This window comes from Lutra lutra, chromosome 1 (genome assembly GCF_902655055.1).
Source record: "Lutra lutra chromosome 1, mLutLut1.2, whole genome shotgun sequence".
Classification (NCBI taxonomy): Eukaryota; Metazoa; Chordata; class Mammalia; order Carnivora; family Mustelidae; genus Lutra; species Lutra lutra.
In genome coordinates this window covers 73,856,768-74,000,946 of record NC_062278.1, presented here as the reverse complement: position 1 = coordinate 74,000,946, position 144,179 = coordinate 73,856,768, and the positions used below count along the sequence as shown (strand labels likewise).

The 144,179-nt window shown below is 34.3% G+C and overlaps 1 pseudogene; it reads right to left on the bottom strand.

The window, feature by feature from the left end:
- Positions 1 to 36,422: 36,422 nt before the first annotated feature.
- On the bottom strand, positions 36,423 to 122,023 carry LOC125097756 (tigger transposable element-derived protein 1-like; annotated as a pseudogene).
- Positions 122,024 to 144,179: the final 22,156 nt, after the last annotated feature.

The following is a 144,179-nucleotide window of genomic DNA, read 5'->3' as shown; positions in this document are numbered from 1 at the left end:
ATAAATACCCGGAGACAAAACTAAGTTTTTCCTATAATCACATCTGGGGATATCCACATCTGTATAAAAACTAACCTATTTCTGATTACCTATTCTAGTAAAATTTAAAATGTCACCTTATCCAAATGTTATCAGTAATGTTGTCAGTAAAAACTAAATAATCAATAAAAGAAACAAAGAGTTCACATACAATACTGTGTAAACTGTGAAATTTACCCAAAGAATACTATCCCCTGAATACTGATATGCATATTTAAAGAATAGAACTGAGACTATAGTAGATGCTTAATATATCTGTGCTTACATTTAACAAATAACTTGGTAGTAATTCTTTCTGAGGGATGTTAGACTCGTATTTACTCATAAACACTCTAAGAATTAGGGTAGTAATTAAAATCACATTAAATTTATACAACTAATTAAGTTCAAATGCTTTGAAACTATAATATTTAAGTGAGATACTAAAAGCTAAAACAAGTTTGAAAGAAACATAAGATCAAATTTTAAAATGAAGTAGTCTCTTGCCCTGGAATTCAAATTAGTCTCCCCTTTCTTCTTTTGCATTTACTTATGGATTTACCTTAAGTATACATGAATCACAAAGCCTACAGATGTTTTCATGAAGCATATCCTACATGAGATAACATTATCTATCTCTACATGTATCTTTTTCAGCAGCTGGAATTAACAAGGTATTTTTATGAGTTATGCCTACTTTCAACTGCGTTGTCTTAAAAGTATTTTTGTAATTGAAAGGGGATATAGAGGAAATTGATATTTTTTCAGGATTATATCTTAAAGCTCATGAGATACCAAATTTCCGCTGGAGCCTCTTGCATGACTTTCCTCGCTAGCAATGTTGAATAATTAAGCACTTTTGTATTTACATTCGGCAACCAGGATTTAATTAAATACAGTTCTCATCTCTTCAACTGCTCTTACCAAACCTCCAGAAGTTGAAGAGTGTTGCTGTTGACAATGGCAGTCCACCAAGTGGAAAATTATGCAAAGAAAATTGGGAAAGTAGGAAAAATGCCAGGCCTGGTGCCTTAGGGAAGGTGGAGAATATGAAAGTAAATACAGTACAGAGTATTTTGGTTATTGCTGTTGGCACTCTCCTTGATTATGTAATTGACTTTGTAAATTGATATAGTACATGTTTATTACTTATTATCAAATCACAGGAATAGGAAACAATTTTGTTCTTGAAAGAATGATGGCCCATTAGACAAGTCCCATCAAGAATGTATTTGGCTATGTAATTGACCATGGTGGTAAATTGAGCTAATTTTAAAATGGGCTTTCTAAAGCAATATTTATCTGTGATTCCCAATAGTTAGAGACAATTTTTTACTATGTTCACATATTTCACATCTTACAGAGGCCCATTTCTTTTCGTACAATGAGAATTTTGCTAACAGGGACAATTAATTATTATGTAAGTAGACTCCAGATTCTCATTTTAAATACTGTGAGACCATGGTGTTCTACTGATTTGTTAACTTTAAAAAAATTAGTTTAACTTCATTATTTAACAAAATTCTACAAAAACTTTAATTATTGGTTACAAATGCTATTCCAATTCTTGCAATAATTATTAAATACCTACTGTGTTCAGACATGCTGCAAACACACAATGCCACAAAAACAAAGAGGAGAGTCTTTTCTTTCAATATGACCTCAATTCGTTTTTAAATTTTACTGAAGTATAATTAACATAAACTATTATATTAGTTTCAAGTATACAATATGATGATTCAACAGTCCTGTACATTATTTAGTGCTCGTCGCGTATTGCTTCTTCTTTGTCCATTTGTCTATGGTTGGATACTTGGGTTTCTTCCATATCTTGGCTATTGTAAATAATGGTTTACAATGTTGCAATGAATATAGGGGTGCATATGTCTTTTCAAATTAGTTTTCATATTCTTTGGGTAAATATCCGGTTGGAATTACTAGTCATATGCTAATTCTATTTTTAAATTTTTTTGAGGAAACTCCATATTGTATTCTACAATGCCTGTACCAATTTTCATTCCCACCAACAGTGCACACAGTTTCCTTTTTCTACCCCCCCAACATTGCTATTTCTTGTATTTTTGGTTCTAGCCATTTTGATAGGTGATATCTCATTATGGTTTTGAGTTTTATTTCCCTGATAATTAGTAAAGTTGGACATCTTTTCATATATGATGGTCTCGATTTAAATGTGCTTAATTCATAAACATATGTGTAGTGAGTTGAATGGTGATGCTCTCCCCCCAAAATATATGTCCATGCTTTAAAACCTGTGAATGTGACTTTATTCAGAAAAAAAGAGTTTTTGAAGATGAAAGATTTTATGAGATTGTCCTAGATTATAGTGGGCCCTAAATACAATAACATCCTCTTATAAGAGAAGACACAGAGTCTTATAAAAAAAATATTGAGCCCTTATAAGAAAAGACACAAATATTATGCTAGGTACAGAAAGACAAATATTATGCAATTTCACTTACAGGTGGAATCCAAAATTGTTAAACTCATAGAAATAGAGAGTAGAAGGGCTATTGATAGGGGTTAGTAGGCAGGGAAATGGAGGCGTGATGGTCAAAAGCTTTAATTTCAGGTATGAAAGATAAAGAAGTTCTAGAGATCTACTATGCTATGGTATTGTGCCTATAGCTACCAATACTGTATTGTATACTTAAAATTTTCTAAGAGGGTAGCTCTTACATTAAATATTTTTACTACACACTTATCATCATCATCAGTCACCATTGTCATCATCATCATCATCAAGGGAGCCAGAAGTAATGGGAGGTAACGGATATGTCTCTGACCTTGATGTTGGTGATAGTTTTTTGGGTGAATAATGTATCCCCAAACTGAGTTTATGGTAAATATGTACAGTTCTTTGCATGTGAATCATACCTCAATGAAGTGGTTTAAAACCGAGAGAGAAAGAGAACAGAGACACAGAGGAGAAAGCCCTGTGAAGATGGATACAAAGACTGGAATTAAGTAATCCTCAACTAAGTAATTCCTGGAGCTACCAGGAAGAGGAAGAAGTAAGGGAGGACTTCGTCCTAGAGTGTGTCCAGAGGGAGCACGGTCCTACCAACACCTTGACCTTCAGACTTCTGGCCTCCAGAACTGTGAGAAAATATATTTCAATTGTTTTGACCCACAAAGTTTGTAGTAATATATTATGGGCACCCTAGGAAACTAATACAACACGTTTAACACAAAGCATGTACTGCCGTGACATGGAAAGATAATGGGCTTTGGAGTTATAAAAATCGAGCTTTTAACCCAACTATTTATATTTGTGACCTAGGCAAGTTATGTGACTTTTACAAGCCTGTTTTCTAAACTGTAAAATGGAAATGGCAGTGTTCAGTTACTGTGAGAATTAAATGAAATTAGGCTGTGGCTATAGTATGCCTGGAACAATTGTGCCAATAAGTTCTCAGTACATTCTCGCCCCTCCATTCTCCCCTCTCTTCCTTTTTGTTTTTCTTCTTTGTTCCTGTCCAAAGCTAAAATATTAATTTGTTAGCATTTCATTTGTTATTAGCTTGGAGGAAAATGGTAATAAGAAAGGAAAGATAAACAATATTAAAAGAAAATAAGACATTTTAAAATCTTGTATTCTCTGTATAATCATAGATAGTGCTATTTATGAGTAGGTAGAACAGATAGAGAACATTTTCTCTATTCTCCTGAGTGAATAACATAGTATCTCAAGATAATTTTTATACTATTTTAACTCATAAATAAAGAATGCAATATAAAACTTACTATCCCTCATTTAATGAATAAATGAACTGAGTCTGAAAGAGGTGAAAATAAAAATCAATAGAGAGTTTTAGAATCTCTGGTAGAATAGTGGACCCCAAGATGTTTACATTTTAATCCTCAAATTTGTAAATATGTTACATTACATAATAAAAGGAATATCAAGATATGACTAAATTAAAGATCTTAAAATTTAAGATTTTCTGGGAATATCGGTGAGGGCAGGGGCAATGTAAGCACAAGGAGCTTTATGAAAGGAAGGCAAGGAAGTCAGAATTAGTAAAGGCAACATAACAGTGGAAGCAGAGATGAGAGAGATGGAGAGAGGAAGGGAGAGAAAAAAGGAGGAGGGAAAGAGGAAAAGAAAAGGTAAGGAAATGGATCTTCCCTAGATCTTCCGGAAGGAGTGCAGCTCAAGGCGCAACACCTTGATTTTAAGATTTCTGATCTCTAGGACTATAAGACAATAAATTTGTGTTATTTAATATATTAATTTTGTGGTAACTTGTTAAAGCAGGAGTAAGAAACTATCAGAGTCCATGACTCCTTTTTATAATTATTATTTATTCCCTTCTCAAAAACTTCCCCAAAATGTGCTTGAAGTAATACATTTCATCAAGCAGTGAAAAGCTATTTTTCTTTCAATTTTTTTTTTTTTAGTCCTGGATCTCAGTTTATGAAAACAAATCAGAGGATTAGCTATATGTAGGTTTAAGTAGTAACTTCTGTAATGAGATTTGGGAAGGGTCATATTTATCTGGCCCTTCATGTTTGAAATTGAATTCAATCAATTTCACATTTTCCAAAATTTAGGTTTTTTGGAACATTAGCCCTGGGGTAAGGAGTCTGGGGTCATACATATTTGAGACATTCTTCATATCACCTGTGAGCCTTCCAGGGAATTTCCCTATAACTTTAGATACATATGAAAGATTCTGCATTACCACTTTTTCACTTCCTGTTTACCCTTAGTGACCATCTACTCTGACTTATGCCCTTACTCCTCTACTGAAATTATTCTTGTTGAGGTCACTAAAGAAGTCCATGATGTCAAATCCCAGGGACATTTCCCTCTCTGATGTTTCTCAGGTTTTCAGGATCAGTGGACTTAACTGATGACTCCCTCCAATTATTCAATAATTTATGTTTTATTTACATATATTTATCTAAAGAACAGAGTTGACTTAGATACACTTACATTCATGGTGGACATGATTACCATCAATTGATATAAAACTCTTCTGTTGTTTTATTTTTATTTATTTTTGTCTTCTTCTCTAAGTCTGTCCCTATTCTTATTACCAAAATAGGCACCCACTCTAATATATCAGGTATACGCTTTTGAGAAATACATACTGTTTTGTATAGGTTCTTCAAATGTACATAAATTGTATTGTGCTATAGATTCATTCAATAGAATTCATTCTGTTTCTTAATTTTTCTCCTAGCATTTGGTTTTAACATCTATCCAAGTTGTTGAGTATATTTGTAATTCACTATTTCCAAGTGAAGCAAGTTATTTTTCTAAGGAATTCATCTATTTTTACTTATTCATTCCCTTTGTAATGGTCATCTAGGTTACTCGAGATCCTCATTATCACAAATATTGCTCTGATAAATATTTTTACAGTTCTTCTCCTAAGACCTGTATACAGGGTTTCTGGAATAGATATCAAAGAGTAGAACAACTGGAAATGAAGATAAATGAAGATATTTTGATTGGGTGTATGATAAATCTGTAAATAAATTTGTGAAAAATGTTAAGTCTTAAAATATTGACTTTTCTAATCCAAGATATGTTATATCTCTCTTACTATTTAACTTTTCTTAATTTATCTCAATAACAATTTGCACTTTTTTGTAAGAAGTCTTGGAAATTTGTATTGGATTTATACCTGTGTATTGGATAATTTGTAGACAAGTGTAAATGCTATATTTTTAAATTTCAGCTTTGATTTTTGTTATTGTTGTTGTTATAAGGAAATGAAACCAGAGGTGGTCTCCACTGTTTCCCCTTTACTGTAAGTCTTTTAGAAGAAAAACTGACCCCTAATTCTCTGCTGTATCCACAGGGAAGAACATAATGTATGTGCTAAACAAAAATGTTGAATAAATAAGTGAAAATTTTGCAGGAGCAAAGATACTGATATAGTCAGGATGCTTTTTCCTGGGCTTTGTTGTGACCCTTCTTCTGGTTTTAATCAATAAGTACTTAGCACTTCCTGTCTTCCTGTCATCCTAAAATTGATATGATTTGGCCCAAATATGTAGTGTTTACTTATTTCACCATAAATCATAAGCCTACTATGTCCAATAGTAAACACACAAAAGAGTGTAATGAACAAGAGCCACATAAAAATTACAGCCTTGTCTATTGTCAAACTTTTTCAAACTGACATCTCTGAAAATTTCTAGAGACTGTCCAAAAGCTTAAACCACAAACAGGGCAACGAATCTTGAAGTTAAATTCTCTACAACAAGGTACTTTTCTTTTAACTGAAATTCGCTATTATAATCTACATCTCTGAGAAAGTCCCAAAAAGGAATTCCTGATTCCCTTCATTCAGAACCTAATAACTCATCCAAAGTTCTGATTGTTTGTTATAAATATTTTCACATAATCCAACAAATAGAAAATGCAAACAAGTTGGTCATGGCCATTAAAGTGAGACAGTTTCTATGTGACTATTCAAATCAAATATTTGGCTCTGCTTCTTTGGATGAGGTATCTGCCAACTGTCAAATGTCAGGCTAGATGAGGTTGGAGGGGAGGAGAGGAAGAGCAGACTGGAAAGAGGTATTCCTTCTGTTTACATCGTCACATTTCGGCACCATCCGGGCAATGCTGTCATGAAGAATCAGTATCTTTTGTGTAATATTTAGTCCAGTCCTACCATCTGGACATCTCAGCCCACTTCTGCAGATGAAAAACCCAATGTAGTCAGGGTTTTGGGTTTGGATGTTTGTTTGGGGTTCTGTTTGTTTGTTTTTTTAATAAAAAGGTGAATCATTTTTACTCTTAGTTCTACTATTCTTGATTTCTACATCAATATAAAAGGCAATAATCGGGGCGCCTGGGTGGCTCAGTGGGTTAAGCCGCTGCCTTCGGCTCAGGTCATGATCTCAGGGTCCTAGGATCGAGCCCCGCGTCGGGCTCTCTGCTCAGCAGGGAGCCTGCTTCCTCCTCTCTCTCTGCCTGCCTCTCTGCCTGCTTATGATCTCTGTCTGTCAAATAAATAAATAAATAAAATCTTTAAAAGGCAATAATCACTTGTTTTTCTCTCAGAGATTGTGCAGAAAAGACCTCTTTTGGCACTTCATTAGATGAGATAGTTTTCTAATGAGAGATATGGTTACCTGTTCCCTATTAGTGCAATGTCTCATTTGACTTAAAAGTTAAGAGCACGTTACCATTTACTGTTTTATATATTGTGTTTTCTCTGAAAATTCCTAACTCCCAAAGTTTAATCTGTTAAGATTTCATTTCAAATAACAACTGTACTAGATATATGGCAGACATTTCTGACCTCAAGCATTTTGTTAATTTTTTTCCAAAATTCAGAGATTTTTATAAAATAAAACTGAAAACAAGCTAGATGAACTGAGATATAAGACTTATGCACATATCTGACAAAATTTATATTCATCATCAAAATTGTGATCTAAAAATATCAAAGGGGATCTTCCCATTACATTTGATAATATGACATTGTGCAAGGAAAAGGATTATTTCTGTTTTACTACAAGCTTCATCAGTGGTGGAAACCAGTTAAAACCTCCTCAAAAGTTCAGGATCAAATTTCACCTTTGCAATACACATAGAAAAGACCAAAAATCAACTATTTTGGTAGAAAATTTTTTAGAAAGGAAAATGAACTTGCCATTTGGGATGGTTCAGAACTTTTCAAATGTATGAAAATATATTGAGACTCAAGATAGCATGCCACAATTTTTTACAAATCCAGTGGCAACTTCTTAAGATCCGTTATTAGCATGCAATCCTACGAAAACACTCTTAAAAATATTTTGTTGTTATGATATAGGCAAGTGTACCAGATTGCTTTCAATCAAATTATATTAATTAATGACTTCCTGAACATAATTTGAAGGCAATGTAGAAAAGCTTGAATAATGAAATTATACAATATGTATAATATTGTATATTAGTTACATATTTATATTATATATTGTTATATACTCAATAACTATTGAACGTGAAAGCTAATTTATGAAAACTTTTGGTATTTTAATCATAAAATAGCACTCACTTTGTTATCTGCTATGTATTACTAGACACTCAAAGATATTTTCAATGGCTTTACATTATAAAAGCCCCATAAAATTTCCTTATTTTGAATGTAAGAATTCATCTTCTTTGAAGAAGATGTTATTGACACTACTGTCAAATGCATTTGTAAATCCCCTGGTAGAAGTCAGATAGGGCAGGAAGGGAACATAAATTCAAGGTCCTGGGGAGAGTGCTGATACCAGGTCATGCTAGCAACAAGAGAGGACAGAAAATAAGGGAGAGGAGTCTTCAAGACACCTAAGCACTATCCTGGATTTAGAATAGTAAGACAAGAGTCTATAAACTTTACAGAGATTCCCAGTGGTTGGTTGAACATAAACCTAGGACAAATTCCAAGAGCAAGAAATATGTAGTCAAGAAGGAAATCAAGAAATTGAGAATTACAGATCAGTAAACAAAATGGTAGATATAGTGAAAGTTGCCTCAGATAGGATTCCTATTACTCCTAGGTCTTAAAGACACTGGACATAACTTCAGATGGGTACTTTTGATTATTACAAAACCCATACTTGTGTGTTTTCATTTCTAAAATGACATGCTACTTAATTAGATAATATTTTGAATAGTCTTATTTTTTCATAAACATATTTTTTAGAGATCCACAAAGGAAGCTGGAATGAGGATAATGTCCAACCATTGATGTTCAATGTCCCATAGATAGATAGTGATATATGACAGATAATTCACCTAACTTTTTAAAAATAAAACCTTAGATTGCATCCTGTTATTTTCTCATCTGTGTTTCTCCAAGTTTTTCTCAGTAGTACACATTATGGGGATATGCTTCAATTAAAATCTATATACTTTATATAAGGCAGATATTATAAAGATCAAATGTCTTGAATACCATTCATTTAATTTTACTCTGGCTCAGAAGCAACGAAGTTCAAAGTCAAGCGCATACATTTTTTACATTAAGATAGCTGCATAAATACTATGTTTCACATTTTGTTCCCATTTGCAAACAAGTGCTGATAATCAAACAAAATCTCAATACTACTGAATATTACATAAATCATTTATACTTTAAGAGTCTCAGAATCTGTACTAGACCAGATATTTCACAGTTAGAAATATTGGTAGGAGCAGTTTAGAAGAAGCAGCATCCAAAATTTAGGAATTGAACAATATACTGGGTCATGAGTAAAAGCCATATGAGGAAAAATAAATAAAAATATCAGATCAAAAACAAGTTTTATTGTGGTGACGTCTGAAATTTTTCTATTTAGTTTTTCCTCCATGCCTTCAAGCAAGATACCTGTCTTCAAAACTTCCTGTCTATCTGAAAACTATCTCAGTGCATTTCTTGTAAATCTGTTCAGTGTTTTTCAAGTCTTCCCACCTTTTTTTTTTTTTTTTAAGGAGGGGGAAGTTGGACTTTCTTTTTGTGACTTTGTCTGATTTTTTTGTTTGGCTTCCAAAGGGTAAGTAAAACTGCCAGGGATTCTCCTATAGGCAAGTCTTCACACTTCCTGCTTATCAATTGCCAGGGATAGGGAATAGATCAAAAGTGTTATTCTTCTCTAAGTTCCCTGATGTAATTCTTCTACCACCACTCACAGAACAAGGTCTTTCCATAAAAACTGAAAACCTGAGAGTTGCTGAAGTGAGCTACCCCACTGTTCTACTCAGCCTTTCTGTGGTATGCACGTTACTGTTATTTTAGCATTTAACTTAGTGTTTAAATAGTTTAATTAGTACTTAAAATGTGTATAGCATTTGACCTATTTTTCTCATTTCTTAGCATTCTCAAATAGAAATAAAATTACCATGATTCAAAGATAAATGTTGATATGGTATTTATTATAGCATTGTTGGTAAGAGCAAAGACTTAAAACAGTCTGAACTTTCTCCCAAATTGGAATGATTAAATTATATCTATTGCTTCCTTGGTACATATGCAACATTGATTATTATGTATTTATCAACACAAATGAAGTTGACATATGTATTGTCTTGGAAGGAAATCTAAAATATATTGTTAGGTCCTAAAACTAAGCTATAGAATGTACGTGTGTGTGTGTGTGTGTGTGTGTGTGTGTGTGTGTGTAGCAATGTCACTTTTAGAAAAAGTGACCTTAATGTTTGGAAATGTTTTGTACGCAAAATGAAATGTATGACTAGCAGTCAAATTGCTATTACTGGCTATATTTGATAGAAGAAGAAGATAAAACTATTAGTTTTATTTTAAATGTATTTATTTATTTTTGAAATGTTATAGTAGTTGTTTTGTAACTTAGACTGCTGAGAAAAAAGGCAATTAAACATTTTCACTTTTTTAATTCCATAGTCAAAATAACATGGTTTTCATATTTACAATGATGATATGGGTGTTCACATTTACATTTTATCTATGAAAAATCTGAGTTTCAGAAAAGTTCAATGACATATCCAATGACACATACTAGAAAATAATAGTGCCAAGACTCAAAAATAGGTATTTGTCTCTCCAAATCCAGGTACTTTCTAATTCACCCTATTGTCTCTTGACTCTGTGTGTACTGAATTTTTCACAACTGGGTAATTTAATTTGGCTATGCAAGTGATCTACTTCATGCTTCTTAGATGTGCAGGTCCAAAAATAGGGTGAAAGATTTAAGTATCTCACAGAATCACAAAGCTAAGCAGAATCTTAGTGCTTTAGTGTTTTTCCTTTTTTGTTAAGAAAACCTGGGACACGGGACAATTTTTCAGCAGTAGTGCAGTGGTTAAGATCAAGTACTTTGAAGTCAAGAAGATCTACCATCAATTCCCAACTAAGTCATCTATTAACAAAGTGACATTCACTACTGAACATTTCCAAACCTCCTACAATTCTCAACCATCCAGGACAAAAACTCCAAGATTTATTCTTGATTTCTACCTTCATTAACACTTCACACCAAATCCATCAAGTCCGACTAATTTGACTTCCAGAGTATCTCTACTCAGTGTCTGCTCTTCATCCTCACTGTAAATCAAGCTACCATCATGTTCTGATTCATCCACTGACATAACTTCCAAAAGCTTAATCTCTTTTCCTTCTTGCCCTTTTCAATTTATTCTTTGTAATACTCTCTACTTTTAAAATGACACATCAAGTCAAGTCAAAAACAACACATCAAGTCAATCCTCCGTTTTAAAGACCTTCACGGAATATACATCTCAGAAGAAAGTACACGCATTACCACGACCTCCAGCCCTTTCTCAGCCTGGTATCTGCCTCATGCTGGTCTCATCTCTCAAACCCACTCACTAATCTGAAGTTACAGTTCCTCAGGTGTGTTAATTCTTTCTTGGTTCAAGGCCTTTCCCCTTACCTTTTCACATACCTGGAAGTCCTTTCTTTTACTGTTCATTCTGGCAATTTCGTACTCTTCAGGTCTTCGATTAAATTTCACTTCTTCACAGTTCTAGAGGTCAGAAGTCTGAAAAGTGACATTCATTGCCATGTTAGTTTACATATTCCTGACATTTAGTGAGACAAGTATGGTTTTTTTTGCATTTTATTACCCATGTGTATTTCTTCTTCTGTGACTTAGTCATACTCAAATTTTGACTAATATTTAAAATGTAGTTGTAATTTTTCTTTTAATTTTTAAAAGCTTTAGACAAATTATGCATGACAAATATTTGTTTCATTAATGTTTCAAATATTTTTTTCCAAATTTGGTGCTTCTTGTCATGGTGTATTTTTCTCCTACAGTGGTTTTAAAAGTTATATGATCAATGTTACTGTAATCTCTGCTTTATTGTTTCATGACAGTTGAAATGTACTTTCTAGGTTCAAAGTCATGGGAAGAGACTCCACTTCTTAAAGAGTAAGTAGAGGTCTTGCAACAAAATACTGGACCAGACATATTGCTCTGGACTTTTTTTGAAAATAATTTGCCACAGGATACACTTTAAAAACTGTTTCTCATATATAGGTAGATAGGTAGACAAGCAAGCAGACAGAGATAAATAAATGGATGTAAATAGATATTAGAAAAGAATATAGGTTTAAAATAATTTTCCCTCAGAATATTGATGATACTGTTTCATTGCTTTCTCAACTCAGTTTTGCTGAGGGAAATCTGATGCTACTTTGATTCCTGATCCTCTGTAGAGAGCCTGCATTTGTATGTGTATGCACACACACTTAACTGCACATGTGCACATGCATATGTTTATTTACTTGCTTTCTTGTTTTATTCTGCAGAACTATTTTTTTATACTTTAATCATCATTTTCTTTGTTCTGAAAATTCACCACATTGAATCAACATTTTATTTACTTGACCATTGGTTTATGAGAAAAGGATGTAGCTCAGAACAGTCAGATTGAAAAGATGCATATGACAAGATATGGGTAAGGGTATAGAGCTTCCACACTCTTCCCAAACACAGTATTCTCCCCAAACCTCCATGTATTTACAAACCCAGATGTTCTCCAAACCTGTTCTTTGGGGGTTTAAGAGAGGATTTGTCTCTTAGATATGACTGATTAAATCATTGGCCCTTGGTGAACTCAACCTCCAATCCCTCTCTCCTCCCTGGAGCTGGAGGAGAGGGGAGGTAGGACTAAAAGGTCCAACCTTCAAACATCAGGCTTGGTTCTCCAGGCAACCAATCCTCAGGTGCTTCCCCAAGCTTACTTCATTGACATTAAAGAAAAAAAAAAAGATCCCTTCCTGCTCTCGCTAGTAAGGAAAATCCAAGAATTTTAGGAGCTTTGTGATCAAAATGGGGATGAAAACCAAATAAATATTTCTTACTACATATCATGATATCATAATTAATAATGATTTTTTTAAAAAAATTACACATCTGTATTGGTAATTTGGTGACCTAAGGGAGAATTGTTGAAGTATTATTTTCATTAGAAGGTGATTTTAATCCAGATGCATTTTTTTTAGCTGAAAGAATTGGACATCATTTAACATTTTGTTGTTTGTATTTCAAGATTTAAATATAGATGTAATCTGTGAGAGAAGCCCTGTCCTAAATTCCTCATTAAATGATCTGCATGTCAAATTAAATGACAGGGGTGAAATTCTGCTCAGGTATAAGATCATATATATGAAAAGTGTTACTTCCTTCTTTTAAATCTGTTTAGGGAGAATTAGTTTTAATTTTTCATATGCATCTACTGTCTATATCATGGTTGAATTACTTAGAGCATATCAAACAGTTAATATTTTCTTCTGTTTGATGCCTTTACCTAAGATGAGCCTTTGCTTAGAGTTCGCAAACTCCCACTTGACTGACTCATAGTCTTCAAGACCCAGTTAAATGTCTGTCTTCTTATGGAACTTGTCCCATATAGCCCAACCTTCATCACCTATGCAACCTGTAGGTTAGATTGGTGTCCCAGTCTGTGTGCCCTTTGCTAGCTAGAGCATAGCTCTATCACTTCACTTACTGCATCACACAGTTAAGCCTCCCACCTGTGGCTCTGAGCACCTTGAATTGCACATCTTTGTATCTCTAGTCCTAAGTATGTGCTAACCCTCAAAAACATCCAATTATCTCCTAAGCTAGTTTTGAGCTTCTTGAAAGCAGGGACTCTGGGTCTTTTTTTTCATGGCACATAATAGTAATAATTACAATATTTATACCATATCATCACTGTTCTAAATAATAATTGCATCTGTTTTTTTCTTCATCTACTCATTACAAAAACCTGAGAGATAAGTAATATTACCCCATATATTTTAAAGAGAAAGAAAAATGAAGGCACAGAGAGATCAAGTAAACTCCCCAAGGTCACACAGCTAGTCAGTGTCAGAACCAGTATTGAAACCCAAGGAGTTCATCTCCACAATGTAATACTATGCTTAAGCACAGACTCGATAACACTGACTCAATGCTTATGCATCAGAAGAGTAAAAATTACACTGTGAATTCTTGAGTAGACATCATGGATTCTAAGATACCTCGTTTTGTATATCCACTCCAACATTTAATATAAAAAGCTGCATTTTTAAAAGTGAACAAGATAAAGCCACCTACTTTCTTCAATGATTTGCAGCAATTTTCCTATAATAGCTATGGACTATTAACAGATGTTTTCAATAATTTAACCATTAATTTTATGAAAGTATTTGCAACATGCCCTGGTTATGAGAATATATTTGAGCATTGTCACTCTTTTTCTAAATGAATGTAAATAATCAACAGATTTGGATAGGTACTACTGCAAGAAAAAGAAATTCAGTTTATGTACTTGCAAATACTTTCCTAAATTTTAGGGTAAAATCAGCTCATTTTTTTGAATGAATAGCCCATACATGACCAAATAGAGATTAAGATTCAAGCGTCAATCTTGTACATGCCTGGAGAAAATGTTTTCATTTTAACACTACATATAAATGGAAAATATCTAAATTTTGAAAATTGATCTTTTTAAAAACTCTATGTATATTTTTGATTCATTTGTATGTATTTTGTCAACAATGTCTTTTTGAGAATGTCATGTGTAGAAAAATATGTAAATGTCTTCTCTACTCTGACAGAAACTCTGTTGGGTAAAGTTTCAAAACATTGCCAAATATCAATTTAAATACATGTTAAATGGGTTGTGTTTTTTTTTTTTTCATCAGAAATAAGCTCATTAACTCAATAAACCAAGACCTGTAAATTGTGCCCTAAAACACACACTCACACACAAAGTTAAATATACTCTTCTTGGCATGGTAAGATATTTCATTCCAGCCTTCCTAACTTGCTGTGCATGGAAGTAATAATACTACATATCCCTAGTTTTATTTCACTTCCTTTTTTTCTCTTCTCAAGCGCTGTCGTAAAAATAAATGAATATTGTTCCACTGTGCATGCTTTTTACACTCCTCATGATGAGAATGGATTCGTGATAACCCATTTATTTTCTTTTCTTCTAACAATCTTTGTAGCAAGAATGAGATGCCTGAATTTTAATGCCTAATATGATCTTTGGAAGACTATAAACTTTTAATAGACTTTAAACATAAAGTGAGGGAGAGGATAAATAGCAAGGAGGTCTGTGGTTTGTTCCAGGAAATCCTGATTAATAATAGCCTTCTGATTGTGTCAGACCACCCTGAATATTTTCTGAAAACAATTGGTTCATTTATTGCCAAATAAATTGTAATCGATCTTACCAACTTCTAACCAAATAAAAATCTAAATGAAAGAAGGGACAGAAGAACACACATTTCTTTATGTGATATATAGCATCTAGGATATGTCTCATTTTATTTATTCTGCCATATTCATTCCTGTTAATTTCACGTGATAAACACAACAGATGTAAGATGACAAAGTTTTTCTTTTTAGATTTGTCTTCTGTTAATCTTTCTTAGATAACCATACATTAATATGAAGTCAGAAATATTCAACACTTTTTAAAATCTCAAGGGGGAAAATATTGACTAATTTCAGTAGTGTGTAAGCCCACATTTAAAGCCTCCTTGGGAGAAAAAAAATCTCTTCTGTAATACCACCTTTAGCAATGTTTATTATATGATTTTAAATTTTGTTCTCTGTAGTGCTTAAAAGCATTATCATGTTTACAGCTCTGTAAATAAGTTAGCCTTTCAAGGACTGAATGAAACAAAAATGCAAGCATGTTTCATAATCAGAAAAAAAAAGTGGACTTAGGCATTGAGAATGTACAAAAGTTTCAAACCATATAAATTAGTTAATTTCTTTTATTAACTTCTTTTGAAATATAACATGAATTTTTTTTTTATTGTATAAAAGACAAGGAAGACTATGATCTCTCGGAGTGATTAAAATACTAAAAAGGATTCTCCTAGAATTGCATCTCCCTTTAAATGGAGAGGAGAAGAAAACAGTTTTAAAAAATTAGTTGGTATTGCTACAATATACACAACCCCCTGAGCTTTGCCTTTTAAATCAGCATTCTGCTGTTAAATAATAAAAGGAAAGTCCCATTATTTTCCCAGCTTCACTTTGCTTAAAGTGATTGATGTAGAATTTTACTGCCATCCAATGGCAGCTGCCTAATATAGCTCAAGTAAATGTCTAAAGCTTTTTGATCAAATTGCAGTCTAGGGAATTTAACTTATGTAGTACACTCAGAACTTACATCAATACATCTCTGTTTGTTACACAGTGAGAAAGAAATATGACTACAGTTTCAATTTATTGTGTGTTCTTCAAATTCAATTTAACAGTGAATTACTAATATTGCTGAACATAATTACCTAAATGAATAAATCAACCTAGGCTACTCACTAGAGAGAACATTAGAGCATAATATTAATTTTTACATGCACCTCATCATATTAGTTTAAAAGGTTTCTTTTTACAACTAACAATCTTTTCCTACCAGGCAAAATGGCCTTTATTAAAAGACTGTTCTCAGCTTTACTTCTGTTATTTGGAAGTCATTTGAATCTTTTTAGCTGCTACTGTATATCATATAATTTCTGATTAACATCAAATCACATACTGTTTTAATTATAATCTTCATTCCTAAATGATTGAGTATTTAGATCATTTCTCAAAAAGGCAAAATAAAAATTATGTCTGATTGATATGAATGAGTTTGTGCTTTAAATATTCAAGCTTAGTTATTTAAAATTCCCAATTTGGTGTAGAAGAGTTGATGGATAATAAACCAATTCCTTTTTTCATTAACATTAACTAAAATATAATATGTCTAATATTATAGGTAAATTGCTATTATCTGGGATATTATTGGAATAAAACTTCCCAAAAACATATTGTACGGTTTATTTATATATGAACGACACTTTGCTAAAATATAAAAAGTTTAGTTCAGCAATTATTTTAAATAAAAGGCAAATTCAGATAAATATCTGGCTTGTAATTTAAAAAGTATTGCCAATGTTATTTTATTCAACTGAATGTTTCAGAAGTGTGCGTCTGTATGTGCATAAAAACAGCCTCAGGCTTTAAATATGTTTTGGTACTCTTGAACATCTGAGACCAATAATTCAATGAAATTGAAACACAATAACATATTTATTTAAACTGATTTTGCATTAGACTATTTAATTCCAGCATTTCTTTCAGATAAAATCTCACATTATTGTTTTTCTAAAAGATTTCCGAATTAAGTCCAAAATATTTTTTAGAAAAATTAAGGCTGACTTCATGCTGAGAGAGATTTTGTAAGGCACTTAAAACAATTCTAGGAATTTTGGATGGAAATAGATAAACCAATGGGCATTTTCTGATATTGGATGAAATTCAAAGACTTGGTCCTTACAGAATAAAGGCAAGAGGCAAGGTGCCTCTGTGTGTGCTAGGAACCATAACATTACAATATCTGGTGTAGGTCGAGGTGTTATGCAGTCACAAACCTGAGGAAAATGTCCTGACTTTGACATATTCCCAACACTGAAATTGTCCATTTGATCCTGGAAATATCAAGCTAGTAAATACTGAAAAGAATTATCCTTTTTGTCTGATGGCCTTTTCTAGTTTTTAATTTCTCTACACTAGATTTTATTCTTGTTTTACACATTTAATAATTACCTTTAAATCCTTCTTTCTAGCCTGATATTTTTGATGTGACCACTGAAAATCTCGGTTTTAATAATACCTGTAAACAAAATCTAAAGTTCATGCTGGCTCAGCTATGTTACTTACAAGATTAAAAATAAAATCTCAAAGATAATATTGCCAATAGAAAACTCGGTTGCTTAGTGTATTTAGACATTTTAAGACATTTGAAAAAATTTAAACTAATATTCATCAAAAGTTCCATTCTACCTATACCATATTTTATATACTATATATTTCTATAGTATAATTTATATAATATGTACACAAATAGATTTCTATATTATAGAATATCACTTCTAGAAAGTTTTATATTTGACTCCCTATTATTAAAATTAGAAATCAGTTTCCATTTATGAATGATGTTTGAAAAGGACCAATTATATTTTCTTCACTTAGTTGATATTCCTCTACAAATTCTCTTTACAAGGGAAGGGCATTTTGCTTTACCACCAAACAATCACCCTGTGTAATATGTACCAGTTAGCATTTTCTCCACCTGCATGTGTTTTCAAGCAATTAAACTAAAGTATAAACAGCATCTGCAGTTTTACTACTAAAAACTCTTTTGTGAATAAGAACATCTCCATTGATATGATTTCTAAATCAACCCCTATCATTTTCTCAGCCAATCCAACAAAGAACTGACACAAGTAACTTCTTCATTCTATGTAAAATACATAGAAGAGAGTTTTGAAAGTTTCAATTACTTAAAACACCTTGTTTTATCATTTTAATCTCCTTTTCATTACCAAGAATGCAAAGGACTATTCTACTATTATTATCAAAAAGGAAATAAATAAATATCATTTACAATGTGTTCATTCACTGCAATTGAAGACAATTCTGATTCGTTTTTAATCTAAGATATTAAGGAATACAATAATCAACTCACATCTATGCCTTTTGCTTAATGTGATAAAAGGACTGATGTGAGAATTGGTATGGAAAAATATTTAATGAGCTTGTAATCTTTTTAACTATCAATGGTACACGCTACTGTATTTCATATTAAGTCTTAAATATTACTTTATGGAGACATATTTTAATGTGAAATTAATAGATATATGTCAATGTATAAATTTTCTTGTATGTTCATTTTTATGCCCACATTTATCAAGTATACTTATGGTCCCTTTTTCAGGGAGTGAAAAAGAAAAAAAAAATAATAATGGTACACACTGAGAGACAGGAATGGGTAAATTTCTAAGCTGTACATTTTGATGATATAAATGTTCTAAGACAAACTTGGGTATTACGTTTTTATCCAGTAAACATCTTGCCGCCAAACCCAATGCTCTTATATTTGCCTTGCATTTTTTAAAAAATTATTTGGAATAAAACCTATTTACATCAAAGCTATGATTAGTTCCAACATTCTGTTTGCTTCCTTCCCTGAAAATAAAAATCTTACACTGTGGGTAACACAATTCCTATGCCATGACACAGAAGTTCCCACAGCTTTCCAATTTCATCAGAAATGGAAAAGCCCATTATGTTTCTGCAAGACAGCATTGCTGATGGCTGCCAGCCATCTAATAAAATGATAGCTATTTTGAGGTAAGCATGCTAATATCAGATCCCATCAAACCAAAGAATTTCAGAAGCACAGAGCTTGGTCTTTCTTCCTCCAAAGACAGCATCAAAATCTGATCAAGATAAAAGCAAAAACTTCTGATGAATATACACTGCATGATTAAAACCCTAAGTCCCTATGGTTTAAACCTTGAAGACATTTTAATTATCTATTTAACATCTTGCTATTTCTGGAATTCTGACTGAGAATGTTTCTGACATAGTATTTCATGGAATGTCCTTTTCTCATACTGAGCTGCTTTTATACTCCAGATGTAAACACAAAAGCTTGCCTTTTATCTTTTTAAACTCTATCACATAAAAGGAAAGGTAAAAATCCTAAAGACCACTTTTCACTGAGTTTCTGATATATAATATAGACTATAAAACTCGTAACTTTCTCTTCATAAAGAAATCTAGTTATTTTCCCTAAATTTTATATACTTCTCAAGGAGTACATTTAAGATTCTTTGATTGTCATGATCTTATTTTATTTCTTTGAGAAGGAAGAGAAAGATATGTTAGATATGATATATGCTGAGCTGTTTGCTTTTTTCCATAGGAATTAAGTCATTACTCAAAATTTTCACTAATTTTTTAAATCTGAACAAATAAACAGATTACAATTTTAAAAAACCTTTCCCTAAAATTCCAAAGTGGTATTAGCTACATAAATTTTTACCTAAAACAAAGTTTGCTTCAGCTAAGTTTAATTCTAGCTAAACTAAGTTTCTATGAAAACGTGAAGAAAGAATTTAAAATATCATGTTTTGAAGGAATTATTATCACAGTTTCAGATACTTGTAAGTAACTAGCTGATTTTTTACAAGGATAAAAGAATGTAAACCTTATTATACTACAGTCTGTGATTTTTCTTCACCTTTTTTGTCATTTGTTTATATCCTTGTGAGGTTTAGTAGTATGTCTCCGTGTATCTTTATACCTCTGAAGATTTCATTGTATGGTTTTGTAATTGCATATTCATTTTCTCTTTGAAAAATGAATAGCACATCATGATACATTTTATATCGGTACATATATCCCAGAATGCCTATGGTCATGAGTCTATAACTTTTTGTATCTGGCCAAAAAATAAGAAAATTAAACAATATTCATTCTAAAATGTGCTTAATTTATAACAAGATTTGGGCAAGAAAATACGCTTTCATTTGGGTTTATCGACCTTATGGCCCTGATGGCTACTCATAGGAGACAGATTTCATCTTAGAAGGGGGTATTTGCTAACTAGAATTGAAAGCATCGTGGTGGTGGCATGCTCCCAGATTACCACTTGAGATCTATTGCTGGCTGATCAACAGACCAGCTTTGATTGCAATTTTACAAAGCCAGGTTCCTGCTGTCCTGGCTACAAAGTTTGTTTTCCTTCATTTGTAGCAAGAGGTGAGGTGATGCTTGGTTTTTCCACTTACTTCTAAACCTTAAAGCTTAATTTTGGCCTAAGGAAAGAAGAGAATTTCTTAAACGAAAGTATTCCAATTAGTTTCATGAAAGTGGACGATAAGAAATAGCCCTTGTTTTCTTACTCATATTCCATCTACTAACTGCTGGACTAAACCTCTTTTTCAATTTCAGGATGGCCTCTGAACCAAGGTAACAAGATAACCAAGGTCCTGAGCCCTGAAAACATAGAAAGAGCTCTCACAGGGGGGAAAAAATGGAGGAGAAATCCAGAGGATCTGAGGTGTTCATCAAATCAATTCTAAGCTCCTGTGCCTGACAGTCAAGACCTTTTTTTGCAATTGGTTAGAGTTCTAGTCTCCTTTCAGGAGTTCTAGTCTCCTTTCTAGTCTCCATCATTTCCTCATATGACTACTTCATCAGCCATAAATAAAATCATGTGGAGGAGTATAAAATATTGAGTTGCAAAGTAATATAGAAAATAATAGAACATAGGATAAAAAATTATGTGCTCAATTACTAAGAGAATTGAATGACAGTTTAAGATAAATTTAGACTTCAAAGGACCATTAAAAGTACACTTTGATATGGTACACATCATTGTAATACAGTATTGTTGTAATGTGTATCACCTATTTCATTCTCTGGTGTGGCTTAGTTTTCAAAATTGATTATATAGTCCATGTCAGAGAGGACAATTTACATGTATTTAGCATCAACAGATTGATCCTCACATTCCTAATGTGCAGTACATGTTCAACAAACTACTCTTCAGCAAAATAATTAATGAATAAGACTACCTGTAATATTTAGCAAATTAGCAGTATTCAGTATAACATACATCATTCTCACAAATCTTAATTGTTAATATTAAAAGAGTGATGAATATTATTTATCCAAATAATTCATCGCAAGCACAATTTCGTTCATCTCAGACACAATAATTTGTTCATTGATTAAATTATTAATAGGGTAGCATATATTCTTTGTTACTAAATATAAGTTATAGAAAGTATATATAGATGCCATCCCAGCTTGTCTCTGTGAGACACTTAGAAACAAAAGTACTTCTTACACACAGTTTGCTCTATATGACGTTCTGAAGAGGAGACACCTTAATATTACACATTATAAACATTTGCTGATTAATTTCTTTTAAATATTTTATTTATTTATTTGACAGAGAGAGAGAGATCACAAGTAGGCAGAGAGGCAGGCAGGGGCGGGGGGGGCGGGGAAGCAGGCTCCCTGCTGAGCAGAGAGCCCCATGCAGGGCTCGATCCCAGGACCCTGAGATCATGACCTGAGCCGAAGGCAGAGGTTTAACCCACTGAGCCACCCAGGCGACCCTGCTGATTAATTTTTAAAAGATTAAGATATCTAATGGGGTGCCTGGGTGGCTAAGTCTGATTCTTGATTTCAGCTCAGGTCATGATCTCAGGGTCATAAGACTGCTGCCTAGGGCTCCACACTCAGCAGGGAGTCTGCTGGAGAGTCTCTCTCTCCTTCTTCCTCTTCCTCTGCCCCTCCCCCTGCTCATTTTCACTCTTGCTCTCTCTCTCAAATATATAAATAGATCTTTAAAAAAAGACTAAGAGCACTAAGAAATACATTACAATTTTAAAAACAAGTATTACCTAGTCTTCATTAGCCAGAGACATTGAAAAATTGGAAGAATTTTCCATCAGATCACAAGATGTTTGAATGTTCATTGTGACTGACTATGTTGAAACTGTGGCCAGTTGAACTTTGAGAAAACATAGGTAAGCATTTTATATACATAAAAGATGGAAGATGGCCCTAGAAATTTTTTGATATCTCAACTTGGTTACGTTTATCTGTGCAAGAGTGTGGGCAAGCCAGCTTCCCTGGGCTGCTGGGGACACAGTCTTTATGTCCGGGATCAGTTCATTTTTCAGAACTGTCAGTTTCTAGGGTCACTTATATGTGTCAGTCATTGTGTCTTATTTGGAAAATTCAGTATGTGTCATCTGACCAAATTGGTTTAGAATCTTCAAAACATTTAAAGTGGTCAGTGTACAGAACAATGTGCCCAGGCCAGAGGGTCTTTCTATTGGGAGGGGTCTACACAGTCCCCTATAGGGGCAGTCCATTAAGACCAGTGGACATAAACTGTACATTTTCTTTATACATAGTAGTTGGTGGAGTAAAAATGTATTAAACGATAGCCAGATATACAGACTTTCAGGAATTTTTCCCCAAACTGTCAGCTGGGTATGGTTTTATATGATCACATTATCTCCTAAGAATACCATGTTCAGTGAAACGTTAGGGAAACATACTTTACTACTTCACATAGCAAGGATAATTGAATGTCTCTGTTTTGCCGAGGTCACCAGAATAGTCGCAGTGTAAAAATTGGTCATAGAGAGCATATGTGGGTCTATTTATGTCTATGAACAGGTCTACCATAATAGTAACAACATCATAACAATAACAGTTTACTAAGCCCTTACTAGAAACCGGATGTCAAAGACAGACTTAAAGACCAAAATATTTAGAAAAGAAAACAAGTTCATTTGCAGAAAAGTTTTTGTTGGAGTACAGATTTTAGCAAAACTAGTTAAAATGTTAAAAAAATAGACATATTTTTTATGATAAATAGCATATTTATCATATTTGTAGTGAGTGTTCACAGTAGAAAATCAGTAATTTTTTTTGAGTGAAAGTCAGAATTTTCTGACAAGATTATCCTATGAATAAAGATAAAGATTTGCAGCATCACTTTGTAAAGGTCAGGATAAAATTATTTTTGTTAGGGTGTCAGTACCTTACAAGAAAGCTCAAGATTTGGTTTAATTTGGGGTTGAGAACTAGAAAGAATGATTCCTTTTGTTGTTGTTCTAATTGTTTACTTGCTTTGTTTTATTTACTAAGGGTGAAAAGTAGTTTTTTCTTCCCTCTTTCTCTGATATAGAATATGATATGAAACCTTATTGTTTAAATGAAACAAGGCAAAGTATCCCCTTATTTCTTCAACACATTACACTAGGCACCTCATTTCCCTTAATTCTTATAAAAGCCTATGATGTTCATAGGGTACTATTTACTCATCAAATTTAAAATTACACTGGAGGTGAAATTTAATTTCAATCAGTAATGCATTAGGCTTAGTAAATAATTTAGTGAGCCCCCTTGAGAATGATCTAAAATGCCAGCACCCACTTGTACCATATGTATGGTCAATATTATTTTCTGTTAGAGACTCATGATGAGATTACAGAGAAATTAGAAACTAATTAAGCATATAGAACCAAACTTTCCACTCCCTAGTCCATTATATGCAGCCTATTACTCCTCCAGGAGCTTCTTAAACTTCATTTTAACAAGCTGAAAAGACATTATGAAGATGAATGTATCAACAGTTCTAATACATATTTGCATATGATTAACAATGCAAAAATAAAACACTCTCAGAACCCTACTTGGTGGGATGTAGCCGTTTCCTTCTTCCGAGGTATATTTTCCACATCTATTTATTGGTGAATAATAATATAACTTTGTACATTAAATTAGCTTCAATATTGAAAAAGTAGTTTAAAAAGCAATCTGGATGAAAATAGAAAATGGTGTGCATTACTCAGTTTTACATTTTTTAAAGAGGTAATTTGTTTTTCTCTCAAATATATTCATAATTAATTAACTAATACTATTTTGAAGTAAGACGTCTCTCTGAACTTAATCAATGTATGAATCCAATTTGTGGTAACTGGTATCTGTTTGTTCATCAATCATTAAAGTGCTAATGGTCTTAAAAGAAGTTTGTAAGTTAAGTAAGGTCTAGTGGAATCAGCACTACCTTTGATTATAAAATAAAAAATTAAGTTTAGTTTTGCTCAGGTTTGATTACCACATTTTCCTTTCCATTCCATGTAGCAATGGATTGCAAACTCTGGCCCTGGATATCAATACTGGAATGAGGGCCACAGAAAGGGACCAGATAATCAGGTGACATTTACACTGCTTTCCAGGGTGTCTCAAATTTATCCCTCTCCCCCATCCTCAAAATCCTTCTTAGGGTTCAAAAGTGCCATGTATCACCTGAAATAATATAATAATCTCTTCTCTCCCTAACTCGTCTGTCTCTAGGTTCTCTCTACCACTATCTCTTTTCCACAAATCAGAATTTGTTTCTAAAAAAATATAAAATCAGATGTTAGTTCCCTCTCGAAAAATTGCACATGGATAGAATAAGTGCCTGATTTCAAATGCCTCATCTACGTTTCTATGTTAAACTTCCACCACCAGTATCTCCCCGCAACTCTTCGCCTCCACAGCCCTCCACCCCTGGCTTACTCCACACATGCTCTAGTCTATTTCCTATTCTTACCATCTTGTCCCCTATTCTCCAATGGGCACTAGGATTCCATAGCTCTCAGCATTCTTTTTACTTTGCTAAGGATGTGACTAAACTTGTCTTTTCCCCACATCATTAAATTTTAATGGATTTAAGATGCAGAAACAATCCTTGTTTTTGAAGATTCCTTAACTCTAATCGTTTATTTTCCTGTGTCTGTTTCTTCTATTTGTATCTCCCTCTGTCCCTCTCCCTATCTCCCTTTCCTCACAGTAGTGGATAGATGAAAGCTCTATCTTCCTATAATACTTAACCAAATCACATTATATGCTAGCGAAAGGATGAAGCAACATATTCCCCAAGGTCTTTTGCCCATTCAAAGAGTTAAGACCTACCCAAACAAAGTAATAAACATTGATAAGAGAGTCACAAAAGCAGAGTGATAAAGTATCAATGATAGGATCTGTCTGTTGTCACTTCTATCTCATCCAGGAAACCAATTTTTTTCCATACAAAGACAGGATTCACTCTCATGTCTAAAGTGGGAGCAGTTCAACCATAATAAAGAATTGGCTAAACTGCTCTGAATGGGACATGCAAGACCCAAATTATATGCAAATATGCATTATGTATTTGTAGATCAGCTATGGTTTGGCTCCCCTAAACTGGAGTTGGTTTTCTCTCAGTCTGCTCCACTGTACCGTCTTTAAGCCAACAGCTAACCAAGTTTTTTCTCATGAAGAAAGAAAAAGAGGGCAAGAGGGCACATCTGATTGCCAAGTCCATTTCAAGTCCCTGTCTGTGCCTGATGTTAAAATATCCTGTTGGATCCTGACCAGTCAAGGAGCTGGGAAACATAGTTCTGTCACGGAAATGGTGAGTATTTGCTAAACAATAGAAATATCACTAATTTCATGTTCCTACAGTCAAGCAACCTTTATCTGCACACATTTGTAAGTGACTTGCACACATTTCCTTTCTTCCAGATCCAAACCCTCAGAGCTTTTCTTTGGTTCTTACTCTAGAGGTATTCAGTTGCCAGGTCTCACCTCCCACTGCTCTACTGAACTCCTTCTACCCTCTCCTTACTTATTTAGGGTCAGAGTGAATCATACTTTGGCTATAAAGTTTTATTGGTCTAGTATTTTGAAATTATATAATTAAAAAGACTACTATGTGTATTAGTACTACTTGTGACATTATTTTTATGAGAAAATGTAATATTGTTTCCAAACAAATAATCTGCAAATAATTTGTAACACAACCTCTTTTACATGTGAGAATATACATTACATATGATACATAATTTGTTTAAATAAAACTATCTAGGGCTAATTTGTTGTCTAGTATTGCAATTCCAATAAAATCTAAACTACTGGAGAAGTTGATCAGCATAATCAGTACAGTGTTTTTTTTGTCGTTGTTAAATGCAAGGTAATTTGATCTGTTAAGATTTTCTTCTTATTGTAAAATTAATTTATTATCTACTTATGGAAAATTTTATATTTCAATGACCAAAAACAATTGTTAAAAGAATCGATCTATAATATTATACTAATACCATATGACAAACTTTGACCTTAATTTGTCTTCTGATTCTAAAATTCTTCCTCTTTTAATAAGATACACATGGCAGTCTAATCTGTCTGGTGCCTTTTAGAACTCCTCTTAATAATGGCCCAGAAAATTAAAGTTTATATATTTAATAATGTTATTATTATAGTCTCATTTTTATAAGTAGGTTTCGTGTCCTTTAAATGACACATGATATGCAGGCCAGAGAACCTTCTTGAGCCTTTACTAATTTTGTTTAGATGTTATATATAGCTCATTGTAAATAAAGAGCCAGGAATTAATCAACACATCATAGATTTAAAGAATTAAATATCCCAAATGAGAGGAATATATTTCCCAGATCCGAGATCAAGTAAGTTACCATGGAAAATTATTAACAAAGGCCTCATTCAAGAGGATTTCAGACACTAAACTATGCTTAGCAGGATTAGTAGCATAATGGAGTCCAAGGGCACTGAATAAAATTTTGTGATTAATGTTTTCTTGTGGCTACAGGTAAGCTCTTGTTTCTTGTAGTGAGAAATGTGCCCCATTCAAATGTGAATTTCAGTGAGGCACTGAGGTTTTGAAGGAAAACCTGACAAATAGAATTAGAACACAAGGGAAGAATCCTGAATTTGCCTATAATGTTCTATGATCTTTCACAAGGTTAACTATAAAAGGATGAGACCAGTGTATCTTCTGCTTTAGATTTGATTTTTCAACTAAAAAATAATACCTTAAATTGAGCTGTTCTTACTCTAAATGGTTAACCTTACTGTTAATCAAGATTTAAAATTTAATCAAAAGATTCTTTAACCTTATAAAGAAATGTAAAATTATCCTGTTAAAAATTGACTAATGGACATAGAAAGAATGACAGACATTTCCAAAATTCTTTTTATTGTTGACATGAATAAAATTATTTTAGGATTTCATTTTGATTCGTGCTTCAATGAATTCCCTGTCAGGAGACCCTAGAAATAAATGAATCAATAAATTTCAACCACACTAAAATGATTCAGGAGACAGATTTACTTTTGCTCTAAAAAGTGTACTCTTTGACATTTTTCATTGGAGGTAATGAATTTCTGAAAGGAAAGAACAATTTTTTAATTCCTAAATACCTGACTAGTAGTATTATTTTTTATATAAGCCATTTTCATTCATCATGAATTATTCATGCTCCTATCTTAATTTTAATTACCAACCCAACAAAGTTAAAAATCACCCTGTACCTAAAAATATAAACACTATCACACTGAAGTTGAGAATGCATTATTCTTTATACATAATTGCTATCATGCTGAGGTTGGGTTGCCACCTTTTCCTGTGAAACCACAAAGAGGTTCTGTATGTATGCCTTCAACACATGCACATGTTAGTTTCTCTTACCCTTGTTAAAAATGGACCCTTTTGGCAATCTTTTTCCTAATACTTTTTATCTTAGGAGGTTTATTAGTTTTACTTTATAGAACCATTCAGCACATATTGCCACTAAATAGAAGACTTCTTGCCAGGTAATTGACTCAGTAATTCATAGGAAAGATAAAAACCAGGGCTTCAAGAATCCTAAATTAGAGGTCCTTGCAAGAGTCATAGTAATTCTAAAGCTCTGGCTTAGTTTGTTAGGAACAAAGTAGATTTGTAAGATTTTGGGGGAGGAGGGTTCTATCCCTTCGCATTACCATGAGTAAGGGTAAAGGCTATTTGAGATAGATGCCAATTTCACTTATTCCATTTATATACCCATGGGTTAAATGGCATAGATTAAATAGTATAGATCATCTTTCCATGAAACAAGGAAAACCTGACAGCATACTGCATTCCAAACATTGTGTATTTAACTCTCCCAAACACATCCAGATAAATACTGTTGAAATAGTAGTAACCCACTTCTTGGTAATAGAAAATATATTTTAAACCTTACATTTCTAATTAAAATGCTATTATACTATTTTCAAAAGGTGTATAGATTAACTATTGGTTCTAGGTATATAATTAACTATCAGATCAGAACTTGAAGTATAAAATATGTAAACCAAGTTACAGTAATCATTTCAGCATTGTGTTAACAGACAATGTTTGAAAAATTTATGTCAAAAACACATTATTGGGAAGTTTTTACAAAGATTCAGGCTGACAGGTAAAATGAATGAACTATATTGCTAAGTCAGAAGAGCAAATTTTAGTAGATGATTTTTAGTATGATACCACTTTTGTTAAAATATGTACATCAATTCATTTAATCTTCATAACAACCATATGGAGTAGGTGCTATTATTTTAATAGTATTTATTGTGTGTTTACAAATGTGGTAAATGAAATACAAATAAGTTAAAAAATAAAACAAAACAAAACTGTCTGAGGAACTGGGATTTCAACCCAGGCAGTCTGGTATCAGTGTATAATATTCCTAATCAAACCATTCACTGTTTCAAAAGAAGAGTAATTTCACTGAGTTAATGAAAAGAAAAAACAATATATATACATATATATAAGTTTATCAAAATGCACAATGTTTCAAAATTCCATTTATAAAAACTCATAACAATTTCTCAAACTGATTTATGCCAAAATGTAGTTCTGTTGCTTTACACTGACTTCACATCAAAATCCTCAAACTACTCCAGTTATATTTTTCTGGAATGTTTCTCATTAAATCCTATCCCTTCAAATAATAAAATAAACCCTTCTTCTTAAAACACAAAAAGATGAGAAATATTGTGAGCAATTCAAATCTACCTACTGATTATGAAAACAACAAATATATCTTTTTAGTCATTTTTAATGTAAGGGTTACATTCTTGGAAAACAGGTACTGGATTGGTCAAGACAACAAGACAGTAGTATTAAAAAAATTGTGTTTTTTTAAATTTATCAATTTAATTTACCAATAATCTCTGTAAACCCCTCTGCTTCATTCTAAAGAATCTGAAAACTTACACATACTTTATAGATTGCTTCTTTCATCAACTCTTACATTCTTTTTGGCATTCAGATGTCAACCACTCATATGTGCATAGGTATCTACTCACTATTCTTAATTTCCATTGCAAGTAAAAATGTTGCCAATAAGATCAGTAACTGAATTCAGAGAAACATAGAACTATTTAAGCGGTGAGTTTACCTAGTTTCCTAGGTAAACTTTATCACTATATATTAGGAATATTCAGTCCATTTTTACCTTTGCTGTTGACTGAAACTGACCATCACCCCCATGCTCCAATTTTGCCACAAGTCTTTTAAGCTCTCCTAAATACTGAAATTGTAAAGGAAAATTCCTGTGCAACATAATCCAACAATGTTCTTACTAGTTTGTAAAAAGCAATAAAAAGCCTTTGAACCAAACGCCGGTGTGTGTGTGTGCATGTGCGTGCAAGACCATTCTAAGGAATGTCATGCTTATTGTTTGTATTAGGGTTCCTTGGCGTCATGACTTTGCAAGAAACTCATTCCATCTCAAAACACACCTGTTATAAACCATGACTTTGTGGGTTATTTGCAACATATCCAAAGGTGAGCTGGAGCTTGCTAAATTGAGGCTTAGAGAGCTGAATTTTAAATACACAAGAATTTTGCAAGCTTATTTTTAAATCATTGGTAGTTTACACATGCCACAGATCACATCATAAAACTCTACAGAGCCCACAAATCAGGGTTTTCCCTTACTGTAGAGAGCTGGTTTACCAAAGTGCCACTGGATTTACCAGAAGTGATCCCTTCTGAACAGTGCCATCCATTTCAGTAATTCCTTATAGAAACTAACTAACTTGTGGATCATATACAGATCGTCACCCTCATGCAAAAGGTTGCATAAAATTATAAAGGATGACTTCCTGCAGATTACCAGGGAAGAAATGAAGTTTCACAGCTTTTCTAGGTTTCCCAATTATCACCAGGCCACTTCTTGCAAAGAAATAGGAGAAAGTTCTGCTGATTTAAAAATGATGTATCAATTTGTCTTAAATGTTTCCCTTCTGTTTTAGCTGAGGTCTTATTAGTCTATGAGCATATTCAACATATTGCCTTGTCTGCTCTTTCCTCATTTATGTCCCAACGGTTACTTTTTTATTAGGCACTGTGGAGTCAGAACAAGGTACTTTGCTACTCAGTTAAACTTAACCAAGGGCACAAGTGCTCTTACACAAGATCTAGGGAACAGATGGGCCAGTAAAGCAGGACCATGGTGACCAGCCATAAAAGAGCTCCTCCCAGGGTGTCTTAACAACAGCCGAAGCATTAGAGGCATTTCCTCCAGAGCCATCTGGCTTTGATTTTTTTAAGCTATTTTTTCTGTCGACAGACAGAGCCACAAAGTTAAGGAAGCAATAATTCTTCTCTAGTTACTGTAACTGCTGATGTAAAACCACCAATCTTTCTAAAGCCACTCACAGAGTGCAGGGACCCATCTCACAGAGGAGTGTTCTGTGGGTTAAAAGACTAAGTTATCTAAGGGAAGAGTGGTACAATAGACGCAGTGGTTTAAAGTCAGTGTACATGGTCTTCAAGACTTCTTATAACTGTAGGTTGAAATGGCATTCATTTGTTTTATTCCAACTGTAACTGAAGACCTAGGTATTCCCTTCTAGTATACCCACCCCTAAAAAAAAAAAGAAAAAAAAACTTTTCTAAAAATGAAGCAAAGTAATGGTGCCTTTAGAACAGCACTCCTCCTCTTACATCTTCCTAGGACTTATTCTGGCAATAATTGAAGTTGCTTTAGAGGTACCTAAGTAATGCATTGAGTTGTATTTACTAAAGCTTTAGGAAATTCTGATTAGATCTATCGCTGCAGTTAAATAAAAAGTCTCACATATGTGGTTGAAGGAGAAGCTTCCCACCAGGAGTGGGGAGGTGGAAGACAAGGTCCATTTAGAAAAACACTTAGAGGATGAGGGTGTCAACTAACAGAATGAGAAGAAGAGGTGAATGTATATGGGATTGTTTGCAAGTTTTTCATGAATAACTGGGTTTGAATCATAGGTTACATATGATTATAAAGACAGAAGATTGATAGTCCAACATCAATCTTGGTGCCAGACAAAAACAGAGATGCCAGCCACAGTGGTCTCTCCTAACACAGAGTTTCAGAAAAAAGAATGGATTCTAAAAATAGTAAATTAAAAGACTGAGAGTGAATTATAACACTCTCTACAGGGCACTGAAGAAATAAAGCCATAAACAGAAAAGTGAACCATATTTCAGAAGCTTCAGGAACATGGTCAATTATTCCAGACTGTCTGGAATGGGTCTACTGGGTCTGGGTGTGTCCACAGAAATCAGAAACTGGACAGTGCGTGGATAACCGAGCTCCATTTCTATTTTATGCATCCTTCCTGGCACCAGGGTTAGTTTTCCAATTTAATGGAGTAATACAGGAACAGAGTTTGTGCTTCTGGCAAGTTTTCAGCTATCTTAGATTTTATAGGCCCTTGGCTCTTCCTTTTGGTTTAAAATAGCAGCCCAATTGCATTATGCCTTCTGCTTATTCTGACACAAAGTAAGGGCTTTAAATGTCCCTGATTGGACCCTGTGTGAAGTGGTCAAGAGGAAGCAGTTATGGATTCAGTCTAGTTTAATTTCCTCTTTTTTTTTTTAAGGTTTTATTTATTTGTTTGACAGACAGAGTCTACAAGTAGGCGGAGAGGCAGGTGGAGAGAGAGAGGAGGAAGCAGGCTTCCCACCGAGCAGAGAGCCTGATGCGGGCTCGATCCCAGAACCCTGAGATCAAGACCGGAGCCAAAAGCAGAGGCTTTAACCCACTGCGCTACCCAGGCATCCCTTAAGTTTCTCTTTGATTTGAAACTTAAAGCTTTGAAATGAGATAATCTACAGCACCCCGAGTGGGAGTACTTCGGCTGAAGACATAAATGATAATTAGCATATTAAATCACTTTGGTCTTTTATTAATAGATTTTGTGTTTTAGAGAAGTTTTAGGTTCACAGCAAAAGTAAGAAGTATAGAGAGCTTCCATATATCCCCTGTCCCCACACCCACACAATATCCTCCACAATATCAACTTCCTGTACCACAGTGGTACACTTGTTATAACTTATAAACCTACAATGACACAACATTATCACCCAAAGTCCATAGTTTCCATTAGGGTTCACTCTTGGTGTTGTATGTTCTATGGGTATTTTAAAAAATGTATAGTGACATGAATCTATAGTATCACACAGAATAGTTTCACCGCCCTAAAAAACCTCTGTATTCTACTTATTCATTCCTCTCTTGTCCTAATTCCTGGCAATCACAGATCCTCTTACTGTCTCCATAAGTTTTGCCCTTACAGGAATGTCATATAGTTGAATCACGTGGTATATAACCCTTGCAGATCTGCTTCTTTCACTTTGTAATATTCATTTAAGTTTCCTCTATGTCTTTTCATAGCTTGGTAGCTCTTTTCTCTTTAGTGCTGAGTAACATTTTGTTATCTGGATGTATCATAGTTTATGTATTCCCTTGCAGGGATAGCTTGGTTGCTTCCAAGTTTTAGCAATTACGAAGATATGCTATTTTTTTTTAATATATATATATATTTTTTTTTTATTTGACAGATAGAGATCACAGGTAGGCAGCGAGGCAGGCAGAGAGAGAGAGGAGGAAGCGGGCTCCCTGCCGAGCAGAGAGCCCGATGTGGGGCTCGATCTCAGGACCCTGGGATCATGACCTGAGCCGAAGGCAGAGGCTTTAACCCACTGAGCCACCCAGGCGCCCCAAGAGATGCTATTTTTGTGTGGGCATAAGTTTTAAATTCATTTGGGTAAATATCAAGGAACCCATTCTTTCTATTACTGCTGTCATTCATTTCATTTATACACCCGTGTGGAGTGTGTGTGTACACATACACAAAATGCATTTGGTTATAATATATATTATACATCTAATCATATACATTGTTGCTATTATTATTTCCAACAAAGGGTTATTTACTAAGTCAATTAAGACCAAGAAAAATAAAAAATTTCATTCTTTCTTCACCTATTCATTCTCTAATGGCCTCTCTTTCTTTATGTAGATCCTAGTTTCCAACCTATATTATTTTCATTCTTTCCAAGGACCTTCTTTTAACACTTCTTACAAGGCACTGCCTATGGGCAACAAATTCCCTCAGCTTTTGTTTGTCTGAGAAAGTACTTTTCTTTCACTTTTGAAGGAAAATTCTGCAGCATACAAGATTCTCAACACTTTAGACATTTCACTCCATTTCTTCTTGTTTGCAAGGCTGCTGAGGAGACTTGAGATGTAATTCTTACCTTTGCTTCTCTATAGACAGGTAGGGCGCTTTATTCCTCTGGGATATTTCAGTTTGGGGGGTTTTTTGGTTTTGTTTCATTTTAAAGATCCATTTATTTATTTGACAGAGAGAGAGAAAGAGAGAGAGCACCTGAGCAGGGGTAGGGGCAAAAAGGAGAGTGAGAGAGAGAATCTCAAGCAGACTTCGTGCTGGGTACAAGCCAGAGTCAAGACTGACTCTCATGACCCTAATCATGACCTGAGTCAAAACCAAGACTTGGACACTTAACCAACTGAGCCGCGCAGGTACTTACTTCATTTTTTTAATCTTTGATTTTCTAAAGTTTGAATATGATTTTCCTAGTATGGTTTTTTGTTTGGTTGGTCGGATTTTTTTGCTTTTGGTTTTTTTGTTTGTTTGTTTTTGCATTTATCCTGCTTATTGTTGTCTGAGCTTCCTGGACCTGTGGGTGTTGGTGTCTGACATTAATTTGGTGGAAAGTCCGTCATTATTTCTTCAAATATTGTTTCTGTGTCTTTCACTTTTTCCTCTCTTTCTGATAGTCCCCCTTGCATATATGTTTCACCTTTTATGACTGCCCCGCAGTTCTTGGACATTCTGGCATTTTTTTGCTTTTTTTTTTTTTTCTTTCCAGTCTTTTAAGTTTTTATTGTCATATCATCAAGCTCAGTGACTGTGCCCTCAACCAAGCCCATCAAAAGCTTTCTTCGCTCCTGTAACACTACTGATCCTCCTGCATTCCTTTTCAATTCTTTTTTAGAATTTCCATCTCTCTGCTTCTATTATCTATCTGTTCTTGCCTGTTGTCCACTCTTTCCCTTAAAGCCCTTTAAAGCATAGTAATGCTCCCATGAAAGCATAGTAATGATTCGATTTGTTTTATTTAATTCCCAGTCTGATTACTCCAACATTCCTGCCATATTTGATTCCGGTCCTCCTTGTTTACTCCCATCAAACTGTTCCTGTTTTTTTGTCTTTTCTATACAGTAATTTTTTGTTAAAATGTAGACATGTTGTACAGGGTGGAAGTAACTGCAGTAAATAGGTCTTTGGTAATGCAGTGGTAAGGTGTCAGGGAAGGATAGCATTCTATGGTCCTACAGTTGGGTCTCAGTCTATAGGTAACCCTATACCCCTGGACCAAAACTTCACTAAGTACTTCTCAGCCCCCCTCCCCAACCCAAGGTGGGAAAGGAGGGGGAGAGGCAGCTGGAATTAGGTGTTTCCCTTCCCCTAGGCAGATTAAGTGTTGATAGACCCCAGTAGCAGGTTAGGTCTGGTAAAATGGTTTCCCCTTGTGGGCAGGCCTTCTTAAAAAGAACAGGATACTCTAACCTGGGGCTAATACTACATTTTATGTCAATAAAAAAAAAATTAAAAAATTTAATTAAGAAATAAAAAATCAACAACAACAACAAAAAGAACAGGAAACTCTAGTGTATTTTAAAATGTTTCCTTTTCCCCCTCTCACTGCTGTAAGCATGAGGGAATTTTTCTCTGGTCTTCACTCCATGGACCTGGCCAAGCCCCAAAGGTTAAAATTCACAAAAGCATAAAGATTTCCCCTGGATTGCATCCCCTTGCAGTTTCTAGGTCTCAGACTTCTTCACAGTGAGCCTTCAGCAATTTGCCAGTTACCACTTTGGCTTTTCCTGTCCAGATACCAGTTCCTACTGAAGTTTCTGCTTATGCATTGCTGCTCTGGTAAATTATCCTTCTCTGTACCCATCTGCCACTCCAATGTTTAGGACCAGGACCATATCTTGCCCTCTGACCTCACTTCACTGATGGGTCTAAGAAGGGCTGTTGATTTTTCAGCCTGTACAGATTTTTACTTATTTTTACGATGGGATGGTAACTTCTAAGCTCCTTACATGCAAAACAGAGCTAACCACTCTGTTTTGAAATTCTGAAGGACTTAGCTGAAACAAAGACAGTAAAGTTTACCAATGAAATGTGCTAAGACTTTGAGATCAAGCAGAGGTAGCACGTTAAAAATTCTGAGTTGCTAAAGCTGATATTCTATTACTAATTTTCTCTGAGAAAATGACAGTGTGTAGGATTAAGGACCATCAAGCAAGGAACAGCTGCTTAACTAAGTTTAAAAGGAGGTAACATTGGTTTAAAGGTATTTTGAAACTATCTTATTTTCACACAAAAAATAAATAAATGAAACTATTTGTCAATAAATGGATAGTTTTGTAAAGAAAGTAATTTGTTTTAATTTTTAGCATCACAGTCCATGCCCACACATGAGATGTGAAAGAACACAGGTGCTATCTATTAATTTAATGAAAAAATACAGGCAAAGCTCAAAGATGATATAGGTTTGGTAGGGGCGCCTGGGTGGCTCAGTGGGTTAGAGCCTCTGCCTTTGGCTCAGGTCATGATCCCAGGGTCCTGGGATCGAGCCCCACATTGGGCTCTCTGCTCAGCAGGGAGCCTGCTTTCTCCTCTCTCTCTCTGCCTGCCTCTCTGCCAACTTGTGAACTGTCTGTCAAATAAATAAATAAAAAATCTTTAAAAAAATAAAAGATGATATAGGTTTGGTTTCAGACCACTGTAGTAAAGCAAATATCACAATAAAGTGAATCAAATGAATTTTTTGGTTTCCAAGTTCATATAAATATTATACTTAAACTATAGTCTATTAAATATGCAATAGCATCATGTATAAAAATAATGTACTTACCTCAATTTAAAAATACTTAAATTAAAAATGCAAATATCATCCTAGTTTTCAAAGAGTTGTAATATTTTTGTTTATCAAGGGTCTTGCTGGCTTGACTAATCATTGTGCTGACTGTTGAAGGCTGGGGTGGCTGTGGTAATTTCTTAAAATAAGACAACAGTGAAGTTTACCACATCAACTCACTCCTCCTCTGGTGAATGTCTTCTCTATAACATGCGATGTCATTTGATAGCATTTTACCTACAGTAACATTTCTTTCAAAATTGGAGTCAATCTTCACAAAGCCTGACACTGCTTTATCAACTAAATTCATGTAAAATTTTAAATCCTTTTTTGTCATTTTAACAATTTTCATAGCATCTTCACCAGGAAGAGATCCCATCTCAAGGAATCATTTTCTTTTTTTTTTTTTTTTTTTAAAGATTTTATTTATTTATTTGACAGAGAGAAATCACAAGTAAGCAGAGAGGCAGACAGAGAGAGAGGGAAGCAGGCTCCCTGCTGAGCAGAAAGCCCGATGTGGGGCTCGAACCCAGGACCTGGGACCATGACCTGAGCCGAAGGCAGCGGCTTAACCCACTGAGCCACCCAGGCGCCCCATCAAGGAATCATTTTCTTTGCTCATTCATAAGAAGGAACTCCTCACCTCTTAACGTTTTATCATAAGATGACAACAATCCAGTCCCATCTTTAGGCTCCTCTTCTAAGTGCAGTTCTCTTACTATTTCCACCACACCTGCAGTCACTTCCTCCAGTGAAGGCTTGAACCCCTCAAAGTCCTCCATGAGGGTTGAAATCAACTTCTTCCAAACTCCTGTTGATGTTAATATTTTTACCTCTTCCCATGAGTCACAGATGTTCTTAATGGCATCTAGAATGGTGAATCCTTTCCAGAAGGTTTTCAATTTCCTTTGTCCAGATCCCCAAGAGGAATCACTACCTATGATAAATATGAAATGTTATTTCTTAAATAAGAAGACTTAAAGTGAAAATTACTCCTTGGCCCAAGAGCCGCAGAATGGATACTGTGTTAACAGGTATGAAAACACCATTAACCTCATTATACATCTTCATCAGAGTTCTTGGGTGATCAGGCACATTGTCCATGACCAGTAACACTTAGAAATGAATCTTTTTTTCTGAGCAGTGAATCTCAGTAGGGACTTAAGATGTTGAGTAAACCATTGTGTAGACAAATATACTGTCTTCCAGGCTTTGTAGTTCCACTTTAGAGCACAAGCAGTGTAGATTTGGCAGAATTCTTAAAGAGCCTAGGATTTTCTGAATGGTCAGTGACCACTGGCTTCAACTCAAAGTCACCAAGTTTCTTAGTCCCTAACAAGAGAGTCAGTTCTTTGACTGCTGTCCTTTGCCAGCCAGGCAATGACTTCTTCTCTCTAGCTATGAAAGTCCTAGATAACAGCATCTTCCACAAGAATGCTGTTTCCTGTACATTGAAAATATATTGCTTAGTGTAGGTAACGTTGTTCATCACCTCAGCTTAAAGACCTTCTGGATAACGTGCTGCAACTTCTACATCAGCGCTTACTGCTTCGTGTTGCACCTTTTATTATGGAGATGGCTGCTTTCCTTAAACCTCATAAAGTGGCATCTGCTAGCTTCAAACTTTTCTTCTGCTACTTCTTCACCTCTCTCAACCTTCATAGAACTGACGAGAGTTAGGACCGTTTTCTGGAGTAAACTTTGGCATAAGCACTTTTCATTTCCTTCAAGAACTTTTCCTTTATATTCACAACTCAGCTAACTGTTGGCATAGAAGTCCTACCTTTTAGCCTATTTCAGCATTCAACATGCCTTGCTCACTAAGATTAATGATTTCTAGCTTCTGACTTAAAATGAGAATGGTGGGGGCGCCTGGGTGGCTCAGTGGGTTAAGCCTCTGCCTTCGGCTCAGGTCATGATCCCGGGGTTCTGGGATCGAGCCCCCGCATTGGGCTCTCTGCTCAGCAGGGAGTCTGCTTCCCCCTCTCTCTCTGCCTGCCTCTCTGCCTACTTGTGATCTCTGTCAAATAAATAAATAAATAAATAAATAAAAAATGAGAATGTTGTAATTCTTCCTTTTACATAAGGACTTAGAGGCCATTGAAGGATTATTAATTAATTGGCCTAAATGGAATAGTTTTGTGTCTCAGGGAATAGGGAGGCCCAAGGATAGGGTGAGAGACAGGGTGTAGGCCAGTTGGTGGAGCATCAGAACACAAACATTTGTGGACTAAGTCCACCATCTTACATAGACACAGCGTGTGATGCTGCAGTTTTAATAGCAACATCAAAGATCACGGATCACAGGTCACCATAACAAACATAATAATAATGAAAAATTTTGAAATACTGTGAGAATTACCAAAATGTACACAAAGTGAGTGAATATCATTAGAAAAATGCATTAATAGACTTTTTTGAAGCAGGATACCAGAAGTTGTTTTTCAATTTATAAAAATGCAATATCTGCAAAGTATCAAAAAAACAAAATTCAATAGAACAAGTTATGTTTATAATAAAAAGGAGCCAACATATGACCTTACATATATATTTTTAAGTGATTTAGAGGCTTATTTTCATGTAAGGATTTATAAAAATATTTCAATCTTGTTCTTCTATCTAGAAAAAAACAAACATATACAGAATAAGAATCATCAAGAGAAAGTAAAATCATTTTCCAACAGAGGTAAAAAATGTCTTAATAGGGCCACTAAGAAATCTCTGAGGGCTAAACTTGAATGCTTTCCTTAAACCTCATAATGGTTTGGACATACATAAGATGCTAAAGGGCATGTCATAAAGCTGCGATTGCATAGTCAGCCCTCTGTTGTTACTTAGTTTGTATGTGTTACAGTAGGTGAGGAGTGCTAGGTAAGCCACTGCTTACCCCTGCACTGATCCTGGACCATAGGCTGTGAGGTAAGGCTACCAGGGGTGGCAAAAAAGAAACATTCAGAGCAGTGCTCAGTTATACTCTTGCAGACATCAAATGGAGGGCAAATTACTTCTCAAGAAGGCATCATTCTCCCTCTCTGGTTTCATCTTGTTTCATTTTTCCCTCCCTTCCCCTATGATCCTCTGCTTTGTTTCTTAAATTCCTCATACCAATGAGATCATATGATAATTGTCTTTCTCTGATTGACTTATTTTGACTCTTAATCTCAGGAAACAAACTGAGGGTTGCTGGAGGCAGGTGGGTTGGAGGGATGGGGTGGCTGGGTGATGGACATTGGGGAGGGTATGTGCTATGGTGAGTGCTGTGAATTGTGTAAGACTGTTGATTCACAGACCTGTACCCCTGAAACAAATAATACATTATATGTTAATTTAAAAAAAAAGCATCATTCTTTGAGTTATATAAAGAACATCTCCTTCCCCAAAACATCCAGGTCTTGGTATGCCAGGTGGAATGCATAACACTTTTTTTTTTAAAGGTTTTATTTCTTCATTTATTTGTCAGAGAGAGAGAGAGAACACGAGCAGGGGAGCTGCAGACAAAAGCAGAGGGAGAAGCAGGCTCCCTGATGAGCAAGAAGCCCGATGTGGGACTCCATCCCAGGACCCCGGGATCATGACCTGAGCTGAAGGCAGATGCTTAACCAGCTGAGCCACTCAGACATCCCTGCATGACATGTTTTAAGTCTTGTGGGATTTAGCAGAGTAGCACAGGATTGGGACTGCATGAGGAATAATTCAGCACTGTCATGTTTGCAGGAAACAGTTGTTGTTTTTTAGGAAAATCAATATGAGGAGAAGTAATTTGTACAATTACTGATATAAGACACCTGGAGAGAACCTAGTCCACAGAAATATTTAAGAACTGGGACTTCTTTGATAGTCCCTGCAAACATTCTTATAACCTAAGGAAAAAACAAACTCCAAGTTCTGAGTATAGAAGAGGAAGTGTTCTCTCCCAGCTCATTCTCCTGGCCACTTCCCTACACCATTTATCACAGCACAGATCACCCCAGAAGAATGAACCCATGAAAGATTAGTACTTAGCAGAAAGTAACCAACAAAGAAGCTCTGTAAGGATATAAGAAAAGAAAAGGGAAGAATATCAATAATATAAACAATAACATAAAAATACAGAAAAGAAGAATTATATCATGAAACAGATAAAAAACAGCAAATATTTCATGGTAAAATCTAAAACATTAAAGAAAGATGGCCTCATTGAAACAAAATGAAAGATCAGTAGCAATGGCTCAAAGGAAAGAAGATGGGAAATAAAAACTAAAAATAAAACTCAGAGAAGAAATGGAAATGGAAACAGATGAAAATGGATCCAAATGGAAAAAGAAAATCATTGTGAATTTTTGAGTAATGTTAAAGGCATTAAAATACACCAATAGCAGTTGAGAAAATTTAGGAGCGCCTTTGTAGCTCAGTCGGTTGAGCATCCAACCCTTGGTTTGGGCTGAGGTCATGATCTTAAGGTTGTGAGTTCAAGCCCTGTGTTGGGCTCTGCGGTGGGCATGGAGACTGCTTTAATATATATGTACATACACACACACACATATATATATATTTTATATATACATATATTACATATAATACATACATATATTTTATATATAATACATATATATTTTATATATAATAAAATATATATAGCAGTAGACTATGTACATATGTTTATGTATCCTGATTGGTATCCATTATAAAATAAACAAACTTCTTAGCTGGTATTGCACAGCTAGGCAATCTACAAATTTATATTATAATCAATTACAAATAATAGGTTAAAGGATAATATTTAAAAGAGTACTGAACTCACTGATACTAAAAGAAAGTCCTCGGAACCTGGACTTAAAGAGGAACATATAAGACCTAAGAATGAAGAACTGATCTGAGGTCTGCTCTGGGAAGTAGGAAGGTTTTTTGCCTTGGAGAATTAACAGGCATGAATTTCAAGGTCCACATGGGACAGGAGAGACCTTGGGATCTGCAGGAAGTGAGATTGCATATGGTTCTGTTTATCTCTGCATTTGATTCTCAGGAGAAAAAGAAAATATAGTCCCTGAGAATTCCAAGGAGTAGGGCTCAGCCTTGTGATTTTAAGATCAAATTTATATCACCTACATGATCCAGGAAATTTCAAGTACAGAAATTCATGTAAAAATTAGTCTCCAGTCAGCACTGTTCCAAGGGATTTTGGTTTAAGGACATGAAAACCACTCTGGAAAAATGCTCCCACAAAGTAGCTACACAGATGACCATCATGCACACACACACACACACACACACACACACACACAAATCCTTGCTAAAGGGGAATTCATTATTCAGGACATACACAACACAAAAGGATGTGTCTTTGTCATATTTACTCATATTTAGAGGCATTTTTCACACTTTTGGATATCTGGAAATCAGTAGCTGGCTTTATTTTTATTAAGAATATAAAAAGAAAGTTTTATCTTATAATTGATGATAGTTTAGGTTTCATGATACATGCAAATCCACTATGAGGAAATTCAAACAAATTGTGGTCAGCCTACTACAATAGCAAGTATTTGATGATGGAATGATAAACTGAAAGATGATAAGAAATTAGTATTAAAATGATTTTTTGAAGTAATTGTTAAAGTAGGAAAAGAATAAGACATTAAAAAAACAACAGACAGGGGCGCCTGGGTGGCTCAGTGGGTTAAGCCGCTGCCTTCGGCTCAGGTCATGATCTCAGGGTCCTGGGATCGAGCCCCGCATCGGGCTTTCTGCTCAGCAGGGAGTCTGCTTCCCTCTCTCTCTCTGCCTGCTTCTCTGTCTACTTGTGATCTCTATCTGTCAAATAAATAAATAAAATCTTTAAAAAAAAAAAAAAAAACAGACAGATTTAAAAATCACCTAAATAACATCCAAAACAAGTAGATGAACAGGATAAAGATAAAATTAGACAAAGATGAAGACAGAATAAAAAAACTAGAAAATAATCTAGGGAAAATTTTTAGAATGCGACAGTGTCAGAAATAGAAAATAAAAACAGGAGATTAAGGAGTCATGTAGGAGAGAATGACCAGTTTAATATCAGTTAGATGGGAATTCCAGAAGAGGTAAATAGAGAAAAGAGGTGAGAGGCAAGGCTCAAGGAAGCACTCACTGAGAAATGAGAATAGATAAAGTATATTAATATTCAGTCTCAAAAGCACAGTAAGTGATAAGCAGATTAAGTTAACAACAAACACCAAACTGTCCTAAACAGAATGCCAAACTAAACCTAGAACTAAGAAGAACACTGGAAAATATTTAGAGACATGGGACAAAAAAAAAAAAAAAAAAAAAAAAAACACTCTTTAGCTCAACTTACACTATACGGATGAGCCAGAAAAGAGTCCACTTGGAGGCTTTAAGGGAATATATTAGAAGGAAAAAAATGGACTGAAAATTCATGAACTATTTATCTCCCCATTCAAAAATATATAAAAATAACAATAGAGTAAGCACAAAGAAAGCAGAAAGAAGGAAATAATACATAGAGGAACTAAAAATTACAGAAATGGAAAACAAAGAATAGAGATAATCAAGAGAATCAGAGCTGCTTCTTTGAAAAGGCTAATGAAAGAGATGCTTCTCAGGCAAACATATAGAAGAAAAAGGAAAATAAAATACAAAGGCAAATTTAGTAATGAATGATAAAAGAGACAATCATGAGATATTTTTATATATCTTAAAAATATGCTATGAACAATCAAGAGTGATGAATTGTAAACGTTGAAATGAACAATTAAAAAATTGTCAAAAGTAACTCGTAAGAAATGGGAAAATCAAACTTAGAACCATTAAAGAGTTGGAATCGGTATCTAAAACATACCAGTGTCAAACTAAATGCAATAAACAAAATACATATAGTTCTTTAAGGTGCTCCTCTCCACAGACAATGGAGGAACAGTTTTAAGATAAGCACACTTTACAAAATTTAATCGTATACTTTTATTACATTAAATAGAGAAAAAGTAATGTTGCCATTTCAGTCAATGCAGGAAAAAAAGCCTTTGATAAAATTCAACACCCCTTTGTGTTAAAATCAAATCAAATAAGTAAACTTAGCAAGTTAGAATTACATGAGAATTTCCTTACCATATGATGTTCCTACTACTCTCTCACACAAAACACCACACCTTAATGATGAAGCTTTAAGAACTTTTTATTTTAAAAAGCAAAACAAAACAAAGATTCCCAGTATCAGCATTTTTATTCAACACTGTTTTGGAATTCCTAATAAATATAATATAACATTTAAAAAAATTTGTAAAAAGTTATATAAAAGGAAAGGAAGAAACAAATTATTTGCAGAAGATATGATTACTCACACAGAAAAATAAAAGTGAAAATAAGTTACTAGCATGAATAAGAGTTCAGTGACATTGAACAAGATTAATAGACAAATATAATTGTAACTATTTACACCAAGAAGTAGTGTAAATTTTAATTGATACTATTAACAAGAACAAAATTATCAGATATACCGGAATAAACCTAGGGAAAATTATATGTCTTTCAAGGAAAATCATGAGACTTTATTAAAAGAAATAAAAGACAGCCTAAATAAATATGGAGAGTAATATAATCCAGTAACGATTAAGAAATCTTTATATACTAGAAACAACGCCTCTCCCTAAATTAATCTATATATTGATGGTGGACCACACTCAGGCATTAGGTGCCCAGAGAAAGGAAAAGGTACACAAGGAAGAAAGGGGGGCAAAGACACTGAGGTAAAATTTAACCACTTCATAGTTACATCCTGACAAAATTCCATATGGAGAATTCATGGAATGATTGAATTTTTAAAATTTTTCTGCAGTCTTTAATTTTATGGATAAGAATCTCAAGCTTAACAATGTTGTTAGTTGTATTATCTTGTCTGAGGGGAAGAAAAGGATTGAAATTCTGGAGAAAGTGAGTGGAGAACTCACTTAGAGGAAAACAATGCTATTACGGACTCAAATTTAAGAGCTTGGAATTCTCTTACACATAATTTTCTCAAAAGCCTGCATAATTTTAATTTTATTGTAGTCATCACCTTCAGACACTGATTATTTTGGAGAAGCAATCACAGAAACCTGAAAAATCAAGATCTGATGAGAATCCCTAAGTAAAACACATTTCAGAAGCCCAACCCTAAAAAGCAAAGGTGTTTTAAACTTAACATCTCAAATTCTGCATTTCCTCTCTGCTGAGGAATGTGGTGTTGCACATATTAAAAGCAGACAGGAAATCTTAAATAAAACTTTAATTGGGTTAGGAGAAGTCCCCGTACAGTGAATTTGTAGGACATACAAATAAAGAAGGAAGGAAATAATAGAACACATCTGCTAATAGAATTTATGATAATGATTTAATTTTGGCTTATAAAATATTGACATTAAAAATAATTTCATTTTATATATTTACTTCAAACATGTAAGGGGTTTCATTGTTTTACATTTGGATACCTGATCAAAGATAATCTATAAATTATATTATGCTCTCAATTCGCTAATAGGCTATCTTAATATCTCTTAGTGATATCATTTTCCATTTATTTTAACATGAACTTTATTTGTATTTTGTTGGCTCATCTACCAAATCTCTAGATGTTGGAATTGCTAGGTCTTAATGATGGATTCTCTTGATTTCCTTCCTAAGTGTATGCATTCTTGGAGCTTTAAACACTGTTTCTGTTATCCACTAACAAAGTTACATTCCAGGCTGGATCTTTGCTCTGATTGCCAGATGGGACATGTAAAATTTTCTACTTTGCATGTCTACATATCAGCACAAGTCCTTTTACCTTGCCCACAAAGCATGTGTCCTCCTATGGTACTCCTCTAGCTCAGAAGTTAGCAGCACCAGACACCCAGTATTTCACACTAGAAATTTAGAGGATTCATCCTTGAGGCAAGGTTTTCCCAGTGACTCTTCTTCCTTTTCATCTTACTCTTCGGTGCAAACAGTATGTCCCCTCTGAGAATTGTACAGGCATAGTAAATGATGGCCATCTCCTAAATAACCCACAATTATCCACTTTTTTTGCAAGTCATGTCAATTTCCTTACAGAACAGCTGGAATCCTGAAAAGTCAATGTTGGACTACGTACCCTATTTTACCAGAATAACCATTCTTTTCTTCATCAGCAGGAAGGTGTTTCCTAAATATGCCCATACTAAGCTATACAAAGTAACTAAGTTAAATGGGGTCTTTGTTTTAAGGACAAGTATAGGGCAAATATAATCAATTGCCATTATTTTATTATATAATTTTTATAACCACCCTCTCTGGTAGTAGATACTTTTAACCCATTTCCCAAACCTGAAATTTGAGACTTAAAACAGTTAGCTAACTTCTCAAAGTCTGTTATCTGACTACAAAATTGGTCTTTTCTCACAATATTGTGCTATCTCCCCTTAAGAGCCTGCTCGAGAATCAATGAAGAATCAGAAATATCCTTGTCTTCAAAATCTCCCAGCTGAGCCAAGGTCTAAATTTCCTGTGGAGATCTTACCTTGTGCAATCTCCCCAAAGCTTTCACAACTCTAACTACAGTTATCCTTCAGTGACCTACCTGTTCATCCAATACCCGTACATCTACTTCAACACAAAACAATTTAGAAGTTAATAAGAGTAAGAACCCTTCTCAATATAGCTTCTTTTATCTCAAGCTGCTTTTTTGCAGCCCTTGAATATCTGGAATTCAAAATGTCATTCTCCAAATTTTCAATATAATCTTAGTTTCAGTGGAATATTTACAGAGGTTATCTGGCCACAGTGACAAAACATTTTTGTTAAATACTGCTATTTTATAGCAAGAAATAAGCATTAACTGACACATGAGTGTGGAGCCAGAAATTTTATGCTCTCAAGGAAAATGCTCAGAAATAGTTTTCTTACTCTTTGCTAAATTGCAAACCAACAGATTTCTGACTCTCGTGAAATGCTGGATGCCTGGAGCATTATTTACCGAGATTGAGAAAGAAAATGAAGGCAGATGATTAGGGAAGGAGCAGGCTGGCAAGAGGATAAGGTATTTCTTTCTGACTCTTAACTTGTTTTCCATTGTTTTTGCTATTTGTGTCAGAGTAGATTTTCCCAAACTTTCTCAAAGGTAAAAATGACTTAGGTCTTTTTAAAAATCCAGAGTTTGATGGATTTTCTTTGGAAATTCTGACTCAGTGATGTGAAATAGCACTTGGAGAACCTGGGTTTTTAACAAACACACTAAGGGGTTATTTAATACCAAAAGGCAATTGTAAAATATTTAGTAGATCATCCAGGAGATAAGTAATCAACATTTAATAAGTAGGTTCTTTCTATGAGGACAGCGGATCTTGTTGAAACAGCCATTTAAATGCATTTTTATGATAGCATTAAGTGCTTTATAGCTTTTTAATGAATATCTTTAAATACATTTTGTTGAAATGGCAAAATACTTTAATTCATTTGAAGTTACCATTATAGTCCCAGAATAACTTCTGAGTTGGCTTTTTGAGAACCTTCAGATCTTGCGTTCCAAAACTTACTTTGGGTGCCCGTGAAACTCCAGATGAGACTCCATTATTAAAAATATAAATGGAGGGGCGCCTGGGTGGCTCAGTGGGTTAAAGTCTCTGCCTTCGGCTCAGGTCATGATCCTGGGGTCCTGGGATCAAGCGCCTTATCGGGCTCTCTGCTCTGCAGAGAGCCTGCTTCCTCCTCTTTCTCTGCCTGCCTCCCTGCCTACTTGGGATCTCTGTCAAATAAATAAATAAAATCTTAAAATATATCTATATCTATATCTATATCTATATCTATCTATATATATATAGATATGGAAAAAATAATAGTATCTCCCAAATATAAAAAAAACTCTTAAAAATCCACAAGAAAATAAGACAATTTAACCTAATAGAAAAAAGGAGGCAGACAAACAAAAAGAGAAAATTCTAATGGCCAATAAAAATTGACAAGATATTGAAACTCATTAAGAATTAGGAAGATACAACTCAAAACCACACTAAGTTCCACCTTTCCTTCATTATTGAAGGAAAGTGGCCATCATTATGGCAACTTTTAGAACAATACCAACTGATAATAAGGAATAAATTTGTTGCATCAATCCATAGAGTAATTTAGTGATGTCCAGTGAAACTAGGGTGACTATAAAAATGTACTGTCAAACTGTGAGGTTTTTAGAATAAAACAGTATACTGAGATAAATAAAATTATGTGATATTTAATATTTGTTTTTATATTTACTGACTGACAAATTGTTTTTATTACATTGATGGTCTTATAAGTAACTCTCTTCAAAAATTGTTTTTGAAAATAAAACTTTTCAAAAATTTGAAATCATAATCATATACCTTGAAGCAAAATAAAAATAACTTACTTATTTAAACATTAGAAATAGCAAGTAGAATAATTATTCTGGAACATATTTGTATACTTAAAGTGGTGTGTTAGCTTTAATTATTTTTGATTCTTTTCTGGAAAATTGCATTTTTTTAATGCAGTTTATCATTGACTTTTTATAAAATTATCCACAGTTTTTTCCAAAGATAATTCATGTTCTCACCAAGAGTTATCACCCATGTTTACTTTTATTGAATGAATTTTTAAAAACATTTAAAATACTGTCAAATGTTTCATTTCTAGCAGAATAAACTTCCAAAGCCTTATTTCGTTTCCATAAATTGGATGTTCAATTGAAGCATTTTTAGATCTGATTTTCTGTGTGAAATACCTAACTGACAACATTCAACTGCTTGTGAATTTCCTCTGCTGCTAATGGAGGTAACGTATTAACAGCATTGCTGCATATTTCATAAGTGAAAAAAGATTTGGAATAAAAAATGATCATGATTTGTTTCAGAAAACAGCAATTTGATCTAAATGAAAAACCATGCTTCTCAAAATGATGAACACTTTCTCCAGTTCACATATTAAGCCTGTGAAAATGGCATCTTCAGGCAGTTTTCTTAATGTAACCATTAACTTTTAAAATAACCATTTTCCCCCTAGCTTTTTATCTTTTGAATTTCATGAGACTACTCAACTTTAGAGCCCCAGAGCCCAAGAACTGCTAGAAAAGACCAACAGATGCATTGTACAAAGTTTATGGTTGCCATACACTTTCTTGAAAGAGAAATTCAGTATTCAATGTTCAACTAAACATGCACTTTTATTGTTTTAACCCACTGGTGAAACATTATTTCAAAATAAGTAATCATTACTAACCAACCCAATAAACAAATAGTTGTAGATGTTTAAGGATGACAAAACCGCTATAAAATCAATTAACCACTATCTGTGTGCTCAGCTTCCATTCCCTGAATCTTATTCGCATAGACCCAACCCTCTAATTCCTTTATTTGCCCTAAACCCCACCATACAGTTGCCTGGTAGTTTCAGTTAAGCAGATGGCATAAAAAACTCTGTCCAATGTTCCCACCACCATCATGCAAGATTGGAAGGAGTTTAGTTGTCCCTAGCCAGTATACTGACCCAACGACTCAGTACACATTGTTTTATCATCCAGAATTCTGCATGTTGTCCTAGAAAATGAGGCATTAGCTATGTTTTAGTTGAAATGGATCAGAAAAATAGAGCCAATTTTCACATTTAACCCCCTATTAAGCTTAGAACTCTGTTAACATGTTCTTTGCCTAGTATTTATTCTAATACAGCTGTGACAAAAGCTGCAAGAATTACACATCATGGACATTTAACAAACCCATACTAGTTTTTATCAATGCAATTTGTGATAATCTTCATTTGAAAAAGAAAAATCCAGGAGAGATGCTAAGCCACACATCAGGATGTGTGGAAAGACTAGTTAAATAGCACTCCTGGGAACAAATGAGGATGTTTGACCTCCCCCCAACTGAAATCATGTATACCCTGCAATCTAGCTATTCCTTTTCTACATATTCATCAGACATTCTTATACATGTATACCTGGAAGCATGAAGAAGGTTTTTCATCACAACACTTAGGTAAACACATTATGGAACAAGACAGAATATAGCAGACTGGGATCTACAGGATATGCATAGTTCTCAACAAGAATATTACATGGAAAAAAATAATGCAATGATACGTGCCTTATAAAAATATTCACATACATTAAAAACTCAGAAACTACTAGTATTATTCATAAACCTATACATTCCAATGAGACCATGAAAGCATGAAGGTAAAGTTAAACCTAAGGTTCATAATTATGGCACCACAGGACACGGCAAAGTAATGGATCTAAGAAGACAACACAACTGTAACTGAATGTAATGCAAAAAGAACAAGGTATGCATTAACAGCTATTTCTGGGTGGAGTTAAATAGATATTTATTATACCATTTGTATTTTATGTTTTTAAAAAACAAAATAATTTAATAAAGAACAATATCAAGTTTAACTTGGAATCAGCTTTTTACAAATCTACTGTGCTTAAAAAAATTCCATAACTTCATTGCCATTTCCAAGGGGTTCAAAAAAGGAAAACTGGCAAATGTGGTACTTCATCAAAGAAAAACTTTTTATAAATATGAAATATGAAATAAAATATATAATCAGCATATCACTGTTCTTGACACATTACCATATACAATCATAGAGTAGAAGGAAAGTGAAAGATGTATGCAGAATAATTACTGTATTTAACTATTTAAAGGCTCTTCTTAAGAAATATAATAAATAACACTTCAGAATTGGCATTATTACAGTGAGAAATGATTGAAATATGCCAATAAAATCTATATAAGATTTTGGAAACAGTGAATGCTTGCCTCTTTTAAAGTCTTTCCCATAAAAGATGGAAATAGCTACCTTCATGCAAATGAACTAGACTTTGGTTGAACTAATTAAGAGAACTACAGCTTAGTCAATCTAATGATAATACAAGAGTTGTAATGGATGTCAAAATCATGCTTTATAAAACTATCTTCAGAATCATCTCAAATTTCCTTTCATTTTGAGAAACATGAATTTACTAAATACGTGGAAAAAAAGATTGTGCCGATTAGTGTGATTTCAATAGAACATGTTTCATCTTCAAAATCTGATAAGAACTTTCCAATCCATAAAACACTGTAAGAGAAAACTGTGAATCGGGCTAGACACACATTTCAAAGGGCTGATGAGGTTGCAAATCACTGTGCCTCACTTACGAGTTACCACGATAATGCTTAAAGAGCCTTCAAACTTTAACTAATTAATCCTTATACTACCCAGTGAGACAGTGATAAGAAATCCCTTGAAGAGAGCATCTAACTACATAATTCACATTTGCTTATAGAGAATTCAGCCTATATACTATGTTGTGTTTTCCTATCTTTTTATTTCAATAAATCTTGAGAGAGATGATATCCATATGTGAATAGATGATACATAGCCATCTATTGTGAATAAAATGATGTACATTGCACTCAATCTGCAACTAAAAGCTGAAAAAGAAAGATATATGTACACCCAACACATGAAAAACATCTGGTACACTCTGCTCTATTTTCTTTTCTCATTCATTTTACATATTGTTCTCAGCCATTCCAGAGTGGACTTGTTTTGTTTGAATAGGTTAAAACTTTTCACAAAGGATATACAATTCTCAAGTTGATTTCAAAATTATTTTTACTTATTGTGAAATAAAGCGTTTTAAAATTAAAAGTCTATAAATTATGCTGAAAATAAGAGAATACCATATGGGAAACTTCACCCAAATGAAAGAATATTTAACTACTGTATTAAGAATTCTCTCTACTAGGATTCCCTTCTCTCTGCAGGTAGCTGGCTACAGCAGTCTACCAAAACAAATCTATTCCTGCAGTAAAGGCCAACACTGGGTCACTCAGGAGAGAGCACTTTCTGCCTGAAAAGTGTTCTACATCTTTTCTCTGAAATTGGAGAAATCTTCATCTAGTTTTCCTGTTTAACTGAAAATTCCTTTAAAAATTCTTTTCTTGTTTGTTTCAAAGAAATTCTGCTTACCTTCAATTGCTTGGCCCTTACCTAAACACTATAAATATCTAAAAATCACATAGACATACACACATGCAAAAGAAACAGTATAATCAGAAGACCATTCAATGTGTATGTGTGCTCTATTCTAAAAATTCTCCAGTGTACTATTTGCATTAAAGTTGTAGCTATCACTCAATGGATGATAATATTTTTACTAACATCCCTAGGATATCACTGGAGTATGGATGTACAATGTGAGCAACATGATTTTTATATGCATATATTTTCTTTGTAATTAAATTTATGTAGTCAAAATGGTCAACTTTGTTGTCAAAGACAGATACTGGCTTAATTTTCATTTTTTAAGAAATATTCTTCTTTTGGGGTGCCTGGGTGGTTCAGTGGGTTAAAGCCTCTGCCTTCAGCTCGGGTCATGATCCCAGAGTCCTAGGATCGAGCCCCGCATTGGGCTCTCTGCTCAGCGGGGAGCCGGCTTCCCCCTCTCTCTCTGCCTGCCTCTCTGCCTACTTGCAATCTCTGTCTGTCAAATAAATGAATAAAATCTTTAAAAAAATTCTTCTTTTTATTTTCAAGTTCTAAATATTTATCTGTTTACATTGATGTTAAATAGACTGTTGAGCATTAAAATAAAACGAAAAAAGGTAAACTGAAAATAATTGATTTCTTAGTATAAATAATACATAGAATCATTTCATTTTTTCTTTAATAAATTACATGAGACAAGTTAAAGAGCTAATTATGCCATATTGATATATTTTTTGAGACTTTAGAGAAAATAAGACTTAATTCATTAGAAAGAAGAAATAAGGGTTTTGTATGGATCTACCTTAAAACAGTTGAGAATTCTACTAACACTAAGCTTAGGTTCTTGCCAGTTACAATTAAATTCATCTTTCCTTTCTCCTTTTTTTCTCTCCTCTATCTTAATACAAATTGAAAAAGGTAGGATTGGAATATGGAACAGAGAGAATTTGCCTACTGAAAGAATTACAGAGATTTTCCACAGGTGACTAAGATCTCAGATGAAGAGTAGAAATGATATGGGAATGTAAACTGTACAGCCACAATGGAAAAAGACTACAGAGATCCTCAAACAATTAAAAGTAGTATGATCCAGAATTCTATTTCTGGTATATATCTGAAGGAAATGAAATCACTATCTCAAATAGATATTTGCACCCCAATATTCATTGTAGCATTATTTACAATAGACAAGACATGGAAACAATGTAAGTGTCCAGCAGATGGACCACCCAAACGTCTATCAAAGGTAATTTCCTGATAAAGAAAATGTGGTATGTACACCCACACATACACACACAACATGGATGTATGCACATGAATACATACACACACTGGAAATACCATTCAGCCACAATAAGGAAATCCTGACATTCGTGACAATATAGATGGATCTTTTTTAAAAATTTTATTTATTTGACAGAGAGAGAGAGATCACAAGTAAGCAGAGAGGCAGGCAGAGAGAAAGCGGGAAGCAGACTGCTTGCTGAGCAGAGAGCCCGATGCGGGGCTCAATCCCAGGACCCTGAGATCATGACCTGAGCCGAAGGCAGAGGCTTAACCCACTGAGCCACCCAGGTGCCCCAATATAGATGGATCTTAAGGATATTTTGCTAAGTGAAGTAAGTCAGACAGAGAAAGACAAATGCTGTCTTTTCTCATGTGTGTAACCTAAAAAAAAAAGTTGAACTCATAGAAACAGAACAGAATGGGGATTTTCAGAGGCTGGGGGTGTGGGAAATAAGGAAATTGGAACAAAAGGCATAAACTTCCAGTTTTAAGATGAATAAGTTCTTAGGATCTAATGTACAGGATAGTGACTATAGTTAACAATATTGCAATCCTTACTTGAAAGTTGCTGAGAGAATAGATCTTAAATGTTTCACTCCACCCCCCACCAAAATAGATGGTAGTTATGAAGTGTTTGATATGTTAACTAACCATATTTTCATAATCATTTTACAATATATATGTGTATCAAATCATCATATTTGTACAGCTTAAACTTATACAATATTTTGTGCCAGTTATATCTCAATAAAGCTGGGAGTAGGAGAGACTATCAAGGGATCTTTAAGAGTAGAAATAATAAAAGCTTTGGCAGTTGTATTACTCAGGGTTCCCTAGAGAATCAAAACCAAGAGAATGTGTGTATATATGTATACATGTACATATATGTATGCATGTATGTGTGTATATACATATATTTAGATACTTATGAATCTCTGTGTGTATATATATACACACATTTATTTAGATATATATGTAGATGTATAGATATATATATGTATGTAGATATATATGTATACATATATACCTGTACATGTGTATATATATACATATACATATACAGATGTATGTGTGTGTGTGTGTGTGTGTGTGTGTGTGTGTGTAGAGAGAGAGAGAGAGAGTAAGAGAGAGAGGGGCTCACACAATTGTGGTTTGCCAAGTCCAAAATCTGCAGGCTAGACCAGTAGGTTGGAAACTAGAGAAGTGCTGCACTTTGAGTCCAAAAATAGTCTGCTGGCAGAATTCCCTCTTCTGCTGGGGAGGTCAGCTTTTTCTGTTAAGACCTTCAACTGATTGGATAAGGCCCACCCAACATAATGGAAGGTAGTCTACTTAGCTCAAAATTTCGTGATTTAATGCTTTCTTTAAATCTAAACTGTGCTTTCACAAAAACATCTAGAATAATGTTCAACCAAATATCTGAACGTGGCTTAGGCAAGTTGCCATATTGCAGCAGGGAAGTAAATTTTGTAAAATCCAACATGGATTAAAATATCCTTAAATATTTAATCTGATGTCATCTGGGTATATATAGGCAAGGAAAGAGAAAGAAGCATTTATTCTCACAAAAAAGACAAGTTCAGGACCCCCTAAATCAGTTCCATGATTGTCATAGAAAGGAGAAATACATCTACCACTCATACTTTAGGACTAGTTTCTATGCCAATAGATCACAAACTTGAAGAAATCTGCCTAAATAGAGCCACTTTTCTGGAGAAGATAGCACCAAAACTTGAATTTGAACCCTAATGATTGGCCATGGGATAATTAACCTTAGTAAGACTAATTTCAATGCCTAAGGAGGTGTTCTTTTTTAAAGGAATTTTCCCTTCAGTGAAACTTTCTTTCTTGGAAAATCTACCCTAGTGGTATATTGGGTTAGAAGATAGTTAAAAAAAAAAAATCTAGACTGCAGATATCCAGGCCAATGGGACTCAGGGAAAAGTACTCAGCATAATAACATCAAATATTGTCTGATTAAGACCATTGCAGCATTTTGATAAATTGTTTCCTGTTTTAAAATGTATCTTAAAAAAAAAAAAAGATTTATTTATTTATTTTAGAGAGAGAGTGAGCATGGGGGGAGTTGTGGCAGATGGAGAGGGAGAGAATCTCAAGCAGACTCCCCACTGAGCAGAGCCTGATACCAGGCTCTATCACACAGTGCTGAGATCATGATCTGAACCAAAATCAACAGTTAAATGCTTAACCAACTGAGCCACCCAGGTGATGCTGAAATGTTTCATTTTTGAGTATGGATTTATCCCTAAAAATTATTATTGTTTATTATGACTGTAAACATGCATGAGTTCTGTAACATTTGTTTATGGAAGGTCAAACATGAAGAACTCATGCAAGGACAATAAGGAATAGGAACTTGGGTCTTGTGGTCTTGTGAGATGGTTTCATCTAGAGTCAAAGGGGCTACTTTCTTCCCAGTTGTGATAAGGCAAACTACAAAATAATTACAAGGAAGAGCTAAACAAGAAGGACTCATTCTTCAATGTCTGATTGGTTGTTATCCACCCTGTCAACCCTCCCATTTAAATATTTTTAATGTTAGATCCCAGTCTTGTGTACTTATGTGGGGAGGATCCATGCAGTAGTTATCTGAGTGGAGCTGGTTTAAGCATAGAAATAAATGACATGCAGACAAGTGGACACTTGTCCAGCACCAGATTCCCCAGTGAAGGCATGGATAAGCCTATCAGAGATCCCTTAAAGTATTTGGGGAAATGAAACTGGTTAATTAAAATTAAGCAAATGATATCACAGACTACAATACACTGAGCAGGAAAGTAAGACTAAAGATAGTAATTCAATCTAGGCTTTTGGGTATAAATCCCCCAATATTCCAAATTAATGTTCCATCATAAAACATATTTGAAATGAGATAAATAAAAACTATTCAATTTCTTTTTTTAATTACAAAAAATTTGAGATTATTTTCTTTATATTTTTATAATTTTATTTTTTTATAAACATATAATATATTATTAGCCCCAGGGGTACAAGTCTGTGAATTACCAGGTTTACACACTTCACAGCACTCACCATAGCATATACCCTCCCCAATGTCCATAACCCCACCACCCTCTCCCTCCCCCCTTTCCCTCCAACCCTCAGTTAAAAACTATTCAATTTCTAATTGTTTTCTATCATTAATGAAAATGATAACTTTATGAAATCTAAGCTTAAATTCTGTATTTCAACTTACTTAACTTGTGATAAATGTGATTTTTTTTAATGCTAAAATGATACGATTAAATAAGAACCTGCTTGGAATTTTTACTCTGCCTGGTATCATGGCCACCATGTTAAATGATAAACACTGTGCAAAACTAACAAAATGATGTATGCATCAAGGTTTCTCCTCTTCAGAACAAGAATTGTTTTAAACTATTACCATAATGGTGTCTTCAAACATCAAAAGCCAAGCAATACTGTTAAAAATAACAGCAACTACACTGGCAGGAATAAAATTACCTAAATACATTACCACATTTTTATTAGAATGTGAAAAAGAAGTAGTAACTTCTCACTTCAGTAACATTCTGGGAATCTTCATTATATTTTCGACACTTCTCAAGATTTGTCCTAGCCCCTAATTTCAGCCTTTAAAATCTTTTTTTTTTCTTTACTCACAAGTTGAGTCAAACAAAGCCTCAGAAAACTTCAGTCATTTTCTGACATTGTGCCGGTTTCTGAGCCTTGTGTAAAAACATAAAAACTAAATGGCATCATAGGTTGCCAAAAAAATAATAAAATACAGAGATAAATGTACAGTATATTTTGATTCTCCAATCCTACAGTCTTCTTCATCAGCATTTGTTTAATACCTTGAACACTGACATTAAATTTATTTATTTATTTTCTTTAAACACAGATACCATATTTATTAGTAATAAATTTTGAAGTCTTTTCTGTTTTTTTTTTTTTTAAATCTCAAGTATTGCGGTGCCCAGCTGGCTCAGTCAAAGATCTCAAGGTCATGAGTTCAAGGCCCACATTGGGTGTAGAGATTACTTAAGTAAATAAACTTTAAACTTTTTTTACAATAAAAATAAAAATTGAAGTATGTAATTATTCTAGTAAATAGAATTTATCTCATTCAAGCATATATTTGCTATTCACTTTATTTTACTCTCTGTGGGGTAGCATATTCCCTTAATGGACAGGTGTGCTATCTCAGAGGTTTATTCTTTGAAGATTGAATAAAAAGGATTTCATAACTTTTGGAAAGAGCTCAAAACTAATCTCTTTCCATTTTTCCACAAGTCATGAACAACTCAATTGTATGACCAAAGGTGATCCAAAAGTTACTGGAATTTTGCAAAATTCATGTTATCCTGGAGCTAAGAATCTTTAAAAATATTAGCCAGAAACTTCTCTGGATTATAATAATGTTAATCGGCATTTTTGTCAAGTTTTCTTGGAGTAGAGTAGGGTTTCTAATTACATACAAATAATGAAAATATAAAGGTTGAAAAATATGATAATGAAAGAAACCTTAACTATTAGAATTAGAGAAATACATACAGTGCCTTTTTCATCCAAATTACATATATCTTTTAAAAAGGAACAACTCCTAATGCACTTTTTTGGTTCTTTCTCTGCAATTATGCTAACAAGTATCATGCTGAGAAAGGATTAGACCTGATGGACAATCAAAGACAATGCTTCCTTCCTGGTAAAAAGGTGAGAAAAGATGTAGGCATCTGAGCTGCAGTTATTAGGCTTAGCAACGGGAGGTCCATATGACCAGTTAGTGAGCAAGATCAGAGTTTGCTAAAGTAGAGAAACTGCCTAGTCATTACTGCAGGCTCTTTGGCACCATCATATATGTAACATCTCTGATTTGGTGGGTGGAAACCACGTTGCACACATCTCCCTGACCATTCAACTTAGTTTTCTTCCCTCAGCTTGGCAGCCATGACACCTGGCCAGGTAAAAACTCCTGCTGGAATAAGGCATTTGGCATAGCAGCAGGATGTATGCACCTGCAAAATCTGAAGGAACAGAAATCATCCCTAAAAGGAAGAACTAGGAAGGAACGACTACTCATTTAATGGCATATTAACAACAATAACAAATAAGAAAGCAAGATGTTAAAAACAAGATTAAAGTATGTTTCATTGCTTCCTTATAATGTCCCTTATCTTAGCTCATACAACAAAATGTTGAAAAAGGTAGAACAAAATCTCTTGCTAATTTTAATAATTGCTGAGCTCTGATACACTTTCATATATTTTTATATTTCAATTAGTGCTTTTTTCAATATGACCTTCTGAAAACATTTTCCTTAATATCAAAATTTGAAACCTAAAAATCAGGTTAAGATTTATTATCATTTTAGTGTTAATCACTGACATTACATGTCAAAATTCAGTTCCAACATTTTTAAGATATTCGTTTAAGTAACATAAGAGAAATGTGTTAGCTTGCCCCATGTATATTGTATAGACTACACATATTAGCATGAGAAAACCATAGGTCTCCAAATGAACTAATCATATAATACTAAGTAAACATGCCTCGTCTAAAGAATATGGGTTAGATTACATTCCAAAAGGACAACGTGGAATAAAAACATGGTATCTTAGAAATGGGTGTCTAATACAATCATTTTTAATGTACCTCCCAGAGATTGCTTTAAGGCAAAGGTGACCACAAGGCCAGTGGTAGATGGTTACAAGCCGTCTTCCCCAACATCTGTGTAAATAGATTCAAAGAACTAAAGGCTGCAGTTTCAAAAATTAAACTACAAAAGGCCATATCTATAACTGTACACAAAATTGCCTTGTCTACCCCTTCTTCTTACCCCCTACTACTTCTGGTGCTATTAAAGAAAAAGAATGTCTGAGGACCACCAAGGAGAAAAAGGGCAGAAAGAGGACATGGGAATAATTATTTTCAAGGGTGCCTTGAAACGGTCGTTAGTCCATTCTGTAGAAGCAATACCTGCACCTATAAATCAAGCCAATGTGTTCAGATCACCTGTACTCATAAAAGTGAACAGTTTCTACTGACGTTTGTATTTCTTCCTATTTTCCAATTGTTTTAATTTGTAACAGGATTGTTAAATATGACACATGGAAATGGCATGCTGCATTGATGGTATTTGGGAACACAAAAATCAAGACTACCCAACTTCTCAGCAAGAAGACTCAAAGAATCCTTCTGTGTATCTTTAACCCATCAATCTAAAATGGGCTTCTATAATCAAACTTAAGGAAAAGGAATACACATTTTGAGCAAAACAGAAAAACTACATGTGTGTGTGTATGTGAGGTTGTGGAGGGTAGTAGGGAAGTGATGGTGATGGTGGTATAGTTCAGCTTTTGAAAAATTAGCCCCCTTTTACTGAACCCTGTGCCTCAGGTGCACAACATACAATTAAATAACCCCTTCAAGGTAAAGATGAAAAATTAGGATTTTGAGAATTTCCTTATGATAGAAAGGTTAACACGTGGCAGTGCCAAGACCAAATTAATCTCACTCCCAAATCTGTTTTCTTTTTTCCAAACCCTACTGCATTTCATTCAAAATTATTGATTTACAGATGTGAAATTTAGTGACATCAGAGAAATGTAAAATTAAGGTTCATAAAAAATTAAAAATAAGATTCCCTAAGTAACTAGCATTCCTAAGTAACTAACAAACTACTTTCTTGCCTGTTGCAAAGGCTACAAAGTTGACTGTGCCTTCTTTTGTTTACCAACTGCTCAGAGCCCCACCAAAAATGACCACAGTGAATTGCACATTTCTTTGCTCCATTCCTTGGCCTTCGCTTTCTCTCTCTGTAGCTTTATTATGTATCACTTTTTTTTTTTTTGAAGGACCTCGAGTCCTTTTTCTTTTCCAATCAGTTAGGAAATGAAATATGTTGTATTATCTATTACATCTCTGTCATCTGAAACCTCATTTTCACATTCCAACTTTATTTTTAATTGTTTTTTGTTTTGGTTTGTACATGTAGTAGAATGGTAAAATGGGACCATGCTCAAATGGTCAGCTCTATGTTCAAATCTTCAGTGATGCCCAGAGGCTGACATATAAAGCATCAGCTCCTTGAGCTGGACATTATCCTTCAGGAGTCTGCTCCTTTCCAGCTCTTCTGCCTTGCACATTAAGCCCTAGTAAACACAACTGCTAATTGTTGACAACATTTTCTTTTACATTGTTTGAGAGAGTCCTGTAAAGACTCATTAATTCCCCTCCTTGCTTATTAGGAATTAAAGTAACCTAAACTGATGGTACTGAGAATATGGTCTCTTAAAATGGCAGCTCCCAGGGATGTAAGAACCAGAACACTGAGCCATACTCGGAAATTTTCATGAAAACTACATATGAAAGTGACAGACCCACCCCATGTTTTTCTCTCCACTTTCTCTTCTAAGACCTACATTAATACTATCAAGGATAGTTGACAATAATAAGAAAATACATACACTCCTAATGACAAAAAACTGATGTCCTAAAACAAATGATGACAGCCATCTACAGGACAGCCTAAACCATGGCCTAGAAAATGTCTGAAGGGAATCCAGCCAAGGAAGAAGCTAAAACCTGCAGAATCCCCAAAAGCCTCCAGACTGGAAATAGATTTGCCTGGGAACAGGAATGAGGAGTAGGGCTACAGGACACGATTGAGCTGTCCACTTTTTTCTGTACTCTAAGAGAACATCTGCAGTCAAGCATGCATCTTCCCCACTTTCCACCAAAGCAAAATGATAGAATGATTCTATTCTATTCAATTAAATGCCTTGCACATGTATGTACCTCCACCACCATCTAAAAGATAAATCTTAAACCTCTTTCATTTAAGAGAATTACAGCTTACAAGTTGATTGATCTATGCAAGGTCCATTTTTAAGTTTTTGAGGAACCTCCATACTGTTTTCCATAATGGCTGCACCAATTTACATTCTCAGCAATACCACTTCTGGGTATATATCTAAAGGAAATGAAATCACTATCTAAAAGAGTCATCTGTACCCACATGTTTATTATAGTATTATTTACTGTATAGCCAGGACACCGAAACCATATATGTATGTATATGTATGTATGTATGTATGTATGATTGTATGTATGTATGTATGTATATACATACATATATGTGTGTGTGTGCGTATGATGGAATATTATTCAGCCACAATAAGAATGAAATCTTGCCATTTCATTTGAATGTTGTCAAAATGTACTTACAGTTACAGTTATGTTACAGATACAAGTTATACTTACAGTTATAAATTCCAATGATCTACTATGCAGCTTGATGACTGTAGTTAACAAAACTATAGTATATATTTGAAAGTTACTAAGTGCACAAATCTTAAAATTCCCCACCATGGAAAAAAAAAAAAAGAACTATGTGAGAAAAAAAAAACTATGCTCATGTTAACTAAACTTACTGTGACAATCACTTTGTTAAATATGCATATATAAACTTATATTGTACACTGTAAATTAATACATTATACATCAATTGTATTGCAATAAAAATGGAAAAAAATAAAATACCTGACTCTCAAACACTGAGGGTTAAAATTCTACAGTCTTTTGGTGGGGGTGGGGTGGGGAGAGCAAACAAGGAACAGAACAAGAGCAGGGGGAGGGAGAAGCAGCCTCCTCACTGAGCAGGAAGCCCAGCGTGGGGCTCAATCCCAGGATGCTAGGATCATGGACCAAGGCAAAGGCAGCCACTTAACTGACTGGGCCACCCAAGGACCCCCCAAATTCTCCAATCTTTATGGAGCCCTGTCCCATGCCAGATTTCAGTAAGTGTTTTGTTATACCCTTCTTAAATATGAAAAACAAACAGGATAGCCAGACATTTGAAGAAAGATTCCAACATGCTAGATCAAGGCCCAGAAAAATCTCTGTCCTCGTGGAACCTATATTTCAAAAGAATCAAAAGTAACCGCCGAATATTTATAAGTCATTTCTATAGGATGGTAACAGGGAAAAAGGAAGAGCCATGCAGGAAATAGCTGCATTAAACTTTAATCCTCCTATAGAATTTTCTTTTTAAATTATGTGTGTCTATTCCTTGGAAAAATATATACGTAAATAAGTTTATGTTTATATCACACAGGACAACCTATGGAGTTGCCTGTTGATACTTTACCCTGTCTTACTGTTATTTTACCAGTTCCCTGGGAGGAAACATTGCTCTTACTTCATGGCTGCACCACATGGTCAAAAAACAAGGGTTCAAAAATGAACAAACAAGGACATAAAATTTCATTTTCTGTTTTAGTGATTAGAGTAGACTGCCTCCATCTTTAGTGGCAAATATTTTGCTGTTTCTTTGGTTTGGGTGAACTCAAAGCTATAGAAATCAATGCACATTGGGTGAATGGCGAAAATAATCTTATTTATATATTATCTTCCCTTAATGCCTGTAGATATTAGACTTAATTGAAATCCTTGTCCAATCTGTTCCAGTAATTCTGTGGCAGGTAACATAAATTCTTCAGTTTGATATCTTCCTTTTGAAGAGGTTTTCCCCATAAGGGTTTAGTTATTTTCAAGTATGAGTTCATTTTCTCCCGGGCTCCACTACTCTCTCTGCAGTATGGGGGAAGGGTCCAGAACAGGACTCAATGTTGATCTCCCCTTTGTAACTACTTCACCAAGGAAGAGCTAATATCAGGGTTGTACCTTTTAACTCTTTATGGTGAAACAACATTGGTGGTGAGCCTTGTGCCTCGTTAAGATCTATCAGCCTAGAGGATTTGGAGGAGTGAATGTAGAATATGATCGGTCCACACTTCTCTGTATAAATTATTTCCATATTCGGGACTCTATCCAAAGGATACCAGCATCTGGTCTGTGTGAGGGGCAGAGTTGAAAAGGATTTTCCCAGCAATTCTGTTCCTCTCATGTGTGTTATCATTTTGCTTTCTATAAAACTAAATCAGATGATTTATGCAATACGTATAACTTTTCAAGTAAATCAACTGTGTGAAAATGTGTCTCTTGCTTTCTCATCTAAGTACTGTGACAAATGTTTTGAGCATTGGAAGTGGACTGAATAAATATTTACTTTCACAGATATAGGAATGTTTATTTGCTTCATTTAATTCTGGGAATATGATAAAAATATGAGTACTGAATTATTGGATAGACATTAAATATCCAACATTAAATCTTATAAAGATGCTCACTGTTTAGGGGAAAAATGTGCTTAATATGGCCCTATTATGTTATTATAGCCTATTAACATATAGGTTGTTATCTGTAAAGAATCTCACTTAAGGTTATTAGATGGTATTATTGACACATATTTTATTTTCAGAAATTAGATTATGAGTCAGTAAAATGATAACATTTCACTGAAATAATGTTAATAGGTAAGTTTTTAAAATGCAATGTCTTAAAAACGCAAACTTTTAAAATATTGTTTAAATGTTTGATCATTAGAGAAGAATGAGACCATTAACACAAAGGAAGAAAGCTTGTGTTAACAACTTTTTAAATAAAACTATATAGGAAGATAATAAAAGTCAACCCACATCGAAGAGGATCCATTGATGCTGAGCTTTGGACAGCTTATGGTAACTTCAAGATCCCCAAGAGTCAGTTTATCATCATAACATGATGACAATAAGAATAGTTACTTCAAAAAGTCATTGTAAGGATAAACAAAAGGATGCATACAAAATTTTGGCATGCAAGACATTAGTAATATTAACTATTATTATTTGCATGGTTTATTATTATTGTAGCTCTTCATTTGGAGTACCCTTCTTCAAGACACTTCTCTAAGCTGAAGTAGATTTTGTTGAAGGATGACCAAAATAAAGAATCTGGAAACTAATCATGTAGGGAATAGTTAAAAGAGATAACTAATGGTCAACAAAAAAATCGTGTAAATTCCAAATACTAAAACTGCATTTGCCTCAGAGAACATGTAGACCAATGTCTTCATTTAATATTAAACATGTGAAGAAACAGATTCACTTGTCTTTAAGCCACAGTGTCTTATAGAAGAAAAACTACCCAAGTACAGAACCAACTCCAACAGAAGGAAGTTGAGTGAGGAGATTTCCATATGAAAGTGTCCAAAACTTAAAACCTATAGAGAAGCCAATGTACTTCCACTTCAGGCATTTTAAGCAAGAACAGGAGAATCAACTTTCCATAACAATGTAATGAACAGGCAAAATATCAACCTGGATTTGTAAAGAATCCATTAAAGAATGGTAAGTAAGCCTCTCTTCTGCGTTAGATACCAGACTAAATGCTGTATGGAATATAAATTTGAATAAAAAGGCATTATATATGTAACATTCAACTAAGCAGAATGAGCAAAATATTAGTTATATCTACTATAATGTTTCATTGCAGATCTTATTAGGAATCAACAGAATTCATTATGTATAGTATACCTAGAAGGCATAAACTATACCAATTTAGTCCAAAAATATCTCTTGGGGGCAAAAGTGAACCAAAGTGTGAACACAGCTCTGTTATTATTAAATTATCTTGAGATTTGTCCTATTATTAAAATCTATTTTCTGTGTTGTGCACAACTCTTTATTGTTCCTAAAAGATCTGGGTCTTAGGGAACACTAAACTATTATTATTTTGCTTTCTATAAACAGTTCATAGAAATGAAATCTTTATTTTTTAAGGTAGAAAGCAGCTTCGAAGTACAAAAGTCATTGTGAGCCTATGGGGGTGGGGTGGATAATAAAAAGTGCATGAATTGGTTGTATACACAATAAACTTACGGAATTCTTTGGTAGTAGCTAACAAACCACATTGTGACTACATAGGATAGTAGAAAGTTTGAAGGCACTAGAGTTAAAACAAAGTTAATCCTGAAAATTGGCATGTCAGTTACCAGGTGTATTAACTTGGGACAATTCATCCATCTTCTCGAGCCTCAGTTCCCATAAATGAAATTACTTCTGCTAACCTGTGTTTTGTCCAACACTTCCAACTTAATCTGTTCCAGACCAGGACATAGCCAAGTTTTTTCTTAATACAAAGTTTTTTCAACTACACAATTTACTTCTCTCAAAGCTGGCATTTGCTCATTTATCTGTGATTAAAATGGCTCCCTTTCTCTTTCCTCTGTTGCCTCCTAACTCATAACTCACTCTCAGCTTTCCTTTCAGTTGCAACCTCTATTAAGAAGACTAAAAAACCTAAATATTTACTTCCCCAGCCTCCACTGTAACTGTGCCCTTGTGTCACATGTCTGGCTAATAAGACCTAAATGAAGCCCCCTCAGAAGACTAGGAAAACTTGCTTTCAAGTTAAAAGGGGATATATTTGATTTGGCGAGCCCTTATTTTCTTTCTTCATTAAGCATGGACATAATATCTGGAACTGGATGTTCCATGGCGAAAACAGCAATAGAATCACTGAGATGTTACCACCATAGAGTGGACCAACTGAGACAAAGATAGTAACTGCCTACCTCTGATTGGTTCATATTTAAGAAAAAGAAATCCCTGTTTGTTTAATCTGTGGTTGGTTTTCTATTATGTGAAGTCAAAAGTATTTGTTTCTGCCACAATGTTTCTTTTGTTCCTTCTTCCCTAACTTTGTTTTTTAATTTTCTCACATTAGTTGTAATGTGTAATTTCTTTGTCAAATATATTCAATGAAGTGACACTGTAGTATTGTGGAAAGAATTCTGCGTGAAAAATCAAAGAGCTCTTTCTAGTCTATTTTAATATCTATTAATATATAAATCTTTGGGGAAGCAATTTAATATTTCTTATCTTCAGTTTCATCTTATACATAATAATTGAACTCAATAAAAAGTATTTTGTATCTAAATCTCTAAAAATAATCTCAGAATCCTTCAAAGGAGATAACTGGAGGAAATGGTACTATTGGAGCCTGGGTTAAGGTCAACACATGGAAGATAGAAACATAGTGAACTTGTCTGGCAGGATATGGAACCACATGGAGGCATAACCCATGCAAAAGACAAAGTGGAGGCACACTCTGGTTTCTCTCATCTTCTTGTCCTCTAATCTGCCCCAGTGTCACCCCCTGACTGAACTCCACCAGGAAGCAATTTATATGAGAGCCAAGGAACCACACCTCACAGCTCTGAAATACAGAGCAGAGCCAGGGAGAGCTGAAGGCTACATCTGGGCATATGGGTCCAAGACCACACACAAAGAAATATCAGAAATGAATTTAACATCAGGGGATTAAAAGAAGAATTAACTAGGGAAGCTCTTATGCAGAACATTTGTGAAAGAATCGAGAGTAAAATAGGGCTTGAGAAATGGGGGGTGGGCACAAAAATGTAGAGAAAGACAGGCAAAAATATAAAGACAAAGGCCTTTACCTTCTCTTTTTAGAATATTAAAAAAAAAAAAATCTCTTCCTGGACTTTTCTACCACTTTCTTTCATTCTTTGATATGTTCACTCACTGATTCATTCAACAAATTCTTATTAAACACCTAGAATCTTCCAAGGACTGGGCAGATGGGATCATATGTCCTAGTACTCTACTCATTTATACACCATGTTTCTTTTTCCTGTAACACTTTTCTCTCAAACACTGTTCTAGCAAATTCTTAACATTCAAGACCCACTCAACTATCCCTACTTTAAGGTTTCTAAAACCCCTCTAAATCCAGCTAAGAATCTCCTTCCTATCGACTTAAAATATGAATTTTAGATATATTTTAGCATTGTCATTGTACATTGCAACTATTAGTCTAAATTGTATTCTCCAACCGAACTATGAATATTTTGAGATTAAAAAACTATGAAAACAACTTCTTGACCTTTGTCAGAATTTATGTTACAGAAATGTTTTTGAATATTTGTATATAAAGATTTATATATAAAATTTTATCTTTTAACAAATTTATCCTAATTTTTGGAAATAAAATGTGGTAAAAATTACGTTCCCTGACAATTCCCCCTAAACTGTTCAACTGTCTATGTTAAGAAAACACCTCAAAATGTATATTTTAGATTTTGTAATATTGCAATATATTAGAATTAATTTTTCCTTCAGGTAGTTCCAATGGGACTTGGGTGTAATTACTTATTAATTGTGACAACATGCGGTTTCTTCTATCTACTCATCTACTTTTTGATCTTATTCTGTTTACTTAAACCAGAAGAATGGGCAGGCCAGGGGCACCTGGGTGGCTCAGTGGGTTAAAGACTCTCCCTTCGGCTCAGGTCATGATCCCGGGGTCCTGGGATCGAGCCCCGCATCCAGCTCTCTGCTCTGCAGAGAGTCTGCTTCCTCCTCTCTCTCTGCCTGCCTCTCTGCCTACTTGTGATCTCTGTCAAATAAATAAATAAAATCTTTAAAAAAAAAAAGAATTGGCAGTCAACTCAGCTGAAATCCAAGAACATGGGTGTTTTTGTCTTTGTTTTTAATTTATGAAGACTAATATGGAGAGATATTAAGGATCAAGGACATTTATTTTTGTACATAAAAATATTTATCTTTATATACTGGCCATATATTCAAAGGCTTACACTATGAGATATTATGAGGATCCATTATTTATTGCTTAATATATCCCATATACTATTAACGCACACGACATTCCTTGAGTTGTGTTACCCATAGCACAGCTTTACAAGCTAAGTACGGTTACTTTCCCAATTTACAGCTAAATAAACTAGAAGTTATCTAAGAATTCACAGTTAATACTAAGACTCAAAGAAGTCAATAAAAAACAAAATGCACAACTAAGACTGAGGACTCATTCTTCACTCATAAGTACTGAAACTTTTTGTTTGTTTTAAATAAAAGAGGTACTGGGGTGACTAAAAATTGTAATGTTAAAGACCATTTAAATTGTCTGCCTAGAGGCATAAATATGTATTTGAGCACACGGCTGGGATGCCATATTGCCAGTGTAATTCAGATTCCCTTGCTTTGAAACATTTATGCTAGAGCTTTATCATTACAGCTGAGGCATGCTACATGGCATGAATATTTTTATAAAACACCCTGAAATACATATCTTAGTGATCAATTCAGCACTTGCAATTTCCCAAACTTTAATCAGGAGTTAATGATGTATGGCACTTGTAGTAAGTAAATGAATGTTTGAATTGCTCTAAGTTATTTTAATAATTGCTCAGCTAACCATTTAAATTATCAAAGATCTTTACTTGTGCAATGTCATATAAATGATGGAAATTAAAAATTAATCAACACGATTTACGTAACTAAAAGCTGCCATCTAATGGGATATTTTTCAATAAGACGACAGCAGTAATTATGCTGAAAAATATTCATTCCTGTAGTTTGAACGATTATAGCAATTTCCACCAGGGGATTTCGCAGTCAGATTCTAGTTCTGGGCAACAGTGATTAATATAATGGTTATTAATGAGAAGTAATTTTGATACTTCTTGCAGTGTTTAGGTGTCAATGCCTTGAAAGCAATATGTTTAGCATATTAATAATGAAGATTGCACTGGACTGGCTACTAAATAACCTTATTGATTTTTTTTCTTATCTTCTATAATGTGAAAGGTCAATGAGATGTATTAAAACAATGGAATTTTTCACAGCAGGACCCAACATTTCTCTGTGCTGACATCTTTTTAACTGTGTACAAAGTTCATTAAATGTGCAAAGGTAGTACTGTTACAGGAAGAAAGTGGTGGGGTCAGAGGTCACAATCCACAGCAAGGTGACAATCTCTTGTGGATGACACCCTGGGAGCTGAGTTAGAGTGAGAATTGCCTTTCAGGTTGCCAATGGCGATGGGGAGAATAAAGCCATCAGCAGTTAATATTATTGGAGTAATTAAAAGGAAAATTGACAGAGACTTTCTTGGCTTTATAACAAGTTGAACACAGATAAGATAGTCCCTCACCAGATTCCTCAAATGTAAAATTGTGAATTAATAAAAAGATAATACAGTATATATGATTTGGATAACATTATATAAATATACACACATTTGCAAATTTTTACAGTCCGTAACCATGTATATATATTTAAATGCACCCAAATCTATTGGCCTAACATTAGGAAAGTAAGAAATCATTCTTCTACCTTACCATTCCATTCCCAAGAATTTTGTCAAACATACTCTTTCCCCATCTATTTGAACTTTGCTGTTTGGAGGCACATAATATACAGATATAACAAAACTACATCACACCTTTTGTGGTGAGGAAAAGGATAAAACTTGTATTGTAGCAGTTCTATATTGTGAGGAGAATGCTAAACTGGATATCATTATGGATACAGAAGCATAATTTCACCCAAAGCACAAATTAGTCCATTAAATATATTTCTAAAGTTTTATTAAAATATGTAATCTAAAAAATGTAATCTAAAGAGGTTTCAAGTAGAATGACACTATTGTTAAAATCAATGTTTAAGGATGACCTTCGGTTTGTGAATCATGGCAAATGTAAAATATTTAAAAATTACCACATAATAGAGTTACATAAAGAATTATTTATGGTTTTCATAAAATTAATAGTTTCACTGGTATTATTTCTTGAGACTGAGAAATTCTTGTATCTCATTTTATGGTACTTTTTGTTTCTTTGTTGTTTGGATGTTGTTATTAATATAAACACAAATATTTTATTTATATATACAAAACTTGGATATTGTTTACATTTCTTAGTATAGTCAAAGTCATTGCGAATATTAATTATATTGAAACATTTTTATTTGCTTGAAGCAGTTATCTTAACTTTCTTTTCTTAAAGTCCCATATTGCAGTAGGGATCTGACATGGAATTGAGTGTGATCGCTCTTTGATTTCACATGAGTGATGAGTTCTTAATGTGGTGTCAGGGAACAGATAGACTTTGAAGCTTACTTTCTTCTTCCTATTCTCCATCTCTCTTTGGATTCAGATGTCTGACTTCTACAGTAATATATGCATCATTATATGAGATAAGGTTGGTGAAAAATACAAGCATAAATATGACTATTTTCTGATTCTTTTGAAACAGACAAAATAAAACTGAACGATAACTGTAGTATGAGTGTAAGTCAGTGATTCATCATAGAGGAATAAAAGGAACATGAGAATAACTAAATAGATAAGTAAATACCTCATCCCTAACAGGAAATGATAAAAATAATTTCACATAAAATGTATTTTTAAAATTTTATGATTATTTCTGATAAAAGTAAATGGCACCAAAAATCCTATTTTTTACTATTTTGTCCTATGGAAACATCACTGTATCTTCAGGCTTTACAACAAAAGTTAATTATAACTTAAGCAGTAGTTAGACAGTGATTTCAAGTAGAAGTGCAGCATTTTAAAAGTTTTAAGAATATCTTTTGAGATTAATATAATTTAGCCTTTTTAATAACATTCCCATAAGGAAATTATTGAGACTGTAGTCTCATATTTCAATTTTCTATCTTTTAGCTTTTTATTGTGTAAATGCCACTCAAAAAGCATATTATAAATAATAATGACTAAAATCAGTTGTGAAATAAAAATTGAGCTGAACAGATATGTTTTTTTAGGTTTCTATTGTGAGAATTCAGATTAACCATGTGATATGCACATGCTAGAAATAATTGTAAGAGTAATGATTAACATTTGGGTAGCACTTGACAGTAAACACAGAGATATCAAATATTCTCATTTGGCCTTCGAAAAGATTTTAACTCTGTTTCATAAATGAGGAAACTGAAAGTCAGTAATACAAATCAGAGCTGTTACATCTCGTTATGATCATGTCAGTCAATAAAGCAGGGCATTTGTTCTCTTCTGGAGGAGGGAAGAAGGAAAAATCCATCAAAATCATGAATCCCTTTTTCCCCAATTTCAATTATTCATTAATGCCAAATTTATGAACTTGTTGCTCTTATCTTCAGTTATATGTTGTCTATATTGGCCAATAAAAGCAATCATCACACAATTGTTATTTCTTATTTATATTTTTGCATGTTAAAACTGCATATGCTCAGTAAGGACCAGAGCTATGTTTTTCTGGATATCTCATAGTGTCAGGCCCATCTTGACATTTAGACTACCTGTGGAATGTTTGTAATGTTTCCATGTGAGTATACATTCTAGACCACTTAATAATAATTTATTTAGGATTTGGGTTTGGAGAGCTCTTTTTCTTATTAATTTTAAGAATATATTTATCCTCAGTGAAAAAGAGAACCACTAAGATATTTTCAATGTTATATCATTTTAGTTGTGATTGCTTCTTTTATATATGTTAACTGATGTTTTATTTCTTCCTTTTAGTGATAAATATCTATTCTAATTTAGACAATAAGGTTTCATTTTTAGAAATGTTAAGTAATGTAGTCTCACTGGTAAAAATCTCATAATAAATTATTTGTAATTTAGATAACCCCTCAAATCACTTTAATATATAAATATTTTTAAATAAATGTACATTTTACTTTTCTTCCTTTTTTCCCCTTTTTCTTTCTTCCTTTTTTTTTTTCCCCAATAAACAATTACCAAGCCTCTTCAATGTACTCATTCTTCCAGGAATCTCAGATGTAGTGGAGAATAAACCTTACTCTCCTGGAGTTTATATTCTAGTGCTAATAAACATGAAGCCACTTTTATTAAAGTGTTAAAACACATAAAGCTAAAGACCAAGAAAGAGTCAGAAATTTCAAACAGCTGGTTTGAAAAAAAATCATAAAATTAATAAAATTATAATTTTAAATTAAAGCATCTATGACAGAATATTCATGACTTCATTCATTATAATAGACCAGTTGTTCAAGCAAAGTAAGTGAAAACCCCTTATATTTTTTTTCTCAGTAGCCAATATCTGTAATATATACTAGATACCTTTTTATATTTAAATACACCCAACACCTTAACACTTGCAAATTTCATAAGAAAACCCCATTTGTAAAATACTGGTATTGGAATAATGTTCAACAAAATATTGTCAATATCAAAATTGAAAATGTATTCTAAGAGTAAGTAGATGATAAATCAGAAAGATTCTGAATTTCAAAACATTCTACTAGCAACACAGAAATCACATACAGATTCATTAATCAGCTTTTCTTTATTAAATCCATATTTCAACTAATAGTTCCAACATCCTCAGAGAAAGGAAAAGTTATGTACAAATGATCCCAGTCTGAGAAAGGCTGTGATCTGAATGATAGTGAAAAGTGCATAAGATTCCATTGGAATGAACACAGCAGTTGTTCCTCCTTTGTATGTTATTATAAAGAGAACCGGGGGTCAGATTGCATGAATGATAAATGGAAGGTACTTGAATTGGGTTGGCTCTTTTATGAACATTATACATTGACCTTGGCAGTTTTGACAATTACATCCATCATTTCTAAGAATCCATTCCAACACCCCAGCCTGTTCTCTAATGTGACCAAATAAACAGGGTTTGTGAATATAAGAATCAAAGATTGATCTTCTGTGCCACTGCACTGATTAACAGTTTGTTACTTACTGTAGATTTTTCATTCTATGGATTATGCAAGGATCATAACTCACTATGGCACACCTGTAGATAGCATGTTAGAATGCTTTAATCTTCACTTACAGGCTTCAAAAGGATCAATATTAGACTTCTAAGTTTGAAAATCAAAATGAAGTAAAACCTTTATGAAGCTCATTGCATACTTTTAAGGTACATTTTAATTATTTCCATGTTGCTTCTATAGAAACAGCTGGTTGAAGATGGAAATAGACCAACCATTTCAATTTTTATATTGTTTTAACCTGTGGGTAACCTACTTTAAGGTTAAAAAGTATTTTTCTGTCCCAAATATTTTTTGGTATGAGTAGAATTATATGTAGATTGAGAAACAATTCCCCACTCCATCACCAAAAACATTAAATGCAACATTATTTGAAGTCACAAAAATTTTCTCAAAAAGTTTATTACCAACTATATACCAGTAACTTAAAAAGCTGGAATAATTTATGTTTCATGAGCACTGAGAAATTCTAAGTTATCAGCTGTTTACAAATGAAGGACTTGAAAATCAATTTCTTTAATAATGACTTGGCTTTTTGTTTATTTGTTTTGTTTTGTCTTGTTTTGTTTTTAAATGATGTGGTGATAATGGCTCCATGTCAGAGACAGTTTGGTTGTCTCATTGACAAAAACTTCATATTACAACTGACAAGTAAATCTACAAGAGCAAGGATGTAGTGTGTATTCACATGCCCCCATTTCAGCTTGGTTTCAAACATATAATCTGGTGGATAACAAGCACTCAGTCCAATTCAGTTGTTTCTGGGTTCAAGGTAAATTTCGTTTATTAGTCACTCTCTTCCAAGATTCAAACTTCTTCCACTTGTAGGTGCTTTCTTTACCTTTTCCCTGTCTAGCTTCTAATGTGTAGGTGGAACTCCCAAAGCCAGCTGGGAATTTATATGGGAATTCCATATAAATGATTGTCCTAACACCTAACTGTTGCATGCCTCTTTGCCCTACTGAGTAGCTCTTATCTCCAAGTCACCTCTATCTGCCCTGATTTTAAGGGGACATTAACACTTCTTCCAAATTCATAACAAACACAGAAATATGACTGAAGTATATCTGGTTCTCTGACACCTCCTCTAGGATGCAACCCGAGGCCCTTGTGTGCAAAGGAAACAGAGGACGTGATTTTCAGACTCCACAGCCTCTATTGCTCATTCCACTTTTCCTGGAAACAAAGAAATTGCCTAAACATTACCTTTACTCTAACTAGACTCTGTTTCTTCCAAGTTCTGTTATTTCCTAGCACTGTTTCTTGTCTAATTTGGGCCAGGAAGAAATCTCATTTGTGTGCAAGATCTTATATCAGTAACGGTAGACTTTTTGATTATAGTCAGTCACTGCCTTTGATTTCAGTAGTCATTAGTGCTGGTCTATTTCCATATAAGTTAACACACCTTCAGGTAAGCTGAAAAAATGATGGTGATAGAGGTCTCGTAGGCATGTGGAAATCCACTAGAATAGTCTCATATTGCTTCCTGCTTTCCCCACTCCATATGAACTTATTGAAGATATAGTAAATACAGACATTATACTATATCCCACAAACGGCATAATGAAAAAGATATACAATTCCAAAGCACTGGAAATATAGCTAAAAAAAAAAAAAAAAAAAAAGTGGATCACCTCCATATAGCTCTGTACTTTCCATACAATGTGAAAACTAACCAGGCCCAGGGATTACAGAATTTGTACTCAATCTCAATGAGGGGGTATGTTTTTGTAAGGGTGTTAGAGAGATACAAGGTTAAGGTTGCTTTGATAAAGTGACACTTGGGTTGAAAGACAAAAAAAGTGACATTGAAGTTGAGTCCTGAACAATGTATAAGGAATTGTCCAGAAGACAGGGGAATGGAAGATGAGGTATGACAAGAGCCTCAGGCACAAGTAATGGCATGTTTAAGTCCAGAAATGAAAACATGACACTGTGAAGTTCTATGTGGCTGGTCAACTGAATACAGTTTCTAGCCTCACAAGAAAAGTTGGAGAGGCTGGGAAGAGCATACGCATGGTCCTGAAAGCAATCTAAGAGTTTGGACTCTAGATGATGTTGATGTTAAATGACTAACAGTCTAGCCTCAGAATTCAGAGACCTGAATTTGAACTCTGGCTTTGCCATTTACCTTGGCATTGTTACATATTTTCTCCATCCTTTCAGTTCCTTCTACTAATGGGCCCATAAATTACAATATTTATCTTTTAATAGAAGACTCCAGGGAAGAGATGGGAAGATAATAGTAGAATAGGAGGACCCTAGGCACACCTCGTCCTACAAATACAACTAGGTAACAATAAATCATCTTAAATACCCCAGAAACTGACCTGAAGACTGACAGAATTTTGCAACTAAAGGGAGAAAAGAAGCCATTTCAAATAAGGGAGGCAATACAGAATGCAGTTTGAGGGAAAACCAGATCCTGCCTACTGAAGAAGGAAGGCAGCTGTTGTTGTGGAGAAAGGTGAGAGAGACAGAGAGAGAGAAGCTTGTAAGGGAATGCACAAAGAGAATGTTTGCCCATAGCCAATGGCTTGAAAAATGAGAGGGGGTGAATTTCGTGAGTTCTTTTAAACAGTGGGGCTTAAAACCTGGAGTTGTAAAAGTCAGCAGCCTTGGCTGGGATAGAGCCTGGAAGGCATTGTGCTGCTGTTGGAATAAAGGCAGGCAAACAACTTGGGGGAATACAGTATGGAAATAGTGATCTGAAAATATCCTGGGGCACATGGTGGGAAGATTATTTGCTCTTCTTGGAACACACCCCTGACAGGCAGCCTTCAGGGAAACAAATCTCCAGGGAAACAGGAACTGGCTGACACCATTTCCCTAGACCATCCCTCAGCATAAACACAGAGTCAGCTGCAGGAAGTAGCACAACATGAACACTGGTTGCCTAACTTGCTTACACTAATCTCCACTGCATTGTGTTCTAGTGGAACGGAGCTTCCAGTCATTCTCAAATCTGTTTCATTGTGGCAGACCCCTCCTCCAGAAGACCAGCACAAACCCCTCCCCATTCTACATTTCCTGAACAGAAAGTTGTGCAGGGCCTCAGTTCCAGTGGAGGTGGTGATAGGTCTCATTTCATAACCAGACCAGAGCACACCCAGTTAAAACTCACCACATTCAGGCCAGGAACCAAAGACCATCCACAGCAGGCAAGGAGAGCCTCTGCAGATGACTGTCCTGAAGGGTAGGTATAGCCAGGATACAGCAGCAGAGTATATGTAGTACGTACTGAAGGTACTCCCTGAAGTGTCAGGCCCTGGGCACTACATGACCTCTTCTTCATAAGGCCATTACTTTCAGGAACAAAAGACCTAACTGGCTTTTCTAACACAGAGTAGCAGGCAGAGACTTAGACAAAATGAGAGAGCAGAGGAACTTACCCCAAACAAAAGAACAAGATAAGGTCATAGTCAGAGATCTAAGAAAAAAACAGATATAAGTAACATGTCTGATGCAGAATTTAAAGCAACATTCATAAGGATACTGGACTTGATGACAGAATGGAAGACATCAGTGATACCCTTTACCACAAAGATAAAATAACTGAAAAAGAATTGATCAGAGATGAAGAGTGCAATAAACAAGATTAGAAACATGCTTGATGCAATAAACAGCAGGCTGGAAGAAGCAGAGGAATGAATTAGTGATCTAAAAGACAAAGTAATGGAAAGAATGAAGTTGAACGAAAGAAAGAAAGAATTATCCAACATGAGAATAGGCTTAAGGAACTCAATGATTCCATCAAGCATAATCACATTCATATTATATGAGTCCCAGAAGAAGAACAGGGAGAAAAGGGGGCAGAAAATTTGTTTGAGGAAATTATAACTGAAAACTTTCCTAATCTGGGGAAGGAAACAGATATCCAGATCCAGGAGGCACAGAGAACTTCCAACAAATTCAACAAAAGCAGGCCCACACCAAGACATACTATAGTTAAATTTCTAAAATATGGTGATAAAGAAAAATCCTAAAAGCATCAAAACAAAAGAAGTCCCTAACTTACAAGGGAAGACCTGTAAGGCTAGCTACGGATCTTTCCACAGAAACTTGGCAAGCTGGAAGGGAGTGGAATGATATACTCAATGTGCTGAACGGGAAAAGTGTGCAGCCAAGAATGTTTTATCCTGCAAGATTACCATTCAGAATAGAAGGAAAGATAAAGAGTTTCCTAGACAAACAAAAATTAGAGTAGTTCATGAACACAAACCAGTCCTGCAAGAAATATTAAAGGAGACTCTGCGTGGAAAGGAGAGACCAAAAGTGACAGTATAAAAGCAGGAAACATGAAGGCAGTGAAAATGAATATTTCTGTAAAACATTAGTCAAGGAATTCACAAAAAGATATAAAATATAATAATATGTACCTAAAATATGGGGAGGAGAGGAGTAAAGAATGGGTTCAAATTTGAACAATCATCAAATGTAATACAGACTGCTATATGCAGAAGAGTTTGTATATAAACCTAATGGTAACCATAATACCATTAATAAACACGCAAAGAATAAAGAGAAAGAAATCCAAATATATCACTAAAGAAAATCAGCAAAACATGGAAGAGAGAAAGAATCAGAGAAAACATCCAGAAACAACCATGAAACAAGTGATAAAATAGCAACCAATACATATCTATCAATAATTACTTTGAACATAAGTGAACTAACCAACCCAATCAAAAAACATAGGGTATCAGACGGCAGTAGCAACCCCCCTATATGCTGCCTGCAAGAGACTCCTCTCTGACCTAAACACATGCAGATTGAAAGCAAGGGAATGGAGAACTACTTATCATGCAAATGTCTGTCAAAAGAAAGCCAGAGTAGCAATACTTATATTGGACAAAACTAGACTTTAAAACAAAGACTGTAACAAGAGACAAAGAAGGGCACTGTATAATAATAAAAGGGACAATCCAACAAGAAGATATAACAACTGTAAATATTTATGTATCTGACATGGGAGCACCAAAATATGTAAAACAATAACAAACTTAAAGGATCTAATCAATAATAATAATAATACAATGACAATAGGGGACATTAACACCCCATGTACATAGTGGGCAGATCATCTAAACAGAAAATCAACAAAGAAACAGTGGCATTAAATGACACATTGGACCAGATGGATTTAACAGATATATTCAGAACATTACATCCTAAAACAGCAGAATACATATTCTTTTCAAGTGCACATGGAACATTCTCCAGAAGAGATCATATATTAGGCCACAAAACAGGCCTCAAGATATACAAGATTGAAGTCATACAATGTACCTTTCCTGACCACAACACTATGAAACTAGAGGTCAACCACAGAAAACATTTGGAAAGAACACAAATACATGGAGGTTAAAAAACATGCTATTAAACAATGAATGGGTCAAACAGGAAATTAAAGAAGAAATAAAAAAATACATGGAAACAAATGAAAATGAAAACAGAATGGTCTAAAACCTTTGGGATACAGCAAAAGCAGTCCTAAGGGGGAAGTATATAGCAATACAAGCCTACCTCAAGAAGCAAGAAATATCTTAAACTAACCTTATACCTAAAGGAACTAGAGAAAAACAACAAAAACAACAACAACAACAAATGAAACCTAAAGCCAGCAAATGGAAGGAAATAATAAATATTACAGCAGAAAGAAATGATATAGAAATTTTTTAAAAACTACAATGATAGAACAAATCAATTAAACCAGGAGCTGGTTCTTTGAAAAAAATTAATAAAATTGAGAGATCCCTGGCCAGACTCACCAAAAAAGTAAAGAGAATGGATCCAAATAAATAAAACCACATAAGAGAAAGGAGAAATAACAATAATCACCAAAGAAATACAAGCAATTATGAAAGAATATTATGAAAAACTATATGCCAAAAAATTGGACAACCTAGAAGAAATAAATAAATTCCTAGAAGCATATAAATTATCAAAACTGAAACAGGAAGAAACAGAAAACTTGAACAGACTGTTAACCAGCAAAGAAATTAATAATTTAAAAACTCCCAACAAACAAAAATCTAAGATATAATTCCTTCACAGGCAAACTATACCAAACATTTAAAGAGTTAATGCCTATTCTTCTCAAAGTATTCAAAAAAAAAGATAAAGAAGGAAAACTTCCAAACTTGTTCTATAAGGCTAACATTACCCTAATACCAAATCCAGATAGACACCACAATAAAAGAGAACCACAGAACAATATCTCTCATGATCCTAGATGCAAACAAAATCCTCAACAAAATACTAGCAAACCAAATTCAACAGTACATTTAAAAAAAAATCATTCACCATGTCAAGTGGGATTTATTCCTGGGTTGCAAGGGTGGTTAAGTATTCACAAATCAATGTGATACAATACATTAATAGAAGGGTAATGATCTATGACCATTTCAGTAGATGCAGAAGGAACATTGACAAAGTACAACAAGCATTCATGATAAAAACCCTCAACAAAACAGGTCTAGAGGGAACATACCCCAACAGAAAAAAGGCCATGTATAAAAAGCCCACAGCTAGTATCATCCTAAATGGGGAAAAAATGAAAGTATTTCCTTTACAGTCAGGAATAAAACAGGGATATCCACTGTCACCACTTTTATTGAACATAGTACTACAAGTCCTAGATGTAGCAATCAGATAGCAAAAACAAGGCATCTGAATTGCCAAGGAAGAAGTAAAACTTTCACTATTTGCAGATGACACGATACTATAAATAGAAAACCCAAAAGACTCCACCAAAAAACTACTAGAACTGGAAAATGATTTCAGTAAAGTCCAGGATATAAAATCAATGTACAGAAATCTGTTGCATTCTATACCTCAATAATGAAGCAACAGAAAGAGAAATTAAGGAATCAATCCCATATATAATTGCACCCAAAACTATAAGATACCTAGGAATAAACCCTAAAGCAGTGAAAGACCTGTGCTCTAAAAAATTTTAAAACACTGATAAATTGAAGACAACAGAAAGAAATGGAAAGATACTCCATCCTCATTAGAAAAATATTGTTAAAATGTAAATTTTACCCAAAGAAATCTATACATTTAATGCAATCCCTTTCAAGATACCACCAACATTTTTTTGTAGAGGTAGAACAAACAATTCTAAAATTTGTATGAAACCACAAAAGACCCCAATGCCAAAGCAATCTTGAAAAAGAAAAGCAAAGCTGGAGGCATTGCAATTCCAGGCTTCAAGTTATATTACAAAGCTATAGTAATCAAAACACTATGGCACTGGAACAAAGACAGACCCAGATCAGTAGAACAGAATAGAAAACCCAGAAATATACCCAAGTATATGGTCAATTAATTTTTTACAATGTAGGAAACAATATCCAAAGGGCAAAAGACTGTCTCTTCAATAAATGGTATTGGGAAAACTGGACAGCAATAGGCAAAAGAAGGGAACCAGACCACTTTCTTACACCATACATAAAAATAAATTGAAAATGGATTAAAGACCTAAATTTGAGACATGAAATCATAAAAATCCAGGAAAAGAACACAGGCAGTAATTTCTTTCACGTTATTTCAATTTATTTCACATTAACTATAGCAACTTCTATCTAGATAGGTCTCCTGAGGCAAGGGAAACAAAAGCAAAATAAACTATTGGTACTACATCAAAATAAAAAGCTTCTGCACAGTGAAGGAAACAACCAACAAAACTAAAAAGAACCTATGGAACGGGAAAGATATTTGCAAATGGATAATTGCTAAGGGACATCTGATAAAAAGGTTAGTATCCGGGCGCCTGGGTGGCTCAGTGGGTTAAGCCGCTGCCTTCAGCTCAGGTCATGATCTCAGGGTCCTGCTCAGCAGGGAGCCTGCTTCCCTCTCTCTCTCTCTCTCTGCCTGCCTCTCTGTCTACTTGTGATCTCTCTCTGTCAAATAAATAAATAAAATCTTAAAAAAAAAAAAAAGGTTAGTATCCAAAACATAAAAAGAACTTATAAAACTCAACACCAAAAGAATAATCCAATTTAAAAAATGGGCAGAAGACATGAAAAGATATTTTTCCAAAGAAGACATCCAGATGGCCAACGGACACATGGAAAGACGCTCAACATCACTTATTATCAGGGAAATTAAAATCAAAACTACAATGAGATACCACCCCACACATGTCCAAATGGCTAAAATCAACAACATAAGAAACAATTGTTGGCGAGCATCTGGAGAAAGAGGAATCTTCTTGCACTGTTGGTGGGAATATAAACTGGCACAGACATGGTGGAATAAAGTATAGGGGTTCCTTAAAAAGTTAAAAATAGAACTACCCTACCATCCAGCAATTGGACTACTAGGTATTTAACCAAAGGACACAAAACCCTACTTCAAAGAGATACATGTGTACAGTAGTATTAACTACAATAGCCAAATTATGGAAACAGCCCAAGTGTCCATTGACTGATGAGTGGATAAAGAAATTGTGGTATATATAAAAAACAAATGAGCAAAGGGGAAAGAGAGAGAGAGAAACAAACCAAGAAACAGACTCATAACTAAAGAGAACAAACTGGTGATTCCCAGAAGAGAGGTGGGTGGGGGATGGGTTAAATAGGTGATGGGGATAAGGACTGCATTTGTGCTGACCACCAACTGATATATGGAAGTGTTGAATCACTGTATTGTTCACCTGAAACAAATATTACACCGTATGTTAACTATCTGGAATTTAAATAATTTTTTTAAATTCCAAATATATTTGAATCCTTAGCAATAAAAGACTGAACATCAGCCAAAAATATATAATTTATTATTTTATCCATCTATTACATATTACTTCATGAAAATATTACTTATGTTACAAAATATACAAAAATGCAAGGTAACCTGACAATAAAATATTTCTCAATATATTGTTATTAACATATAATAGTATATATATCTTTATATATATTTATATATAATTAACATACAGTGTTGTATAAGTTATAGATGTGCAATATAAATGATTCAATTCTATACATTTCTCAGTACTCATCACAGTAAATATGCCTTTAATTTCCTTTGTCTATTCCACCCATCCTATCCATGTTCCCTCTGACAACCACCATCTTGTTCTCTGTGTTTAAGAGTCTGTTTTTCTGTTGTTCTTTTTTTTAATTTGTTTTGTTTTTTAAATTCCAAATATGAGTGAAATCATATGGTATTTATCTTTCTCTGATTGACTTGTTTTGCTTAGCATTATACTCTCTAGTTCCATCCATGTTCTTGTAAATGGCAAGATTTCATTCTTACTTTATAGCTGAACAATAGTCCATTATACACACACACACACACACACACACACACACACACACGAAGATGTGGTATATATATACCACATCCATTCACCTATAAGAGGACACTTGGGCTGCTTCCATACCTTGGCCATTTTAAGTAATGCTACAGTAAACATAGGGGTACATATGTCTTTCCAAATTAGTGTCTTTGTATTCTTTGGGTAAATACCAGTAGTGCAATTACTAGATCAGATGGTAATTCTTTTTTTAATCTTCTGAAGAACTTTCAAACTGTTTTCCACAGTAGCTGCACCAATCTGCATTCCCATGAACAATGCACGAGGCTTTCTTTTTATCCACATCCTCGTCAACACTTGTTGTTTCTTTTATTTTTGCTTTTAGCCATTCTGACAGATGTAAAGAGGTATCCTGTGGTAGTTTTAATTTAAATTTCCCTGATGATGAGTGATGTTGAGCATCTTTTCATTTGTCTTTTGGCCATCTGCATATTTTCTTTGGAAAAATGTCTGTTCATGCCCCATGCCTATATTTTTTCTATGCCTATTTTTTAATTGAATTATTTTTGTTTTTTTGGTGTTCAGTTGCATAAATTCTTTGAATATTAATGCCTTGTCAGATACATCATTTGGTAATATCTTCTCCCACTAAGTTGGTTGTCTTTTAATGTTGTTTACAGTCTCCTTCACTGTGCTAAAGATTTTATTTTGATGTAGTTTATTTTTGCTTTTGTTCCCCTTGCCTAAGGGGACTTATCCAGAAAAATGTCTATAGCCGACATCAAAGAAATTACTGCCAGTTTTCTTTTAGGAATTTTATGGTTTCAGGTTTCACATTTGGGTACTTAGTCCATTTTGAGTATTTTTGTGTATGATATAAGAAATTTTCACTTTTTGCATGTAGCTGTTCAGTTTTCCCAAAACCATTTGTTGAAGAGACTGTCTTTTCTTCATTGTACATTATTGCCTCCTTTGCTGTATATTAATTGACAATGTAAGCTTAGATTTATCTCTGGACTTTCCTTTTTGTTCTATTGATCCATGTGTCTATTTTGTTGCTAATACCATACTATTTTGATTGCTACAAATTTATAGTATATCTTGAAATCTGGAATTGAAATCTGGAATACATCTAGCTTTGTTCTTTCTCAAGATTGCTTTAGCTATTTAGGATCTTTTGCAGTTCTATACAAATTTTAGAATTTTTTGTTCAAGTTCTATGAAAAATGTTGGTATTTTAATAGGGATTGTATTAAATTCGCTTTGGGTAGTTTGGACACTTTAGTGATAATTGTTCTTCCAACCCATGAGCATGGAATATCTTTCCATTTGTTTGTGTCATCTTGAATTTCTTTCATCGATGTTTTATAGTTCTTGAAGTCTTTCACCTCCTTGGTTAACTTTATTCTTAGGTATTTTATTATCTTTGGTACAATCGTACATGGGTTTATTTTCTTAATTTCTCTGTTCTTCATTATGAGTGTATAAAAACATAATGGATTTCTGTATATTAATTTTTTATCCTGTGAGTTTAATTAATTTATAATAGTATATATTAATATTATATATATTCATACAATTATTATAAATTAATATTGTACAATATATTAACATACTAATTATATTATATATTATTATCTATTGTTAATGTATTATTTTATTTGCTAACAGCACAAAAATCTTTTTAAAATAAATATTGGATGAGCTCTAATTGTATTGTTTCTTATGAGTTGTTTAATTATATATGCTTCATGTTTTTTAAAAGCATTGTTTAATATTTATGGATAAATAATTTTCAATGTCAGGTTCTAAATTTAGTTTATTTCTATGTTTGGTAGTTAATGGTGGTAATAGATGAAAATGATATATGTATCATTGTACATTATATACAACATAATATGTATGCAAGATATGAGGTTCAGTGTTTATATTAGTGGGTATAAATCCATGTTTCAAAGAGTCCTGATAAAGATGTAAGCTTGTGTTTGCTCACCTTCCATCACCATCATTGTTTCAGCGTACATATAGCTGAAAGAACTTGTATAGAAATAAAAGCACTGTCCCTCCATTTTCTTGGTTGTTTATATTTGCGTTATTTGTGTGACCTTCTTTACAAGAGTCATTTTAAGCCATTTACAAATTTTATGGGGGCTAGATTAGTGCCAACTATATAAAATTATCAACAAATTCCATTATTTGGTTAGACACACGGGACATCACATTGAAATTACATGAGGGCAAACAAGTACACTGTGGAACTTCCCCTCTTCTCCTTCCTTCTCATCTGTTCCCACCCATCTCCTTGTCCTCTCTTCTTTACCCAACATAGTCTCTGCAGGAGTAGGTAACATGAACAGAAGAATCCAAAATAAGATCTCCAGAATCTACTTAAGATTTAGGACTTCAAGGAGCATATATATGCAATTACACTTTCATATAACTACTACCTATTGTCATTGCATCATATCTGCATCATCACACTCTCTCTCTCTGACAAATAAACAAAATCTTTAAAAAAAATTAATAAAACAAGTTCCATTCTTTACCTTAAATTTCTTCAAAATATGTTGATTTCACAGAGTTTCTAATACCATTTTCTCAAAATTTTCTGAGAGATCCCTGTCAAAAACTGTACAGGAAAAATCATGGTCATTTCTTTCTGTCTCATGTAATTCAAATGACCTCATTGTATTTAAGGAGTAGAAATAAGCTTAGAATTCAGCTCTTTGAAATAACCATTAGGATTGGGCTAGTTCTAGCATAATCACCTACGTCCTTCTGACGATTTCACATGTGCCATCAATTTTTAAGGATTATTTGATTTATTTATATGAATTGTTTTTGTAAATCCATCAGTCATCATCATATTGTCAACAAAAGAAAGCCTATTAAATTTGAAAAATTAATATTTTAAATAAAAGTTGGATTCATATTGGGGTATCTGGATGACTCAGTTAAACATCCAACTCTTGATTTCAGCTCAGGTCATGATCTCAGGGTTGTGAGATCAAACCCTTATTTGGCTCAGCAGTGGATGTCGTGGAGCCTTCTTAAGATTGTCTCTCCATCTCCCTCTGCCCCCCCATCTTAAAAAAAAAAGTTTGATTAATATTAATATTATATCTCATCAAGGTTATTACCTATCCTTTCACATTTAATTCCATAAATTAGGAATATCTTCATGCTTTAAAATTATAAAGTATTGGGGCGCCTGGGTGGCTCAGCGGGTTAAGCCGCTGCCTTCGGCTCAGGTCATGATCTCAGGGTCCTGGGATCGAGTCCCGCATCGGGCTCTCTGCTCGGCAGGAAGCCTGCTTCCCTCTCTCTCTCTCTGCCTGCCTCTCTGTCTGCTTGTGATCTCTCTCTGTCAAATCAATAAATAAAATCTTAAAAAAAAAATTATAAAGTATTAAAACAATAAGGACTCTCCATTTTTCTTTCACTTCTTTTAATGAATGTATTATTAAAAGAACAAAAATAATTGCCTAGTGTAGAGAAGAAGGATTAAATAATTTACTAAAGGTGGCATTAAGTAAAAATCCCCTGAATGTGAATTAAAATTAAATTGGAGAAAAGTGGGTAATAAATTGGCCTCAAGCATGGATCATATTACACATAAGATTATTATCAAATGTCAGCTGTGTTTTTCTTTGAAGTAGCAGGTTTATCTCTTTTTAAAAATTGAATGTCATTGGTTAATTTTATATAAAAAAATTGTGATTTCCAGATAGCAAAAAAAAAGTACTCATTAAAAATGTTTAAATAATTAAAGCATCCTTTTTCTATTCTAACATGATGCTATTGAACTTGTGTTCTCAGATCAGCTCTTGGCTTGAATTAGAGGACATGTTTTCTGCCCGGCTTCCTCATGATCAAGAATTCTTCAAACAAATACTTATTAAGAGACAGAATGCATTTTACAGAATGCATTTGACATCAGGGCCTTTACCAAATCAGCAAAGAGATTACAGTATGGACAGCATAATAAAGTCACTGAATTTTGATGGTTGTTAGAAGTTTATGGCTTCAGGATTTCCTGTACTTGCTCAAGAAACTAATATCAAGAAGTGTTTTTTGCAGTATATTTTTGCATATTTTTGCAGTATACAATGTATCCTTGCATAAAATATTTGAGTTAATTCTCAAATTCCACATGAGTTCTGTATCACTGGAAATTATTTGAACATATACCCAACCACTAATTATTGCATCCTTAAATGCCAACAGATTTTTCAGAATCTTTCTTATCACAATTTCTAGTCAAAATCACATGAAAGTACCTGTCCCCAAAAGTAAATCTCTCCTCCCTCAACTGAGTTTCCTAGTTGTCATCTCCTGCTATAGCAACCAGCAACACCTATTTATCAAAAATGTGTATAACAGAATACATTTTGTTTCTTTTGAGAAGGCTTCTTATTGATTGGTCTGAAGGGTGTAAGGATGAATGATATTTATTACCCCCTTTTCAGAAGTTATAATAAAAAAGAGTTAAAATTTTAAAAAGTAGATAATAAAAGTTAACTTTAAAAAAATTTTAAGTGATATTATGGAGTATAGGAAACATACCCTGAGAGTTTAGAAAAGAAAGGAACCTACAGTGTCAAAAGGAACTTGTGGTAACATAGCAGAGTTGTAGTGAGCAGGAAGCTTGAAGGAAGGGGATAACTTCTGCGAAGCAGAGGAGTGAATATTATCTATGCAGAGGAGAGCGACAAAGCATAGAGGTGTGATCAAGCACGCATTATCAGATGAGCACAAAGCCAAGGTGGAGTGGGACTGACACCTGAGTATGAGAAGAGGGGCAGGAATCAAAGGCTAACTACATAGATCATAAGACATTGATCATTCTAGGACTACAGAGTCCTTACCCAAAAGGCAGTATCTGGGGCACCTGGGTGGCTCAGTGGGTTAAAGCCTCTGCCTTCAGCTCAGGTCATGATCTCAGGGTCCTGGGATGGAGCCCCACATTGGGCTCTCTGCTCAGCTCTCTGCTCAGGGGAGCCTGCTTCCTCCTCTCTCTCTGCCTGCCATTCTGCCTACTTGTGATCTCTGTCTGTCAAATAAATAAATAAAATCTTTAAAAAAAAAAAAAAGGCAATATCTAGGAGAGTTTTCAGCAGAGAAAAAAATGTGATGACGTGAACATCCTGGCAGAAACGCACAGAATGGATCCAGTAGGAGAAAAAAAAATGACCTGTTTCCACAACCCAAGTAAGAAATATTAACAGCTTTAACTCAAAGGATTAGCCAAGAGATTATGGAGTAGGATCAACAGAACTTTGGGACCAATTTTATTTATGGAAGAAAGGAAAGAAATGAATTTAGGAAGACTCAGAAATTTCTAGCTAGGTAGACTCTGTAAATAATACTTTTACTACCTGATAAAGGAAGAGAACCAGTTTGGGCACAGAGGAAATGAAAAAGGTAAGATGAAGAGGTAGATTTCTAAAAACTTCAACTTTAAGATACCCACGTGAAGATATGTCAAGTACACAGTTGGAATGATCTCATAGGGCTATTTTTAATATTATACAATATAATTAAAAAATATTGAGTTGGAATTTAAATATTTACACTTTCTACTGAAAACACTCTTAATAAATCAGCATGTCTAAGATCCTCCTAACAAACTGTTGCGATACTATTTCAACCAAAAAAAAAAAATCTGAAAAGTTTATACTTAACTACAGTTGCTCTTTTCTTAAAATGACATTATATTTTTTAAAAGTCCTATTCCATAAACCAGTTGTAACTTTCTGAGCGCTCAGGGTGGTTAGTAAGCAATCAAGTTTTGAGTTAAGTAAAAGTCCCAGAAACTTTTATCTATTCATTTTCCCCAAATGTATGATTAATAGAACAAAACTAAGCAACTATAAAAAAAATCACTAATATTTTTAATACAAGTCTAGCTACATACATTTTATGACCTTGATAAATTTATCAATTTCCTAAAGAGTGATATGACAGGAAAGCCATAATATAAAGGATATATGAGTAAAGATGAGCTAAATTACACTATGATAAAATATACTATTAAATCTCAGTTGTTTACACAGCTAGTTTTTTTTGTCACTCAACCAAAGTTCATTGTGGCTAAATAGGGATTGTTCTCCCTCTGAGGACACAGAGATCCAGGCCAACTCCCATGGTAAACTGAAATTTGCCACCTCACAATATGGCCTCCTGTGTTTCCCTGGCAGGGAAAAGAAAGGTCAAGGAGAAACACAGTGTCTAACAGGTACAGAAGTAACTCTCCCTTTCCACTTAGCTACCTTTTTGCCAGAACACGATCACATGGTCACACCCAACTTCAACAGATGCTGGGAAATATAGAACAACATGTGGTATTTAACGAGACTTACCTGTCTCTGTCAATAGAGAGAATTACAAAGAGGTGAACCCAGTATAGAGTATTCCAGTAATCTCTTAATTGCCTCATATGGAAGCTAGATGATACTAGAAATCTAGACTCTTTAGTTACCAGAGATTCAGTTTCTTCCTGTAGAGACACTTTTTGAAGAACTTCAGGGGATAAGGTTCTTAAAGAGAAAGAACAGAGAATCCAACTTGTTCACATGTTATCATTTCTTATCACAGATAATTTTTTAATGGTAGATCTGTAGGATTTTTAGAATTGGAAGGATTTCTTTAAAATCTGCTTATTTAAGTACTGAGAAAATTTAAATCCAGAAAAAGAGTGAAGAACTAATTCTGTGTCACAAAGTAATTTAGTGGTAAAGATTTATAAACCAGTGATCATTTTTTACCACATAATATCCTTTTAGAACAGTCATTCATTCTCTAACTATAAATTCATAAGATTCTAGCACTAGTTGGAATTATTTCCAAGACTATCTGGAGTTACCATACATAAAAATTTGCCTTTTTCTATCATTATTGTTATATTTGGCATTCGTGGTCATTTTCTAAAACTGCTATGAAGAAGAGTCTTTCTTTGACTCAAAGAATGACCCAATTATTCTTACATACAATAAACTTGACAGCTCAGTAAATATCATTAATGTATTAGATGTGCACATCTGGTCTCTAAATGCTTCCTTTTACATAAGATATTCACCAATTTCCTTATGCATTTACTTATTTATGCAGTATTTGTGTTTATGTGTATGTATCTTTAATGTCTCAATCCCTGAGAACTAACAATGAGTCAGTCAGCAACCAGTCACCAAGAATTTTGCTTTATGATGATGAGTCAAAGAGCCAATAGTAACTCTGCTTCTGTAACTGATCTTTTATCAAATTCCTCGATCTGTCTTGAGTTGGGATTCCTCCGCAGAAGGAATAAGTGGACCTGGAGTCCATGAGCCTGACCCAAAGGCCTCAGCCCTGAAATCTCCAACTCTCATTTTCAATTCTTAGTCTTGATATTCTTTCACACATTTAAACACCACTTCCGGGGCACCTGGTGGCTCATTGGGTTAAGCCTCTGCTTTCAGTTCAGGTCATGATCTCAGGGTCCTGAAATCGAGTCCCGCTTCAGGCTCTCTACTTAGCAGGGAGCCTGTTTCCCCCTCTCCCTCTGCCTGCCTCTCTGCCTATTTGTGATCTCTGTCCGTCAAATAAATAAATAAATAAATAAATCTTTAAAAAAAAATACACTTCCTTTCTACCTGAGTTAACTTAAATAAATATATACATTACAAATTAGAGATTATTGACACAAATAGAAATAAAAACAGAACACTTTTTTTCTATTGATCTCTTACAAAGAAAAATAAATATTGAAATATCACGAGAGCCCTCTGTCTCTCAGTCTCTGTGTCTCACCCCCGCCTGCTTTCCCTCCCTTTCCTTTCCTCCTACCTCCTTTTTTCTCCCTCTCCTCTCTTTTTTTGTCTTTCTGTCATTTGTTCATTTTATTTTGGTCATAGTTCGTTACTGACATCAAGTGCACTAACAAAAGTATCTGGAATTGAATTAGTATAAGGCCAGGAGAAAGCAGAACTATTCAGGATTGCCATTAACTCAAAAATTGTACTTCTAGAATTTATCCTCAGGATATAACATAGGGTGAGCTCAGTGACTTAGATACAGTGACATACTTCTCAACATTATTTATAACATGAAAAAATGTATATTGATGTGATAGAATGCTATGCAGCCATCTAAAATAATTTCATTAAAACTGTCTTGTGGCTTAGAAAAATGTTCCTGATTTATAGTTAACAAAAACATATTGTAAGCAACAGATGCAATTTGACATTTTTTAATACATATATACACAGACATACAAGGCTGAAAAGAGAAATATCAAAATGTTAATAGTGTGAACACACCTGGGTGTCTCAGTTGATTAAATGACTGACTGACTCTTGGTTTTGGTTGAGGTCATGATCTCATGGGTCATGGGATGGAGCCCTGTGTCAGGCTCCTTACTCAGCAGGGAGTCTGCTTGAAAGAGTCTCTCCCTCTGCCCCTCCTCCTGTTCATGCGCTCTCTACTTTCCCCCTCTCTAAAAATAAATAAATCTTAAAAAGTTAGTAATGTGCAGCTGTGGAGGAAAAATTACCTTTACCTTTAATTTTCTTCTCTATACACTTCTATTATGAATTTGTAGTATATTTGCAAATGGGGAAAAAAAACTAACTCATAAACATAAAAATAGAGTTTTAGGGGTACCTGGGTGTCTTAGTGGGTTAAAGCCCCTGCCTTCAGCTCAGGTCATGATCTCAGGGTCCTGGGATGGAGCCCCACATTGGGCTCTCTGCTCAGCAGGGAGCCTGCTTCCCCTCCTCTCTCTTTGCCCGCCTCTCTGCCTACTTGTGATCTCTGTCTGTCAAATAAATAAATAATTTTTTAAATGGAGATTTATAAAAAAATATACAAGAGATTTAATGTTGGGATAATGTTTATAGAACTATGATATAAAATATGTATTGTAATGTAAAAAATAGAGCAACTAAAATAAAAATTATTAAAATCTTCTAGAAAAGTGAGAAAGACTTTTAAAAAGATTTCTTAGGAGAAATGCTATTGGCATTTGAGGGTGGAATAATTCTTCCAGGGCATATCCTAAGAATTTGGGGACAGGCAGCAATCCTGCCTCCCATTTACAAAATGCCAGTAGCCTACTCGAGTCACTGAGATAAACAAAATGCTCTCATTATCTCTAAATGCTCAAAGGTTGAGAAACATAATTAGAAGATGAATGTATCAATGAAAGAAAATCAACTGGCCATATTTATGAATGGGTTTGCCTGTGAACTGCCTACATAACATGATAGAAGGTGCCAAAGATCAAAAATAACTCCCAACTGAACTTTCTTATGTTCAATGTCCTTGAGTTAAAGCTTCATTCCAAGAAAATTGTGCATGCCTACTACCCTAAATCTCAGTGAGTTCTGAGCCTGAAGTTTTAGGTGAATCACTTCCCCAAACTCCCACTGTGACCTTGGATGTTACTTTGCTTCATTCTCTTGGCATCACTTTACTTTTCTGAATCTTTTTGAAATTAGGCAATAAAAATTCCAACCCTAAAATTCCAATGTTAATTGATGTATAGGCTCATTCATGAATATATTCATAATTTTTTACTAGGAGCTTCACATATAGAGACAAAATAAGCAATAACCTGTACCCCCACCAAAGTCACATCCAGTAAAATGTTACAGATTTTGGTTATCTAAGAGGATTGATAAAGCGAATTCTTCTTTTTTTAAAAGATTTTTTATTTATTCCTTTGATAAAGAAAGAGAGCACAAATAGGAGGAGCAGCAGAGGGAGAGGGAGAACACAGGGCTCTATCCCAGGACCCTGAACCAAAAGCAGACACCTAACTGACTGAGCCACACAGGCACCACAATAAAGCAAGTTCTTCACCACCTTTTTGTGTTTAATATCAGAATGACTGCGTAAAGAAATATTTATGAGCAGAGATCATGCTTTTAAGAAAACAGGATTCAGACATGTGGGAGGAAACAAAGATCTAGGAGATAGGTAAATTACAATATATTCAAATCAACTAGTTTAGCATAAACTGAACTTCAAAAACCAGAGTCTCAAACAACAATCCATTTTCTATAGTTACGTTGCCCCAGATGTCTTTCGATCAGTGCCCTTACCCTATGCATCATCCTTGGTATTTCTATTATTACTATACTCGACACTACTAGTTTTTTAAGATTTTATTTATTCATTTGACAGAGATCACAAGTAGGCAGAGAGGCAGGCAGAGAGAGAGGAAGGGAAGCAGGCTCCCTGCTGAGCAGAGAGCCCCATGTGGGGCTCCATCCCAGGACCTTGAGATCATGACCTGAGCTGAAGGCAGAGGCTTCAGCCCACTGAGCCACCCAGGTGCCCCAACACTACTATTTTTTAAATATATGTTTGCTTCCTCACTAAACTGTGAGTGCTAGCGAGGAAGGCACAGTTCTGCATTGAAGATGATTATATACTCAATATCCCAACAGCTCTTACATACTTTACCTTGCACTGTGTTATTGTGGCCACTTTTTATGTATGATCTTTTTGTGTGACTTCCTCTTATGCCCTTGTTTCCTACTCCATTTTAGTATTCTCTGACAGGCACTGATAGTGAAGAATTACTCAGACAGGAAAGGAAGTTTTACATGCAAAAGCAGCAGCAGTGTATTGGTCAAATATCCTCTTTCATGTTGTTTCTGTTCATGTCCCAGTCTTATTCTACACTATTCCAAGCTTAGGACTATTACTGCTTCTACCCTGCCTTTAGGATGACCCGGGGATATGACAGGAAACTTGAAAGCAGTACTGTCTTACTGAATCCTTTTTACCTTACCCTCCCCAAAAGTGGCTCACTGTTTGATGCTAATACATTTGTTTTTATCTATCTTAATTATTCTTGAAATGTGGTCACAGAAAATCTGTTTTTCAACTTCAGACAGAATGCTTTGTCATATGAAAATAATTTTTTTTCATTACAATATAAGGTCAGAGTACTTTTTTTTTACTTAGGATTTTTGTTGATTTTGATTTTTTATTTAATTTTACTAAGTAAAATAAATTTCATTTACTAAATAAGTAAATTTTATTTATAATGGCTTTTTATTTGGGAAGGATTTTTAAAAATAAGAAAATTTTGATATAATGACATATAAGCTCTATTACCTCCATCACTAAATCTCATTTTTCTCACACTAAAGTGTGGTTTTTTTTATAAACCATTTAAAATAAAAATTTTGTTTTTATAAGCATGCTTTCTGTTATATCAATCAGTGATTTTTATGAAAGATACATATTTTTCAGATAATATATTCTCAAATAAAACTACCTATATAGTTATTGGAATTCGGAATAAATGGAAAAATAATGGTATTATTTGAATTATCAATTCTCTAAAAGGAATTTAGAATATAATTCTGGATAAGCTTTTAAGACATCAGAATAATTCAGAAAGTCAAAAGAATTAAAAAGCACATCTGAGTGAGTGAACTGCTCACATTATTTTTGACTTTTCCATCTTAATGAGAATGACAGAAATGTATCACAAAGAGATATAAAACAACAAATATCTGTATTTCCATTATAGTCCCATTGTGTATTTATGTAAATTACATTAGATAGTCTTTCATAAAGACACTATGTCAAAAAGTATGCCAGATAATTAATACATGAGATACTAAACAAAAGTAGAAAAAATTATTCCATTGAAATCTTACACTCATTCTTAGCAAACCAAAGACAAGGACTTTCAACCATCTCTTTCCCAACAATTTGCAGCCTTGGTTTTAGAAATGCAACTGAATGAGATGGAGTTTTGATGTTCATGCTGCATTCCTCAGTGTAATGTGGGCAGAGAGCACCCTCTACTTTCTTCTGATTAAATAGCACTCCTAGTCTGGAAGAAAAGAGATGCTGGTTCTATACAGATATTTTGCTCAAAAAATCAGAAGGGATTTGTCTATAAGGTTCATTAACTCTTGGCCTCTATTGGCAATAACCCATATTCAGGAGGCCACCATTGTGACACCCTCAAAGGAACTCCCTGAAGGAGGCAAAGTCTAGAAGGAGAATACCTGCTCTGAAGTTTCCCACCTTCCCTGAACTGAATCTGCACAGCCACCCCAGGAGGGAAGAATGCAGCTTTGAAAAATAACACCTTTGTTATTCCAAGTGTTAGAGATGAAGCTGAGTTTTCAGATGGCCTCAAGGTTTGTGCACCCTTCACCAAACACAGATGGAAACTGGACTCTTTGAACTGCTTTGAAAATCTGTTACTAAGTATTGCTGTGGGTCTGTGAAGCAGCCATTGCTAACTTCTGCCTGCCTGCAATCTTTATGGCTAAGTGATGACAAGGAATAAAATAGCTTTATCTTAGAAGTAAATGGCTAATGTGCCAAGGAGGGACAACCCATCTTCTAAGCAAGATTTAATCTTAATGATGGTCATTGTAAATGGTGGACTTTTTTAAAAGACTGACCTAAATAGCATAGAATGTGGAGATAATATTAACTCGTTCACATTATGCTACCGGTAACTTTGACTTTTTATGGTCGCAATAATTTTCTCTAAAAAAACTAAAATTTAGATATGAATTTATATATCAATGACTGGCATTATAGTTCCTTACAGCTTTGCAGTTACATTAGGATATATTTTCTCAAATCTAGAATCAGAAATATTTACTGTAGTAAGTCAATGTCACACTTTGTGCTACATAGTAATTCCATTAAAAATTTTTAGATTTAACACTTTCACTTTCATTTACCCATATTATGAACAACTGTTCAACGAAAACCACTATAAATAGATAATCTTACTAAGTTAGATTTGAGTCAACAGAGTTCACAATGTACATTCTGGGTTTGTTACATACGCAGTATATAAACAGGTTATTCTTACTGTTTCTCTTTCCAAGAAAATTGAATATTTCTACAGGAATAAAGATCATTCCTACAAATTGGCAAAAATCTGTGAAATTTTGGTTATGCTGATCTTAATAGAGAAACCAACGTTTGGCCAATGCAACTGACAGCATAAAACTTTTATGTTCTCGATGTAGTTTATCATGATTTTATAAATACTTAACATTGCTATTGTATATGCACTGTGTACTTGTGCCTGAGCAAAGAAAACACACACACACAAAAAACTATCTCTTAGGTTAATATTATATTAAGCAAGTTTTAATGCTTAGGTTCCTATGGAAATATTAATTTAGCTGTGTTGTTTATATGCAACTTTTTTATGGTAGAAGTTTAGCAATATCAACAGAGGTACATTATGATATATATTTAATAAGAACATATACTTTAGCCACAGCAGGCCTCCTCCTTGGAGCATGGCAAGGATAGCTGTGTGACCCTCTACCCTATCTCAGCAGGTATACACCAGCAGGACGGAGCAGACTCAGTAATCTCTTCCTTGGACCTACTGAACTTTTTTTTTTTTTTCAAAAAATATTGATGTATATATAAAGAGAACAGGAATCTGAGCTTCCTTGCAACTTCCACCCCCCAGGGTACAGGGAGTGACTGTAAAATTCCAGCATGCACAATATTCTTTATTCCATCCTTCCTGCCACAAGTATTAATCATAGTGAAAGGAAGAACCTCACATCATGGGAATTTACAATCTCTACATCTTCCTTGAGTTTAAAATGCTTGTATAATTCAAAAGTGGCACTAAAATTTAAATAATGTCTCAAGAAGGGGCTAGTGTAACTATTACCAGTGTCTGTTAATAACTACCTGATATAAAAAAAAAGAAAGAAAGAAAAGAAAGAGATTCTGGAACTAAAGAGAAGAAACAGGAGAAAAGAAAGAATGTTTTGTCACCTGGTTTCCCCCTTTTATTATATCACTCACAAAGAAGTCAGGAAGATGTGTAAAACCTCATTCACATTCTTGAGGAAAAGAAAAAAAAAACACTTGAATGGAAAAAAATTATATGACCACTCTGCTGATGTTCACACATCATTCTTAAAAATACTCTCAGGAAAAGTAAGAGCAAGAATGATGACACATAGTTGATGAGTCTTCAAATAAGTAGATTCATATCATACCTTGAGACATCTATAAATCCAATCTATGTCCATTATTTTAGAACTTCAAATTATAGTAGGGACTAGGAATAAAATGATTAAGGCAGAGTTCTTACCAAAGCTACTGTGTGTGATTATGCCAATTGTGAAAATCAAGGACAGATGTGGGGCTGTGATATGACCATACTCTGCTCACCAAGTCATGAGCTCACATATCTGCCCAGTGAAGAGGGGCCAGGGAATATATTCCTTTTAAACTCACAGAGAAAAAGGAGACACTTTAAACAAACAAACAAACAACAACAACAACAACAAAAACAAAACAAAATTAAAAAAACCTCTCACACTGTCATACTGCAAATGCTGACTTACATGCAGCTTGAAGAATATTTGTATGCCAGACAAGAAAAATCTTTATTGAATGCTTACTTTTCCCTGTAAAAGGCAAGCTACCTGCCATGTACTTTATATATTATAGGCCACATTAGATACATATATAAACTTAAATACTTGTATTTATATTTAAATATATGTATGCAGGCTTCAAAATAATGAAAGGTCTTTAACAGGGCAAACATGGAGTGATCTCCGTTTGTTCTCCTTCTCATCTGCTCCCATTCTCCTTTGTACCTCCTTTGCTCCTCACTATTCCCATGGATCTTTGCACTTGGTAATCTCTCTGCCGGAACACTTCTTCCACACCGCTCTCCTGTGGTTTGTTTCCTCACTTCATGTAGATGTTCAACCATCCTGTTACCAGGAAAGCCTTACTGAAAGTCTTTCTAGGAGGGAGTTCTACCTCTCTGATAAGCCCCAAACACTCTGGACTCACAGTCCCCTTATTCTGCCCAATTTTTCTTCATTTAATTTACCATTCCCTATTTTACATGTTTATCAGAGGTCTATTTATAGTCTGTCTCCCAAAACTGCAACCTAAGTTTCAAGAAAGCAGGAATTTTACCCGTTTTCTTTTCTGCAACATCCCCACCTCTGACAACTCTGGGTTATCACCTGTGATCTAATCTAACATTGGCCCCCTGTGTAGACTTGTCCTTGAGTATACCCCTCCCATCAGATATACCAAATACACCTCTGACAAAAAATGGGCAACATTTCCTGGAAGGAACACAGTCCCACATTTCATCAATATTAAGATACTTTAGAGTAAATTATTCTCTTCTGAAGAGATCTTATTTGAATATGTGATGTAAAATGTCAAAAATTTTCTTAGGAAGTAATTTATGGTGGCATAGGAATTTATTGCTGTCCCAAACAAAAATCAAAGTTCTTATATCCCCTTTATCAGTTAGGAATTATGTTAGGCTACATGTAACAGCAACATTATGGAATGGGTTTTTAATCCATTAGAAAATTTTTCTGTAGCAAGAATTGTTAAAGTTGGCAGTCTCGAAAATAATGCAGCTTCTCCACAAAACCTTTATCAGTTTATTTCCTTTACTTTTGATCTCCTCTATCTTCAAGGTATGTTTTTTACCCTCCTGGTCGTAGTAGTGCCTTCACTATCATCCCCTATAATTGAGCCATGTTGTAGGCAGGAAGGGTAAGTAAGATGAACGTCAAACATATATTCCAGTTTAGTCCAAACCCTCTAGCTTTTCCAGAATTTTACACAGCAAACTCCTATCTCATTAGGGAGTATTGTGTCTCATCATTGTCCATACTACAAGGAGATCAGGAAGCGGCTTTTCAGAGGAATTCATTTGCACTTCTATTTAAATCAAGTTTGGTAGTAAGAAAGAAAGAAAGATAGAATAAATAATGAGAAGGCAACTAGTAGATAATATATCAGTGTCTATACAAGAAGATAGTAGATATCAGGTTATCAACCAACAGTGTCTGCTATGATGAAAAAGGAGAATGTTTTCTCCATAGATGCTCCAAATCTTCATATGGTCTTATAACACAGTTGATGTAATTTTCCTACAGAAATTCAATTCATAAAGAATTATACTAAATCAATAATAAAAGTACAAATATCCTAATAGAAAAATAACCAAGAGAGCCTCTTGGAAGATGACAGAGTAAGAGGATCCTGCGCTCACATTATCCCACAGACACATCAAGGCAACAGATACATCTATGCAACTAAACCTGAAAATAACCTGAAGTCTTGCAGAATAGATCTTCTACAGCTAGTCCTAGTGAGAAGACCACACTGAGAAAGGTAGGAGGGGTAGAGATGTGTGTTGGGAACCAAACCTCCGGAGTTACTAACCACAAATAGGAGGGACATCAAAAAAAATGGAAAAGCAAGAAGATCATACTCCCACTCTGGTCATTCCCAGCCCTGGGCACCCACACTTGGAAGACCAGTTCCCAGAATGTCTGGCTTTGAAAACCAGTGGAGCTTAAGTCCAGGAGCTTTAAAAATTAGCAGGGTTAATTCCAGAAGAGACTGAGGGCAACAGGAAACTAAGATTCTACCCTTAAAGAGCCACCATATTAAATAACTTGGCAGGAGACACAGCACAGAAGCAGCAATTTGAAAAGTGCCTTGGATATACATGAAGAAGATTTATTAATTAATCTTAGAACATGATTTGGAGGAGCAGGGATCTGCAGGAGATTTTTCTGGGAAAAAAAATGCTGGAAGACACCATTTCTCTTCCCCTCTCCCATCCTAGATAGCCAGGAACCAGAGCTAACACTCTCCATCTACCTTGCTAGCACTGTGTGCTCCTCCCCAACATTCTCTTGTGGACCCACCCCACCCACCCAGCCTGCCTCAGCAGGCATTCCCACATGGCAGCTCTTGCCCTGCCACACCCCGCACACAGCCAGGACCTATGCCATTCCAAAGTGACACCTGCCCTGGGAAGGGGAAATTTTACCAAACACAAATGTGCTAACAATTCTTGCAACCAGATCTCTTACATAATTGTTCAGGGATTAAGCCCTGCCCTTTGGTGTGCCTGCAGCCTTTTGGCAGCCTAACTGAAGACAGATTGAGTACTGGTCCTGACCACCAATGAATCCATAGTGTACCCAGCTGGGCCTCTCAACAGTGTGGGGAGCAAACCATGCCAGTGTACCTACAGCAGGCAAAGTAAGTCTTTGCAAGCACCTAGGTTAAAGGCTGCCTTGGTTCAGCAGAACTTCACATCACATAAAATGGAGATTAATAAAACAAACAAACAAACAAACAAACAAAACAAGCAATGAAATCAAGAGCTGGTTCTTTGAAAAGAAAAGCAAAATTTTTAAACTTTTAGCCAGACTTATAAAAAAAGGACTCAAATAAAATCAAAAATTAAGAAGAAATAACAATCTATACCACAGAAATGCCAAGGATTATGAGACTACTACAAAAAATTATATACCAACAAATTGGCAAATTTAAAAGAAATGGACAAATTCCTAGAAACAAAAATATTCCAAAACTAAATCAGGAAAAGATAAAAAATTTGAACAGGCCCATTAGTAGTAGTGAAATTGAATTAATAATCAAAAATTTCTCAACAAACAAGTCTAGGATCAGATGGATCACAGGTGAATTCTCCCAAATATTAAAGAACGGTTAAGGGGCACCTGCGTGGCACAGTCAATTAAGTGTCTGCCTCTTGGTTTCAGCTCAGGTCCTGGTCTCAGGGTGGTGGGATAAAGCCCCATGGCAGGCTGGATGCTCAGCTCAGAGTCTGCCTAAGATTCTCTGTCCTTCTCCACCTGCCCTTTTCCCTACACACTCTCTCTCTCTCTAATAAATAAATAAGTCTTTAAAACAAATAACAAAGAGTTAATACCTATTTTTCTCAAACCATTCCAAATAAATAGAAGACAGGGGAAAACTTCCAACTTCATTCAAGGAAGTCAGCATTACCCTGATACTAAAACAAGACAAAGACACTAAAAAAAAAAAAAAAGAAAGAAAAAGAAAAGAAAAAGAAAACTACAGGCCAATATCTCTGATGAACATAAACACAAAAATTCTCAACAAAATATTAGCTAACCCAATTCAACAATACATTAAAAGTTTCACTCACCATAATCAAGTGTGATTTATTCCAGGAATGTAATATTTACAAATCAATTAAGGTGGTACATCACACTAACAAGAGAAAGGATAAAAACTATGTGCTGTGGTGAGTGCTGTGAATTGTGTAAGACTGATGAATCACAGACCTGTACCCCGAAACAAATAATGCATTATATGTTAATTTAAAAAATTGAAAAAAAAAATGGGGGCGCCTGAGTGGCTCAGTGGGTTAAGCCGCTGCCTTTGGCTCAGGTCATGATCCCAGGTCCTGGGTTCGAGCCCCACATTGGGCTTTCTGCTCAGCGGGGAGCCTGCTTCCTCCTCTCTCTGCCTGCCTCTCTGCCTACTTGTGATTTCTCTCTGTCAAATAAATAAATAAAATCTTTAAAAAAAATTGAAAAAAAAAACTGTATGATCATCTGAATAGATGCAGAAAAATCATTTGTCAAAATACAATATCCATCCATAATAAACATTCTCAACAAAGTGGGTTTAGAGGAAACATCTCAACTTACAAAAGACCACATGTGATAAATTTATAGCTAACATCATAATCAGTAGTGAAAAATGGAAAGCATTTTCTCTAAGTCAGGAATAAGACAAGGTTGTCCACCACTTTTATTCAACATAGTACTAGAAGTCCTAGCCACAGCAATCAGACAAGAAAATGAAATAAATAAATAAATAAATAAATAAAAGTCAGCCAGATTGGCAAGGAAGAAGTAAAAACTGTCACTATCTAGATGACACAACACTATTTATTAAAAAAACCTAAAAGCCCACCAAAAAACAATTAGAATAAGTGAATTCAGTAACATTGAAGGATACAAAATTACTATACAGTAATTGGTTGTTTCTATATACTAATAAGAACTATTAGAAAGTGAAATTAAGAAAATAATCGCATTTACAATTACATAAAAAGAATAAAATACCTAAGAATAAATTTAACCAAAGGGCTGAAAGACCTATACTCTTAAAATGATAAGACATTGATGAAAGAAATTAAAGACAATATAAACAATAGAAAACATAGTATGCTTGTGTATTGGAAGAACTGGTATTGTTAAATGTCCATATTACCCAAAGCAATCTATATATTCAATGCAATCCTTACCAAAATACCAATACCATCTATCACAGAACTAGAACAAATAACACTAAAATTTTTATGGAACCACAAAAGACCTCAAATAGCCAAAGCAATCTTGAGAAAGAAAAGCAAAGCTGGAGACATCACAAACCCAGATTGCAAGCTATACTAGAAAGCTGTAGTAACCAAAACAGTACGGTACTGGCACAAAAACAGAAATATAGATCACCGGAACATGACAGAGACCCCAGAAATAAACTCACACCTATATGGTCAATTAATCCATGAAAAAGGAAACAAGTATATACAATGGAGAAAAGACAGTCCTTTCAATAAATGGTGTTGGGAAAACCGGACAGCTGAATAGATATTTTTCTGAAGAAGATATATAAACCCCAAGAGATACATGAAAAGATGCTCAATATCATTAATCATCAAGGAAATGATGAAAATCAAAACCACAATTAGACATCATCTCTTATCAGTCAGAATGGCTAATATAAAATATAATATATATAAGTATAAAAATAAAACAAAACAAAAAAAAACAAGTGTTGGTGAAAACGTGAGGAAAAGGAAATCCTTGTGCCCTGTTGGTGGGAATGTGAACTAGTGCAATCACTGTGGAAAACAGTATGGAGCTGCCTCAAAAAATTTAAAGTAGAAACATCATATGATACAGTAATGTAATTACCCACCCCCAAAATGAAAACACTAACTCAAAAAGATATATCCACTCCTATCTTCATGGTAGCTTTATTTACAATAGTCAACATATGGCGACAACTCAAGTGTCTATTGATAGATGAATAAATAAAGAAGATGTAGTACATATAAATAGTAAAATATTACTCATCCGTAAAAAATGAAATATTGCCAATTGTGAAAAGATGGATGGACCTAGAGAGTATTTAGCTAAGTGAAATAAGTTAGAGTAAAACAAATACTATATGATTTCACTTATATGTGGAATCTAAAAACAAAATACACAAACAAACCAAAAAATAGAGAACAAACTGGTAGTTGCCAGAGGGCAGGTGGGGGAGAGGGACGGGTAAAATAGATGGGAGAGTAAGAGATACAGATTTCTGGTTATAAAATAAATAAGTCCCAGAGGAAAACAATTATTAGTTAGCATGAGTATCATATGAAATTGTCAAGTCAATGTGTTGTACTCCTGAAACTAATACAACACTGTATGTCAATTATACCTCAGTAATAACTTTTAAAGAAAATTGATCAGAAGATACGAGACACACTCAAAACTGCCAAGAGAAAACAAAAGATGTTCAACTTCATTTGTATCTAATAAATACAAATTGTAACAGTGAGGTATCATTTTACATTTTCAGATTGGCAGAGACAGGATAATATCAAACATTTACAAAAATGTAAGAAAAGGACAACTGTTATATTTATGGTGAGTATAAATTGACACAATTTTGAGAGTAATTTTGTGATACCTAGTTAGCTGAAGATCCTCATATCCTTTATTCTAGTATTCTGCCATTGTCATGTACATTAGAAATAACCTTACATAGTAAACCCGAGAAAATGTGCATATATGTATAGATTTTATTGTTGTTTGTAATACTAACTGGCTGGTATGGATGGGTATGGTTTTACTACATCAAGAATTAACTTTTAAAAGCCTTCTTATTAATTTCCTATATCTCTGATATTACAGTTAACTCCTTCCTGTAATGAGCATAAAGAGAAAGGATCCTAAGATAATAAACCTTCTTACTTGAAGTGATCCAAATATTTTAATACATACGCAACCAATTCTGTACATATAAAAAACTCTGGCAAAGAATGGGTGGCTCAGTGGGTTAAGTGTCTGCCTTCAGCTCAGGACATGATTCCAGGGTCCTGGGATCGAGTCTTCCACTGGGCTCCTTGCTCAGGAATGAGCCTGCTTCTCCTTCTGCCTGCCACTACCCCTTCTTGTGTGCGCGCTCTCTCTCTCTCAGACAAATAAATGAATAAAATCTTTTAAAAAATGCTGGCATTGCAGACATTTACAAATACCTATTTTGGGGTCCACATTTCTATCATGTATTGAAATTAAGAATAAATGCTCTCTATTTCTGTTATGACTTTGGAATCTGTAGCCTCTGTGACACATAAACCTATTTAATCTCTATCCCATCATAGAATGTCAACCTGGTGGAGATAAAGTAAATATTCAGCAAATATTTAGCCAACTAAAACTGGCTTCAGAAGTGAGGTCAGCAAAATGGCTAAAGAAGATATCCCTTGTTCATATCCTCCTTCAACAATAATTTGGCATCCATCCACAGACATAAGTGCCTTATGAGATCTAATGCCATATGCCAAAGTACTCAGGAGGAGTCTTGCCTACCCCTGCATTGAGAATTAGGTATATCAACCTCAGTCCTGGCTCTAACCCCTCTTGGCTGCAATCTGGCAGCATCTGGGGAACACTGTCTTAGACAACCACCCTCAAATGAGAGAGCCTTTGTAAAAGCCCAGGTTTCTAGCAGAGAAGTTTCAGCATACTATTGCAGCAAAAATATAAAAGTTATGATGCACTGGGGAAGAGAAATAGTTCAACTTTACATCACCCCTCTGCCAAGGCAGCATTGCTAGATGCTAGGAGAGACCTTCTTAGCCAATGATTTCTCCTGAAGGGGAGAGTAAGAGCATATGAGTGAGTGCCCAGCTCCTCAGCTGTGTAGGAAACTATCCAAGCCCATTTCTCTCTTGTCCCATCCAAAGTACTGAGTCATGAGCTCCGTAATTTGGGGGTAGAAAGAAGCTAAAAGAAGCAGGTAAGACTCTCACAGAGCATTAAAGGGACACGGAGCCTACATGGTATCACAGACTCCATCAAAAAGCCTACCTGCAATCGCTAGATACACTTCACTAGCAAATTTTCAGTTAGCCCATCGACACCACCAGCACTCTGCCCAACTCAAATACCTCAACTTTGTGTCTGATGCCTTCAGTGTATTCCTAGTGACAGTAACAATGAGTTTTGGAAAATGGCTGGTGGGCACATGAAAAAAGATGACTCCTAATCTCCCAGACAAGAAGACACCACACACTTGAGCTTTAGCTCCACCCTCCGGAAAATGAGAGAGAGATATTTCAGCACCAGCTGGGTGCATTGAAGAATTGTTTTGGTTTTTGTTAATGCAAATTTTAAAATTCTACCACAAGAGGGAGCAAGAAACATGGATCAGGTGTATCCCAGGAAGATGTGAGAATGAATGTTACAGAATAACTATGAGGGCTGCCAGAAGACATTTCTCTCCAGTCAGTCAGTAAAGACTGGAGGAAGTGACTGCTACTTCAAATGCAGAAGTAGCAACACAAGACTTCAAGGGACATGAAAAATCAAAGAAACATGACACAACCAAGGATCACAACATTCTTTCAGTAAGCAACTGCAAAAACATGAATATCTGCAGTTTATCCCATAAAGATTCAAAGTAACTATTTCAGGGAAGTTCCATGAGCTACAAAAAAAAAAAAAAAAAAAAAAAAAAAAAAAAAAAGATACAGGAAGACTCTTCAACAAAATCAGGAAAATGATATAGGAACAGAATGAGATTTTAACTAAGAAGTAGAAATCATAGATGAATAAGAACCAAACAAAAATTTTGAAGCTGAAGAATACAGTGAATGAAATGAAAAATATAATAGGGAGATCAACAGAAGAATGGGTCAAGCAGAAGAAAGATTCTATGAATTAGAAGACAAGATCTTTGGAATTATTAAAAGGAGAATAAAGAAATAATGAGAAAGAATGAAAAAAGCCTACATAATCTATAGCAAGAGCAACAGTTTGCTGATTATTTGGGTCCAAGAAGCAGAAGAGAGGGGAAAGGAGACAGAAAGCTTATTTAAAGGAATAATGACCTAGAACTTCCCAAATATGGGGAGAGATTTGGAGATCTAAGTTCATGAAACTTATAGATCACCAAACAAATACAACTTAGAGAACTCTTCCTTAAGATATATCATATTAAAACTATAAAAACTCAAAGAAAAAAACCTTAAAAATAGCCAGGGACAAGAAATTTATAATGGACAATGGAACCCCTATTAGACAATTTGATTTCCTACAGGCCAGTACAGAGTTAATATGATATACTCAAAATACTGAAAGAAAAAAAAAAAACTGTCAACCAAGAATACTCTATCTGGAAAACTTGTCTTTCAGAAATGAAAGAGAGAAAAAGAGGAAACCATACAAACAATGCTGAGGGAGTTCATTCCCACTAGATCTACCTTGCAAGAGCTTCTGAAAGGAGTTCTTTGAGCTAAAAGAATGGTAATTATTAACAGGAAAACATATAAAAATATACAATACATTGATAGAGGTAAGTACATAGTCAATCAAATTCAGAATATTCTAATACCATAATATGGTAATGTATTAGCCACCTAACTGTAGTATAAAGGTTAAGGGACAAAAGATTTAAAAATAACTGTGGCTAAAATAATTTGCTAATGAATATACAATATGAAAGAGATAAACATGACATCAAAAACATAAAAGTGGGGGTCTAAAACCTGAGTTTTTTCATGTGATCAAAGTTATCAGCTTAAAATAGAACTTACTTTTTAAAAGAGTATTTAATTATTTATTTGACAGACCGAGATCACAAGTAGGCAGAGAGGCAGGCAGAGAGAGAGGAGGAATAAGGCTCCCTGCTGAGCAGAGAGCCTAATGCGGGGCTTGATCCCAGGACCCTGGGATCATGACCCAAGCTGAAGGCAGAGGCTTTAATCCACTGAGCCACTGAGGTACCCCAAAATAGACCATTTTTTATACATAATGTTTATGTAATTTCACAGCAATCTCATGGCAAAAACCTACACTAAATACGTAAAAGATAAAGAGAAGAAAATTAAAGCATACTATTATGAAAAATCATTAATTATCAAAGGAGGACAGCTAGAGAGAAAGAATGGAACAAAAGAAATATAAAACAACCAGAATAATTAATGAAATGGTGTTAGTAAGTCCTTATCAATAAACAATTATTCTAATGTAAATAAATTAAATTATCCAATCAAAAGTTATTGAATACCTGGGTGGATTAAAAAAAATGAAACCCAAATAAATGCGTGTATAAGACACTCACTTCAGATTTAAGAACACTCACAGTCTCAAAATAAAGTGATGGAAAAAGATGTTCCAACAAGTAGAAACCAAAAGAGAGTAGGGTTAACTGTATTTATGTAAAAAAAAAAAAAAAGGGCTTTAAGACAGAAATGGTAAACAAAGATGGTTATTATATAACAATAAAGTTGTCAATTCATCAAGACAATATAACAATCATAAATATATATGCATCCAACATTAGGGTTCCTAAATATATTAAGCAAATACTAACAGATCTGAAGGAAGAAATTGACAATAATAGTAAGGACCTTTAATATCCTACTCCTAACAATGGATCATCCAGACAGTAAATAAGAAAACACTGGACTTGAACTATAATTTAGGACAAATAGACCTAACATTATGTACAGAACATTGTATCCAAAAGCAGCAACATACACACTCTTCTCAAGTGTACAAGAAACAGTCTCAGAGATAGATCATACAATGGGTTACAAAACAAGTCTTAATAAATTTAATAAGATTAAAGTCATACCAAGTATCTTTTCTGAACACAGTGGTGTGAGACTAGAAATCAATAACAAGAAGAAAACTGAAAAATTAACAAAACGTGGAAATTAAACAAAACAGCCCTGAATAACCAGTGGGTCAGGAAGAGATCAAAGGGGAAGTCCCAAAAAAATACTGAAACAAATAAAAATGGAAATATAATACCAAAACCTATATAATTCAACAAAAGCAATTCTTACAGAGAAGCTTATAGCAGTAAGTGTCTACATTAAGGAAAAAGAAAGATCTCAAATAAGCAATCTCACTTAACCCTTCAAGCACTAGAAAACGAAGATCAAACCAATTCCAAATTTAGTAAAAGGAGGGAAATGACAATGATCACAGCAGAAATAAATGAAGATCATAAAACAGTAGAAAAAATGAAGGAAATTAAGAGCTAGCTCTTTGAAAAGATAAATAAAATGAACAAACACAAACTTTTTGTTGATTGACTAAGAACAAAAAAGACTAAATAAAATCAGAAATGAAAGAGGAGGCATTACAACTGACACTGCAGTTGAAAAAAGGATTACAAGGTTCTACTACGAACAGTTACATGCCAACAAATTGGATAACCTAGAAGAAATGCACAAATTTCTAGAAACAGAACCTACCAAGACTGAATCATGAAGAACTAGAACAAACCAATATTGTTATTGAGTTAATAACCAAAAATGTCTCAACAGATAAAAAGCCCTAGACCAAGTGCTTCCCTGGTAAAGTCTACCAAACATTTAAAGAATTAACACTAATTCCTCAAAGTCTTCCAAAAATTGAAAGGAATACTTCCAAATTTACTTTACAAGGTCAACATTACCCTGGTACCAAAGTTAGATAAAGACACTAAAAAACAAACAAATATAAGCCAATATCCCTGGTTAATACACATGCAAAAAAACTTTATAAAAAATATTAGCAAACTAATTCAATAGTATTTTAAAAGGTTTATACACCATGATCAAGTGGATTCATTCCTGGGATGCAAAGATGGTTCATTATATACAAATCAATAAATGTAATAGAATCACATTAATAGAATAAAAGATAAAAAGTCATCATTATTTCAGTAGAAACAGAAAAAGTATTTGACAAAAATCCAACATCCTTTCATAGTAAAAACTCTCAGCAAATTGGAAATAGAAGAAACATACTTCAACATCATAAAGACCATATATAATAAGCCCACAGCCAAAATCTTCCTCAATGGTAAAAAGTTGAAAGTTATTCCTCCAAGATCAAGATAAGAACAAGGGTGACCACTCCTACCACTATTCAACATGTACTGAAAATCATAAGCACACTAATCAGGCAAGAAAAGGAAATAAAAGTCATCCAAACTAAAAAGAAGTAAAGTTGTCTCTAATGAAAAAGGTACAATATCATACATAAAAAATCCTAAACATCCCACCAAAAAACTGTTAGAACTAATCAATAAATTCAGTAGAATTGAAGGATACAAAATCAACATCACAAATCATTTGCATTTCTATACAATGACAACAAAATGTTTGAAAAAGAAATAAATAAATAGATTCACAATAGCATCTAAAACAATAAAATAGTTAAAATTAAATAGATATATAGGTCAATAGAACAGAATCAAGGGCCCAGAAATAAACCCTCACATGTACAAACAACTAACATTTGATAAAAGGAGCTAAGAATACTCAATGGAGAAAGGATTCTTTCTTCAATAAATAGTGTTGAGAAAATCAGGTAATCACATACAGAAGTATGAAACTGGACCCCTATCTTATACCATTCACAAAAATTAATTCAAAATGGATTAAAGACTTAAACATAGGACCTGAAGCTCCTAGAAAAAAACAAAAGGAAATCTCTTTGACAATGTCTTGGCAATAATTTTTTGGATAGGACACTAAAAGCACAGGCAACAAAAGCAAAAATAAATAAATGGACTACATCACACTAAAAACCTTCTGCATAGCAAAAGAAACAACTAACAAAATGAAAAGAGAACCTAATGAATAGAAGATAATATTTGTAAATTATATATTTGACAAAGGGTTATATTCAAAATATATAAAGAATTCATATGATATTTACTGAATAGTTAAAAAAACAAAAATATGATTAAAAATCAGCAAAGAAACTGAAGAAATTTTCCAAAGAAGACAGACAAATGGCCAACAAGTATATGAAAAGATGTTCAGTGTCACTAATCACCATGGAAATGAATATCAAAACAACAATAATGTATAATCCCACATCTATTAGAATGACTTTTATCAAAAAGAGAGAGAGATAACAAACAAATATGTGAAGAAAAGGAAATCTCTATGTTCTGTTTGTAGGAATGTAAATTGGTACAGCCAGCACAAAAAATAGTGTGGAGAGTTCTTTAAAAATTTAAATTGAATTGCAATATGATCTACTAATTTCACTTCTAGGTATGTATCCAAAGGAAATGAAATCAGTTTCACAAAGAGATCACTGCACTCCTGCATTCTTGTAGCATTATTTGTAATACCTATGGAAACAACCTAAGTGCCTAACTACAGTTGAGTGGATAAAGAAGATGTGGGTGTATGGTTGTGTCTGTGAATATATATGGTATATACATACATCCACACAATGGAATATTATTTAGCCAAGAGACAGGAGGAAATCTTGCCATTTTACAACATGGATAGAACTTGAGGGCATTAGGCTAAGTGACAAAGGTCACACAAAAAAAGACAAATGCAGTATGATATCTTTTTTAAGTAGAATCTTAAAAAGAAGAACTAACAAAAACAGAGAGTAGAATGGTGGTTGCCAGGGGCTAGAAGAAATGGGGGAAAATCCATCAAAGTGTCCAAAGTTCAAATTATATGATAAGTTCTAGGGATCCAACGTATAACTGATGTACTATAGTTGATAATACTGAATTACATACTTGAAAGATTCTAAAAGAATAGGTCTTAAAGGTTCTTTCCACAAAAAAATGGTAATTATGTGAGGTGTTAACTAACACTATTGTAGTCTTCATTTTGCAGCATATAAGTGTATCATATCATCACAATATACACTTTAAACTTACGTAATGTTTTATGTCAACTGTATCTCAATAGACCTGCAATTTAAAAAAAATGGCTTTTAATCAAGGAGGCAAACACTGCTCTAAATATCCTGCTGTTGGGCGCCTGGGTGGCTCAGTGGGTTAAGCCGCTGCCTTCGGCTCAGGTCATGATCTCAGGGTCCTGGGATCGAGGCCGGCATCGGGCTCTCTGCTCAGCAGGGAGCCTGCTTCCCTCTCTCTCTCTCTCTGCCTGCCTCTCCATCTGCTTGTGATCTCTCTCTGTCAAATAAATAAATAAAATCTTTAAAAAATAAATAAATAAATAAATAAATATCCTGCTATTAAAAAATAAAATCATTATCCATAAGCAAATACACGAAGAGTATATCATTATACAATAAACATTTACTCTGTGTATTCATGATTTTGTCAATAGTAAGTTATATTATTTTGAACACTCTAAAGATATTTTCTTTAAAAAGGATTTGTGTATATTTTGATGCAGCAATCACTGTGTTCATTGAAGTCATCTTTAAGAACAGTAATTTCATACTTCCAGAAAATTAAAAAACTAAATTTAGGAGAGTTATGTGGCAAATTCCTGATGTAACTAGAGAGGATTCAGTCATTTATTTGCTCCATTTCCAGGATTCTCACTTGGTCGTTCTATCATTCCCAAGAGATAGTGTTAAAAAGCTTGATATTTGGGGTCACCTGGGGGGCTCAGTCAGTTAAGTATCTGACTCTTGATTTCAGCTCAAGGTCGTGAGCTGGAGCCCCAAGTGGGGCTCCAGACTCAGTGCAGAGGAGGCTTGGGATTCTCTCCTCTCCCTCTGCCCCTCCCCTGCATGAGAGCGCTTTCTTTCTCTTTCTCTCTCTCAAATAAATAAGTCTTAAAAAAAATTGACATTTCTTAATAAATGTATCAACATGCAAATTGTTACTTAAGTTTTCTGTAAGTTTAAGGGCTATTTTTCTTTTCTTTATTTTGGCTTCTCTTTACTCTCTCATGATTTTAGAAATTGCATATACTTCCATGATACTACAAGCAATGGCCATTTATATATATATACTCAAGACAGAGAATTCTGCTGAGGAACTGAATTAATAAATAGCATAAAGTGTTCACATATAATTTCTTCTGGTATATTCAATACAATGAGAAATATAAAATTATTTATATAATTTATATAAAATAAAATAGAAAAATATTTTCTATTGTGGCTGCATAAATAATATATGATATTATAATTGAGAAGTTGTATTTCTTAAGTTTGTTAATTTGTTGGGGTGTTGCTTTATTTGTTTTGTTTTGTTTTAGTTCATGTCAGTATTTAGTGCATTTACTTTCTCAGGGAATGTTTTGTTTTCTCTTTCATGGTCCACAGGCCTCCATTAAAACCAAAGTTTACCAACAGATCATTAGAGTTGTTTATCAAGCATCCCTTTGTTATTAGTATTTGTGATTAGTGCCCTTTAACATAAAGTGAACAGGATATATATTAACCAAGCTATAGATTTCCATTCAGTGACTACATGTATTTGTATATATGTATAAATTTCCACATAAAATATATGAAATTTACACATGAGATATTTTTAGGTACACATGTATCTAATTTGGTTAAATTTGGTTAAATTGGTTTGATTTTGACTTGTTTCTAATTTTAGTGGGAAACCTTCCACTATGTCATCATTTAGCACAATACTAACTTGGCTTTAATTGTAAAGGAATTGTATCTTCAGCCATCTTATACTGAAAATTATTATTAAAAAATAGACACTTCACAAATTATTTAACATTGTTTCTAGGTGTTAGAGTAACAGTTTGGTTAATAAATTTCTACATCAAAGATAGTTATCTTTTAAATTATGAAAGACACTGTCCTATTACATCAAGAAAATTCTACCACCTTACAATATTACCAATATTTAATGGGAGTATCTATAGACAAAACTACTAGATATAAAATTTTGGCCAATCTTTTAAGGGAAAATTAGTTTTTGCATGAACTTTTTTTTTTTTAAGATTTTATTTATTTATTTGACAGAGATCACAAGTAGGCAGAGAGGCAGGCAGAGAGAGAGAGAGAGAGGAGGAAGCAGGCTCCCTGCAGAGCAGAGAGCCCGATGTGGGGCTCGATTCCAGGATCCTGGGATAATGACCTGAGCCAAAGGCAGAGGCTTTAACCCACTGAGCCACCCAGGCTCCCCGCATGAACTTTTTATTTAGTATGCTTTTCAATTAAATGTGAGATTGACAACTTTTTTTGTATGTGTATAATCCATTTGTGTATTTTTCCAGTAAGATGCCTGCTTCTTTTAAGATTTTAAGACATATTGTTCTGTTCATCACTTATTTCTTGATTTGTATAAATTTATTTTATAAAATTAATTTTTTAATATTAAAATTCTTTGTCATTGCTATGAGATGTATGTACATTATATTCTTCTTTTGCCAGTTATATTAAATATTTGATATATAAAATTATGTAACATAAGTAAATTTATGAAAGTATGAAGTTATAAAGTACATGAATAAAATGGACACCCAACTTTGTAATTACTTTGCATCTACCTATGAGGTCTGTAAAATAATTTGAGAAACAATGACTACTGAGATCTCCAGTTCATTCAGGCTACATAGCCCTTCACTTCTTTATTACCTTAGATTTATTCTCATGCTTATTTTGATGGATACTATTATCAATGTTTCATTTTTAAAAAATTCTATATCCCAGTTTGGTTTTTAATTGATTTTATTTCTTGGCTAAATTCATTGTCCAACTATAGTGGTTTATGTTTATATATTTTTTAGAATTTTTCTAATCTTCACATCATGCTCTATGTTAATAATAGCTTTATTTCTTCTATTCTAAGATTTACGTCTTTCTTCTAGCTTACTGTAATGGCTATGATATAACATCTAGGACAATGATGAATAAACATGGTAAGTGTGGCTGTCCTTGCCTTAGTGCTAGTCTCTGAGGGAAATTTTTTTTTAATTTAAATTCAATTTAATTAACATATACTGTATTATTAGTTTCAGAGGATGAATTTAGTGATTCATCAGTTGCATAGAACACCTAGTGCTCACTACATCATGTGCCCTCCTTAATGCCCACCACCCAGTTATACCATCCCAAGACCCCAACCCCCAGAAATCCTCAGTTTGCTTCCAATGGTTAAAAGTCTCTTATGATTTGTCTCCCTCTGTTCTCAACTTGTTATTTTTCCTTCCCTTCCCCTATGTTCATCTGTTTTGTTTCTTAAATTCCACATATGAGTGAGATCATAGGATATTTGTCTTTCTTGACTGACTTATTTCGCTTAGCATAATACCCTCTAGTTCCATCCACATCATTGCAAATAGCAAGATTTCATTCTTTTTGATGGCTGAATAATATTCCATTATATATTTATACACCACGTCTTCATTATCCATTCATCTGTCGACAGACAGCTGGGCTCTTTCCATAGTTTGGTTATTGTGGACATTGCTGCTATCAACATTTGGGAACATGTGTCCCTTTAGATCACTATATTTATATCTTTTGGATAATACCTAGTAGTGCAGTTGCTGGGTCATAAGGCAGTTCTATTTTTAACTTTTTGAGGAAACTCTATGCTGTTTTCCAGAGTAGCTGACCAGTTTGCATTCCCACCAACAGTGTAAGAGTGTTGTCCTCTTGTGAAAGAAAAATTTTAATGTTTATAACCAATGAGTATGCTACATACTATACTTTTTTTTTTTTTTTTTTTTTTCAGAGAGAAATCACAAGTAGGCAGAGAGGCAGGCAGAGAGAGAGGAGGAAGCAGACTCCCTGTGAGCAGAAAGCCCGATGTGGGGCTTAAACCCAGGACCTGGGATCATGACCTGAGCCGAAGGCAGCGGCTTAACCCACTGAGCCACCCAGGCGCCCCTACTATACTTTTTTTTTTGAGATTTTATTTGTTTATTTGACAGACAGAGATCACAAGTAGGCAGAGAAGCAGGCAGAGAGAGAGGAGGAGGAAGCAGGCTCCCCGTTGAGCAGAGAGCCGGATGCAGGGCTCGATCCCAGGACTCTGGGATCATGACATGAGCCAAACGCAGAGGCTTTAATCCACTGAGCCACTCAGGCACCCCTATACTATACTTTTTATAGATATCTTTAAAGTAATTTGAAGCTTACTCTTAGCTTACAAATAAGTTTTTTTTTTTTATCATAAAGAGGTATTATATTTAACCAAGTTCTATTTCTATATCTATTGAAAAAATTACATGGTTTTATCCCTTATTTTGTTACTGTGGGAAATTACACTGGCTGATATTAAAATGTTAAACCAACCTTGGATTTCCTGGATAACCCCAACTTATTCCTGAAGTCTCATCTTTTCATATACTCTTTGATGAATTTGATAATGTTTTGCTTTGAATCATCACATCCTTGTTCATGAAAGTCACTGGCTTATGGATTTTTTAAAATTTTGACCAGGTTTTGTTATTATGACTATGCACAAACCAAGGTAGGAAATTCCCTTTTTATTCACCATTCTTTTTAATATTATCTATTTTACAAAAGTTTCATAAATTCACAAGTAAATCATTTAGACCTATTTTTTTTATGCAGGGGAAGGTATACATATATGAAGACTTTAATTATGGATCCAATATATTTGGTACATATAAGACTACTCAGATTTTCTATTTCCTCTTGTATTGGTTTTGATTACTTTTCCTTTTAAAGGAAATTGTATAACTTATATTGTGAAATTCAGTAGCAAGTGTCTGTTCATAATATCAATTTTATTATCTTTTTAAATTCCTGCAGAAACTGTACTACTGTTTCCTTTTTCATTTCTGATATTAGCATATTTTATTTTTTTCCTTCTCTGAACAGAGTTTGTTACTCTTTTTTTTTTTTTTTTTTTTTTTTTTTTAGTGATTTCAAAAATGCTGCTTTTGTCTTGGTTGATTATCTCAATTATACATTCATTTTCTATTTATTATTTTTTCTTGTTTTATTATTTTATTTTGTATATTTAGATTACATTTGTTTTTCTTATAGTTTCTCCAAATACGTATTAGAAATTGATTTGCAGACTTTTTTTTCCTAATAGATGCACCAAATATATCACCTATTTCTGTTTAGATGCACAAACCCATAAAAGAACATAACGCCACACATACAGAAAAATCCAAATAATCCCCCAAATCATAACGTGTTTAAGCCAGTCAGAGAACTAAAGTCAAATGGAAACCAGATGAACTGAATTTCCAAAAGTGTGTGTTCCTGAGAAAGTACAATTGCAAAAACTGTTTTACCTTTTACACAGCACTGGCGGAAGCAGCGGCCACCATAAGAGAATAAAAAAGAAAAATAACAATTTCACAAATCCGTAATAGACACTTAGAATTCATGGGAGAGGCAGACAAAAGCAGAGCCCTTCATTCAGTCAAATCACTTTTTCCAGGTTCTAAACCCTGTGCTCTTGGTGCAGAGCAGGAGACCGCTCACCACCAGCGTTCAGGAAAAGATCTACTGAAATCTGATGGAGGGATAGAAGCAAAAGCTGTCTGACCCCTTGGGATGGAAAGGCAAGACTCGCCTTTGTTTTGTGTAGAGGGAAATCACCGCTGAAAGGAAGCTGAGAAATAAAGCTGTCTGCGCTTAAGTGGGAAACAAGAATGCCCATCTGCCCACACCCTGAACAGGGAAACAAACAACAATCCCTCTCACCACCATTCCCGGGCAAAGGTCTCTGCTGCTGAGAGAGCAGTAAAGCAGAACCACCTGCGGTGAGGGGGAGCCCAAAACCCGACTGAGCACCGCATGGGTGGGAATCATCCACTGCGCTGATAGAAAGCACATGTGCAGATAGAGAGGAGAGGGGAGTTGGGGGAAATCGGAGGGGGAGATGAACCATGAGAGACTGGGAACTCTAAAAACAATCTGAGGGTTTTGAAGGGGTTGGATGGGTGGGAAATTGGGTGAGCCTGGTGGTGGGTATTATGGAAGGCGCGTATTTCATGGAGCACTGGATGTGGTGCATAAACAATGAATTCTGGAACACTGAAAAAAAATTTTTTTAAATAAAAATTTTTTAAAAATAATAAGAAGAAAGCACATGTGTTCTATCACCCACGGAGGCCAGAGAGCTCTCTCAAGCAGGCTTAGAGGGAAATTTAGAGAACAGTGTTTATACTGGAAAATAAGAAAGGCCTTAAGTCGATGAATTCAGCTTCCTGCTAAAACACACATGCACAACTAGAAAAAGAAGGGCAAATTAAGCCCAAAGCAAGAGGAAAAGAAAAAAATATTAAAGATACAGGCAGAAATCAATGAAATAGTAAACAAGTGAAAAACGGAGAAAACTCAGTGAAATTCAAAGTTGGCTCTTTGAAGAGATCAATAAAATTGATAAATCTCTAGCCAGACTAACCAAGAAAAAAGGAGAGAGGACAAAATTAACTATTTGCAGGAATAAAAGCAAGGGAGGGTCACTGCAAATCCTAAAGACATTAAAGGATAATATGAGAATATTATACACAGTTGTATGCAAATAAATTTTCTGAAAGACACAATCTGGCAAAGCTCACTCAAGAAACACATAAATTAGATAAATCCACATCAGTTCATGAAACTGTGTGGAGTGAAAAAATCTTCCCACAGACAAATGTCTGAGCCCTCAAGTCTGCTTTGTGAATTTATGGAAGAAATACTAACTCTACGCAAAATTTTCTTCCCAACTCATTTTAAGATGCTCACATTACCCTGATGCCAAATTTGAAAGACACTGTAAGAAAACAATAGATCAATATCCCTTATGAACATAAACACAACAAATCCTTAATAAAACACTAACAAAACAAATTCAGCAATTATAAAAACAATTACACATTATAAACAAGTAAGCTATATTCCAGGAACACAATAGTATTTAAATGAAAATGTATAGGATTAAATATCTTCACTACAAAAGAAAAAATCTTAAATCAATGACCTCATAATCTACCTTTAAAAACTAGGTGGTGGGGGAGGAATGAGGAAATGAATCTCAAATAAGTAGAAAGGATTAATTAGTATAAGGCCACAAAACAAGGAAAGAAAACAAAAATCAATAGAGAAAATTAAGTAAAATCAAAAGCCACTTGTTTGAGAATATCAATAAAACTGATAAATTTCTAGCCAGACTAGCTAGATTAAAAGGGGGAGAAACACAAAGTATCAATATCATGGATGAGAGAACATCACTGGGGATTCTACAGATACTTGAAATACAATGTGGAAATTATTTTTAAAAGTATGCCAAATTTGACAGCTGATATGAAATGGTTAAATTCCTAGAAAAACAGAGTACTAGTGCTCACCAAAGAAGAAATAGATAACGTGAATTGAACTGTATGCAGTAATCAATTTGAATTTATTATTTAAAAAAAATTCTTGCAAAAGAAACTATGGGTGCACTGGCAAATTCTATCAAGTACTTAAGGAAGAAATACCAAAATTATACATACTCTCCTAAAAAATTAAGGAAGATGGAATACTTTCTAACTTGTTATATGTGGTCAGCATTACTGATAATCGAAATCAGAAAATCAATCTAATTTTAAAAAGGGCAAAAGACATGAATAGACACTTCACCAAAGATAATATGTTGAAGAAAAAAAAATAAGCATATGAGAAGGTATTTGGCATTATTAATCATTAGGGAAATGTAAATTAAAATCAAAATTAGATTTTGATTCCACAATCACTAGAATGGGTAGAATTATAATCACTGACCAGGCAGACATGGTGGCTCGGTCAGTTAAGCGCTGGACTCGATTTCAGCTCAGGTCATGATCTCAGTGTCCAGAGATTGAGCCCTGCAGTAGCTTGGTGCTGGGTGTGTAGCCTGTTTAAGATTCTCTTTGTTCTGGCGCCTCCGTGACTCATTTAAGCGGTTTCTTTAGGCTCAGGTCATGATCCCAAAAAGCCCGCATAGGCTCCCAGCTCACTGGGGAGCCTGTTTCTCCCTTTTCCTCAGCCCCACCCCCTGCCTGTATTTGCATACTCTCCCCCACTAAAATAAACAAATAAAATCTTTAAAAAAAAAAAAAAATTTCTCTCTTCTCCTGCCCCTCTCCCCCGCTTCTCTCCCTGCTGTAGTGCACGTGAGCGCCCTCGCGTGCTCTCTCACCAAAAAAAAAAAAAAAAAAAAAAAATCAATCACTGATCATACCCAATTTTGTTGTGAGTACTCAATACCTGGAGCTCTCATATACTGCTGGTTGGAATATGATACAATCACTTCGCAAATCAGTTTGGCAGTTTCTTAAAAAGTTAAACACGAGGCACCTGACTGGCTCGGGCTTGGGTCATGATCTCTGGGTCCTGGGATGGAGCCCCTCATGGGGCTCCTTGCTTAGCAAGGAGTCTGCTTCTCTCTCTCCCTGTGCCTCTCCCCTCAGCTCATATTCACTCAATCTCTCTCTCCCTCAAATAAAATCTTTAAAAAAAAAAAAAAAGTTAAACACACACCAACCATGTGACACCGCGACTCCACTTCTAATTATTCCAGCAGAAATGAAAGCTTATGTCCACTCAAAAATTTGCATTTAAGTGTTCATAGCAGTCTTATCTGTAATAGCTAAAAAGTGGAAACAATCCAAATGTCCATCAACAATGAACAGATTAAAAACTGTTGGTATATCAGTGCAATGGAATATGCTCAACAACAAAAAGAAATTGATTAGGGTGCCTGGGTGGCTCAGTCAGTCAGGCATCTGCCTTAGGCTCAGGTCATGATCCTGGGGTTCTGGGATCCAGTCCCACCTGGGGCTCCTTGATCAGCAGGGAGCCTGCTTCTCCCTCTCCCTCTCCCTCTGCCCCTCTGCCTGCCTGTGTTCTCTCTCTCTCTCTCTCTCAAATAAGTAAAATCTTTTTTAAAAAATTGATTACTGATACAATAACATGGGTGAATCTCAAAATAATTACACTACGAAGTGAGACAAAAAAGAGTATATACTGTATGTTTCTATTCATATAACGTTCCAGAAAATGAAAAGTAATTTTTAATAACAGGAAACAGATTATTTAGTGATTTAGATTATTTATTTTGTGATGAGGGGGTGAGAAAGAGGAGGAAGGACAGTGGTGGGCATGATGAAACTTTGGGGGGTATTGCTGAATATGTTTATTATCTTTATGCTGATGGCTTCACAAACGTGTACTATGTCAAAATTTATTAAATTGTACAATTTAAATATGTGTTTTATTATTTTAATTATATTTTGATAAAACTATAAAAATTGGGATTGAGATCTGTGTTAAGTTCCCTGTTCCATGGGGAGTCTTCTCCCTCTCCTGCTGCCTGTCCCTCCTGCTTGTGCATGCACTCTCTCTCTCTCTCTCTTTCTCAAATGAATAAATAAAATCTTAAAAAAAAAAAAGAAACTGAATACTGATCTTTCTGTTTAGAACCCAAACACAATCTTTTCACTAATTCATTTTGCTATAATAAGGCATTTCAAGAAATGACTAGAGGCAGATTTTTATTAGTTATAAACAAATAAAGTGATATCTTTCAAAGAAAATACCAAAAAGCAGACATTCTAGTATATTTTTTGCTAAAGTAAGTCATAGTAGAGAAGGCACAGGAAGAAAATATTATCAGTTATAAGAGAATGAAACTGCACTTATGGAAAAAAAATTAAAAAGCAGAAGTCTTTTTATATAATTTCCATAGCTAACTAATAATCAACTGTGCCACTGATGACATAGAAAGGTTTCTGAAGCTCACATCTCATAGATATAAAATAGATACAAATAATCTATTTTTCAGGTCACTTGGACCCATAATTCTATCTATATCCACTTCTAAATTATAAATTCTTTCAAAGATATATATTTTAAATAACTGAAAGAGAGTTCACTTCTTTGCCTTTTGGCTAAGATTAATTGTAAACAGAAATAGACATAATACAACATGTTTCTTGATAAATATAAAGCTCCAATCAAGGCCAATTGGTTTTATTAAATAAATATACAATGTCAAAGAAGAGCATTAAATCCAAGAAACATGGTGCTTCTGTATAGGAGGTTTTCAAATAACTATAAAATAGCACATTCATATTAGAATAGAGTGAATATAATCTTGGGAAAAACAGGAAAAAATCATATCAGGAATATAAACATTTGCTTTGAGAAGAATACTATTTATCATATATTATCACCCAGGAAGTAAAGTTGTCCTAAGATAGCTTCATTAATGCCCATTTATCTGAACAAGATAAATTTTTTAATTACAAATTATTAATAAAATATTTTAAACAAAAATTCATTAAGTATATTAGTTTCATATTGCTACCATAACAAATTGCCAACAAATTTAATGGCTTAATATATTTTTTTTTCTGTTACAGTTCTGGAGGCCAGAAGTCTGAAATCAATTTCACTGGACAAAAGTCAAGGTGTTGACAAAGCTGCATTTCCTTCCAGAGACTCTAGGGAGTCTAGGTTCTGGACACCACCAGCATTCTTTGAGGCGGTGACTTCCTCCTTACATCCTCACATCACCCACTTCCTACTTCAGAACTTACCTCCATCTCCTAAGCACATTTATGATGATACTTATGACAAGCCTGTTAGGATTGTCCAGGATGGCTGTGAATTAAATTATGCCCCCCAAATTCAAATATTGGTTGAGTCCTAACCACCAAGACCTCAGAATGTGACTTTATTTGGAAATCAATTCACTACATGTGTAATTAATAAAGATAGATCACTAGGGTGAGTCCTAACTTGATAGGACTCACTTAGTTTCTCTTAGGACTGATGTCCTAAGAGAAAGGAGAAATTTGGATATAGAAACAGACACAAGGCACACAGAGAGAACACATGTAAAGATGAAGCCAGCAATCAGAGTGACACTTCCATTGGTCAAGGAAGACCTAAGACTTCCTTGCAAACAAGCTAGGGGAGAGACATGGAACGGATTCTCCCTCACAGCCCTCGCAGGAAAACAACAATACCTTGATCTTGGACTTCCAGCCCCCAGAACTGTGAGACAATAAATTTCTGTTGTTTTAGCCACCCAGTTTGTAGTACTTCATTACAGCAGCCTTAGCAAACTAATACAAGGATAATTTCCTATTTCAAGATCCTTAACTAAATCACTTCGGCAAAATCTCTTTCGTACATAAGGTAGCATTCATAAATTCCAGGGGTTAAGGAGTGGATATCTGTGGAGGGTTATTATTCAGCCTACCACAGCATGCTTATTGTCAAATTAATTTACACACTGGCAGTAATAGGTTAAAAAAAACACATCCTTCCCTCAAGATCAGTGTTATTCATAGTACAAAAGATTCAAGTATCATACAGATTATTTGCAGGGACTTGTATGGATTCTAACAATCTGCTGTGATATTTAACAGAGAAAATTAAAGAAAATGCAGCCTGAGGGAGGGAAGTTTTCCATATCACAAAGCTGTTCCTTGTCAAAAACATTGGTACTTTTGACTTAATCCATTTTCCAGGTTAAATAGATTACATGAACAAATGAATTTAATAATAGGATAACTTATTTGATTGCATTCCAGTAATAAAAGTCACTTATAATTAGGACTCTCTCAATTAGTGATTCAGAATTTCACCTAGAAAATAAAACCATTGTTTGTTGTGTCATAATATTACATGACTGCAGTATCTCCAGAGAGATATAATCTGTGTATATTTTTGTGTTATATGTTTAGAAAGCTTGCATATCTTTACAGGAATACTGGGGAAGATCAATTTAGAACATACAAACCTGTCAGTAACTCCACAATATGGTGGTTTATTTTTTCAGATTACATTTAATATACAATTTATTCTTTTCTTTTCTCCCAAATTCTCTTCTAAAAGGCCAGAATCTATACTCACATGTTGCTATGTTGCTAGACAACTCCCACAGTGGTAAACATGTGGCCTTCACTTTATTCCATCTTCCATTTCTCATCTAAGGTTAAATAATGACAGAGTTAAATTTGCATCTAGACCTCTAAGTTGAAAGGAGGGAGTTTTTCTCACTTTCTTCCTAGAATGAATAACCTACAAAAGTCACCAGATTTCTCCTGTCACGGAGCCACGGAGATTGAAAATGTCCAAAATCTACAAAGAGAAAGAACAGAGTCTCAAATGAGAAGAGACAGTCATTCCCAGATAAACAGGGAATGGACATTTGGTAGAGCAAAATTAATACAGCATTTGCACAAAATTATAACTATTATGTTCAAGTCTAGAAATGCCTTAAAACAAATAGTCATAGTTGCATTCTCAAAATTTCAAAAAATTAACATAAATGATCTGGTCCCAAGACACACTGAATTCATCATAAAAGAGCAGGGATGAGAAATAGCTTAAGTATCCCTGATCTGTGAAAATACTAGGTTGACAAAAAGAAAAAAAAAAAAAAAAAAAAAAAAAATATATATATATATATATATATATATATACCTTCTAGTCATGTTGAAATGGCAATATATTTGGCAATAATCTTGTACCTCCTGTATTGGTTAAGAGTCTTTAAAGGCACATGAATTCTCACTCAAACTGGGGATTTAAAAAGAAACATTTATTCATTAGAAAAGTTTAACTCTATGTGGTTTTACATATGGGTTGATTCCCAAATTCAATTAAACTACTACACCTGGTTTGTTTTGATTTCTTGGATTATTCCTCTGACTTCATATCTAGGCTCCATGAGATGGTTTTAGGTAATTCCAAACTCGTGCTTTCCCCACATTCTGTACATTCATATCCATCAAAATAGTCAGCAGATGTTTTCTTCCAAGCAATGCAGATAAAGTGCAGCTCACCCCAAGCATAAAAGTTGATCCTGGGAAGGGACAGTGCCCAGAAAAACAAAAACAAAAACAAACAACAACAAAAAACAAACAAAAAAACAACAACTGGATACTACTGAAAAGAAGCGGCAGCGTATTAGATACATAGTTGAGTTTACTACATCGCCAAGTCCTCAAACTGGCCCTTGCTCCCCTCCACCAGTTCTGGAGGGAGACAGACAAAAAGGATACACCAGATAAATTCCACATTTCACTACACATGGACTTTAGCCTCACATCCCTATGTGGAGTTCTGGAGAATTAGGCACTAGGTGTGTGGCAAGGGCTCTTTTCATTTGGGTTGACTCTAGATCTTGGGTCTAATGCAAGCCGCTGGACCCTTGGCCCTTTCCCCAGGGGCTCACACAATAATATTACCACACAGTTGACTACAAAAGACAAGGACAGACAAACCCATGGTAGAGCACACCACAAAGAGAAATAAGAGTTTATTTTTTTATTGTGTTATGTTAGTCACCATACAATACATCATTAGTTTTTGATGTAGTGTTCCAAGATTCATTGTTTATGTATAACACCCAGTGCACCAAGCAATCCATGCTCTCCTTAATATCCACTACCGGCTGCCCATTCCCCCACCCACTCCCCTCTAAAACCCTCAGTTTGTTTCTCGGAGTCCACAGTCTCTCTTGGCTCTCCCTCCAATTTCACCCATTCACTTTTCCTTTCCTTCTTCTAATGTCCTCCATGTTATACCTTATGTTCCACAAGTAAATGAAACCATATGATAATTGACTTTCTTTGCTTGACTTATTTCACCAACATTTGTTGTTTCCTGTTTTGTTAATTTTTGGCATTCTAACTGGTATCTCAATGTGGTTTTGATTTGAATTGCCCTGATGGCTAATGATGATGAATATTTTTTCATGTGTCTGTTAGCCATTTGTATGTCTTCATTGGAAAAGCATCTATTCATGTTTTTTGCCCATTTTTTGACTTGATTAACTGTTTTTTGGGTGTTGAGTTTGAGAAGTTTTTTATAGATCTTGGGTATCAGCCCTTTGTCTGTAGTGTCATTTGCAAATATTGTCTCCCATTCCATGCACTGCCTCTTTGTTTTGTTGACTGTTTCCTTTGCTGTGCAGAGGTTTTTTATCTTGATGAAGTCCCAAAAGTTCATTTTTTGTTTTTGTTTCCCTTGCTTTTGGAGATGTGTTTGGAGATTTTAAAAGAAGTTGCTGTGGTTGATTAGAGAATCGATTCCATTTACAATAGGACCAAAAAACGTAAGATAGCTTGGAATAAATCTAACCAAAGAAGTAAAGGATCTATACTTGAGGAACTACAGAACACTCATGAAAAAAAGAAAGAAAAGAAGATGCAAAAAGATGGAATAACATTCCATGCTCATAGACCGGAAGAATAAACATTGTTAAAATGTCTATGCTGCCTAGAGCAATCTATACTTTCAATGCCATCCCAATCAAAACACCATTGGCATTTTTCAAAGTGCTGGGACAAACAATCCTAAAATTTGTATGGAATGAGAAAAGACCCTGAATCACCAAGGAAATGTTGAAAAAGAAAAGCAAAGCTGGGGGCATCACATTGCCTGATTTCAAGCTATATTACAAAGCTGTAATCACCAAGACAGCATGGTACTGGCACAAAAACAGACACACAGACCAATGGAACAGAGTAGAGAGCCCAGCTATGGACCCGCAACTCTGTGGTCATATAGTCTTTGACAAAACAGGAAAAAATATCCAGTGGAAAAAAGATAGTCTCTTCAATAAATGGTGCTGGGAAAATTGGACAGCTATATACAGAAGATGAAACTTGACCAATCTCTTATACCATACACAAAGATAAACTCAAAATGGATGAAAGACCTCAATGTGAGACAGGAATTCATCAAATCCTAGAGGAGAACATAAGCAGTAACCTCTTCAAGAAATAAGAGATATTTGCGTAAAGATAGGTTATTTCTACTCCTCTTACTAAAGCTCCATCTTTAGAAATCCAGCTTTTTTCCTGTTCTGTTTAAAAATACAGTGCTTCGGGACGCCTGGGTGGCTCAGTTGGTTGGACGACTGCCTTCGGCTCAGGTCATGATCCCGGAATCCCGGGATCGAGTCCCACATCAGGCTCCCAGCTCCATGGGGAGTCTGCTTCTCCCTCTGACCTTCTCCTAGCTCATGCTCTCTCTCACTGTCTCTCTCTCAAATAAATAAATAAAATCTTAAAAAAAAAATAAATAAAAATAAGTAAAAATACAGTGCTTCTTTGAAGGCAGAGTGTGAAATGGACTCAGAGAACTTAGAGAACTGACAAAAGGCCCATCAGCAGATGGAACAGAGAACAGAATTTTTCTTGTAAGCTTTTAGCTAAGGGGTTGTTTTACTCTTGGTGTGGAAGAAATATTAATCTAAATCAGAAATTCCCAAATTTTTAAATTCAGGTCTTCTTTGTATAAAAATAAAAATCTCGTGCCCTCTATCACTGTTAACTGGACTTTTCACAAATCAGTACCAAAATCAATGCAAATTTAAGTAACAAGGCACATTGTTACTTTTAATTTGAATGTGGACAGTTCATACGGTTTGCTTGACAGAAACATATCAGTTCCATAAACTCTGAATAATGGAGCAGTCTTACCTTCATTGACTTCTACTATGCTGCCAATTTGTAAATCATTTCAATGTAAAGAAATATCTCCTGTTAATTTGAATATACTTTTTAAAACTAAGCATGCACTCAAGGTTGCCTTAGAGGTCCTGTGGGATGGGGGTGGAGGGGTGAGGGATGGACATGGAAGCAAGAATGCTTAGGGTATGGGAAGGAGGAGTTTCTTTCCAATCCTCACTGAGAACCACAAGCCTATATCATTTTTTAGTGCAATACAAATACCATTATATTTAAATTATATTTTTAGCAAATGATACATTTATTTTGCATTATGTTTAAAGCAAACTATACTCAAACATAGCATTTTTGTTAATAAGAAAATGATTCAAGAAGGAGGTATCCATATATCTTCAGCAGTTAGAGACAGCTGATATTATTCTTTATCAGATTGGATTTTTTTCTTCAAAATGTTTATTTAAATTCTACTTAGTTAACATATGGTGTAATATTAGTTTCAGGAGGAGAATTTAGTGATTCATCACTTACATACAACACCCAGTGCTCAACATAACAAGTGCCCTCCTTAATGCCCATCTTCCATTTAACCCATCCTCACCCACCTCCCTCCATCAATAACCCTGTTTGTTCTATATCATTTAGAGTCTTTTACGGTTTGCTTTTCTCCCTCTCTCTCTCTCTCTCTCTCTCTCTTTTCTCCCCTTCCAACCTGTTCATCTGTTTTGTTTCCTAAATTTCACATATGAATAAGATCATATGGTGTTTGTCTTATTTCATTTAGTATAATACACTGACTTATTTCACTTAGTATAATACACTCTAGCTTCATACACATCACTGAAAATGGCAAGATTTCATTCTTTTTGATGGCTGAGTAAGATAATATTCATATATATATGTATAACCACACACACACACATATATATATATTACATTTTTATCCATTCATCAGTTGATGGGCACTTGGGCTCTTTCAATAGTTTGGCTATTGTTGATAATGCTGCTATCAACATCAGGCTGCACATGCTTTTGTATCCTTTGTGTAAATATCTAATAGTGCTATTGCTAGAATGTAGGGTAGTGTCAGGATGGCTAAAATTAACAACATGGGGAAGAACAGATGTTGGTGGGTGTGGAGAAAGGAGAACCCTCTTACACTGTTGGTGGGAATGTAGGTTGGCATCTTTTCTAATTGTTTATGCCCAGCCTAGAGTACCCAGTACCCATATCAAATTGTTTAATTATGCCACTATTTTTAAATAGTTAAATATCTCTTTGCATGGAGATATTTGGGCGGAGCAATGAAACTTAAAATAAAGAATATAATGATTGCCAGAGGCAGGAGGTGAAGGATGAGTGAAATTGGAGAAGGGGGCCAAAAAGTACAAACTTCCCATTTTAAAATAAGTAAGTCAAAATATGTATTGTACAGCATGATGACTATAGTTAGTGATAATCTTTTGCATATTTGGAAGTTGCTAATAGGGTAAATTTAAAATTTCTCATCACAAGAGAGAAATTGTAACTCTTGTGATAGATATTGTAGAGATCATTTTACAACGTAAAGAAATACTAAATCACTATGCTATACACCTGATACTAATATAATGTTATATGCCAATTATATCTCAATGAAAATAAAAATAATTCAAAGTTCATAGAGGAATTTTGAAAATGGTAAAAGTGACATTTTAAGTCAGTGTGACAAGATGAACTATCAAATCTACAGAGATGGGGCAACAGATTAGCCTTTTTTTTTTTTCCAAATAAAACTGAGGAACAATTTCACTGCCTACAGCTTGCTAAAGTCCAGATGAATACGTTTAAAATGTAAAAGAAAATAAAACCATAAAAGTATCAGAGGAAAAGAGGGGTAGATCTTAATCTTAGACTAGATAAGACCATTCTAAGTTTTATCACAGACTACAAAAGCTGTAAGAGAAAATATAAACAGGTTTGACTACCCAAAATTTCTACATAGAGAAAAAAAATACTACCTACAAAGGGAGAAGAAAATTTGTTGAATGCTTGCAATGCACATGAAAAGCGAAGGACTAATATCCAAACAGAAATAATGTTTGCAAACCAAAATCAATTAAAATTACAATATAAATATCTAGCTTAAACAATACAGAAAGGAAATACAGAAACTTAAATAATAACTACATTAGGAAATTATTAGTAATTTACAGTACCAGATTTCAAACAAATATTCTTCACTTTTGGCAAGACTAAAGAGAGACAATATTAGAAAAAATGTACAAGACTAGAAATTTTTCTCTGTCTTACTTCACTCAGCATAATCTCCTCCAGTTCCATCCATGTTGCTACAGATGGTGGGTATTCACCTTCTCTGATGGCTGAGTACTATTCCACTGTAGATATGAACCACATCTTCTTTATCCATTCATCTGTTGAAGGGCATCTCATCTCCTTCCACAGTTTGGCTATCATGGATATTGCTGCTGTGAACATTGGGGTGCATGTGCCGCTTCTTTTTACTACATTTGTGTCTTTGGGGTAAATATGCAGTTAGTGTAATTGCTGGGTCATAGGGTAGCTCTTTTTTAACTTTTTGAGGAACCTCCATGCCGTTTTCCAAAGTGGCTCTACCAGCTTTCATTCCCACTAACAATGTAAGAGGATTCCCCTTTCTCCACATTCTCACCAACATTTGTTGTTTCCTGCCTTGTTAACTTTTGCCTTTCTAACTGGGGTAAGGTGGTATCTCAATGTGGTTTTGATTTGAATTTCCCTGATAGCTAATGATGTTGAACATTTTTTCATGTGTCTTTCAACCATTTGTATATGTTCTTTGGAGAAGTGTCTGTTCGTGACTTCTACCCATTTTTGGACTTGATTACTAGTTTTTTGGGTGTTGAGTTTGAGAAGTTCATTATGGATTTTGGATACCAGCCCTTTATGTTTAATGTCCTTTGCAAATACCTTCTCCCATTCTGTGGGTTGCCTCTTTGTTTTGTTGACTGTTTCCTTTGCTGTGCAGAAGCTTTTTATCCCAATCAAGTCCCAAAAGTTCATTTTCATTTTTGTTTCCCTTTCCTTTGGAGACTTGTCATGAAAGAAGTTGCTGTGGCTGATGTCACAGAGGTTACTGTCTATATTCTCCTCTAGGATTTTGATGGATTCCTGTCTCACATTGAGGTATTTCATCCATTTTGAGTTTATCTTTGTGTATGGTGTCAGAGAATGGTTGAGTTTCATTCTTCTGTATATAGCCATCCAGTTTTCGCAGCACTATTTATTGAAGAGACTGTCTTTTGTCCACTGAATATTTTTTCCTGGTTTGTGGAAGAGTAGTTCACCATAGAGTGGAATATAAGGAATAGCATGGAGAACATTAGAGAAAGGAAGGGAAAACTGAAGTGGGGGGAATCAGAGGGAGAGATGAACCATGAGAGACGAACCATGAGAGACTATGGATTCTGGGAAATAATCTGAGAGTTTCAGAGGGGAGGGTTTCAGATGGGGAAGTCCAGTGACTGGTGTTAAGGAGGGCACGTGTTGTAATGAGCTCTGGGTGTTATACGCAAATAATGAATCATTGAGCACTACATCAAAAACAGATGATATACTGTATAATGACTAACATAACACAATAAAAATGGGGAAAAAAGACTAGAAATATTTTAAAACTTCTGGAGAGCATGTTAATTTGTTTAATCATTTTAGAGGGCAAATTCAAAGTATTTGGAAATGCATGTATTTATAAATGTATGTATAATTCTTTGATCCAGCTTTAACACTAATATAAATTTCTGGCAGATATACTCAAATAGGCATACAGACATACATACACACAATTATTCTTTGTAGAAGGAAAAACATGAAAGGAACCTAAGTGTTAATGAACTAGGTATGAGTTAAGTCATGATCCGTCTATGCAATATTGTATTAGGTTGCCAAGAGAAAGAACAATGTAATTTAAAAGTACTTTCAATAAAAGGTAATCAAAATAATTCTTAAGTAGAAATAAGACAAAAGCACAAGTATCACATGAGCCATTTTTAGTAAAAATATGTTTACATGTATTTTAAATGTGTAAAGAACACTAAATTTTTAAGTGGTTACCTTTATTCAGGCCCATATTTTCTGACTTTTATGTTTATTCATAAAAATTGAATGTAACTTCAGCAACTTTAAAAATATTTTAAATTATTTTTATAAAGAACATAAGTTTGGCAACACAATGACCTTTATCGAAATCCCACTTCCTACGCAGATTAACAATGAAATCTTGGACAAGTTACTTAGCTTGTAGCTTTAGATTTGTCATCCATAAACTGGAGATAATGACTGTTTTTTTGGATTTTGGAGGAGGGAAAAATGCAATAATGTACTTCAGTGCTTATCCTGGTACCTGAAACATAAAAATATTCAGTAAGTGGTAGCTGTTATATCACATTATTACCAATACCATAATACTGCTATAAAATGTGAAGTTAGCAACATCCTGTTATTTATTTTTATAAATAAATACATGAACATGGGGACCCAAATTATAATTGCAATTACTATTTAGACAAAATAAACAGCATCTTTTACTGAATAGCTTCTTAGATAAGTTTCTTCATTTCTAATGGATTTTCTCCATGTCTTCTTAATAGATTTAAGGCAGAGCTTATAAAATTATAAAAAATGTTTAAAATTGAGTGTTACCTGGGGAATTGAAATTATGCAGGCAGTTAAATTGAGTAATTTTGTCTGGAAATGTTTTTATTCTCCATCCATGCTGAAATTGCCTAAATTTGCTTTATAGAATTACAAATCGCTAGCTAATGGCCAACTCTGTTTTACTTTTGGATAAATTTGATATAGCTAAGTTTCCACTAGCTATATTGACACACAGTGACAAATCAAGATTCCTTCTCAACACCCATATCTAAAATACCCCTCTATGCTATTATATTTATACAATTTCTATGACAAGAAAATTTTATGTGCATTTAGATTTACGGGTACCTTGTTCAGAAAATCATCAATCTAAATGCAAATAGACCCCAACCAGGACTTTTGAGGAAAAAAAAATCCTCAAAACTTTCTCATTTTTTCAAAATTTAAGATGAGAAAGTTTTGGCCAAATAAATGCTACCTACCTGTTCAAGAAAAAAAAAAAAAGAAAGAAAAGAAAAAGCAGGCTTTGTATTCTGTTCATGTACAGTTATGCTATTAAAAAATAGCAGTTTAACAGCAGTTTAATTGGCACTATAATAAATTATATGGCAACATGTTGGTCAACACTAAAGGACACAGAGATATCATTTCCAATTATTAGTATGAATAGAACCACCCAGATATCAATTAACATCACATCACTATGATTACTTTTTATTGTTCTTATTCCACTAATCAAACACACACCTTTTTAGTTTATATTTTTAATTTCAAAAATTATGCTAAGAAAAGATTAAATTTAGGGGATCCTGGGCAGCTCAATCAGTTAAGCATCTGCTTTCAGCTCAGATCATGATCTCAGGGTCCTGGGATCAAGTTCTGCATCTGGCTCCCTGCTCAGCAGGGTATCTGCTTTTCCCTCTGCCTTTCTTTGTGCTCTGTCTCCCTCTCTCTCTCTGTCTCAAATAAATAAATTTTTAAAAGTAAAAAAAAAAAAAGATTAAATTTATTTCAAATGTAAATGAATGTGAAGCATGTAAAGCTAATTAGGTTTATAACCACTGAGAATAATATGAAAAAGAAGATTAAATTGCTTTGGTTCAAGGAAAATCTTTTAGGAAACATTTGTTGAATAAATATGAAAGAAAAATTTTAATGTTTTCATTCACAGTTAATATTTGGCTTAGGGGTATCTGGGCGGCTCAGTGGGTTAAAGCCTCTGCCTTCAGCTTGGGTCATGATCCCAGGGTCCTGGGGATCGAGCTCCACGTTGGGCTCTCTGCTTAGTGGGGAGCCTGCTTCCCTTCCTCTCTCTGCCTGCCTCTCTGCCTACTTGTGATCTCTGTCTGTCAAATAAATGAATAAAATCTTTTTTAAAAATTGGCTTATATTTTACATTTGAAAATTATATGCATTTTCTTTAATTCTTAATATACACTGATTACTGTCTTTATAATGTATTAGTATTATGTGTTGGTAGAAGAGAGGAGGAGAAAGATATTTATAAAATATTTAAATAAAGCTCTCACAATTTTTGAAGATTATAGAGGAATAATGCCAGTTAACAGTGACAGATTTCAAAAAAAGCAAAGTGAAAATTTGTGGGAAACAAAAATACGCTGAAAGTTTTGGTGATAAAGTAACATTAATTAAATAATGTTCTGACATTGGTAACAATTTAGAACAATTAAATTTAGAACAATTTAATCTAAGGAGATACAGCTTTTAAAAATATTTTCTTTAATTATATCTCAGCTATTCCCTAGATTCTCAGACATTTGGTAGGCAATATTATCTATGCAAGTATTTTGTTTATTATGGAAATGGGATTTCATTTTGAAATGCATCCGTGATGATTTATTGACTAGTTTTAAGTCCTGTATAAGGAAAGAGAGTGTTGAGTGGAAGTTTGGCACCAGCAATAATTTTTTTTTTTTTCCCCAGCTGACAGGTTTACAGGATTAAGCTTTAAAGTGTTTGCTAGCATCCCCAGGATGCCTTTCCATAGTGGAGCAGAGTTTAGATCGACTCTGGGGTATTAGCACATGATGAAGGTAATCTGTTTCCTTAGCTGAAGCTCACAAACAAAGCAGTTAAATCCCCATCACAAATGACTATACTGGGACTCATTACACTTTTCATAGGCCTGGATCTTTTTGTTTCTAAGTCCCTAAAACATTTATATAGGGCAATGAAATTTTCACAGAACCTGAGCCAATTCCTTTAACGAAGAACGAGATACATTGCTTTGAAAGGTACAGTGTTATTCCAAAAGTAGGAACGTAATTCAAGGAGCAAAGAAAGACTGGAAAAGAAAGAACCGCCTCCACAGTTCCTGGTTGAAAATAGAGTAGGGACTTGGTCTCAAATGCTGCTTATTTTGCCAAAGTTTTCATTTATGTGTTAATGTAACAAACCTTGGTTGAGTTTCTACCATGTGCCAGGCTTAATGCGAGGACCTGATATAAGAAAGTGAATATGTCATGATACCAATCTCCAAGAAGTTTGGTCCAGCAGAGGAGAAAGGTCTGTAAAACTTGTTACAAAACAGTGTAATAGGGCCTATTAAAAGATAAGTAAAAAGTGCCTAATATTGTGGGACCAGGTAGAAAGGGGCTATTCAGAGAGTATTGGGGCTGGGATGAATGGGAAAGGCTGAACCATAGGAAGAAAGCCTTATAGATATATGAACGTATATGTTCAGAAGTGAGAATTGGAAAAAAAAAAAGTGAGAATTGCGAGGTATAAAGTAAGAAGAGCTTTTTTGGAAAATGCCTTTTAAAGTTTCAGAATATTGACTTAATGAGTGCAGTAAACATGACTTTCTAAGTGAAGTTTAATGTTACAGTCGTTCTAATTTCCTATAAAGAGATAGAGGGAGACAGAAATAGAGAGATGAGAGAGAGAGAAAGATTAAGATTCATGAAAACCTACTGGACACTGGGGTGTGAGAGTTGAAAATGTGTCCTGTTCAGTCAGGATCACTTTCTGTAGTAGAGTATGTATATTATGCTAACCCTGCTGTCAGATCAGAAGCAGTACTGACTTTGGTAAACTTATGTCAGATGTTTAAAATAGAGATAAAAATTCTCATTTATTGAGCACTTCTGTGATAAGTTGTCTTCTAAAAAATGTTCTACATATAGTATCTTTTAGTCCTCAAAAATCTGTGTAAAGGAAGTTGTTTTATTTTATAAATAAAGACATGGAGAAACTCAGTAACCTACCAGAAGGCAAAATGATGGAACTGGGTAGATGTGGGTTTCAGGCCCAGGTGGTCTAACTCTACGGCTCCTACAATTAAACCTAGCCTATTTGTTTCTAAATCATAACTATTTGATTTTTCTTCTCTTGAAAACTTTAGCTACTTATTTCTGAAAATTTTTTTGTCCACAGCAATGAATATTTTCTACCACTTGCCTATGATGTTACTTTACAGAATACTTTCCATTTGTCTGTAATTACAGATCATAGATAATGTAATAACATTATCTTTGGGTAATTTGAAATTTCCTCACTTTGGTGTCATCTTTGTTGAACATTTGTTCCTCCTAACACACACAATGTATGAATTGCTTGTGAACCCAAGGTTTAACATATCTCTGTAATAAGAGGTTAAGTAATTATTAGAAGATACTGGTTGACTGCCCAAAGTATTTGGATAGAATGAGTGAACTCTATAATAAAGACTTTCTTTTCCTTAATAAACCAAATAAATGGGGTTCCGTTATCAGGAGGAATGGTTACCTGTTACTGTGAAAGTTTAACAAGAAATGTCATTATCAGTATCATTATCACCACAGTTGTTTGTGCCTGGCCAACATCCATATCCCTTGGTGTGATAACAGCTGCTCAATATTTACTCTGAGGAATTATTGGTATCTTATTTCAAGGAGGGCTGTTGAGACTATCAATTGTCCTCCTTTGGAGCATGTAGCTCAAACTATGCCAAAACGATGGTTTCTCCTAGGAATAAGAATAATGAGCAAAGTGATTCTAGGATAGAGAATGGCTGGACATGATTTATCCCAGTGACAATTGAATCAGGAGCCAATTATTACCACCCCATCACCCCACCTTCCCACACCTGAAGTCATCATGGTTGCTAACCTTTTAGAGACATTCTTCTTTGACTTCTTTTCTTCTATGAAAAACAACAAACCCTACAATAACATTATTTTTTTCTTAAATGACTAGAGTTAGATTCTGTTGATTTAAACTAAAGAACACTGACTGATTCAATAATCAATAAATTTTTGTTTAAAATCTATGTTGATGGATGCTAGAAATCATTTATCAGCCTTTATCAATAGCCAGTCTTTTATTTGCCTATGTTCAGGTTAATTTCATTGTGGACCAAAATGACATAGGTAGAATTAGTATCTCCAAATTAGTGGGATTGATTCTAAATTTTTTTTTAAATTTTTATTATTTTTTTAAAGATTTTTATTTATTTGACAGAGAGAGAGAGACATCACAAGTAGGCAGAGAGGCAGGCAGAGAGGGGGGGGGAGGAAGCAGGCCTCCTGCAGAGCAGAGAGCCCGACGTGGGGCTCGATCCCAGGACCCCCGGATCACGACCTGAGCCGAAGGCAGAGGCTTTAACCCACTGAGCCACCCAGGCGCCCCTAGTGGGATTGATTCTAACATGAAGTTTGTTCTACTACAAAAATCAAATAGCTGCAACAAAATAAATTTCTATCTGCTTTTCATGGGCAGCCTATTGCAGAGTACATGAGTGAGATCTTTTTAAAGGGGTAATTCTAATGCTTAGCATGTAGCAAAAGCTCAATAAAGAGTAGTAATATCATGAATAGGATTGTGTTTTCTGGGCACTTGGAATATAAGTATAAACACAACTACATCCAAGAAAATTGTCTTCTGTTTGTCAATAAGGCAAAAGTTTCTTGCTAAACTTGGACTGGACTCAGAGATCCAAAGCATTCTCAGAGATATACTATTCTTCTAGGAATATCCAAGAACCTGATAGTATAAGGAAAGGTATTTCAATCGGTTGTTAACTGCAGTGAAGGAAGGTATGTAAAGCGTAGTATGATATCCTAGTTTAAGAATCAACCAAAAAGCAGGAGAACAGAGTTTGTTTTCTTGCTTTATCACAAATTTACTGTATGACTTAATGAATGTATTTCATCTACTTTAGCTTCCATTTTTCACTTGTCTGTTGAGGATTTTGACTTAGACAAGATGAAGGATTTTGCCCTTCCTTAAAAATGTATGAAACTGTGCTTTTTACAGTATCTATGCATCTAGACTTCATCTATTTATTCACTTGTTTAAGAAACAATTTTATTGAGTGGCTATTTTCTGTTAAGTGCTGCGGATAGATGCCCAAAGTAAATAAATTAGGAGAGCATATCTACAAGCAGGAATGGAAGAAAAAAGAAATCATAAATGCATCCTTTAAGAAATTATAACAATTAAAAATAAAATACTAGAGGTAATTGGCTACTAGAATGTGAGAGCAAACTCTTATTGAATAAGGGTGAGGAATCATAGGTAATTTAAAAGATGACGATAAACCATGACAAAGCATGGTATATCCAAGGGATAACAAAAGCATCTGTATAACTAACTGGAGCATAGAATCTAGGCATAAAGGAGGATAAGGGGGAAAGTGGAGAGGGAGCATTTTACAAATGACCTCGCATTGCATACCACTGAGTTTAAACATCAGTGTCTATTTGAAGACTTAGGGTCATCCAGGCCAGAGTACAGTTTATTTTGCCAAAATAAACTCTTCCTGTTTGTTTAATATTTCCAACTCTCATTTACTTGAGCATCAAATTCTATCTATTACTATTTCAGTAGTCTATTCCCTCTCCTATACTCCCATATTACTTTTTTTAGTTTAGGTCTTGTTCATTTTTACCTGGATTTTATAATTATTTAGGAGGGAAAATGTTGCAGGAAAACTTGAGAACTACTGCTCTGTATGCATCTGAATTTTCTTCTCTCACTACTAAAGTACAAAGATTTATTGTCTAAAAAGCAATTCTTCTATTTCTTCTTTATTCCAACCTCTTTTGCTTTTTAAAGGAAACATACACTTATGACAACCTGTCTCTTGAGTATACTAAAAAGCCTTCCTCTCATATGGACACTACTCGTCTGCATTTACTGCTTAAGATCCCAAGTTTAAAAATTACACATTAAATCCTCGTACTACTCCAGGCCCAACTCAAAACATCTCTAGCAAAAACCCTTTAGATTTTCCTTATATTTATTGCCTCAGTGTCCTCAGCTTTAACTGCTCAATGCCCGTAGCAAAAGCTTCTACTCCTACAATCTACTGAAATAATCTTAGCTAAGACTGTTGTTTTATATCCAATGGACACAGTTCATTATTTTTTTAGTTTGAACTCTCAGCATCATTATACACAATTAATTCCTCTTTTCTGCTTGAAACACTCTCTGTTCTTATTTTTTGTGTCTCCATATACTCCTTGTTTTCTCTACACCTCTATGGTGGCTTTTTCTGTCTCCTTACATGTTCTTGGTCTACCATGTCTTTAATGATTCTTTAAATGATGGAATTCTTCAGTTCTCCCTTTGCTCTTTCTCTTTAACATTTTAACAGTGTCCATAACTTCAAATATGTTCTATACTGCAGCCAAAGTGTTATCTTCAATATACATCTCATCCCTGGGTTTCAGGCACATGTATTCACTTCCCTCCTTTACATCTCAAGAAATTCTCAAATGCACTACAAATATTATAAGTCCAAGAATTTACTCACGATATTATTCTTCAAATCTTGTCATCTTATTTTCTTACTTCAGTAATCGACACCATCATTCATCTAGTTATTTAAGCCATCAACCTAATTCCAAGCAAGGGATTCATTTGTGGGTCAGTTTCTTATATGCAGACCACTTTTAGAGAATTCTAAACACTGCCTGAACTCTGCAGAGATTCTGCTCACAATTTATCTGGTAAAGTGAGTGTTTGCTCGAGCATATGGTATCTCATGCATTAGCGACACATTGCTACACTGTATGCCCCAAAACTACATTGCCTTAAAAAAGACATCAGATTCATAGTCAATAAAAATTATCAAGTGGCTATTTAATGTAATATCAGTGTAGAAATCCCTGAGAGTGGTCAGAATGGTCCATGCAATACCCCAGTGGCATCAACTGCACCTAAACTCCTGGCTTTAGCTATTATTTGCACAAAGAAGTAGGATTCTGTTAGTTGGTCTGTTATCACAGGTATTATGAATTTCCACAGGAATGAAAATGAGTGGACACTTTTCATATGCCAAACTGTATCACTTACTATTTCCTGAATGGCTTTTCATAGAGCCAGTCTACCCCAAAATTTCATCCCTACACATTTAATTATTTTCATTCTATAAATTCAAAATTTTTTTATGAAACATGAACTAAAGAGAAAAAGGAGGAGATATTTTGTGACCAACATAGGCCAGATAAAGATTTTTATAAGGAGAAAGATATTCTGGTCCCTTATTAATAAAAAAAATATGAAGGTTGCATAAGGGTTAGACTATCATTCATGTGCAAACTGTTATGATAAATGTTGATTGTGAGGACATTAATTTAAAACCTGAGAATGTTACCATGAATATATCCACTAGAATTTTCTTAATTAAAGAAAAATTATACAAAACAAGAAATGTGAGATATATTTGATTCTGGCTTCATATGTATATTTTTCTAGTTAACAGCTACAAATACATAGGAAAAAATGAGTTGGCTATTAATATTTTTCACATAGGTCTATAAACCTAGACTTACACTAATAGATCATCCTCTGCATGAAGTCTAAATCTCTTAGCTGCATAAGATTGGGGAATGCATTGCAGAGTTTAATTAAATTGTTAATATGAATTTATATTGTTTCAGAACTATTTTTTCCACAACACATTAAAAAAAAAAAAAACCCAGAAGACATGCCAGCCTATTTCAATGACTTTTTATTCTAAATCTCATCAGCATTAAATTAGAAGTATGAGTATAATCTCTACTCAGCCCAACCTAGAGGATTTGGGTTTCTTTTGTTCTCTTCCTGATGCTGTGTTTATATATTGATTGTTGTATATTTCCATTGCGGAATATTAGAACTCTTTCAGGTCTGACATTCGGGCTTTACCCCAGTACACAGTGGTTTCAATTCTTTAACTGCAAGCATTTATGTTTAAAAAGTTACCAATTAACAGATTTTCTTTCCTGAACTAGTTATGTTCAAGCAATTCTATCAATCAACTCTATTATATAGATGCATAAATATGGCTTTTACTAATTTTGTGTTAGAACATCCAATATATTCTGGGTCTACATATTTCCTTATTAAAATAGATATCTTAATAATTATAATAATTATAAAAGCAAACTTCTATTAAATATTTGTTATATTCAAATTTGGGACACTTGAGTTCATGAATTATTCTTTTTGGGGGAAAAGGGCAAGTTTTGGCCCTTGAATAACTGAGGACTCATGGTGGAGTGGGGAAGTGGTGGTTAGTTTTTACCAATAAAAATATAACACTCACATTAGCATCTCCCATTGTCAGGAACTACAATAGTCAGTCATTAGGAATGTACTTATAATTAAATATTGCTTATAATTAAATATTATTATATGTAAATTTTCTTTTTTCCTAAGATGTTATTTTTAAGTAATCTTAATGTGGGGCTCAATCTCACAACTCTGAGATCAAGAGTCCCATGCTCCACCGACTAAGCCAGCTATGTGTCCCTGTAAACTGTCTTTATTTATTTTTTTTTTAAAGATTTTTTATTTATTTGTCATAGAGAGAGAAGCGAGAGCGAGCACAGGCAGACAGAGTGGCAGGCAGAGGCAGAGGGACAAGCAGGCTCCCTGCCAAGCAAGGAGCCCGATGTGGGACTCGATCCCAGGACGCTGGGATCATGACCTGAGCCGAAGGCAGCTGCTTAACCAACTGAGCCACCCAGGCGTCCCTGTAAACTGTCTTTAAATTAATTTTTGGTAAGTTAAATCCTGAAGGTACAGTAGAGAAAATGATATTCATATGAGTGCTGAAAAGTTTGGATTTGAAAATCTTTAAAAACTGAAATTTCCTGTCTGTGGATAATAAAATATATGGTTTTCATGAGTGGAAAAGCAATTACAAAATATCAAGTCAATTCTCTCTCTGATTGTTCATATCAGAAAAATTTAAGTGAGATTTCTGGGATCATATTCCTTGTTAATTCATATCTGCATTTATTTATTTGACAAAAATTTACTGAGCATGTATGATGTATTAGGAATGACTGCACGCTAGTGGTAGGACAGTCAATAAGACAGTTTTGTTTCCTGTTCTCTCAGTTTATATTCTATAAAGAAAGGCTAAAAATTAAATAAATTTCAACGAATAATTTTAAGACATTAGTTAGAACATGACCAATATTTATGTACTCATATCTGAAGAAGATTAATCATATAAAAATTGTCTCCCAAACAAAAAAAAAAAGTGTTTATAAAAGCTAAATCTACAGATACTCTATACACTATATTCCATAGTCTTTTTTTTTCCTGGATATGCTGATTGACTGAAAGCTGTTGAGAAGGACAGTTTGCCTTTGAAGAAGCTAAATTATCAGGAAATCCACTTGTAGATAATGATGAGTTTCCCAATAAACCTCGCAGTTTTGCCTGTGAGTTAGAAATAATGTCCTCTTCTCAGTGTGATGGTTGTTATTTGCTTCCTTACATGCTTCTGCTTTATTCAGCCTAGATTTATACCATTTCCCACAATAGGACTATTTTGCAACTATTTTCTTCAACCTCAACTCCAAAAAGGACTGTGCTATGAGACTTTGTCTTCATTTTGAAGTAATATCAGCTAGATGTTTGTCAGGGTGTAATAACTGTGTAATAACATCAAAGCATCTAGATATTAAACAGTAGAAGGTGGCAAGAATTGTAAGGATAATTACACACATCTTGAAAAACAATAGACTATTTCATATTCACCCAAACGTAGGCCAAAAGGGACCAGGTTAGTCATTTAAACTGTTTATTACAAAAGAAAGATTATATCCAGAGGTGAGAGAAAATATATGAACAAGTTACAGTATTCTGAACAAGGAGCTTGATCTGAAGGTCTTGGGAAAAAGCTAAGTAACTATTTGGCATTGATGTCATCTTGTTTATTAAAAGGTTCTTTTTTTAAATTATTTTTATTAACATATAATGTATCATTTGCCCCAGAGATACAGGTCTGTGGATCATCAGGCTTACACATTTCACAGCACTCACCATAGCACATACCCTCCCCAATGTCCATATTATCAATAGGTTCTTGGGTAGCTGTCTACACTCAGAGGTTCTCTGATTCTGTAGGCCTTTTAATGAATCTAGGAATTAAATTTCTAGTGGGAATGTTTTGTGATGTAGCAAAATAATCTAAAGGGGAATTTAAAAAAAAAAAACAGCACTTATAATTTATAATTATAATTTATTATAATTATAATTATAATTATAATTTCAAAGCACTTATAATTTCAAAGCACTAGTGTGATAAATTGGAAACTTGGCACAAGACAGATGTTCTCCAGAGTCATTTAATGGCTTTATCATGGGCAAAGTCACAACAAAAGCTTACAACCTTTACAAAAGAATAAAGACATTTCAGAGTGCCTGAGTGGTTCAATCAGTTGGGTGATTGACTCCTAATTTCGGCTCTGGTCACGGTGTCTGGGTTGTGAGATAGAGCCCCACACTGAGCCCCACAACCAGCTCCATGCTCAGAGGGAGTCTGCTTGGGATTCTTTCCCTCTGCCCTATCATCACTCACCCTCTCTTTCTCTCTCTCTCAAATAAATAAATAAGTCTTTAAAAAAATAAAGAATATAAAGACATTTCATGGAAGGAAGAGTAGGGATCAGTCTCCATTTAAATATATTTCCCAAATTCTGACACTACAAAGCACTAAAAGATAAAGATCTGGTGTGCAAAACTATATAATAAACATGTATGACACATAACACAAAAGATAGGAAGAGAAGAAAATGTGGTAAAAGATTGTTAAACTCTAGCACTATCAGGAAATAGTAAAAATACTAATTTGTTTTATATGCTCATGAGACAAGGACATGTTCTGTAACTTAGGACAGATAACTACAAAAAGAGGAGAAAGATGATATGTAACTCATAATTTAATAGAAGGTAAAAAATGAAATTATAATATATGTATATTTCATTAATTCTGAAGAAGGCAAGCAAAAAAAGAAATTGAACATATAAGTCAAACAAAAAGTCATCGTACAGTAGATATAATTAAGCTCAACTATGTAACTAATTACATTAAATGTAAACTCTCCGAGTAAAAGCCTAAGATTGTCAGATTGAGCTTTAAAAAAAACTATATGCTATTATAAGAGACACACTAAATATAATGAAACAAAAAAGTTTAAAATTAAAGGGGTGCCCCCCAAAACACAACAGATCCAAAGATGTACCTATTTTAACACAGACATACCTACAAATGTAGTTACTATAATATCAAAGTAAACTTTAAAGTCAGATATTGACCTTGTTTATTAAAGATAAGGATACCTCTTAATAATAACCTAACAAGTCAAATGAACAAGAAGATATGAATATACAAAATCCTTTTGCAGTCAAAAATTGAACAACAGAATTATGTTAGGAAGCAATAATGAAAGTAAAAGTAAAGGTAATATTCCTAACTCATTGATGAGGCCATCATTATTACTGCAATAAAAAAACCAGACAAAGACATTACAAGAAAAGAAAACTATAGGCCAATTTCTTGTGAACACAGATGCTAAAATCCTCAACAAAATGTTAGCAAATTGAGCCCAACAATGTATAAAAGAATTATACACCATCACTAAGTGGAATTTATCCTAAGTATTCAAAGACATCCCAACATTTAAAAATCAATCATTATAATCCATTACATCAACAAGCTAAAAAAGAAAAATTATATGATCATATCAGTAAATGCAGAAAGAGCATTTGACAAAATTCTAATACCCATTAATAATAAAAATTATCTGTATGTTAGGAATAGAGGGGAATTTCCCCAATTTGATAGAGAATATCTATAAAATCCTATAGCTAACATACAAACATTTTTTTTTTCATTCAAACATTCTTAATGATGAGAAACTCAAGGCTTTTCTACAAGATGAGGAACAAGGTAAAGTTGTCCCCTTTTACCACTTCTTTCCAACATACTGAACGGTCTAGCTAATGCAATAAGACAACAAAAGCAAATAAAAGGTGTACAGATTGAGAAACAAGAAATAAAACTGTTTCTGTTTACAGGTGACATCATTATCTAAGTAGAAAATCTGAAAAAACTGAAACAAAAAACTCTTGAAACTAATCAGTTATTATACCAGGGTTACAGAATATAAGGTTAACATACAAATCACTTTCCTGCATCCTGGCAATGAATAAGTAGAATTTGAAATTTAAAATAATACCATTTACATTAGCACCCCCAGAAATGAAATAGACATAAACCTTAAAAATAGGTACAAAATCTACATGAGGAAAACTACAAAAATCTGATGACCAAAATCCAAGAAGATCTAAATAAATGGTGATTTTCTCCATGTTTATGGATAGGAAGACTTGATGTTGTTAAGATGTCAGTTCTTCCTAACTTACCTGTATATTCAGTGCAATCCCAATTAAAATCCAGCACATTACTTTGTGGATAGAGACAAAAAGTTTATATGTAAAAGCAAAGACCCGGAATAGCTAAAACAATATTAAAGGAGAAGAACAAAGTTGGATACTGCTCAACTTCAAGACTTACAATAAGACTGTAGTAATCAAGATAACGTGGTACTGGCAAAAAAGACACAAATAGATGAATTAATCAGAATCAAGGGCCCAGAAATTGACCCACATTAATAGTCAACTGTTCTTTGACAAAGGAGAAAAAAATTACAATTAAGCGAGAATATTCTTTTCAACAAATGGCAACAAATAGACACAGGAAAAAAATGAATCTAGACAAAGACCTTACACCCTTCAAAAAATTAACTCAAAATGGATCATAGACCTAATATAAAACACAAAACTATAAAACTCCTAGAAAATAACACAGGAGAAAAACTAGATGATCCTGGGGATGGTGATGGCTTCGCATATATAACACTAAAAACAAAATCCATGAAAGAAATACTTGATAAATTGGACTTCATTAAAACCTAAAATTTCTGGGGATGTCTGAGTGGGGCAGTTGGTTAAGGGTCCAGCTGTTGGTCTTGGCTCAAGTCTTGATCTCAGTGTCATGAGACTGAGCCCTGCATCAGGCTCCATGCTCAGCATGGGTGTCTACTTCAGATTCTCTCTCCCTCTCCCACTCGTTCTCTCTTTCTCTCTATCTCTCTCTCTCAATATATCAATAAGTATTTAATATCAATAAATATTTAAAAAGAAAATAAAACAAAAAAGTGGAAAAACTTCTACTCTGTGAAAGACAATGTGAACAGAACAAGACAAGCCACAGACTGGGAGAAAATATTTGCCAAAAACACATCTGATAAAGCACTGTTATCCAAAATATATAAAGAACTCTTAAAACTCAACAATAAGAAAACAATCTAATTTTTAAAATCTCACCACAGAAGATATACAAATAGCAAATAAGTATATGAAAAGATACTCTATATCATATGTCACTAGTGAAATGCAAATTAAAACAATGAGATACCACTGTATAGCCATTAGAATGGCCAAAATCCAGAACACTGACAACACCAAATGCCTGTGAGGTTAGGGGGCAATGAGAGCCCTTATTCATTGTTGGTGGAAATGCAAAATAGCACAGCCACTTTGGAAGATGGTTTGGCAGTTTTCTTCTAAAACTAAATATACACTTAGTGCACAATCCAGCAATCATACTTCTTGATATTTACCCAAAGGAGTTGAAAACTTCCTAAAATCTGTATGTGGATGTTTATAGCAGCTTTATTCATAATTGCCAAAACTTGGAAGCAACGGAGATGTCTTTCAGTAGGCAATGGATAAAGTGTGATACATTCAGACTATGGAATATTATTAAGCGTTAAAAAGAAATTAGCAATCAATTCATGATAAAACATGGAAGAAACTGAAATGCATATCACTAAATGAAAAGAAACAATCTGAAAAGGTTACTTACTATATGATTTCAACTATATGATATTCTTGAAAAGGCAAAACCATGAAAACTTTTTAAAAATCAGTGGTTTCCTAGAATCGGGGGGAGGAAGAAATAAATAGGTGGTATACAGAAGATTTTTTTAGGGCAGTGAAAATAACTCACTATGATACTTTAGTGATGGAAACATGTCATTATACTTTTGTTCAGACCCGCAGAATTTATAGCACCAAGAGTGAACAATGATGTAAACTATGAACTTTGAGTAATTATGATGTGTCAATGTAGGTATATCAATTGTAACAAATGTTTCGCTCTGCGGGGGAATATTGATAATGGCAGAGGCTGTACATATGTGGGAATAGGGAGTATATAGGAGATCTTTGTACCTTTCCCTCAATTTTACTGTGAATCTAAAACTTCTCTAAAAAAAAAGTTTTTATTTAAAAAAAAAGAATGAAGGATATTCTCAATACATATATTTAACAAAGAAGTCATATCTGGAATATATAGAGAGAACTCATAACAAATCAATAGGAAAGACAACTGAATTAAAGATTCTCAGAATAGTATGGAAATGGACAATTGTTAAAAGGCCAATGAAATATCTTTGCTTATCTTCTGGAATACCTTGTGTTTCAAAGACAGAATGCACCAAGTGTTGTTAAAGATGTGGGATAAGGGGCACCTGAGTGGCTCAGTGGGTTAAAACCTTTGCCTTCAGCCCAGGTCATGATCCCAGAGTCCTGGGATTGAGCCCTGCATTGGGCTCTCTGCTCAGCAGGGAGCCTGCTTCCTCCTCTCTTTCTCTCTGCCTACTTGTGATCTCTGTCAAATAAATAAATAAA